A 143265-nucleotide genomic window follows, 5' to 3' on the forward strand; every position below is an offset into this window, starting at 1 on the left:
CGTGATAACGGGCCATGGAATGGTTTTCGCTAGCCAATAAATCTACTCAAGACGTAACATGCTTTAACCGCACGCTATGCACGATTAAGATTAATGTAAAACACTTGATAAAACGTAACTCATCGTTTAAAGTGCAAATTAGATCGGTTTAGATTAACAAACGATGGGTTAACAGAATATAAGGCCGATCTAGATCAATCCCAATCGGACAGAGTGATATTGCTGTAATTTAGATGAATAATAAAAGCAATAAGCAATATCAGTAACTTAATGAATCTACCAAAGACTGTCATTTTAAGGTAGAGCCGATAACTTGACCTTGATCTAGTTCATGCAGTGGAGGTCGACCGAATCGATGCAGCCATACTTAAACTAGGTAAGAATCGATAACTAACTTATACCAGAGTCGCAGTGGAGGTCGACCGGATCGATGCAGCCGTACGAACAGAGGTATAAGCCATGACGGTACTTACAACAAGCAGTGGAGGTCGACCGGATCGATGCAGCCATACTTGCTGAAGAACTCGCCGAGATCTACTCTACTACTCCTAAGGAGTGGCCGAAGCCAAAAAAGTAAATAACTTGTATATTAGATTGATTGTTGTTCATACAATAGCCGGAGATTTATATTTATACCCTGGGCTGATAAGAGTCCTAAATGAACACGACTAGATAACAAAAAGAAATACCAAGATACATAGACTCTAATTTCCTTTATGTAGAATCCTTGCTGATGGAGCTTCCTTATTTGATACGTGTCCTTGTTTCTTTTATCCTAATATGCAGTCTCTCTCAAATTAATTAAATAATATTTTGTGGTCGGCTCATAAATATCCCTTAATTAGAAAACTTTCTCGCTTTTGACATCATCAGCCGATCTCTTTCTTTTCAGGATAAGCTTACCAAATTTTAGTATAAACAGATGCACTACCCTATAAGGGTGTATAGACAGTTCGAAAGATTACAGCCATGCCTACCGCCTCTGTACACAACCAACAGAAAGTTGCACGGGTGCGACAACTAAAACATAATAATTTAGCAGTCATGCCGTAGTTATGACTTGCTGAACTTATATCGAACAGTGATATTATCGAACTTGCGATGAACTTGGGACATGTACAAATTAGTATTGCTAAACTTATGTATTGATTGTCTCGTGCACTTAGCCTTTCTGCTGACCTATTCGTTAAATCGACACGACAAAATAACTTGGTGCATGTGAGAACATAACAGAAGTGTCTTGTTCCATTTGCTGCCGCTTTGATCGCCGCGCCATGGCTGGGGCGCGTCAGCCTTGCTGCACCATGGCTGGGGGCGTGTCAGCCTTGCCGCGCCATGGACGGTGGCACGACAAACCCATGCTGGGTGCTTGCCAGACTCCCTTCTGAGCGCATTAGCAGCAACAAGATTTTGATGCATATAATTTAGGGGGTTTCGAAAGATCGCAATAGTGAGAACAACTTGCAAAAGCATTATATACCGAGAACATAACAAATACATGCAAATTGCAGCATTGTAATACGATTTTTTATGGTGAAAGTTTTATGAGATAACACAATGTCCGTTACAAAAATTAAACAGTGTTTGTTACATGGGTACAATACATAAATAGTTTAAATAAAACACAATGCAGCACCGAGAAAGTTCTACTACAATACAAGTACCAAATCTAAAACATTAAACTAGCACACCTATACCAATCCTCAGTCTGAAACATACTGAGTAAGCAACTCATCATCCGAGTACCAGTCCTCTACCACAATCTCATTGATGTGGCTAGACTCACCTGCATTGCCCTGATCTGCCTGTCGCCTGTAGTAAGCTGCCTCCACTTCACCTACGGCCTCTGTGGCTTGAGTCAAGAATGCGTCCTCCTCCATCTAGCTCATGTGGCTAGGCTCACCTGCATTGTCTTGATCTGTCTATCGCCTGTAGTAAGCGGCCTCCGCTTCATTCGTAGCTTCTATGGTATGAGTGAAGAACGCGTTGTCATCCTCCTCCGCTTGCAAGCCCGCCTCTGCTAGAGCGATGAGCTCGCTCAGTCTGCCAGTGTCGTCCTCAGCCTCCTCCACCTACAAGCCCACCTTAGCAAGAGCGATGAGATCGCTCAACCTGGCAGTGTCGTCCTTATCCTCGTCCCTCTTATCAGACAACACAATCGGTGATTGAACGGTGCGACCAGCTCATGTTCTGTGCTCATGTAACTTCTTTTCCTCAAATCTTGCACAGGCCACCTCTGCGGCATGGTCCTCGCTACATCTAATCCCTCCATGTATGAAATGCAACAAGTTAGCAATGCGATTATATTACATTTAAAAGTAGGAAATAAAAATAACAAGGCTTCCAATGACTCACTGGCACACAATGCAACAACATGACCATTCAAGATCTGTATCTGTACTCTTTTCTCCTCCCTTGCCTCCTTCCTTGCCCTCTCCTCTAACGCCCTCCGTCTCTCCAATCCCCATTTGTCAAGCCCAACATCGATCGGGTTACGAATACCGCGCTGTCTAGCAATCTCACGCATATTATTTTTGTGATGTTTAACGAATAGGTTGACATAGTCAGGTCCATATCCCCTCTTCCATGCAATTACTTGCCCCCTTCAGTTCATCCAAGAACTTAGCTTGACCATCATAACATTTCCACCTGCATTTCCTAGTGCTCTATTCAAACAAAAAATTATATCATATATGTCTTAGCAAAAGAAACAAAATATGATTTTATGTTTACCACAAAAATAACCAACCTCATCATAGTCAATCATATGGCCGCAATAATGGCCTATTCCAAGCTCCGAAGGGACTAGACCGTAGTTAGATTTAACACCACATTCACACTTGACTGGAGGTGCTTTGTAAATTAACCTTTCTTTCTTCTTTTCCTTTGCCTTTGGTGGCTCCGGCCATTGATTGTTAGGACCGTAGAGTCGCTCATTGAAATGACACTTCGCAAATCCATAATGCTACAAGAGAATATATTAGTACACGCACATATATAGAGATAAACATTTAAGCAGATACATTTTTCACTTATTTCATGTTTGTTCGGACACACAAACTCCAACGTATTCTCAGGGTTTATCACAGCTCAATCTTCGCATTCGCACAGAGGAGGTTCCTCGAGTCATCTAACTATGGCTAGGTGCTTCTCCTTAGCCGTCATTGGCAGAGGGTTAGGGGGTAGAACCCACAGCTGAAAGTGCTCACGTGGATATCTCACTCTATACCAATCGTCGAAAAGAAGGTACCTAGGGTCAAACTTGTTTGCACAGTCGATCCACTGAAAGAAAAAACACCTCTCATGGGCCTACACAATAAGATTCCAACAAAATATTAGTAGCCTATTTACAAAAATGAAGAAACAAAGATAGTGGAAATAATTACTTACATTAAAACGACTGCACGTGTAGAAGCAACGCGTCGCTGTGTCTGGATGTCTCGATTGAAACACGTCGTCCGAGAAACAATCACAGTTAGGGACAGAGAGGTCAGGAGGGACAGGGGCATGTTTGTTAGACGCATCGGGGTATAATTCTCGATGACGATCCCGTTTTCGCTAAAACTCATCCCGATACATTTCTTGCATCTAACAAAACAGTTATAATTTAATAAACAAAAATCAAAATATCACAAATTAATGTCAATAAAAACCATTTGCATTACAACAAATAAAATATAACTTACACTTTGGTGCAAACTCTATCTTAGATACAAACATGAAAACTATATAAAAACTATACTTTGGTCAATAAAAAATAAAATTTGGTACATCAACAGTGTGTCTATATATTTATTCACATATAAAAGTTGAGATGCAAACTCAAACAAGCAAAATACATGGTAATTATAATTCGAACTAACCAATTAACCTTAACATTGACAATCCTAATCCTAATCCTTCAATCCAACGTTCTAACGAACTCATATTTTGCTCCATACATAACTACCCATTCAAATCATTCGATCCATCGTGGAGGCCGAGGAGGAGCTTCGTTACCTTGACAAGGCCGATGAGGAGCTTCGGAGAAGGTAGGGAGGGAGCCGGCAAGGGAGAGAAATTCGACGGCCGGCCGTAGGGGAGCCGGGAGGCAATGACGCGGCGACGGGGGCTGGACGGCATGGAGGCGGCTGCTGTGCGGCGTGGAGTGAAACAGAGAGGGAGGAAAGGGACTAGGCCGCGGGCCTCTATTTAGCTCTGTCACGCCCCGACGGGTGGCGCGTCACAGCCGCGCTCTGATCGGTGGCGCGGCAAGGCCTGCCACGTCAGCGACCAGCGGGGCGGGACGTTGCCACGTACGCACCCCTACCGCGTCGCCATACATAGCGCGGCAGAGTTGTTTCGCCGCGCCGTGCAAACAGGCGTGTCCAAAAGTGTTAGTTTTGAAAAAAAAACATTAAACAATGTTAGTTTTAAAATTAATTTAAAAAATATGTTAAAAATAAAAAAAATCTCCTTTGTCAGGGCCTGTTTGGTTCATTACTTTCATGGATCCGATCACTTGCTGCCGCTTTCACTAGTACTGCTACAGCTTGACTTCAAGGGATTTAATAGGAGTATAAAAAGGAAATGAATGTCTTTCATGCGTGTAGATAGGCTGCACTAGTACTGCCCATCGATCTGGGGACGTGTTTGGTAGGTCATGCGTAACGCGAAGAGACGGGAGATTTGGTTGGACTGATTTCCTTTGCCGATGCGGAAGTGCTAGTACGTCCGGACCTGGGCGCGCTACACTCCGTTTCATGCTTCTCGCGGGGCTCGCGTCGTCCTAGCGACAAGAGCGGGAGTCGCGCGCGGCGCCGCAGATTCGGAAGGATCCATCGGCGGCGTCGAATGAATGTCCTGCCGACGTGGGAGAAACGATACAACAGTAGGTGGGAAAGAGAGATGCAACACCTGATCTACTTTTAAAATATCTAAATACAACAGTTACAATATACGTCTAAAGATAGTTGAAACACCTAAAACACTTGAAAAAAACACCTGAAAACACTTAAAAACCATTGTAACTATACGTAAATATCCAAATAAAACATATGCAATATATGTGTAAAACATATGCAACATCTAGATAAACACACTTGCAACATGCGTACATACCTCCAAAACATCTGAAACACTCGAAACATACGCTTGCAACATGCCTTTGAAACAAGGGTTAATTTGAACGGTGCCATTATAATTTTGCGAGTTTAGAAAAATACCATTACTATTTGTGATATTGTAAACATGCCATTATAATTTGTGTGGAACAAGAGAAATGTTATTTTGTACGTTTTCAACTACCCAAGGCCTATCTGCAGACGTTTGTACTTTCTTATGTCCCAAAATACCCTTCCTATAGCCCTCCCTCCACCTCAATGACATGCGGGGCCCAGAAAGCCTCGTTGCCGCCCTCCCTCCCCCTCAATGACATGCGGGGCCCAGAAAGCCTCGTTGCCGAACGCGACAACCTCCGTAGCTTCGACGTCTTCTGGCGCGGGTCAACGAGACCAGCTCGAGAAGGCCGCCACCGTTTCGCTGGCCAAGGGCCCCTCCTGGCCCGTCGCGCCGGTCCGGCGGGACGGCCGCGCGCACCTCCAGCGTCGCCAGCTGCGCGCGAGCTACCTCCGCTGCACGGCGACATCGGCATCGGGCTCATGGTGTAGAATACTAATACAATGCACCTGGACCTGGCGTATACACGCCATGTTCGTGCAGCCTAACAGGCAAGCGCTGTGCGTATGTGCATGTGTCGGACGGAAACTAGCAGGACGTTCATGACGTGCGCCTGTGACATGTTCGGGGGGCTCGGCGCGTGCGACGGTGAGTGTAGGCGTGCTGACCCGGGTGGCTCACTGTCTTGGCGCACGCGACAGAGAGCTCGGTCACCGGTGAGCGGTGAACGCAGGAGGGCTGCTCGGTTGGCTCGGCGTGCGTGACAGCGAGCTCGGTCACCGGCGAGCGGCGTGTGCAGGCGGGCTAACTCGGGTGGCTGTGCACAACCGCGAGCTCGGTCGCCGAGAGTGGCGAGTGCAGGCGTGCTGCTCGGTGGCTCAAGCTCGGTCGCCGGCGAGCGGCGAGCGCAGGCATGCTTGGCGCCGCGGCCGCTATGCGGGCGCGACGCACGAGACCATGGTGCTGCACGGGAGCGAGTGATGGCGTGCGACGTGCGCGGTCGAGCACTCGAGCTCCTCCCCATCCACGACAGAGCGGCCTTCTGCGGCGAAGGACGGCTGATCCGTGGGCGAGCTCCTGCCCATCTGGCCCCTTCGCCAAGCTCCTCCCTAGGGAGCTCCTAGATGCACGGGAGCACGGAGGTGGAGGAGATGAGGGCGGTGGTTGGCATGGGGGGCTCCATGGACGCCATTAGAACATGCAAGAAGGAGAGGGAGGAAGAAGAAAGAGGCAGGGGCATTACGGTCTATACGAAAATACTATATGTGTTGTCGTCCTGCAGCTGGGTGCAAAGCAATATCATACGTAGAGCGTGGTGTATTTCAAAGAGTGGTAGAATTATAATGGTATATTTTAAAATAGGTGAATTATAATGACGTTTTTCAGAACCATGAAGGTTGTAATGTCACCATTCCAATTAACCCTTGAAACAATTGCAACATATGCAACATCCCCCGATCTACTTTTACAACATCCATATGAAACAAATGCAACATACATCTGAAACATTTGAAACATAAATATACAACATAGGGGAAAGGGGGGGAGAGAGAGCCTGACGCGGGGAGCGCCATGACCGCCGGGGTAGGGGAAGCACGGTCGCCAGTGTGAGGGGGTGGGGAGGGAGTCTCGCCTGGGTGGGGTAGCGTCGCCAACTCCCCTGCAACACTGCCGCGCCACCTCCAAAGGATCTCGCTCGTGCTCCATGGATCTCGCTAGTGTGGGAGAGAGGGCCGCCGGATCTGCGGGCGTTGGGAGGCTCCCGGTGGGGAAGGACGCTGGGGTGAAGGACGCTGGGGTGGGTGAGGGACACCACTAGGGTGGGTGAGGGCGTCGCTGTCGGCCAGGGAGGCAGACATGGCCAAAGGCACGCGTCGGGGTGGCCAAGGGCGCTGCTGCCGGCTATGGAGGGAGCATAAGGCGCACGCGATGTAGGGGTCGAGAGGCGAGCACGGCAAAGGATGAGTGAAGATTTTTTTTTTAGTAGTGATCGATGAGTGGAGGAGGTGCGTCCCGCGTCGAGCGGAGCTACGTCCCACGAAGTAGCATTACCTTGCCGGTCGGCAGGCGCGGATGCAGTGCAATAAGGATGTCCGAAAAAGTTGATAGGGTGGTCAATTGTTACAAAACGAAGTAATGGGCCAATAGAACAAACCTGGCCCAACAATTCGGTCACTTGCCTCAGGCCTTGAGTCCCCCGCGCCGCCGATCCTGCCCCTCCTCATCACTCATCACTCATCACTCATCACTCATCAGCGTGGAATCGCGAGACTCCCGCACCTGCGCCGCCGACGGCCGACCGAGAAGAACAGACCGACGCCGACGCGCTGCACGTCCGTGGTGTCACGCGTGCCTCGTCTGTCGCGCTTCGCCACGGCACCGCCCCCCATTCTCTTCTTCTGTCTCTGGCGACCGACGGTAACGGGCACAGGTCCCTCTCGACGCGACGGCCGTCGGCCGATCCCAAGCTCCCAGCGCGCTTCCTCCCTCCAGCGCTGGCACCTGGCAGTGCATCGGTCCTGGTGAGTGCCTGCTACCCGCTGTCCAGCTTAGGCCTTAGGGTTAGGGATTGTGAAACTGGGCTAAAGGGGTTCTGCAATACTGACGAGATTCCTACAGGAGTAACTTGGCTCGCGCCGCTCTGCCGTCTGCTCTCTGCGAACCACGACGATAGGGATATGGCCGGCGCTCGGGCGACGCCGACGCGGACACCCCCGCGGTCGTCTTCCCTGGCGCCCCGCACCGAGGCGGTAGTCCCGTCGGACTGGGCCTGCGTTGTAACGACCGTCTCCTCCGACCCCACGCCACCGGTGGTCGTCGTGTGCGGACCCAAGAACAGCGGCAAGTCCACCTTCTCCCGCGTCCTCCTCAACGCTCTGCTCCCCAGGCAAGCCACCTCCATAGAGTCAACCCCCTAGTCCTGACGAGTGACGACCCCGTTGGCGATGCTGGCGGTCCTCTTAACTGATGGTGTTGTGGTGCTTTGCAGGCATGGTAAGGTTGGTTATCTGGACACCGACGTTGGGCAGCCGGAGTTCGGGCCGCCGGGGTGCCTCTCGTTCCATGTCCTCGACGAAGCTATCGCAGGTTAGTACATACGCGTGTGCCGGATTTGGTGTCACTGCTGCTGGTTTCTCAAATGCGGCAGTAATCTTTGGTCCATTCGTCACTGACAAGATGATTTTTGCCTTTTGTGCAGATTTGCTGAACCCAACTCTACGGGAAGCTGAAAGGTAAAAAAATTCTCCTATTTGTGTACAGTATTAAATTGTGATTAGCTTGCAGTGTAGCGTGGTAATTTCACTTGGTTTCTTCACTTCAGGAATTCGTGCACAATTTTTATTGTGGGATTTCTTCGTTTCTTTACTGAAACAGTTGTGGTAGCGTGTTAGCGGCCATGTAACTTTTTAGTTTTTACCAGGACGAATGTTTTGTTAAATACTTCCAAACCTATGTCATCCCTTCTTGGCTTTCACTGATGCCATTTACAAATTCAATTAGGTGCTACTTCTTTGGTGACATTTCTTCGAAAAGAGATCCAGAAACATATCTGAATTGCCTATTCCATTTGTATGACTATTTTGTTGGAAAATATCGATGCGATGAGAATGAAATGCTACCACTAATTGTCAATACTCCTGGATGGGTAAAAGGTATCTGTTGGTCATTCCAGAGTTGATTTGCTTTGTCTTATACCACATACTTGTTTCAGTGAAAATCTTAGGTTTTCTTTTTGTATTTTTATTTAATGCAGGTGCTGGTTTTGATATGCTCGTAGAGATGCTAAGGTATATCTGCCCCACAATAGTTGTTCAGATACGCATCACAATGCAGAGCAAGAATCTCCCTGATGGAGTGTTTTGGCTAGATGGTGGGCAAACAGGACCTAAGATGATTAACATTGATGCTGCGTTCCATGATGCCTCGAATAGATCGTAAGTAACTTTTTTCAGTTAGAAATTCAGAAACTGATATAGTTGTCCTCTTACTTGGAAAATATATATGCCGGCTCATACCTAAGAACATTAAGCCATTTATCTCTGGTTGTACTCAGACAGTCAGACCTGTATCTGCACCATTCAAAGATACTTGCATTGGCGAAGTTTACATGTTCTCGACCAGGGTTGACTGGATAATGCATTCCATATTTAGCTATTAGTTTTCCTTATACCATGTTTTGACTCTATCTATATAGGACTGAAAGAATGCCAACCTTTTGTCTGAATTCTTGTGTGGCTTTGGTGATCAGGATGATTGTTTTCTAGTCACATTTGTGTTGCCATCTGTTTACAACTTCGCACCTGCAAGTGTCTTGTTCCAATGATTGTCTTTGTTCCAATGAGACAATCATTTTGTGAACTCAATACTCTGTTCCATACCATTAGGAGGCATCAGCTTGCTCTTAGGCTGCAGTTGATTAGTTTATTTATTTATTTTGCCAAAGAGTGCTTACAGGAGCTTCTAATTGAAGCAAAAGCTAACATCATCTCTATTGCGAAGGTTGTTAATTCAGAAAGATTCAGGTGGAATGCGTGAACGCCGACTTGTGGAGTACTTGAAGCAATGTTTTCCAAGCAACATATCTCTATCAACTAATAAGGAGCTTGCTCATGCACTAGCTTCACTTCCACCTTATCAAGTGCTATTTTCAGATGTTACAGTTGTGCATCTTCATTGCGAGGTGAGTTGTCTTCCCATTGCTTCTATATCTATTATCCACATCTTTCAGAGTTCGAACTTTGAGTGAAATGACATGTTTAGTCTGTTGCCTTCCGTTCCTATGATGAAATGCCCTGGATTAAGGCACCTGAAGCTGGAAATTCCGTGGATAATACTTATAAATTATTTATACTTATAAACCAAGTTTCAAACAAATGATTATAGACAGAGATGCTAGTACATAAATAGTATCCCTTATATAGTATTCTAAACTTGCTATTACATATTCTCTTACCGTAAGTTTTATGTATTATTAGTTTAGTCATTGACAAAGATTAGATGCGCAATCCTTGATAAGATATTATCAACATCATGAATATTTGCATGCTCAAAGTTCTACCCTAGAGTTCTCTGTGATCGTATAGTAAATAAGAAAATGTGGTAGCAGTTTGGCTTGTATTTCCACAGTTAGTGGAAGTCCTGACTCCTGAACATCAACATGTTTACACGGTTACTCTTTGCCCAGGTACCTGCTGGTGAGATATGGCGTAGTCTGGACGCAACCATAGTTGGTTTGGCAGTTTCTAATGCATCGGAGGGAACCAGATCAGTCCCTTATTGTGTTGGGCTAGGTAATATTTCAGAACTGTCTTTTTGAGTTTTTGTTTTGTTATTAGTTTCACTGCAAAAGCATCTTGGATTTGATTGGCTACCTAGCTCATTTAGGAGTGGGACTCATAGTTGTTTTGTGATTAGTATCATTATAAGTTTTGGGCCCTGGCCCCAACCAATTTGCAGCTGGAGAAAGTTCATCTCGATAGAGCATGCAGGTCGTGAACAAAGTCTGGTTTATTCTGAATAATGCAGTTTCAGCAGCCCATAATGCATTATCTGATATCTGTGTGGAACTGTGTGTGCAAATAATAACGATGTTATGTACTTGTGCAGGCATCGTCAGGGGTGTCGACGTTCAAAAAGGCCTGTTATATCTAATAACTCCTGTCCCTCTCCAACGCCTGCAAAGCGTAGATCTTTTGCAACAGGGTCTCATTGAGATACCTACTACTCTTTTGCAGGTAATAACATGTTCACCCCCCCCCCCCCCCCCCCCCCCCCCCCCCCCCCCCCCCCCCCCCAATTAGTTTCACTGCAAGACGTAGACTTGCTTTAGACGCAGAGTCTTCTTAGCCCTTGCAATACTCTGCTTTTTTCCTTAAACAAATTTCATCCCCTTCCAATCCAGGTCCGCGGATGTGTGTCGCCATACATGTCGACAAATGTGCTTCACAAGATATCAGAAAGGGATTTATATGCTGGGTGACAGTTAGTGCAGGCAGTGTCCGAGATAGACCTGTATCTGCTGGTTTCTGATGCGGAGAGAACGAATCCAACTGCAGTTTCAGGCTGCCCAGCGGTTGCCGCCTCCTAGATTCAGCTAGTACTAGTAGATCTGTGACCTTATGCTGTGCAATTCCCTATCAAATTAGGAAGTCATTGCACTAGTGCCTCACGGAGATCTGGATGTAACTTACTGGATTCATTGAAATTCCATAATTCTTATACAAGTTACTCCTTTGGTGTCTCAGCATAGCAGCTCCAAAGCCCTGGTAAAGGAGGAGGTTTGTGTTAGGCGCGGTGAGCCAATATAAAAATTTAGCCACTTTTATGGAGATGAAACCCAAAAGAATTCCGTTGGGGCGTAATCCTCTTAGCGACGTGTCATGTCGGAACCCGGGTATGGTGTTAAATGAGTAAGGGCCGGGTCGTCACCGCCGTGACGCGCCGTGTCGCGATCTGGGCACGGTGTGAGCAAGGATCGGGTTGTTGCATCCTTAGTGGTGCGCCACGTCGGCGTCCGGGTGTGGTGCAAAATGAGCAAGGGTCTTCACACCTATCTCGGTGGGTGCGAAGGGTAAGGAAGCTAGTCAAGCCAACTAGAATCAATTTAGGTAGCTGAAATGTATGGTCCTTTACGGGTAAGTAAAGAGAGTTAGTGGACACAGTGGTTAGGAGGTGTGTAAATATCTTATGCGTCCAAGAGACTAAATAGAAGGGACAAAAGGCGAAGGACGTGGACAATATCGGCTTCAAGCTCGGGTACATAGGGACAACTTCAAATAAAAATAGAGTAAGGGTTTTGATTGATAAGTGCCTCAAGGATGATGTGGTGGAGGTGAGAAGGCAAGGGGATAGGATCATCTTAGTTAAACTTGTCATTAGTGATATGGTCTTAAACATAATTAGTGCGTATGCCCCAAGTAGGTCATGATGAGAGTGCTAAGCGGCTTTTCTGGGAAGATTTAGATTGCTTGGTTAGAGCTATCCCTAGTAGCGAGAAGCTCTTTATAGGAGGTGATCTTAATGGCCATGTAGGTACATCAAGTGTAGGTTTCAAAGACAGTTCATGAGGGTTTTGGATATGGTAGTAGGAACCAGGAGGGAGAGGAAGTCTTAGACTTCGCCATAGCTTTTGATCTGATGATAGCTAACACTTTCTTTCGTAAGAGATAGTCTCATTTAGTGACCTTTAGTAGCGGCCAGTACTCTAGTCAAATCGACTTTGTCCTTACAAAAAGGAGAGATAAACGAACATGCGTGGGCTGTAAGGTGATATCTGGAGAATGTGTGATCGCTCAACACAAGCGGGTGGTGGCTGACTTCTGCTTTCTGGTGCAAGCTCATGGGAACAAACAAGCTAGGGTTGCTAGAACGAAGTGGTGGAAATTAGAAGGGGAGGCATCAAAGGTCTTTAAGGAAAAGGTCATTGAAGAGGGCCCTTGTTATGATGAAGGCGATGCAAACAACATGTGGGAGAAGATGACAACTGCATTTGGAAGGTTGCTTCAGAGGTGCTTGGAGTGACCAAAGAGAGCGGATGCGACTCGAAAGACACTTGGTGGTGGAATGAAGATGTGCAGAAGGCTAATAAGGAAAAGAAGTATTATAAGCGCTTGTATCATGACAAGTGTGCAGATAATATAGAGAAGTACAAGGTGGCAAAGAAGACTATAAAACGAGCAGTGAGTGAGGCAAAGGGGCAGGCCTATGAGGACCTTTACCAATGTTTGATTACAAAGAAATGAGAGAAGGACATTTATAAGATGGCTAGGGCTCGCGATAGGAAGACAAGTGACTTCAATCAAGTCAAATGCATAAATGATGAGATGGAGCAGCTCTTGGTGAAGGAGGATGGGATCAGACATAGATGACAAGAGTATTTTGATAAATTGTTCAATGGTGAGAACGAGAACACCACCGTTCAGCTGGACGACTCGTTTGATGACACAAACAGACGCTTTGTGCGGAGGATTCAAGAATCGGAGGTCAGAGAAGCCTTGAAAAGAATGAAAGTGGGCAAAGCGATGGGCCCTGATGGTATCTCAATCAAGGTGTGGAGATGTCTCGGGGATATAGCTATAGTATGGCTAACCAAGATGTTCAACAATATCTTTCGATCGAACAAGATGTTTGAGGAGTGAAGAAGAAGCATATTGGTACCAATCTATAAGAACAAGAGAGATATCCAAAGTTATACTAATTATCGGAGAATTAAGTTGATGAGCCACATTATGAAGCTATGGAAGAGAGTCATCGAGCAGCGCCTGTGAGGAATGACGTAGATATCAACAAACCAATTTGATTTCATGCCCGAAAGATCAACCACAGAAGCAATCTTCTTAATATGACAAGTTATGGAGCGGTTTAGAGAGCAGAAGAAGGACCTCCACATGATTTTCATTGACTTGGAGAAGGCTTATGACAAGATATCAAGAAATGTTATATGGTGGGCTTTGAATAAACATAAAGTCCCATCAAAGTATGTGACCCTCATCAAGGACATGTACAACAATGTTGTGACTAGTTTTCGAACAAATGATGGTAACACATATTACTTCTCGATTAAAATTGGACTTCATCAAAAGTCAGCCTTAAACCTGTATCTCTTTACCTTGGTAATGGATGAGGTTACCAGTAACATACAAGGGGATATCCCTTGGTGTATGTTGTTCACTGATGATGTAGTGTTAGTGGACGAAAGTCAGGTGGGAGTAAATAGAAACTAGAGTTATGGCGGCAGATCCTTGAGTCTAAAGGTTTTAGATTGAGCAGAACTAAAACCGAATATATGATATGCGACTTTGGCGGTGCTGCACAGGAGGAGGGAGATGTGAGTTTAGAAGGTCAAATAGTGCCTAAGAAAGATATCTTTCGGTATTTGAGATTGATGCTACAGAGGGATGAAGATATTGATGCGGACGTTAGTCATAGAATCAAAACAAGACGGATCAAGTGATGACAAGCTTCTAGCATTCTCTGTGACAAGAGGGTACCACAAAAGCTAAAAGGCAAGTTTTATAGAATGACGATTAGACCGGTTATGTTGTATAGAGCAGAATATTAATCTATAAAGATTCGACATGTTCAACAACTGAGTGTTACAGAAATGCGTATGTTGCGATGGATTTGTGGTCACATAAGAATGGACCGAGTTCGGAACGATGATATACGTGATCTCTTAGGGGTAGCACCAATTGAAGAAAAGCTTGTCCAACATCGATTGAGGTGGTTTGGCATATCCAAAGAAGACTTCTAGAGGCACCAGTGTATTGTGGAGTCCTAAGCTAAGCTAATAATATGATGAGAGCTAGAAGAAGACCGAAATTAACTTGGGGAGAGGCAATAAAAAGATATTTGAAAGCTTGAGATATATCTAGAGATCTATGTTTGAACAGGAGTATTTAGAAAGTAGCTATTGAAATGCCTGAACCATGACTTAGGGCTCTTAGTGGGTTTCAACTCTAGCCTACACCAACTTGTTTGGAACTTAAAGGCTATGTCGTTGTTGTTATACAAGTTACTCCTTAGGCCATGTTCGGCTTACCCCATATTCAGCTTGTTCGGTTTGTTTTTTCAGTCAGAACCGTATTTTTCTCTTACAACAATTCAGTCAGAATAGTGTTTTTCAGTCAGTTTCAGTCAAGATTCAACAAGCCGAACGAGGCCTTATTGATGCCTTTGCTTTGAATTGTTGGCTCATGTTGGCGCCGTTCGGCTGGTGCAAAAGCCGGCCATAATTCACTGTTCATGGCTGAAAATCATTGTTTACGCTCTCACAAATTTCTTCAGATTTTTCTAAATTCCTCCCAGTGAACTGGGCCGTTGCTTGCACTCGCACTTCCCTACTCTGCCCTAAAACATTTGCTTATAAACTTTGTTCGTGGTAGTAGTCTGAATTTGAACTTTATTGGGATTTCGTGTCTTGTGAGGATAACGTGGCATAACATGCCTTCATGTTAATGAAGAATATGTTCGGTCGCGAAAAAATAAAATATTTGCTTATAAAACTCATCGCGACACGATCTTTAGCAGAGAAGATAATATATATAAGAGACAAGGTAGATGAACAGAGATTTATTTATTTCAGAAAGCATCAGGACATTCATAGGATTGGGAGACAAACACCGCGACCGAAGGAAGTAAACACACATATCTTCAGAAGCACACTACTACAGCTACTACTCCTTGCTACCAGTGCAACGGATTATTCCTCTTCCTCACCACATTCCACAGGTTCTCAGCTCGCTGGTACAGCTCCGACATCATCTTCCAAGCTTCGGTCGACGGCGGTCCGCTCAGGCGACCTTGACCTCGATGGTCTTGGGCTTCTTGGGCTCGGGCGGGGGCAGCTTCTCGACGGTCACCGTGAGCACGCCGTCCCTACACGCCGCCGAGATCTTGTCCATGTCGGCGTTGTCCGGTAGCACGAACTTGCGCATGAACTTGCCCATCCGCCGCTCCATGCGCAGGTACTTGGCGTCCTCGCGCTCCTCCCGGCGCCGCTCGCCGCTGATCACCAGCACCCGCTCGTCCTCCACCTGCACCTTGATGTCGCCCGTGCCCAGCCCCGGCATGTCCACCACGAACACGTACGCGCCGGGCAGCTCCTTGACGTCGGCCGGGGTGGCCGCCATGGCGCGCGCGTCGCGGACGTAGGTGCGCGTGGCCCCGCCCGCCGCGCCGGAGCCCGCCTTGTCGCCGCCCGCCGCGCCGGCGTCGCCGTCGGGCACGTCCAGCAGGTGCTGCAGCGCCACCATCAGCGGAGTCTCCAGCCCGAACATCCTCGCGTCCATCTCTCGATCGCTCTCGCTGCCGCTGGCGGATCTCGGATTGCTCTGCTTGTTGCTGTGTTGGTTTCTTGGATTGTTTGTGTGATTCTTGTTCTTGGCGTGGGGAGTGACGAGGCGGGAGGGGGCGTTTATATTGGTGCTGAGGGGTGGGCTTCTGGAAGGCGACGGAAGGTTCTGAAAGGTGGTGGAGTGTGCGGGGCGCGGGCACGGCGAAGCGCAGGCGTCCCTGCGTGGTCGGGACTCCGGAAGAGTCCAGAATAAAATAGAGGCCCTCGCTGAAAACCAAAGTATCTTTTGATTTATCGTGATAGAACCGTTTCTTCGCTGAAACGGCACGACTCTAACAGCCAATTCGTTTGATCGTGTTCGCTTTATAAGCCGTATTTTTTCGTTAATGAATAGTATTTTTTTCTCATACCAAATTAGTCAACAGTACTTTTAGTCATGTCTTATCAGTCAAATAAGTCCGAACAAAAAGGGCCTCAGTCTCTGTGCTTTTGGATAATTGGATGGTTTTTCTCCGGACACAGCGGGGGTTTCTGGGCCCACATGTCAATAGGTTATGGCAACTGCCACGTGCCTCCAGCTGGTCCTGTCCGTACCTGTCCGTGTCGGAACTCCGAACTCCGAACTCCGAACTCCAAACAGAAGATATTTACGAGCGCTCAGCCGCTCAATGTTTCCGTTCCGTTGTTTCCGGAAAGTTCCACATTCTTCTAATCTTCTCGGTACATGCTACATGGTAGACGTGAAGGTGAGATCAGATCAAATCAACGTCATCGAAACAAATTTTTTATACCATTTGCTTTAGTACCAAAACTTGCAACATCCTCCCTCTATTCATAAAAATATATAGTTCTTGTTTTTTGAGAAGTCAACTAGTTTGAACTTTGATTAAATTTATATAAAAAACTACTATCATTCATGATGAAAAAAATGTAATTCTCGTTTTTTGAGAAGTCAACTAGTTTGAACTTTGATTCAACTTATATAAAAAGCTACTATCAATATAAAATAATTACCGTTAGATTATTTACATAATATATTTTCATAATAAATTTTGTTTGGAGACATAAATGCTAATATTATTTTAACTATAAACTCGGTTAAACTTAAGTTACTTTGACCGACACGGATCCCATAATTGCATTCTCTGCCGGACCAAGAGTATTTACTCAATTTCTGTCACTTTTGCTCGCCAAACCATCGCAAATTTTAGTGGCGAAGCAGGCCCAAAGTGACATAATCCCTCAGTCCTGTTGTTATGGTATTCGTGTCGGTCAAACTTTGAAAATACTTAGATGCGGGCGTTCGTCCGCTCGCGTCGGTTCGGACGCAGCTTCCACTCCGCCTCGCATGTGTCTCTATCTCTCTGCTCCGTCTCGCCCTCCCTATCCTCTGGTCTCTCTCATCCGCTGGTAGCAGCAGAGCCCCGGGCCGCCATTGTTGCCTTCTTCCTCCACCCAAGCTGACCATGTCGTCTCCTCCCTCAGTTCACGCAGTGCATCCCCGATCTCTTCTCCAACATAGCGCTGTCAGGATGCATCGCGGGCCGCCGCCGCTGCCCATGCCGATGGTGGCTGGGCGCAGGTGCCGGGGCATCTCAAGTCGTCTCTAGCCGAGCCAAGGGACACCCATGAGTGTGGTTGGTCCCACCCTGACGGTCAGAATCGACCGGTCTCGTTCTCTCTCTCCTATGTTGCAAACGTATGTTTCAATTGTTGCAGATGTTTTAAAGGTATGTTGCAAGTGTTTCGTATATATATTACAAAAGTAAATCAAAATATTGCATATGTTGCAATGGCTATATACGTACGTTGCAAAGCGCGTGTTTCAAATGTTTCATCTATTTTTCAAACGTATGTTGCAATTGTTTTTATTTGGACGTTGCATATGTTTCACACATGTTTGCAAGTGTTTTTTGTTAGTATGTTGTATATGTTTTGCAATGGCTTTCCATGCGTTTTAGGTATTTTCGCAAGTGTGTTTCAGACGCATGTTTCTAGCGTTTCATCTTTCTTCTGATGCATGTTACAAAAGTTTTATCTAGATATTTCAAAAGTAGATCGGGTGTTGTACATGTTGCAATATGACTCACCTGCCTTAGCCGCCTACTACAACTTATGTGACGCTGTGCATGCGTGTGGAAAGCAGAGGGATGGAGCGTTGCGTGGGAAGCAGCCGTAGACGTCCGGACACAAGCGTCAGTCCAGACATCCAGACGCTAGATTGCCCCTCAAACTTTCTTAAGTTTAACTAAATTTATAGAAAATATTAACAACATTTGTATCTTCAAATAAGTTTACTATAAAAATAGTTTTCAACTATCTATCTAATGATATATTTTTTTAACATGAAAGCATCCTCCATTACTCATTAACATAGGCCAAATCGTTGGCCACTAGGACCTGGATACAACTTGGTATACAATCTTGAACCGAGATCGATAATACCGAATCCGGACTAATACCAGCTCCTACAGTAGCTAGCTCATGAGCAACCAAACTACATGAACGAGGCGTATGAACGAGGCGTATGAATGACTACCCTGGAGGCAAAATTACAATTAAGTACTTTAACTCCCAAATAAGATAGCTCACAGAACTGCGATCTAACTCCGACATAGATATAGCTTGTACCACTATGGATGCATCCGTCTGCAAAACAAGGTTCTGGATTCTCAGCTCCGCTGCTTGCTGCACAGCTTGTAGACAAGCAATGATTTCTGCATGGTGGGTGTTGAAAGTGAATGAAAATGAACAAGATTTAGGAAACAACTAAACTGCTTTCATTGATCTCTTAGATATATATATAAAGTGAAGGGGTGTGTCCGTATGGACACAACTGTTAGTGTCCAAAAAGGACATGTCCCTTTGGTGACAATGGTTAACTGTCTATACTAATCCTAAGTGCCTCTATCAATGGATGAGATCATCCCTGTGAAACGATGTTGTTTGAATGGATGTGTCCCTTCGGCCAGGGGTTGCCGTTTCACAACACTCCCCCTTGATCGAATCTTCTTTGAGATCAATGTAGTTGTATGTTTGAATTCCTCGAAAAACCCTGTGGGAAAAATCTGAGAAATATATATGTATAGATATGCTAGAAAAACTCCTTTAAACCTTATAGGAAAATAAGGAGAAAATAGCATATATGAGTGTGATTTAAATAAATCACTATGTCATTGGTATCCCATTAAAAACCTGAGTGGGGAAAAATATTGGAGATACAACATATAGATTACTTCCCCAAAAACCTTTTCAGAAAAAATATGAGAAGCAATATAAAGTGATATGTCGCTAAAACTTCTGTAAAAACCCAGTGGAAAAATTAAGAGAAAATATAACGACATATTCTTAGTATTGCCTCTTGGATAACTCATAAAAAATCTTTTCAGGGAAAAACCATATATGAGTTGTGAGGGCAATATGTGTCTTTGATATTCCCCACAAAAACCCCGTGGGGAAAATAGAAAATATGACACATGCTTATGTTAATATTATCTCATTAAAAACTTTAACAAGAAACCTTATAAGTAAAACTTGTGAAAGAAAAGAGTATAATATGATGCTGGTACAGGTCAATATTTATGAGATGTCTCCCCCTGATTCTGGCAAATCTCAAAGTCGCCGCATACCAATTCTATATACCAATTTTTGAAACACAGAAGTTAGTAGGGACTTAGTAAATAGGTCAGCGAGATTATCACATGACTTGATTTGCAAGATGTTTATTTCCCCGTTTTGTTGTAATTCATGGGGATAAAACAGTTTAGGAACAATATGCTTAGTGATATTGCTCTTTATGTAACCTGATTGTATCTGTGTAACACAAGCGAAATTATATTCATAGATAATTGTAGGTGATTCGATTGAACCAATACCACATAACTGTTGTATGTGGTTAATCATTCTGCGAAGCCATACACATTCTCGTGATGCCTCATATAGAGCAATAATTTCAGAATGATTAGTAGAGGTTGCTGTCAGAGTCTGCTTAGAAGACTTTCATGAAATAGTTGTACCTCCATGAAGGAATACAAATCCTGTTTGGGATTTTCCGTTATGAGGATCAGATAAGTAACCAGCATCAGTATAACCAATCATACTAGGATCATGATTTTTCTTGAAGAATAAACCAAGATCCTTTGTGCCATTAAGGTATCTGAGGATACACTTCGCTCCCGTCCAATGATGGCGAGTTGGGTCCGCACTATGCCTAGCTAGTAAGTTCACTGCAAACGCAATATCAGGCCTGGTGCAATTTGCAAGATACATAAGTGCGCCAATGACACTGAGATATGGAATCTCTGGTCCCAACATCTTTTCCCCAATATCTCGTGGTCTAAATGGATCTTTCCCTATTTCTAAGGAACGAACAACCATCGGAGTTTTATTAGGGTATGATTTATTCATATTGAATTTCTTCAATATTTTCTGGATATAGGCTGATTGATACACTAAAATCCCTGAAGGACGGTGCTCAAGTTGTAAGCCTAGGCAATACTTGGTCTTACCCAAATCCTTCATCTTGAATTCTCTCTTTAGATGTTTGCGTGCTTCATCTATATCCTTTGGGCTGCCAATGATATTTAAATCATCAACATACACGGATATAATACAAAATCCCGTTCGAGATTTCTTAATGAAAACACATGGGCAATCATCATTGTTAGAGTATCCTTTCTTTAGAAGGAATTCCCTCAGTCGGTTGTACCACATTCGTCCCGACTGCTTCAAGCCATATAATGACTTTTGTAGTTTTACACAATACATGTTGCGATTTGCGTTTGGATTCAGAATTTGGATTCCATCAGGAACCTTCATGTATATGTCCGAATCAAGTGACCCATATAGATATGCTGTCACCACATCCATCAACTACATAGATAGATGATTTTGAACTGCCAATGATATTAAGTATCGGAAAGTAATTCCACTCATTACTGGAGAATAGGTTTCATTGTAATCAATGTCGGGTCTCTGCGTGAACCCTTGTGCTACTAGCCTCGCTTTATATCTCACCACCTCATTATTCTCATTTTGTTTCTGGACAAAAACCCATTTAAAGCCTACAGGAAAAACTTTGGAAGGTGTAGGTATTGCAGATATGAATACCCCCTCTTCTAGTGAGCGAAGCTATCTCAGCTTGAATTGCTTCTTTCCATTGAGCCCAGTCTGAGCGCTTTTTGCACTCTGCCATGGTCTTGGGATCTGGATCATTGAGAAAGATTTCTACAATTGCTGCGGAGAAGTACATGTCGACAACAGTAGTCTTACGATCGTATGATTCTACAGAATCTATGTAATTGATGGAAATTTCTTTCACCCCATTATTTGACTCAACATTTCCCAAAACTATGGAGTCAAGGTGTTCCGATATCCTAGGATCAGAATTTAGATGCACCGTTGATCCGGGTTGTGGATTTTGTCCTGATGTTGGATTTTTATCCACTATTGGGTGTCTACTAACTTGAGGTTGGCTTGGATTTACTGATTTGGAGGATTTAACCCTCGGTCTCCTCGGACGCTTACTTGTAGCATTATCCTTAGGAGCGGCTGTACTTCTCCCCCTCTTCTTTGGAAGTGGGAGTTGAATGGTTTTTATTGGTACCTCCACTCTTTCAGGCGCATTACGAGCAGGATAAGAGGATTTAGTGACACCCTTATAATCAGTAAATGCTTCTGGCAGGTTATTTGCAATATGTTGCAAGTTTATGATTTTCTGAACTTGTTCAATCTCTAGAGTACGTGGATCTGAGGGAAAAATGCCTTGGGCATTCCAGATGATTTCCTAGCATTCATTTTGGTACTTGAAATCTCCCCCTGATGCCGGAAAATGGTCCTCATTAAATATGTAGTCAGCGTATCGGGCCATGAATATGTCCCCTGTAAGAGGCTCGAGGTAGTTAATAATTGATGGAGATTGATATCCCACATAGATACAAAGTTTCCTCTGTGGACTCATAGAAGTACACTTAGACAGTGAGATCGGTACGTATACAACACAACCGAATTTTCGCAGATGAGAAATATTTGGCATATTCCCACGTACTAATTGCAATGGGGAGACTATGTGATATGCAGTTGGTCGCAATTGAATTAAGTCAGCAGCGTGTAAGACTGCATGACCCCAACATGAAGTTGGTAGGTTGTAATTTTGTAATAACGGTCTTGCAATGAGTTTAATTCTCTTAATAAGAGATTCTGCTAAACCATTTTGTGTATGGACATATGGGACAGAGTGCTGAACTTGAATTCCCAAAGCCATACAATAATCGTTAAAAGCCTTTGAGGAAAATTCAGCAGCATTGTCCATTCGAATTGATTGAATTTGATGTTCAGGATGATGTGCTCTAAGTCTAATAACTTGAGCAATAATTTTTGCAAAAGCATGGTTACGTGTGGACAAAAGACACACATGAGACCATCGAGTAGATGCATCTATTAGAACCATGAAGTACCTGAACGGTCCAGACATTGGTTGTATGGGGCCACAAATATCTCCTTAAATTCGTTCAAGAAATTTTAGTGGCTTGTTTTGGATCTTAACGGGCGATGGCCGTACGATCAATTTCCCTGTAGCGCATGAAGTGCACATAAAATCTGAATATTTTGAGAATTTAGCAGTATTTAACTCATGACCTTTAGAATTGCTGATAATTTTTCGCATCATCCCTATACCAGGATGGCCAAGGCGTTCATGCTAAATTTTGAATGCGTCAACATTCTAAAAATTTACCTTGTACGCAACATGTGGTACGGGTTTGATGTATGTGTAGTACAATCCGGACGAAAAAGAGGGAATTTTCTCAACAATTCGTTTGCCATATCCGCTATTCTTAGTAATGAGGAGAATTTCCTCATTATTGTCATCACGGGTTTCAATATGAAAACTATTTTGACGGATATCTCTATAACTTAATAAGGTACGCTTTGAATCGGGATACAATAATGCATCCTCAATTGTAATTTGGGTACCCATGGGGAGTATAATAGTGGCACGACCAGAGCCAACTATTGTAGCATCGCGCCCGACGATTGTCAAAACATTTTCTTGTCTTTTTGTAAGAGTTTAGAAATATTTTGTTTCTCTAAGTATAGAATTAGTGGTACCACTGTCCACTAGGCATAATTCCTCCTCCATCAGATTGACCCCTGTAGAAACTATATATAAATAAAGAATTTGATATGAAACTCTTTGATAATATATAGAATACATACTTTATTTATTGAATATCAAATATGTTTACATTACATTTATTGGATATTCAAACCAAATAGTGATGACATTATTATATATTTACAACACATAGGACATAAATTATTTTAACTATTATAATCACTAGGACATAAAGACACTAGAATCTAATGGATTGGGAGCCTATTCAAAGTCTCCATATATGTCGTTGGATGCATATTCCATGATCATATTCCCCGTATCAGCAAGATCCTCGCATTCTCGTATGTTGTTGCTGCTTGGTTCCATTGGAACTTGTTGCGAACAACTAGCCTCATTCCTGGTGGTGTCAGGTCGAATGTTGAAGTGGGCTTCATACTTCTGTCCTGGTGCAGCACGTCCGCGACCCACAGACATTAAGTAGAGATCAACAAGATGACTTGGGGTACGACATTTCTTTGTAATATGGCTATAACAACCACACTTCTGACACAGGTTTGTCATTCCTATTTTTGGAAATGTTCTTACTCTTGTTGGGAACACAAGTTTAGGATTTCTTATTGTGTCTGCGTTGTTTTTTACCTTTCTTAGGATTTCCCTGAGGATGGGTCTTAGAAAGTCCACCATCAAATTTGGGTTTATTCTGAGTGTAAGCATGTACTTCAGGCAATGGAGCAGACCCTACGGGGCGCTGCTGATTATTCCAAACCATAAGTTCAGAATGTTTTTCGGCCTCAAGTAAAGTTTGTATAAGCTCAGAATAAACCTGGAAACGCCTTTCATGGTATTGTTGTTGAAGAATCCTTTCAGAGGGAAGCATAGTAGACAGAGTCTTTTCTATTTTATCCGCGTCTGTAGGTTCTTTCTCGCAGAATTGCAACTTTGAGCAAATCCTATGAACAGCATGGTTGTAATCACTCACAGTTTTAAAATCCTGTAAGCGAAGTTGCGTCCACTCATAGTTAGCCGCAGGCAGGACAAGTGCCTTTTGTTGTTCATAGCGTTGCTTAAGAGAATTCCATAGATTTCGTGGGTTCTCTTCCAACAAGTATTCAGCCTTAAGATCAGGATGAATATGGCTCCTAATGAGATATAGGGCCGTGTATACATGTTGATCATCAAGAGGTGCAACACCATCTTCGGGTGGTAACACAGCTCGATAAAGTCCACAGGACGCAAGACTAACCTTTACGTCCACAGCCCATGTGGATAATTGTGGTCGTTTAGAGCAAGCGAATCAAACTCTTTGACGGTCATTGGTCCTACACGAGGCAAACCATCAAAACATTTTAAGTTATTAAAATGTTGTGGTGTGTTGTAATTATGGGATGCAAGATAGAGACAAGATAAATCTTGTAATATTAATGGTGTAAAGATCTCATGTGCATAATAAAATAATGGAGGTAGTCACCATAAAAGTGTAGACCTCAAATTGGGCATAGTCTGTATTAACAGTAGATGTCAAGTAATTATGCAAGTTGTATAAACACGTCTTAAGGTAGTCATCAAGAATGATGTAGACCTTAGTCAATTCACAAACGAATTGGGTACACACGTTGAGGATAGTCACTAAGTTATGGACTTAGTGTAGATCCCACAGTAGCAACTATGGTGCTACCTTGTGTATGGCCAATAGGAATATGAATTAATGGTAGTCATCTTTGTGAAAAGATGTAGACCAAATATTCTCATTTGTAATGTTGGGTACGCACGTTGAGGATAGTCACTAAGTGTTTACTTAGTTTAGATCTCACAATAGCAACAATGGTGCTACCTTGTGTATGGCCAACAAACAAATAGAGAACATGCGCGTTATACAATTAATGAGAAAATATACATAAAATATCGCATCCATTATTTAAGCGCGTAGTGCTTTAAAGTCAAAAGCATAAAAGAGGTTTAAATAAAATGATCGAATGCAAAATTGATTAATGAATAAATAATTTGCAAGATCATGGTCGTAATAATAAGGATATTATTTATTGGATTTGTCATACATTTAGGGACAAATACTTTGAATAATATCATAAATGGATATTTTACAATGATAAAATATCACAAGTACAACTATAGTTAAAGTCAGCGACTAAACATAAGAGTACTTAATTTTACAGCACATAATTATAAGAGACTAACATAGTCATTGATGAATTAATGCTGAAAAATAAATAAAATAGACACTATATCTTCTGGACCAATTAGAACTGGAAATAAAGCCAACATCGAATTCGGGCCCAGAAAAGCCCATGCAGGCAAGCACAAGGGAGTGGATGGAGGGGCAGGGCACAAGCCTTGGGCCGCCGACCCATTTGCACGGGCCATGAAAGGCCTGATCGAGCGGTTAGGGTTTCCAGCAGCCACAAAAGCTAGGAACCACCGCCGTCGCTTGACTGGTTGACGCCGCCGCCACAAAAATCACCTCGTCGCTTGACTGGTTGACGCCGCTGGCCATCTTCAAGTCGAGGACGACTCCCCCTCGTTGGGGGAGTAGAAGCCGCCACCACCCAGCGCCATATTGAGGACCTCCGCGCTCGGGAGACCAAGGGCCGCCGGGTTCCAGAAGCCTGCGCGGATGCCGGGGCGCCGGTCAACCGCCGCCACCCTGCGACCGAAGAGGCGCCGGAGCGTGGGGGGCATGGTGGCACTGCCCTCAGCAGAAGTTGGAGGAGCCGCCAGGAGTGCCTGCTCCTTCATGCGAGCGGTGGCTTCCGCGCGAGTCGCGGGCGGAAAAGCCGGTGTCGGGGTCACTGTCGGAGGAGGAGCCGAGGGGCCGGCCGCGTCGAAGAAGCTGTACTACGGGACGCCGGTGCTGGCTGCGAGCGTGCCGACGCCGGGGGCAGCCACCATATCCTCGTCCTCTTCCTCAATCTTCGCGGCATCAAGTGCAGGAGCAGCCCGCGTGTTCAGAAACCACGGATCGAGCGGGGAAACGCCGTTGCCTGTCGCCACTGGAGTCGGAGAGGCTGGTGTGGGCGTTGACAGCGAGTACGAGTACTCGAGCGTGTGCGGGATCGAGGTGAACTGCTTGCAGAAGTCGCACTAGAAGCGAGGCGGTGACGGTGCCGGCGACATCGGCTCCATTGGGATGTACGCGGGGACAGCGATGGGCTCGGCAACCACTTCGTCAACGGACGGCGCCGAGGCTTCAACGACTGGTGGTGCCGAGGGTTCCTGGACTGGTGGCGCAGCGTTGCTGGGGCCGACACCGTCCAAGCCAAGGCGAGGGGATGGTGGCTGGCTCTGCAGACGAGGATCACGCGGAAGAGAAGCATGGCGGCCACGAACAGGAATCCATCGGCGGCGAGGAACCGCATTGGAACGGAGGCCACGAACAGTGGAGTCGAAGATGCGGCCGAAAGGACCATGGCCATGACCATGGGCACTGTCGCGACGAACACGAGGCCCATGGCGCTCGAAGACGCTGCGGCGTTGTCCATGGTGGCCGTGGTGGCGGATCGGGCCACGGCGAACTCCACCGACGCGGCGAAGGGCGAAGAACAGTAGACGAACAACATGCGACGGTAAGTCAATCTTCGTCATGCTTACCGGTGGGTTCAGAGGCCTTCGTCGCCTATGCGTCGTCGTTCTCTATTCTCTTGTCCAGTAGAGCAGTGCTGATAACATGTTGAAAGTGAATGAAAATGAACAAGATTTAGGAAACAACTAAACTGCTTTCATTGATCTCTTATATATATATACAAAGTGAAGGGGTGTGTCCGTACGGACACAACTGTTAGTGTCCAAAGGACATGTCCCTTTGGTGACAATGGTTACCTGTCTATACTAATCCTAACTGCCTCTATCAATGGATGAGATCATCCCTGTGAAACGATGTCGTTTGGATGGATGTGTCCCTTCGGCCAGGGGTTCCGTTTCACAACAGTGAGAATCAAGCACGTTTTCCAGTTTACCATAACCCGCACTGATCACCGCGCCATCATCGCCCCTCACAACAAAACCCCAGCCTCCTACACCGTTCAGCGGATTGAAGGATCTATCACAGTTCGCCTTCACATAGTTCACTGGTGGTCGTTTCCACGACATCTTCGGCTTTTGAAGAGCACACTCCCTTGCTGCTGGTTTCAGTGATGAACATTCCTCTGCATAGGAAGTAATCAGCTGGCAAAGATACGAGATGCTCCGGGGGTTGTCGCCTTCCCGAATGGCGCACCTCTCCGACCACCAAACATACAGCAAGACTACCACTTGTCTCTGAATTGTTTCCTTCATCTTCAATATTTCCACAATCACTACCATAGCGGACTGCATATATGCCAAATGTGCTCTGATATTTTCCATCTGCATCATGTACCTTCCACAGCCGACTGCATAGATGCAAAATGTGCTCTGATATTTTCCATCTGCATCATGTACCACAAGAGCGATACCTGCTTGCACTTAAAAAATAAATGTGCACCATCTTCATCAAGTCTATTACACACAGCATTTCGAGTCGATCTTCATCCCCCTGCGTTTCAAATTCATTTTCAGTGCCAAGCTGTTATGCCCCAGCCGCCACAGAAAGTGCAACATTTTCTTTGGGTAATTCAGCTTCCATAGTTGTTTCCAGGTATTACAAATATTAATATTTTCTTATATATATTTAGTTAAAGTTAAAAGCACTTAATTTCTCAGAAAGCGAGAACAACATTTATTTTAAGACGGAGGGAGTAACTGCATAAACATCCATCCGCAATCGGACAATTGCATTCAGTTCAGATGACCTTAAAAAATGTTCCAAGACTTTTAAAAACAATGAGCATACAGGCACTCGGCATAATACGTGAATACAGGTAAATAGGTAATGAAAGGCATTATTCCAACATTCTGCTGAATGCAGTATACAATATTACATAGCTGTGCTGTGTTCATATCTCAGATTGTGGTCTTCACTTATAAGCCCGCAAGGAGAAAAAAAAATGAAGAAACGAAGTCTCAGCTATTTACAGGCTGCACTATCCAAATCCTCCAAGAACCTTTTTAGCATAAGAAGAAAAAAAATACCGAGGCCTCATGAGGATTGTGCTGATTTGCCTGAGCTGCGCCCTCTAAATCCAACCACACTGAGCTTAGTTCCGAGCTTGTTCAGAGCATCACTCTTTGATTTTCGCCTCTCGGGTTTTGCTTTGCTCTTCGAGACCTTTGTGCTGCTCTGAGAAGGTTTCAGTGGCTTGGCTTTTCGAGGGGCTGCCGATTTTGTTGTCTTCGCCTGGCTCTTCGGTGGTGAGCGCCTACGGGTTGAAGTTGTATCCTTGGGAGTCTGGGATGACTTGCTAGATAGTGCTATTCCCCTTCTACCCTTCTGATTGACAACTTTAAGAGCATTTGAAGTCTTAACTAACCTTGAGGGCCTCCCTTTGGTGCTCACACTCTGCGGGCTGGTTGCCCTTCTGACATTGTTGGTCGTGAGAGCTTCCAAGCTCTCATTTTTCTTCATGGCCTCTTCGATCCGTGTAGCTAAAGCTACGTCCTTCTTAGCCACAATGCTTGTAACTTTCCCTGCATTAGGGATAACCATGACAATGCGTGTTAGACATAGGAATCGTGCAAATCTATAGCTGCGGCCAGTCCGAAGATCACCCCGTTACAGACTACTGTTTGTGCATCTACACAAGTGGCAAACCTCATGTCCTTTGTAAGCATAATATCACTACTTGACACAAAATCACATAACCGTTTGTTTTCGGGCGTACCCAGTGCAGAGAGCTCCCGCTCTGTGCGGGGTCTGGGGAAGGGTGTCAGTGGCAAGCCTTACCCTCGCCTGTGCAATGCGAGGAGACCGCGACTCGAACCCGGGACCTTCCGGTCACAGACGGTAAGACTCGACCGCTTGCACTAGGCCCGCCCTTCATAACCGTTTGTTTTAGGAAAACCAAATATTCAAATTCCCTTATAGTCAATCCTATCCCTTTTCTAAGGTATGCAAAGTGTAATCCTGTTCAGTTTACTATTGTATTCCTGTTACTGAAAGAACAGCAAGGTCTCTCTGCAATGAAGACACTGAGATGGACAGATGGTAGCCTAAGTTCCAATGATGGAGTCTAGTTTCTGGTTTGCAATAAGATCATGATAAAATATAAGACAATATGCACCATTGGCTAAGAATTGTTTATACCTTTGGCTCCCATGCGTGCAGTTCTCCCGGTTCTGTGAAGGTAGTCAATCTAAAAACACAAGAACCACCACGAAGACTGCATAAAAAACACATTCATGGGAGTAAATGCAAACACAAAGAACATACAGGCAGCGCAACATACCGAATTCGATGGGAAGTCAAACATGATGACATGGTCAACATCCAGGTCCAGGCCTCTAGCTGCCAGATCAGTGCATACTAATGTTGGGCAGTCCCCCTCTTCATTACGGAACTTGTTCAGGTTCTCAACTCTACATTTGATTATCGATCTCATAAATATGAAGGAATTTGTATATCATATAACACATAAGATAGAACAGAGTAAAAAAACAACAACAAACCTCTCTTCAGCTGGCACCTCTCCATGATAGTTAACAGTGGATATCTGATTTTCAGTTAGAAAATGGTCCACTGCACGACTTGAATTTAAAGTATTACAGAACACCATAACTTTGTTTCCCTTTGCCAAGCTTGGCTCAAGAACCTATATGAAACAAAGTTCTTTGTTATCTCACAATTAGATATTCTAGAAAAGGTGCACATTGCAATTCTCCATTTGGCTACCAGCTTCCGACTATGCACATTCGATATTGAAATCCACGAGACAAAATACAACTTCATTAATGGTTGAAGCAAAGAATGACTGATCCAACAACAACAACAACATAGCCTTTCAGTCCCAAGCAAGTTGGGGTAGGCTAGAGTTGAAACCCACCAAGAGCCCCAAGTCACGGTTCAGGCACTTCAATAGCTGCTTTCCAAACACTTCTATTCAAACATAAATCTCTAGGTATATCCCAAGCTTTTAAATCTCTATTTATTGCCTCCCCCATGTCAATTTCGGTCTTCCTCTACCTCTCCTCATATTATTAGCTTGGCTTAGGACTCCACAATGCACTGATGCCTCTGGAGGTCTCCTTTGGACATGGCCAAACAACATCAACCGATGTTGGATAAGTTTTTCTTCAATCGGTGCTACCTCTAGGCGATCACGTATATCATCATTCCGAACTCGGTTCATTCTTGTGTGATCGCAAATCCATCGCAACATACGCATTTCTACAACACTCAGTTGATGAACATGTCGAATCTTTGTAGGCCAATATTCTGCTCCATATAACATAGCCGGTCTAATCGTCGTCCTATAGAACTTACCTTTTAGCTTTTGTGGTACCCTCTTGTCACAGAGAATGCCAGAAGCTTGTCGCCACTTGATCCACCCTGCTTTGATTCTATGGCTAACGTCCGCATCAATATCTCCATCCCTCTATAGCATCGATCCCAGATACATAAAGGTATCCTTCTTAGGCACTACTTGACCTTCCAAACTCACATGTACCTCCTCCTGTGTAGCTCCGCCAAAGTCGCATATCATGTATTCGGTTTTAGTTCTGCTCAATCTAAAACCTTTAAGACTTAAGGGTCTACCGCCATAACTCTAGTTTCCTATTTACTCCCGCCTGGCTTTCGTTCACTATCACTACATCATCAGCGAACAGCATACACCAAGTGATATCCCCTTGTATGTTCCTGGTAACCTCATCCATTACCAAGGCAAAGAGATACGGGCTTAAGACTGACCGTTGATGAAGTCCAATTTTAATCGGGAAGTAATCTGTGTTACCATCATTTGTTCAAACACTACTACACTAGTCACAACATTGTTGTATATGTCCTTGACGAAGGTCACGTACTTTGATGGGACTTTATGTTTGTCCAAAGCGCACCACATAACACTACTTGGTATCTTGTCATAAGCCTTCTCCAAGTCAATGAAAACCATGTGGAGGTCCTTCTTCTGCTCTCTAAACTACTCCATAACTTATCTTATTAAGAAGATTGCTTCTGTGGTTGACCTTCCAGGCATGAAACCAAATTGGTTTATTGATATCTGCGTCGTTCCTCGCAGGCGCTGCTCGATGACTCTCCCATAACTTTATAGTGTGGCTCATCAACTTAATTCCCCGATAATTAGTACAGCTTTAGATATTTCCCTTGTTATTGTAGATTGGTATCAATATGCTTCTTCTCCACTCTTCAGGCATCTTGTTCGATCGAAAGATATTGTTGAACATCTTGGTTAGCCATACTATAGTTATATCCTCGAGACATCTCCACACCTTGATTGGGATACCATCAAGGCCCAACGCTTTGCCCCCTTTCATGTTTTTCAAGGCTTCTCTGACCTCCAATTCTTGAATCCTCCGCACAAAGCATCTGTTAGTGTCATTAAATGAGTCGTCGAGCTGAACGGTGGTGCTCTCGTTCTCACCATTGAATAATTTATCAAAATACTCTTGCCATTTATGTCTGATCTCATCCTCCTTTACCAAGAGTTGTTCCCTCTCATCCTTTATGCACTTGACTTGGGTTGAATTCCCTTGTCTTCCTATCGTGAGCCCTAGCCATTCTATAAATGTCCTTCTCTCCTTCCTTCGTACTCAAACGTCGGTAAAAGTCCTCATAGGCCCGCCCCTTTGCCTTACTCACCACTCGTTTTGCAGTCTTCTTTGCCACCTTGTACTTCTCTATGTTGCCTGCACACCTGTCATGATACAAGCGCTTATAACATTCCTTCTTTTCCTTAATAGCCTTTTGCACATCTTCATTCCACCACCAAGTGTCTTTCGAGTCGAACCTGCTCTCTTTGGTCACTCCAAGCACCTCTGAAGCAACCTTCTGAACGCATGTTGCCATCTTCTCCCACATGTTGCCGCTACTGAAGGTCACTAAATGGGACTATCTCTTACGAAAGAAAGTGTTAGCTATCATCAGATCAAAAGCTATGGCGAAGTCTAAGACTTCCTCTCCCTCATGGTTCCTACTACCATATCCGAAACCCCCATGAACCGCCTCGAAACCTGCACTTAATGTACCTACATGGCCATTAAGATCACCTCCTATAAAGAGCTTCTCGCTACTAGGGACAGCTCTAACCAAACGATCTAAGTCTTCCCAGAAAAGCCGCTTAGCACTCTCATCATGGCCTACTTGGGGACATACACACTAATTACGTTTAAGGCCATATCACTAATGACAAGTTTAACTAAGATGATCCTATCCCCTTGCCTTCTAACCTCCACCACACCATCCTATAAAGAATGACTGATCCGTTCCAAAAAAAGAAAAAGAATGACTGATCCAACCACCCCAATCACCCAAACTAGCCAGAGACCAATTGTAACAACCCAAAAATCCACACACAAAAAATCACAACTACAAAATTTTTGTTTTTAACTCCCATGTGATGATGAGTGTCATGTATAGAAACCCAACCTAAGAGATGCATTAGGTCTAACCGCAACCCAAGTCAACACTTAAGCATGACATGTCATTAGTTAATTGTGTTTATTTAAATTCTAACAAATGAAGTATTGCATACATTGTTAAATTCAAAATGTGATTTAGATTTCCATTTGAGTTATGATATGCTTAACAACTCCAATAAAATAATAAACCATAAAATAATTAATTAATTAATACTCAAACCAAAGAATAAAGAGAAGAACCAATTCTATTTTTGTATAACAAAACCACACCTATTTTTGTTATACAAAATAGCTAAATAAATTCCTAATAATTATATAATAATGTTGTAGGCCCCATATCTAAAAACTCCAATGAATTTGGTGCACCAATTTTTAATTCAAATTCCAAAACCAAATTTGAATTCAAACAAAGGAGAAAAGAAAAACAGAAAAAGAAGAAATGGGAGGAAGCCTCGCTGTGGCCTAGGCCTGCTCGGCTTCACGGCCCAGCCAGCAACCGGCCAGCCCCGCCAGCGCGCAGCAGCAGGCCGGCCCACGAGCTCGCGCAGGCCCAGCAGCCAGCCCGCATGCCGCTCACGCCCACGCGCCTCCCCGCCTTCGCTTGCAGCCGCTGCCACACGGACCCCGCCTGTCAGCCCTCCTGTTCATCTTCTCCACGCCACGCCCCGACCGCTCACGCCGATTCCCCTCTCCGACCGAGCCCCGACAGCACTGGCAGGGGCGGGCCAAGGGGTCACGCCCGGGGCATGGCCCTGTCCCCTTGGCGCCGCGCCCACGCAACCACTCGCGGCCATTGGATGCAGCACGCGCCTCCGATCGCCCTTGATTCCCCAACCGCCGATCACCAGGCTCGCCGTTCCCCCGCTCGGCTATAAGAGCCCCGGCCCCGGTTGCCCTAGCGCATTCCCGTGCCCGCCGCCACCTTGGTGGCCATCCACTGCGCACCCGAACCAAGAGGGAAGAGGGAGAAGGGGAAGACGAGGGGGGAAAGCGCCGAAGCCGCTGCGGGGGAGGAGGTCGTCGGAGCCAAGACGACGTCGTCGTCTTCATCACTGACGCGGGCAATGCTGCACTGCACGGCTTCCGGAGCTACACGGCCGCAACTCGTCACTGCACCGCCATCCCCTCTTCCACAACACCTACGGTGAGCCCCCGGTTCTTCCCCTGCTCACCGCCGGGCCTTGCTACCCCGACCATGGCGCTCCATACCGTGAGCACGTAGGCCAAGGCCATCTCCGGTCTCGAGGCACACAAGCACAGCACACCCACGCGCACACCGCGACCACCTCCGAGCCCTTGGACGCTGTAGACCCCTCCTAGCCCCAAGGACGCCAAAGCAGAGCCTGCGCACACCGCGCTCACGACGACGCCGCCGTCATGGCGCAGCCACCACCGGCGCACCCGACCACCTCGCTAGACTAGAACGTAGCCGTAGAGCATCACCGTGATGACCGGAAGATAGCCGTGTAGACCAGGTCAACGATAGTCAGCCGCAGCCCCTTGGCCAGAGCACTAGACCACCGGCCAGAGCACCAGACCACCGGCCAAGGCACCGCCACCACCGGCCAGAGCACCAGACCACGCTGTGACCACTCCACCGGAGCCCCGTAGTGCACCCGTGCGCCTCGCCGTCGTCACCATGTCGCCGTGGCCGCCGGGGAGCCCCTACCGGCCACCTGGAAACCCAAAGCCTCGCCCTGAGCCCTGGACGCCTTCACCGTGCACCCACGGATCCGCAGAAGTCCTTATCTGCCCAGCCGAGCCACCGGAGAGCCTGCATGCGCGACCCCACCACCGGCGAGCACTGCCGAGCCGCCAGCCGCCGTGGCCAACGTCCTGGAAGGCCCCGGCCACCACTTAGACCCCAGCATCATGATCGTCGTGGACTGGGGAAGCCTTTCCCCTCCCCAATTGGACACCAGCGCCGCCACGAAGGCTCACCAGCGAGCACGCCGCCGGTGGGAGCACAGCCGCGGGAGAAACAGGGGAGACTCCCCTCGTCGGCCGTCCGCGTCGGCACCTGGTGCACATGGACCGCGCCTGAGAGAAGAAGGGTGGACTCAGTCCACCGTAGACCTGTCTGCGGTCCATGGACCAGCGCCTCTAGGTCCACCGTGAGCCACGCACACGCCCACAGCCAGGAAACGAAGCCCAGTAAGAGCCCAACTGCACCACGTGGCAGCGCCACAGCACGCCACGTGTCCGGGTCAGCCCGGCCCAGACCGGCCCAAATCCAGCCCTGTCCAGGCCCAGTTTGAACCCGGCTCGTATTGACCGTTGACCTGACCCACATGTCAGTGGTACAGACACTCTGGACCCACACGTCAGATGCTGACGTCATGATGACGTCACGCGGGACCCACACGTCAGAAGCCAACGCAGCCGGTGTGACGTCATGCTGACGTCACGGTGACATCAGTTGCTGACGTCAGCAGCCCTGGCCCCACACGTCAGTGACCCTGACCATTGACCGTTGACTCGCCGTTAACTGACGTTGACTTTGACCGGACCCACATGTCAGTGACCCAAGAGTCCCTAGACCCACCTGTCAGAACTGATGTCGTCGCTGACGTCATGCTGACGTCAGTTGGACCCCACCTATCAGCTCGGAACCGGGACAATGACGTCATGCTGACATCAGCATGCCACATGGACCTGTCACTGCGTGACACGTGTCAGCCCAGGATTAATTCAGCCTTTTCCATTTTTAGAAATGAATTAAACTTCGGAAATTCATAACTAATTCATACGACCTCAGAAAAATACGAAACCAGGACCAAAATTCATCTAAAATCGAGCTCTACGCAATGAGCCCATGTTTGAGTGCATTTGGCTCTTTTGAATTTCCATTGCATCTTTGTGCTATTCTATAGACGTCGCTAACACGACCGAAATGCGATCGTTTGCAGACTCGGAGGAGAACCGAACGGACAAGGATCGTGAGTACCGTGAGGAGTACAGAGACGACTACACTGAAGGTGCCACATCCCACCCAACCTCGTAGCACCTATTACGCATGGTTAATATAAAACTGCTATTGCTTTACCTTATTGTTATGATCACATTATGATAGGACTTGCATAGTAGTATGCTTCCTTGATGGCCTTTACCTTGACGCAACCTTGCCCCTACTCACCCAGCTGTTAGGCTAGTCACACGCTTACTACTATACTTCATTGCTTATTACTTCTACTACGCTTGCACTACATTGATGCGTGGTGGAAACTGGTGTTATCTAGACTATGGGGAGAGTGCTGCGTGTGTGACTTGGGTGCGTGGAGGGTGAGGGTTGTGTCGACCAAGTTGGAGTATACAACGGGCCTGGGGCAAGTCATGCCGTGGGGTGCTACCTGGGCACCCCTGGAATGGATACTTGTGGTGGGTAAATGGTCTATGAGGTGGTCCTGGGTGTGAACCTATGATGGGAGGAGCCCGGGATGGAGGTGCTATGGTGGCACGGTAAATGGAAACCCTGATGGAGACATTCTGGCTTGGTCATCCCTAAGGACTTACTAGTACTCAGATTCACCGGGAAGCCTTACGTACCACTCGCCCTATATGGTGCGGGACGGCCGGACTACTGGGTAGGATATTGCCACTACTGCTAGGTTGATAGCGGACAGTGTAAGGAGGTACGGGGCGCGGAGGATTCCCCCACACCCTTCCGAGACTTCATGGAGACCTTGTGGACCGGGCTCATGACTCACAGTTTTAGCCACCCCAGACTGGACTTGGGGTGTACCAGGGCTGAATGGTAGAGTGGCATTATCCTAGGCTAGCAAGCGGCCGGAATCAGCCCAGTTGACGACGGTCAGCAAGGAAGGCGGATCTTGTGGTTATGTAAAACCTCTGCAGAGTGTATGGTTGATCGATCGATACATGTGCCGACTTGTCGGCTATGGACCTTTCCTGGGTTTCGCTTAAACTAGATAGTGAGATGAGTCCTTCTCTTCTTCCCCCTAGGAGTGAGTGTTCGGTCGTAGCCAGGGGCTACGGGCCTTGAGACAGTGCCGAGAGGGAGTTGGCCTATCGACTGAGCGATGGTATGGTGATGGCGTGGAGATGGTGGTATATCGATCCCAGGATCGAAACCTGGCTCTGGAATGGGAATGAGGTGGAATGTGTGTGGAAATGGTGTCAAAACTTGACTATACTTTTATATACTTGATATGCTCTATACATAGGAAACCCCAGCCTTATAGGTTCTTTTTGATTATATCCAACTTGCATCCAATTTTCACAAAGCAATGCTCATAGGGTTGGGAGTGGCCAGTATAAATCGTACTGATAAATTTTGGCACACGGGTTCTGCTGAGGAGTATAGCTCCGAGGAGTTTGACGGTTGAGGAGTTCGTTCCTACGCTCGAGTTTGGTGATCTTATCTTCAAGCTGTTCTGAATGAATGCTACTTTTGATTCCGCCAATGCGGCGATGTAATAATTTATGTAATTCCGCACTATTTGTACTCTGATTATATCGTTGTATGGATGTGATATTCGACTGGAATTTGAGTAATATGATCTACAAACGGTCTTATTACACTTCGACGCTGTGGATTTCCCTTCGCGGAAATTGGGGTCGTTTCACCAATGACATTTTGAAAAAAAAAAGATCACTCCATTAATTGAATTCCAGATACAATAATGTGGTTATATTGGCCCTGTTTGGTTCCAGGTGGTTTTGGCCCCCTTTTAGTCACTAAATTGCCAAACAGGGTGACTAAAATGTGACTAAACTGGTTTAGTCCTCTAGTCCCCAAGGGGGTGACTAAAGGGGACTAAACCAGCCAAAAGATACCCCCCCTGTCCCTCATTAATGCACAGAAGGAGAGAGAGAGAGAGAGTGAGAAGAAGGGCATTTTGGTCTTTGTATAGTAGCTTTAATGACCTTCAGTCCCTGGATCCAAACAGGTAGGAACTAAAGTTTAATCCCTGGACTAAACTTCCAGGGACTAAATGGAACCAAACAGGCCCTTCATTCATACTTCACATTTTCACAACAATTGTCAATTGGAAATTTGGAATCATCAATCCACCCATCTAACATAGCTACCACTCTCTGTCCCAAATTATAGGTCGTTTTAGGTTTTCTAGGTACATAGCTTTTGCTATGCACCTAGATATACGATATGTCTAGATACATAGTAAAAATTGTGTCTCTAGAAAAGCCAAAACAACCTATAAATTGGAACGGAGGGAGTACATTACTGTACTGACAAAAAAGTATAGCAATAAGTGTAGAATGCATATATAAAACCAGTTTTGAGGTTTTTTATACAACTGTCAAGTTCTAAGTGTATGGAACGACAGATATATGTGCACAAGGAGGGAAGGAGAAATAAGAGTTTCCACAACCTGCAGAAGAGCCTCAAGTTTGTTTTCTGCTCCAGAAAGTTTGATAAAGTCATGCCGTGCTGTTGAAACTCTCTTTTGAAATGATGATGTCCGCAAATGGACAATACCTTCAAATTCCTCATCAATCAACTTTTGCACAGCCTGCAGTAAAAGAGTAGGAAGAAAGGGGTCAAAAAACACGAAAACAAATAATAAAACAAGATATATATATCTGAAGTATCAGTACTGCAAACTGAAGAGATCAAAAGATTTATCAAAAGACTGGAGATTTCTTTGTACTTGAATGCTAATTGATGCAACAAGCAAGACACTTTAAAGGTGAAACCATACATAACAGTCTAATGAGATTAGCAATGTGTCCTAACCAAGTATGTATATATGAATCGAAATCAGAGGATCAGATAGATTTCAAGGGAAGGATGTTTGATGATCATAAAACCTTTGTCATAGTGGCAGTGACTAATACTGTTTGGAAACCTTGATCACCAGGCTTTGCCGCACGATTCTTCAACGGAGCGAGGAACTTCCGTATGTCTGGTCCAAAGCCTTGATCAAACATTGTATCCGCCTCATCCAGAACCTGCAAATGCGGAACAAGAAAATCAAAACTAGACAATTATGAGAACAGTGAATATGTTACAAACTGGTAAAAATAAGCACAAACTTAATAACATACCAGATACTTAATATCACCATAAACCATGTTACCATCCTTGATATGATCAAGAATCCTTCCAGGAGTACCAACAACCATGTCAACAGGCATGTTCAAAGAATCTTCCTGGGGTCTTAGACGGGTGCCTCCACTAACCATCGTTGACCGAAAACGTGCATGATGGCTGATAGACTTTGAAACTCGATAAACCTGTAATTTGGTCAATTTGCATGAGTTAATGCTACTATAACTGAGTTACCCAGCTAACATCATTGTTCCAAAATAATTTGAAATCATGGCCGACCTGCTCTGTTAGCTCCCTTGTGGGGCAGAGAACTACTGCTCTTGGCCGCCTTGGTTTCATTGACATCCCCAGCATTGCTTCATCACGCCTAAGTAGCTATAAAATAAAAGGAGTGCCATAGTTAGTTTGGATACCAATCCATTTTGTTATGTGTATCCTGATTAACAGGCATAACCAAGAGAAAATCTGCTTGGTTTAACTCCAATCAGGTTGCATCCATGGCGTAATCAATCCTGTTATTGGAAACCTCTTTGTATAGATTACAAAAGCAGAAACTGGATTAAACAAGATAACTCACATGTGTTATACACTTTTTTCCCCCTACAATAGCCTAGATGGAAACAAATGTACTACGATGACAAGTAACGTAACCGAATTGGATCTTTCTTCCACGGTTTTTTTGCAATGTATACTCTGCATATATGCCAGATGCCACCATACTGAGAAAGAAGGAAAACCTGAACAAGAGGGAGCAAGTAGGCGAGCGTCTTCCCGGAGCCAGTGTGAGAGCCGAGCACGACGCTGGTACCGGCCAGCACCGCCGGGACGCCAACGCACTGGATCTCCGTGGGCTTGGAGATGCCCATCTCCCCGAGCGCGGCCATCACCTCCTCCCCGAGGCCGAGCTCCTCGAAGCTCTCCGCGGCCTCGACCCTCTTCCTCTTCCCCTGCTGCGAGCTCCGCTCCGCGCCCCTCGAGGCGGGCCTCGGGGCGCCGGGGGAGGAGGCGTCCTTGAGGTGGCGGAGGCGGAGGCGCTCGAGGAGGAGTTCGTGCCGCGGAGGGGGAGCGGGAGTGGAGGTCGGGCCGAGGGTGGGGGCGGCGGTGGAGAGGGCGGCCCGGAGGAGGCGGAGCCGGAAAGGGGACGGGCGGGAGAGGAGGAGGCAGCGACCGGCCGCGGCGGCGCCGGCCATCGCCATGGGTGGCCGGTGAGGGTTTAGTTATAGGGTCCGGGGGTTTCTGAGGAGTGGAAGGGGACGGGGAGGACGCGGCGCGGATAAGAGAGCACACAACGTCGCACGAGAAGGGCAGGTGCTGCTGGTACGCGATCCCGGGGGCGCGCCGAAACGACCACACGGACAACACATAGACACGGTGCTCGTCACACCACGGCTCCCACACCGACAAGTATGGCATAGCTAATAGTATTTTTTTTAAGTCTCAGCAAAGCGAACATGTTACGTTTTTCTGCTATTTTCGTAGAAAAAAAATGGATACGGGACTCCCGTACATGGCACCGTGCAGCTACCTACTCAGATGACGACGTGTGGCAGGCTCGATAAAATTGGCTTGGGAGGCTCGCAACTGAAGATCCACGTATTGCGTGTTCACTAGGCAGCCACACGGTTCCGTGTATGGGAGTCCCGTACCCAATTTTTTTTTTCTTTCAAAGACGGTGACGACAAAATCGACGCTGAAGTGCTGGAGTGCTGAAGTGACGTGCCACGTCAGTGAAAATGGCAAAGATTACTCCGTATAGCCTTGTGAGATGATGGTTTCTTGTCCTGAGTGGTTGATGGTTTCTTTCTCTCATAAACGTTCCTGTGATGGGAACCGTCGCATCTTCAGATTGTTGATGCCGTCGAGGTGGCAGTGAGATAGGACATCGAGGGCCAGAGCATCTTAACCATTCTTGCTCTTGTGCTCGGCGTATGATCTTGTGGCCAATTGGGCACTTGCCGTTCCCGTGAGCCACGGTAGCATCCTCCGCCATTTTGCCATCGTCGTTGCTGTTCTCGCTTGTTCCTCATTCTTCGATCAATGTGAAGAACACCAGCGTCTGATCTGCTGGCCCATTAACCGTCGAACAGAGCAACACAATCATTTGCATCACTCGCCCATTAAGCAACACAATCATTTGCATCACTCGCTCCGTCTCCACCACCAAACGATTGTTCATATTTCAATGAACAATGTACATACATACAAGCCCTACGTGGCATGTTAGAGACTGAACAAAAAGACATCTTCTACTAACTATACAGGAAATGCCATTAGCAGTTACTAATGACAGAAATAACACCTAATTGATCATCATTAATAATAATTATCAACAAGTTCAACTATAATCTTCCGTTTATTATGATTATTCGGACTTGCTAGCGCCCGAACGTCCGTCCGAGGCGCTAGCGTCCGGAAGCTACCGCGCAGTAAGAGAGCCACGCGCCGCCTGTTTTCGTGCGGCCCACCACGTGGACCCCCTGCTGCTTCCCGCCCCTACCATTGCGCTCGCTCTGTTTCGCCCGATGATTGTCACGCCCGCATGCGGGGAACCCGCGTGGGTCCCAGTCATCTGCCCCGCCTACGGAGGCGTCTGCCGGTCCTAGGGCCCCACACGATGACCCACGACGGCGCCCCAACAGCAGCGATAGGCGTCTGCAGCGGTCGGTCCTATTGCAACATGTGCAATATCTCGATCTACTTTTGCAACATCTAGATAAAAACACTTGCAACATACGTCTAAAACAGCTAAAACACTTGTAACATACGTCTAAAACACCTTAAAACACTTGAAATCCATTGTAAAAACATATGCAACATCCCGATCTATTTTTGCAACATCCAAATGAAACACTTGAAACATACGCTTGCAACATTCATGTTATGCAACATTTAGATATACTTCTGCAACATCCAGATAAAGCACTTGAAATATACGTTTGAAACACCTTAAACATAGACTTGCAATATGAAACATACGATTACAACATGTGTATATAGCCAGTGCAACATACGCAACATCTAAATGAAAACACTTGAAACACAACATCGCGCGCAGCCACAGCCTACCTTATAGGGAACTGCAGTAACCAGTAAGCGGCGCTTGAGTGTAGTGGAGAGCGAGGATGTGGCAGGCGGTCGGCTCAGCGTGGTGGAGAGAGGAAGGATGGTGCCAAGTAGGAGCCCAGGCGCGCAGCGGTCGTCGTGGACCACGCCGGAATCCGCGGCAGCATGGGCTCGATGGCGAGTGGTGGCGCCCCCAGCAAGCGGCCCCCACGTTGGAGGCAACGGCAGCGGTCAGGCGGGTGTAGCCTCCTACGGCGAGGTGCCCCCCGCTACTGGAGAAGGTCACGGTGGGCTGGTGCCATGCCCACAGCGAAGCACCCTTGCACTAGAGAACGTCGCGACGAGCGGCCCCGCACTGGAGAAGGCGAGCAGCGGGTGACACGGTGGAATCTACCGCAACGGTCGATGGCATGGTGCGGCAGTGAAGAATGCCGCAACGGGCGAGCGAAGGGGATTGAGGAAGCGGTGTTCAGTGGTTGTTTCTTAATAGAGAAGCGTGGGCTTGTTGGGCCGATCCCCTGGGAAGGCGTGGTCCGGATGGCCGAACACCCTAAAGGAGCATTTCTGTTATTACTACTTTTATTTTAGGGAAGGGAACAAAATTTGACCCCATTAATTAGGCACTAGCAAACATGCCCTTGCATCGCAACGGGAGAAAAATTATCTAATGTTTTTTTAGAAACGACAACGAGAATATAATAATACATATATATATTTATGTTTTACCATATATGTAAAATTTAAAATCTATAGTTTATTTTATAATGGTCATGGCATCCACAACATAAATTAGTGTTGTCAATAATATGACAATATCCTATTAAGTTTCTAGCGAATTAAAATACAACATTGGTGAATTTTTTTCTCCCATTGAAAAGCACATAAATATTTAGATGTAAATATATCACAAATTTATTTTTTATACTATTCATGTGTTGCTACAGTTAAATATCAAGTTCCATGACTTTCTTTGAGGATCAAAAATATATGTAGTTCTAGTATCTAATTAATGTTGGTGATGAGTTAGTTTCTGACATATAAGAATTTATCTATCGGATGATGATTATGACGGAAGATCTTTCTCGTTGTTTCATGTGTCAGCCCTTATAGAGGATTGCAGATATATATTTATTTACATTGGAATAGACAACAAACTGGTCAAGATTTCAATTTTAATTATACAATTTTAGTTAGTTGGACTATAGGCTGATCTAAGTTTTAATAAAAAATATTTTATAATCAAAACTACATAAATATTTTATTTCATTGGAAAGTCAATGGTTCAAGTGGGTAGGGTTTTTTTTGTATGTGTGTTCATAGGAGTGAATGTGCGTGCGTTGTGAGCGTTTGCGTTGTACTATGTAATCATAAAAAAATAGTTCAAAAATATTATATTTACTATTTCTTTTGTTTATATGAGAAAAAATCACGGGAGCAAAAAAGTCACAGGAGCAAAGAACGTGCACAATTAAAAAGCATGAGAGAAACTGATATGAACTAGGCAACCAGAATAAAATCGAATCGATACGAAAATTGAAGCAAGCATAACAAGGATCGGGTGGAAACGATCTATACAAAGAAACCAAGACCTAGATGGAAACCGGAGTGAGGCATAAATTAGACAAAACGATCTGGACACGAAAATCATAATCGGACTGTCGGTGTTTTCAGATCACCGACGAGTAAATTTGTATTTACGCGTCTAGCTCGGATGGTGTGCTTGGATGACACAAGGGTTTATACTGGTTCAGGCAGAACGTCCTACGTCCAGTTCACTGCTGCTCGTGTTACTGGCACTTAGTTTACAGTAGGGGTTATAAACAGGTGAATAGGAAAAAGATCCCAAGTCTCTGGTCGAAGAAGTGAACGGGTGCTGAGAGCTCGATTGCCGCTCAACCCTATGCTCGTGTCGTGCTCTTGTGTTTTTATTTCGTGGTCTGACCCCCCTCCCATGGGGCGCCCTGCTTTCCCTTTTATAAGTAAAGGAAAAGCGCGGGTTATAGTGGAGAAAAAAAGGAGAAGAACGAGAAAAAGAAGAGAGAGAAGACAGAGAAGAAGACTTTCAGGGTCGTCGGGTCCTTCTTCTCCTTCATGCGGAGCCCGCCGATCCTGTAGATGTCAATAGGGATGGCTCCACATCATGGCCCTATTCGTCACTGGTGCCATGTGCATGCGTCATCTATCGGTCATGGCATTCCACTCCGTCCCAGCGGATGTCATGGTGAACTGATGCGCCTGTCAGCATCCGTACGAGGGTTAGGCAGAACAGTATCGGCACACCCGACACTGTTCTTTATGTGAATCGCCAGGTATGGCCCGTCATGGCTACGAGTTACATCGAGACATGTCAGCCTCTTTTCTGGTGTCAGAGTTTTGACCTAGGCCCATACACTTAGACCTGGAGTGATTGGTGGCGGTATGGGTCCCCATCAGATGAGACAGAACCCGCGTCCTTGGGGTCAGGCTAGACGGAGCATGAACCCAAGGGGTTAGGCGAGTCAGAGCCCGCAGCCTTAGGGTCGGGTGAGACGGAGCCTGCGGCCTTGGGGTCGCTCGAGACCTTTTAATACATCTCAAGCCATTCAGGGGAGTCAGCGTGGGTGCTAACCTCCTTGTTTTGGGTATCCCTAATAATGATACCCAACAGTAGCCCCCAAGCCTACGGAGGAGTAGAATACTTCTTTGGAGGCTTTTTCGGATGGGAGGACTCTGAGGGCCTTGGCCTTCTTTTTGTAGCTTGCGGCGTGTCCTGATAGGACGGCGATTCCCTTTTATCGTGATTGGTCTTCTTGGGGCATGTAATCGTAGTGTTCGGGAGGACGGAAAGGTTGTTCTTGATTCCGGTCCCTTAGGATCCGATTGGTCCACCATCATACTACGACTGCGCATTTGGTCTCCTTATGAGTCCAACTTCCCTTGAGCCCCCACGCGTGGCAGGGGTCCGGTCGAGGGTCGGCTCATCTTTGTGATCATCGTCCCTCAAATGTTTTTTTTGATAAAATAGAGGGGCTGAGCCATGCCATGTTATTCCTCGATGGACGGAAACATGGTGCTCGGTGAGCTATTAATGGGCTAGTCCGAGTGGGGCCCTGGCTTCCCATTCATAGGGGTCTAGCATGGGTCAGCTGGTGACCGACTCCATACTCTTGGTGGCCAGTCCATATAGTTCTTGGGTCCATTCGGCCGATCCCAAGGGCTCATTGCCTTTCTTTGAAGAAAAACCATGGACTGGGAACCGACCAAGACTCTAACATGGGCCGGGATGCCCGCGGCACTCGTGCGCCTAGGTACTGGCCGCTAGTGGGCCCATCCCTTACCATCTCTCAATCTAAGGGTGCCCTAGAGCTACTGTGCACCCATCGGTGGGCCAGCCTTCGAACTCCTAGTCCTAAATGGGCCGTAGGAGCATTTTAGTTCTGTATCCCTCCTTACCTATGATGGTTCTTGGCCTATTAAATGGGTGAACCATCATCCGATGTATCCTTCGAGGGAGGTGATGTGACATGGCACAGCGGGCGCATGAATCTAGGCGGACGGTTCGCCTTCTCGCCTAGCTCCACCCTATAAATAGCAGCCTCCCCCTTTGCATTCCTACACACCAAAACTATAGCCTTACCTTCTCCATTTCTTCGCCGCCACTGTTTAGATCTACCATGCTTGCTAATCCACTGCTGAAGCCCTAGATCTCTGCTTCTCCATCGTTGCCTTCACTTCTCCGTGACCACCTCCATCCTCCATGGATTCATGGTTCTGCTTCGATGTTACCCATGCGTGCATGGAGGGCCTCGTCAAGCGTGGTCTTCTCTGTGGGAGGACTGATGCGACGGAGTGGCTTGAGCCTAGCTGTGAGGATGCGCTGACACCGCCCGATGGCTATGTCATCTCCTTCATGCTCATCCACAAGCATGGACTCGTGGTTCCTCCCCACCTGTTCTTCCGAGGTCTACTGTACCACTACCAGATCAAGCTACAGCACTTGAACCCCAATGGGATCCAGCACATCATGGCCTTTATCATGATGTGCGAGGGGTACTTGGGGATCGAGCCCTACTTCAAACTGTGGAGGTATTTCTTCTCCATCTCCTTGATCAAGGAGAGAGGCCGGGAGACCCCAGTGTCAATGAGATGCATGGGCAACCACCTCCAAGGGCAATGGGCGGCCAAGTACATGCCCTGCTAGCTCTCCAGATCTAACAAGGGGTGGCACTCGCATTGGTTCTATCTAAAGAATGACCTACCGCTCCCTTACCGATCTTCTCCGGGCGTCTAATCGAAGAGGTACCGCCATCATGGCTGTGGGGGCCACCCATCAAGGAGAAGAAGAGGATGCGTGACCTCCTCAAGGCCATTATGTTCTTAAAGACCCATGGCCTCTGCAGGGCTGGTGTCATCAGGGGATATCACGCGAGGAGGGTGGCACCCCTGATGGAGCGTGTTCTCCCGTTGTACGGGATGATGCCCGAAGCGTAGCTCATCGGGACAATGCTCGCCCAGGGGCTGCTCCATGACAACGAGGTCACACAGCATGTCAAGGAGGCCACCGGGGAGGCCGTCGTCTTATTCCTGATCCCGGGGCATCCCGTGATGTGGCCGGACATGGGCTTTATTGAGCTACCTATGGGGTTAGCCTTCTGAGACTCTATCATGCTGCTGCTAGAGCATGTGGCTGTGAGGGCAGCGAACCATGCCATGGATGATCAATAAAAGAAGAAGAAGAAGGACAACAAGGAGAAGAAACGGTGGTCGAAGCAGCGAGTGAAGCTACAGTGAGGGAAGCAACATCAAGGCTCATCGGAAGAGGAGGAGGAAGAAGAAGAGGAGGATGATAGCTGCATGTCGCCCATCCCGTGAGATGATATGGCTGCTGGGGATAAGGACCCACCTTCACCGTAGGTGCCCCCAGAGCCGATGGAATCAAACCACCCCATCTCGTCCGGACCTTCGGTGGTGGCCTCGTAACCGGTAGAGTTAGGCCACCCTGCCTCATTCGGGCCTTCGACGGTGGCCCCGATGCCAGCAGAAATAGGTTGCACTACCCCGTCTGAGCCCTCAGTGGCACCTCCAAAGTTGATGGGAGGCGACCGTTCTAATTCATCCGAGCCCTCCGAGCTGAGGGAGGGCTCGAAACAGCAACGTGCCAACGAGGAGCGGCCAAGATCGGGCAAGCCAGCCCCAAAACGTCCTCATATGATGGTGTTAAGGTGAGTCAATAGTTTTTTGTCCTTTTGTCCTAATGAATTTTTGCCATGAACTAACCGCCATGTCCCTTGCAGCGTTGAGGACGTGGACTCTCTTGCGGCTCACTCCAAAAAGATCCTCCTCCAGCAAACGTGCTAGGAGCCAGCTGGTGCCGCGCTGGTGGAGGACGTGAGTGACATCGAGGCAGCCACAACGTCGACTAGGGAGACATAGCCGATGGCTATGTCCATGGGAGAGTTGGTAGAGGTGGGCGCGTTCAGGGCACCCATGGCAGGTGTGGTGCAGCCGGTCATGTTGTCGACGTCGTAGGCAGAGGTGGCACGGCCGGAGCCATCGTCCATGCAGGTGGTCGTGTCCGTGGCGGGGTAGATGGAAGGGGGTGCTCCCAAGGCATCCTTTGTGGATGTGGTGACAGGGCAAGCTTCTGTGTCCATGTCACCCACCCCCTCTATCGCTAGAGGAGCCGCTCTAGAGGAGCTACCGCCTCTAGAGAGGACGACGCCACATGAGATCAGCATGGGACGTCTCGGTCTCTGGTCTGGGTGGCTGCCCTCGATGAATCGGTAGAGGAGAGGAAATGGGAGAGTGTCCACATGGAGGTTGGGGACGCGGTTTGTGCCCTGACCACCATGTTGAGCTCAATGTGCGACATTGTCGCCCCAGTTGGCTAGGTATGATATGACCATGCTTCTGACCGTTATGTTCTCTTTCCGCACCTCTAAGTCTTGTCTTCTTCGTAGATACTTATAGCTCATAGTCGGGAGAAATCCTAGTTCCTTGCTGAGGAGATGTGGCAGAGTGAGGGGTTGGCCGCATAGCTCGCTGCCGCCCATCAGGAGGTGGTTGAGCTTGCTCCTACCGCCCGAGAGGTGGCTGACCTCCGAGTTAGGTAGAAGGATGCTCGCGATGATGCCCATGAGGCTAAGGAGAAGCTCATGGCCCTGATCAAGAGGGCACATGTAGACACCGTGGAGGCCGAGTGGCTATGGAAGGAGTGGGGCGATTTGCTCTAGGTCATAGAGGAGCTCCACACGAGGACTGAGCTAGCTGGCCAGGAGCGCGTCGACGCTCAGCAGCAGATCGACCACCTCAAGGGTGAGCTTTAGAGGGAGAGGTACCTAAAGGTTGCTACTGAGGGCGTGTCCACTAGGCTTGCCATGGATGTCGATCAGCGCTAAGAAGAGGTTCGGTGCCTAGAGGCCAAGGTGACCCAGCAGCACGATGAGGTGCACATGCTTTGAGCGAACATGGACAGTAAGTCTCTGGTTTTCCTTGTTGTCTTTCTCCCTGGAATCCAAGGTAAGCCTTTTGACATGGTTGGTACGTGACTTGGGCAGGTCTCGATGATAAGCTTGGGGTGGAGGTGGTGAAGAGCCGTGGCCTGGAGAAGGAACTCAGCGAGGTGAAGGACACCTTCTAGAAGGAGAGCGACGAACATGACAACCTACGCGTCGCTGTCCAGCTGGTCTGTGACGAGCTCTAGTTGGCCCTAGAGCAGGAGACAAGCTCGCTCATGGTTCATGCCACCCGGATCATGGACCGAGCACATGATATGGCAAGGGGCGCGCTTCGCTTTGGCGTTTATCAATCGTTCACGATCACCTGTTCTCATTATGAGAACATCGATCTGGTGATGATGAGCCAAGGCTTCGCGCCCGTCTATACCGACATCGAGCAGGACGACATCAATAAGGAGGTGGCCCCTAGCGCATGACCTTTCTGCCAAGATAGAGGATGAAATCATCCCCCCAAGGGGTTAGTTAAGTCAGATAGGTCAGGTGGCCTATTTGTAATAAGCGAACAAGTTCCAACCCTCCTATTTCGTTTAAACAAGCTTGTTCTTTTGTTTTGGTTGAACAAATTTATTCTTTCTCCCTTTTATGTGTAAAAAGGGTTAATGCGTTCTGACCCTTCCTGTTGTTAAGACCTTAGAGCTCAAGGTGTGAGCGAGAAAATCTAGTCATGCTAGTAAGCAAGTAGCCGCTGGGACGTAGGTTTCTTGCAGTCCGACCAGTTTTATTTGGCGTTCGTTTCCATAAACCTTGCCTCTAGGTTTTTAATGTGAGAAAGGGTTGGGCACGGTGACTATTTTAGAAAGGGTATATATATACCCTTATTAGCCTCTGAGTGAGACCTGACCCCTTGCCGTTGTTAGGGTCGGTTTCACTAAAGATCGAGGAGATGGTAGCGAAACTGGTAGGAGAAAGCATTTTTTGTTTTAGAAACATTATTCTTAGTTTTCGTACGTACCCCGTCCCTAGGATCTAAGCCATCGTTCTACGACCACACATTCAGTCTCCTTGTGAGTCCAACTTCCCTTGAGCCCCCGTGTATTGCAGGGGTCCGGTCGAGGGGTCAGCTTATCTTTGTGATCATCACCCCATCCATGGGTTTCGTAACTGGAGGGGTTGATCTAACATCACTTGCCTCGATGGCTCGAGTGTCGTGCTCAGTGAGCTCGCTAATGGGCATGTTCGAGTGGAATCTGGGTCCATCGTTCATAACGGGGTCGGCATAGTCCTCATGTGGCATTCCACTTCTCCTTAACCAGCCTCCCGATAGATGCCTAAGTCATACCAGAGACTGACTCAGGTGGCCTGCTGGCCTCTCCTCGATGGAGATTCTATGGTCATGGCTCGAGGTTAGGATCGAATGAGAAGGTTGAGATGACCCTGTCCGCTTCTGAGTGGGTTAGGCAAAGGCTACTAGGGCTCATCTGCATTTTCTCCCTTGGCTCTGTTCGATGCAAGGAGGCCTCGAGCCCTTCATGGGCCGGCCTTCGAACCCCGATCAGTCACCGCTCATGTTGAATGAGACAACTACCGCTTCGTGATGCGATGCGAAGCGTTGTGATGCAATAATTGCATATGCTATGCTTGGATGTATGAGAATGGATGAATGAATGCTCATGCACTGGAAAAGTAAAGTGGGGGTTGGTAAAGTTACCTCGATGGCTTGAGTGATGGGTTTGGGGAGCTCTTATCTGATATGTCCGAGTGGAATCTAGGTTGATCATTCATGATGGAGTTGGCATAACCCGCATGGGGCATCCTATTGCTCCTTACCCATCTATCGGTAGCGGCCCGAGCCGTCCGATCGACTTGGGTGACCCACTGGCCTCTCCACAATGAAGATTCCACTGGTGGGCCCCTCCAAACCCTTCCTAGGAAGGCGGAGGCTAAAGCTTGTGGTGTGGGCAAAAAAACTCTTATCATGCTGGAGAGCAAAAACGTCGTAGCCGCTAGGGCGTAGGTTTCTTGAGGTCCGACCAGTTTTACTTAGCGTTTGTTTCCGCAAACATTGCCTTTACATTTTTAATGTGAGAAAGGGTCGGGCGTGGCGACTGTTTTAGAAAGGATATATATATATATACCCTTATCTAGCCCCTCCAAACCCTTCCTGGGAAGGCGGAGGCTAAAGCTCGAGGTGCGAGCAAAAAAACTCTGATCACGCTGGTGAGAAAAAATGTCGTAGCCGCTGGGGCATAGGTTTCTTATGGTCCGACCAGTTTTACTCAGTGTTTGTTTATGCAATTCTTGCCTTTATGTTTTTAACATGAGAAAGGGTCAGGCACGGTGACTATTTCAAAAAGAATATATATAACATGAGAAAGGGTCAGGCACGGTAAAATCGATAAGAGAAAGCATGCGTAGATTTAATGGTAAAAGCAACATAGCTATTCGATGTTCTAGGTGTTGACGAAGACTTTGCCATCGATGGTCATGAGCCCCTTGCCATTGCTAGGGTTAGGTGTCACTAAAGATCGAGGAGTCGATAGCAAAACCGATAAGAGAAAGCATGCGTAGATTTAAGGGTAAAAGCGACGTAGTTGTTCGATGTTCTAGGCATTGATGAAGACTTCGCCGTCGATGGTCTTAAGCTTATAGGTGCCTAGTCGGAGTACCTCCACAATGACGTACTATCCCTCCCATGGCGAAGAGAGCTTGTGGTGGTTCATGTTGCTCTGGACGAGGCGGAGCACCATGTCCCCGATGTTGAAGGTCCGATCCCACACTTGACGTCTGTGGTACTAGTGTAATGCTTGCTGGTACTTGGCCAAGCGGAGGAGGGCAATGTCACGTGCTTCATCTAGCTGGTCCATAGCATCCTTGAGGGATGCCTCAGCTCCCTGTTCGTCATATGCCCTGACCCTCGGTGCTCCATAATCGAGGTTGGTTGGGAGGATAGCCTCGGAACCATAGACCATGAACAATGGCGTGTAGCTAGTGGCCCAGCTAGGGGTTATCCTTATGCTCCAAAGCATCATAGGAAGCTCCATGACCTATCGTCTGTCAAACTTATTCAACCGGTTGAAGATCCTAGGCTTAAGGCCTTGTAGGACCATGCCATTTGCGCGCTCGACCTACCCGATCATGCGGTGGTGCACCACGATGGCCCAATCGACGTAGATGTGGAATTCATCATAAAATCGAAGGAACTTCTTCCTAATGAACTGGATGCCGTTGTCCATGATAATGGGGTTTAGGTCTCCAAAGTGATGGACGATGTCAAGGAAGAATAACACGACTTTCTTGGACTTGATCACGGAGATTGGTCGAGCCTCTATCCACTTTGTAAACTTGTCTACGGCGATAAGCAAGTGCGTATAGCCCCTGAGCGCCCTCTTGAGAGGTCTGACTAGATCGAGCCCTAGACCATGGAGCCACATGATGGGGATCATTTGGAGTGCTTGGGCCGGCAGGTGGGTCTGCCGAGCGTAGTATTAACACCCTTCATAGGTGCGCACAATCTATTTAGCATCAGCTGCTGTGGTCGGCTAGTAGAAGCCTTGTCAAAACATGTTTTTGACTAGGGTCCTAGCTACAGTATGGTGCCCACAGACCCCACCATGGATATCACCCAGCCACTGCTTCCCTTATTCGATGGGGATGTAGCGCTATAGGATCCTGATATGGCTTCACCTGTAGAGCTCGCTCTCAATAATGACAAAGGACTTGATACAATGTGTGAGCCATGGAGGCTCCATTTTGTCCATCGATAGCGCCTGAGGGAGGAGGTAGTCAAGGTAAGGCATCCTCCAGTCAGCTAGAGGGTCAGGCTCTGTCACTGGATCCTCGTTAAGCTCCATGACTTCAGGGTCAGATGGAGCCGCCGGCTAGTTAGCCCCCGAGCCCAGGGCAGGCGGCCCATCACCGGTCTATTTTGGCTCCTCGTAGCGGACCGAGGGCTTGTACTGATCACTAGCGAAGATGCCCATTGGTGCCGGCTCTCTATCGGATGCCATTTTTGCAAGTGCGTCAGCCGCCTCATTAAGACGCCTTGGGATGTGATTAAGCTCGAGACCGTCAAACTTGTCCTCCAGCTGGCAGACTTCTTGGCAATACGCAACCATCTTGGTGTTGTGGTAGCTTGATTCTTCATGACTTGGTCGATGACCAGCTAGGATTCACCTTGGACATGAAGTCATTGGATACCCAACTCGATGGTGATGCGTAGGCCATTGATGAGTGCCTCATACTCGGCCACATTGTTGGAGGAGGGGAAATAGATGCGAACCATGTACCTCATGCATACCCTGAGGGCGAAATGAAGACTAGCCCCATGCCAGCGCCTTTCTACATCAGCGATCCATCGAAGTACATCATCCAGTACTCTTGGTCGACGACTACTAGCGGCATTTGGATCTCATTCCACTCTACAACGAAATCAGCCAGCACTTGTTACTTGATGGCTGTCCGAAGGGCAAATGAAATGCCTTGACCCATCAGCTCGAGTGCCCTCTTCATGATTCTTTCTGTGGCATCTCGGTTTTAGACGACCTCACCGAGAGGGAAGGACATCACGACTGTCACTGGATGTGACTCGAAGTAGTGACGCAACTTCCTCTTGGCGATAAGGAAGGCGTACAGGAGTTTCTAGATTTAGGGGTAGCGAGTCTTAAATTAGACAAGACCTCGCTAATGAAGTACACAAGACACTACACTTTGAGGGTGTGTCCCTTTTCTTCTCGCTCTACCACTAGGGCGGCGCTGACCACTTGTGTGGTGGCCACAATGTAGAGCAGAAGCGGTTCCCCATCGGTCGGAGGGACTAGGATTGGGGCCTTCGTTAGGAGCTGCTTAACCTTGTCAAGTGCCTTGTGGGCCTCAGGCATCCATTCGAAATAGTCAGCCTTTTTTAGAAGCCGATAGAAGGGGAGACCTCATTCGCCGAGGTGTGAGATAAAGCAGTTGAGCATGGCGAGGCACCCTATAACTCGTTGTACCCCCTTTATGTTCTAAATTTGGCCCATCCTCATGATGGCCTTGATCTTCTCCAGGTTGGCTTCGATGCCACGCTCAGAGATGATAAAACCCTGCAGCATACCCCTTAGGACCCTAAAAACACACTTCTCGAGGTTGAGCTTAATGCCATTTGCTTGGCATTTTGCAAAGGTCTGCTCTAGGTTAGTTATGATCTGGTTAGCCTATTTGGACTTGACCATGATGTCATCCATGTAGGCCTTAATGGTCCACCCGATGAGATCCTTGAAACACTTGAGCATGCAGCGTTGGTACATAGCCCCGTGTTCTGTAGGGCAAACAGCATTGTGACATAGCAGTATGATCCAAATGGGTTGATGAAAGATGTTGCGAGCTGGTCGGACTCTTTCATTGTGATTTGATGATACCCAGAGTTCACATCAAGGAAGCAAAGGGTTTCGCACCCTGAGGTGGAGTCGACTACTTGGTCTATGTGTGGTAAAGGAAATGGTTCCTTTGGACACGCTTTGTTGAGACCCATGTAGTCAACACACATTCTCTATTTCCCACTCTTTTTTTGTACAAGAATGGGATTGGCTAACCACTCAGGGTGGTACACCTCCTTGATGAATTTGGCCACCAAAAGCTTCGCAATCTCCTCGCTGATGGCCCAACGTTTCTCCTCGTCGAAGTGACGTAGGCACTGCTTCACCGGCTTAGAGCCTAGCCTGATCTTCAAGGCATGCTCGGTGACTTCTCTCAAAATGCCTAGCATGTCTGAGGGTCTCCACGCAAAGATGTCTCTGTTGGCGTGTAGGAAGTCACCGAGCGCGCTTTCCTATTTGGAGGAAAGCATGGTGCCGATGCACACCACTTTGGCCTCAGAGCTGCTAGGGTCTATGAGGACCTCCTTGGCTCCCTCTATAGTCTTGAAAGACTCGGCCAACCGCTTGGGGTTAGGCGCTTCTTCGACAACCTCCTCCCTGATGGCCGCAAGCTCTTTGGAGGCGACAATTGCCATGGTGTGTTCGCAACACTCGACCTCGCACTCATAGGCGCGCTGGAAGGAGGTGCCGATGGTGATGACCTCACATGGACCCATCATCTTTAACTTTAGATAGGTGTAGTTGGGGACGGCCATGAACTTCGCATAGCATGGACGTCCTAGGATGGCGTGGTAGGTCCCATGAAAACCAACCACCTCAAAGATAAGGGTCTCTGTCCTATAATTGGTTGGATTCCCAAAGGTGACGGGTAGACTAATCTATCCAAGTGGTATGGCTTACTTTCTAGGTATGATGCCATGAAAAGGCACCCCGGTTGGTTGGATGCACGACCGGTCGATGCCCATGGCGTTGAGCGTTTCAGCGTACAAGATGTTGAGGCCGCTGCCTCCATCCATCAGCACCTTGGTGAGCCGTTTCATGCTGATGATCGGGTCAACCACAAGCAGGTATCTTCTCAGCTACAGGATACTTTCCCGGTGGTCGGTCTGATTAAAGGTTATGGTAGACTCCAACCATTGGAGGAAGGAAGGCGTGGCTGGCTTGGCCATATAGACCTTGCGGCACATAAGATTCTGGTGGCGCTTGGAGTCATAGGCCGCCAACCCTCCGAAGATCATGAGACAGCCATCTAGTGTCGGAAATCCACCATCCTTCCCCTCGGCATCGTCTATGGCTAGCTTAGGCTCCTTCCTATGCTACCCCATTTAGAGCCTCCGGACAAGAACCACTTTATGAGGACGCAGTCCTTGTATAGGTGCTTGATGGGGAAAGCATGGTTTGGGCATGGCCCTTCGAGTAGCTTCTCAAAGTGGTCTGGGGTACCCTCGGTGGGCTTCTGACCCCCTTTATAGTCGGCAGTGGCTAGGAGCAAGCCCTTGCGCCATTGCTTGTTCTTCTTCTTATTGGGGTGGTTGGAGGCACCTTCACCGGCATCCTCATCTCGCTTTGCCTTGCCCTTGGGGTGGTCGAAAATTGCCCCGACCGCCTCCTCTCCCGAGGCATGGCTGGTGATGATGTCGAGGAGCTCCTTGCTGGTTCATGGGCCCTTACATCCCAGCTTATGAACCAGGGACTTGTAGATGGTCCTAGATAGGAAAGCTCCTATGACGTCGGCGTCGGCGACGTTAGGCAGCTCGTTGCACTGCCGGGAGAAGCGCCGGATGTACCCATGAAGAGTTTCCCCAGACTTGTTGTAACACCCCGGTGTTACGATTCTTTTTAGCGCCGTGATTTAGGCCTCAGTAAAGTTTTCGAAACGAGTTTCTCGGATTTTTGATTTAAAACGTATTCGACACGATACGCGAATCCTGTGTGATGTAGTTTCGTGGATTCAAATAAACGTCTAGGTTAAATTTCAGTGCGTAAAAATATTTAGGAATGTCGAACGACGATGCTAGCGGACGATTTGCCCTGTTAGCTTAAGCATGAAAAACAATTTTTATAAATAAAATAAAATCTATTAATAAATAGAACGATATATATATATATACATATACACACACACACACATATATATATATGTATATATATATATATATATATATATATATATATATATATATATATATATAGAACTACTGTTCTGTAGCTGGCCATAGAATAACTTATTCTGTAGCCACTTTGAGTTACGATAATTACTATGTTAATTTATGAGATTATAGTAACTCCTTACTAAGTGGTTTACTATAAAGTTATGGTAAATATTCCCATATGTTATAGTAACCCAACTATCGTAAATATATATTGACATTATGGTAAATTAGTATATAAAATTATGGTAAATAGAGGTGGCTACAGAATAACTTATTTTGTAGCCGGCTGCTGAATAGCCTCTCCCATATATATATATATATATATATATATATATATATATATATATATATATATATATATATATATATATATATATATATATATATATATATATGTGTGTGTGTGTGTGTGTGTGTGTGTGTGTAGCGCGTGCTATTGGAGTGGTATCGGAGAGCTTGGATCAAAAGCATATGCGGCCAGACATTTCACGCAACAGCACGTATTATATTTTTCTAATCCTCCTTGGCTCCTCGCACTTTGAGAAGCCGGTCGACAGGAACAAACAAATTGCGAGATTTGTTTTATCCTTGCAGCTTTCCATTGTTTTAGAAAATCGATGTGCTTGGCAGAGGTAGCCATGTGCGTATAGATATTTGAATTCATGCACCACGTCCTGGTAGCGTAGAGCTCTAGCTTCAGCAATTATATAAATTTTTCCTGTCCCTCCACGTCTGCGCGTTTCCGGCCACGTTATGCATGCCGACCATCCTTGCTGCTGCCTGGCACGTCAAGCAATCAACGTTGCTGCTCTCACTCTCTGCTTCGCTTGTCTTGTCTGTCTTCAATTGTTTTTCCACGCCGATCGGACAACGTGTTCGTCTGCACTCGCTCAGGCCTTGCCCCTTGTTTTCTTTCGCGCTGCTACCGACGCTGCTGCTTTTATTTCTTTCCCTCGGCTTCGTGAATACGTCTGCTGCTCTTGGGCACTGCTCCTCCTCCCCGTGCGCCGGTTCGCTCTCCGCCGCCTAGGCGCACGCGTGTGCCCACAGCACCGGCTTTGGCCGAGTCCGCCGTCGTCGGTTTCTCCCGCGCTCCTCTTCCTTTTCCCCGCTCGCGGTCACCGCAGCACCACGGCACCTTTTCCTTGCGCGCCTAGGCCCGTGAGGCATCGGCGCCTCTCCTTCTTCCTTCCTGCAGCGTCCACGCCCGAGCTCTCCGCACAGGTGCCGGCTTTCCCCGCGCTGGAACTGCCGCTCTGCTCCTCGGCTGTCGCACCCACGAGGCCATCCCCACCCGCCTTCGCCCGCTCACCCCCCCGGGCGCCCCTCGGTCCCGCAGCTGCTGTGCCGCATCCGGCCACCCGCGTCACCTGGCCGCCTCGCCAATCCTCTCGCTGCTGCTGCCTCGCGCGGGCGCCCTGCCATGGCCGGACATCTTCCCCGGCTAGGTCTCCTGCTATTGACCGCATTGCCCCGCACCACCGCCACGGCTCTCCTCTTCCTCCTCCACCGTGCCTGCCTTGGATGCGCCCGTCGCCGCCGTGCCATGCCCGCTCGGCACCTTGGTGTCCGTGCAGCTCCACCTCACCGCGCTGCCCCACTGCGGCCGGAGCCGTTGGCATTTCCCCGTGCCGCCTCGCGTCTCCTCCACCGCCGGCGAGCCGCCGATTGGGCCGGCGGATCGATTCCCGTCCGTGCTCTGTTTTGGAGATGAAGAAAGGGACCCAGGGGTAAGAAACGAGTAGTTGCAGGGTTCTTTTTGCAAATTACGTGACCCATATGAATAGTAGTGTACTAAATAAGGAGAAGCGTAGGGTTGTTTCTGCTTAATCGCTAGGACTGTCGGGCAGGCCGCGCGTTGGGCCGGTTTTGCCGCTGACCGCGCGTTCAGCCGGTTGCCTACGCCTGGGCCGGCCTGGTTTCTTCTGGGGCGCGCATCCGTGCTTGGTTTACTGGGCCGCTAGCGAGCCGCGCCTTGCTGGGCCGCCTGCGCTGGGCCACCCGCTGTGCTACGCCTGGGCCACGCAGGCCGTGCCCACCTGGGCCACCTTGACCGCTGGGCCGAATAGCTGGCCGCTGGCTATTTAGTTTTATGAAACATGTGTTAATTAATTTCAGTAACAAACTTGGAAAAATCAATATAAAATTGTGTGGGTGTCCAAAAATGATGAAACCAGTTTTGTTAGTCTCCTAACATCATGCTCTACATGTTAGTATATTTTGTTCACATAGTTGGATAATATTCTTAGGAAGCTATATAATTAATTAGAGATAATTAATGTTGTAAAATATAAACTTGTAGGAATTTCCATGATAAGTTGGTAATATTGTTGAATCTGAAAATTTTTATAGTAGACTCCTAGCAGTATTAGTTACCTGCCGTATTTTTTGTAGCTCCGGAATAACTAGTTGCTAATTAGATAATGATGTCTTATTTCAAATAGTGATTAAATCGATAGAATAAAATATAGAAACACCGTTGGTTTATATAACTGAAATAATTATTGGGAAATAGTGTCTTATCCAACAACATGTATATGTAGCCTAAGTACAGTCGTCGTTAGAACTAGCTCGTTCACTTGATAGACGTAGAACGTATTTATATGAGTCACGATTGTAGTCAGTTGATCATACCCTTGCATTTCATTACATTGCATATCGTGATAGGGACGTCGATGGATCACGGAGTCATCGGGAGTTGCTGGAGAAATGGTGCTTTTAGAGATCATGTCGCCATGATGGAAAACTAACTTCTGCTTATATTTTACCCAGGCAAGCCCCGGTGCATAACCCCTACTTTCTGCAGTTTAAATTATAATTGTGCATTAAGTTTTAAGGAGTTGAATGAAACCACTTGCATATATATATTTATCCTATGAGTCTTACTAGTATGACAGGATCGTGTAGATTGCTATGCTACAGGACTCCGGTAGAAGTCGAGTGATTGCCTGTCACTCGCGAGAGATAGGAAATATATTATTTGATTACTATCACTTGGAAAATATGAAAATGGTGGAAAGGAAAATGGTGACCGGGCAGGGATGTGGTTTGGGTATTGGTGGGTGTAAGAAGTTGTGTCGCCGCGGAGGCGGGTCATAGCTTGGTTACACCGTTTTCCCCTGTCTGGTCAGTTAAGGACCAATCATTGCATATGACTCTAGGCAGGTCATAGACTTATTATCCCGAGCACATACTTGTGTATGGGCACTTGGAAGACTTGTTGCTCTCTTGTCGCAGATCCGGCTCTTTCTGGACTGACTGTCAGGGTTTTGTTTTGGTGGAGGAGGTCCTTGCGCCGCACTGAGTCCGAGACTCAGGGGCGGGGGCTTGGAGTCCCAGTTTGGACGGGGACCTGGACACCCGAGATAGGAGAGTGATGGGTTGGTCCTGCTTATGCCTGGGGTACAAGCGGGGCGTGTGTTTTCGGGGTACCCAGCTGGGGGCATTGATTCGCGAATCACCGGGCTATCCGGTACGGCTTGTCTACGGTTTAGCATCGTAGTAAGAACTGAAGATGAAAGATGGAAGATGGAAAAGGAAATCTGATTGCTTACCACTTGCTTGAAAGTAGTACAGGTGCTTACATAGAATGGTTAGTTAATGAACCAATGCGGCTATTAATAAAAATCGAATATAAGGACACACGTTTAGTAATGCTTCCTGCAAATGCAATGAACCCACAAGCCAAATAGCTTTGCATATCCTTGGAGTCTTTTCTTTTCTCCTATCGGGTAAGTCTTGCTGAGTACAATTGAGTACTCAGGGTTTTATTCCCCCTGTTGCAGGTAACAGGTGGACGCTTGAGCTGACCTTTGTGTGTGGATTCCTCCTGGTGGGCTCAGAGAGGATTTTCTTTACGCTACGATCGTAGTTGTCAATTATAACTCTCACAAAATACTTTTACAAACGAACGTTTTATAATCTGTTGTCGTAGTCTATATATCAATACTTCATCCTATCATTAATAGATATTCATTTCCGCTGTAACTCTGTTCACATGATTTCATTCCGCTGTTATATTAATAAATATTATACTCTGATGTTGTATTAAAAGTGATGTAAGAAATGGTTACGAATGATGTAAGCTTTGTTCTCTCATTTGTGATTCTGGTGGCAAAAATGTGGATTTTCGGGTTCTCCCTTGGGGTGTGTCCGATGGAACCAAGTAATCTAGTGTTCTCCCCTGAGTGCTTAGTGTCTAATGGAAGACAAGCACTCCTATGAGGCATTAGATTAGGCGGTTCTGCCACACTTTTGTCGGTAGTTTTTGAGATCCCATGGGTTCCTAGGATGTATGTATGTGCCCTAGAAGTTTCCCACGAAGATTTCTTTTAGGCGCCCAACTTTGGATTCGGTTGGACGGAAGGTGTTCCAACCATGTTCGCACCAAATTGGCCTGGAACGATGGAAGGTTGTGGATAATGAAATCATCACTATTCACTCCACCGACTTGGCAAGCAAGCCAATAATTCTTGAGCCACAGTCTAGGGTTTGTTTCCCCAAGGTATTTCGGGATGTTGGTCGGTGGTTGGTACCGTGGTGGAAAGACGACGTTGAGGATGTGTCGACCAAAGTGAAAGCTCTAGTTTGGTTTTGGTGAATTGATAAACCCTAAGTACTAACCTAGTTTATCAAGTGATCATGAGATAGGTAGCACACTCCAAGTGGTGAAGCAAATGAAGATCATAGCATGACAATGATGATGATCAAATGCTTGGACTTGGAAAGAAGAAAGAGAAAAACAAAAAGCTCAAGGCAAATGTATAAACCATAGGAGTTATCTTGTTTTGGTGATTAAGACACTTAGAGAGTGTGATCACATTTAGGTTTGATAGCTGTACTATTAAGAGGGGTGAAACTCGTATCGGAATGCGGTTATCAAAGTGCCACTAGATGCTCTAACTCATTGCATATGCATTTAGGATCTAGTGGAATGCTAACACCCTTGAAAATATTTGTGAAAATATGCTAACACATGTGCACAAGGTGATACACTTGGTGGTTGGCACATTTGAGCAAGGATGAAGAAGTTAGAGGTAAAGAAGAGTTAGTCTCGCTGGTCACAAGGTGACCGAATGCTGGTTCTAGTGGAATCGACGCGTCTGGTCAGTTGTGCTAGCAGAGATGCTGGCGTCAGTCAAACGATCGGACGCTGGGTCTTGAACGACCGAACGCTGGCGAGGTGTGTCCGATCCTGTTGTTGGGCAGCACATAGAGGCTAGGGTCTCTGACTGGACGCTGGCAGGGTCCGGTCGTGCATGACCGAACGCGTTCGGTGGGCAAAATGCGTTTCTGGAAACTTACTAGAAACGACCGAACGCTGGAAGCTGAGTGTCCGGTCAATAATAGCGCAGTGTCCAGTCAACTCAAGTGGCCATTGAAATCGGAACACGTGGCTGTCGTCGAGCGATCGGACGCTGAGGTCCAGCATCCGGTCAACATGACCAGAGCATCTAGTCAGCCCGCGTTGTGCTCAGTGAAGGGGTATAATAGCTCTATTTCATGGGGGCTTCTATTTAAGCCCCATGGCCAGTTGAAGCTCACACCTTTGGCCATTTTCATTGACATAACAACCTTGTGAGCTTAGCCAAAGCCCTCCCACTCATCTCCATCATCGATTTATTATCTTTGTGAGATTGGGAAAGAATCTAAGTGCATTGCTTGAGTGATTGCATCTAGAGGCACTTGGTGTTCATGTTTCGCTGTGGATTTCGCTTCTTACTCTTGGTGGTAGCCACCACCTAGATGGCTTGGAGCAGCGAGGATCGTTGAGCAGAGAGTGGTGATTGTCTCCGGCTCTAATCGTGGTGATTGTGAGGGGTTCTTGACCTTTCCTCGGCGGAGAGCCAAAAGGTACTCTAGTGGATTGCTCATGGCTTGTGTGATCCTCATCTTGTGTTGGTTGTGTAGCACCCTATTGAGGGTTTGGAGTGTGATGCCAATTAGCGCGTGAACCTCCAAGTGAGTGAATCGCCACAACGAGGAGTAGCTTGCCGGCAAGCAAGTGAACCTTGGTAAAAATCATTGTGTTCATCATTTGATTCTGAGGTGATTGGTCTTCATTATTATTCATCTTTGTGATTGATTGGTTCCTTCATCTACATGGTGGTATAACCTTCTTAATCACTCTCTTTACATTACCGCAAACTAGTTGTCAAGCTCTTTAGTGTAGCTAGTTGTGAGAGCTTGCTTGATTGGTTGATGTGGCTCTTTAGTTAGCCTTTGAGAGCACACTAATATAGGATAGTGTCATAGCTATTGTGTGAATAGATACTATCTAAACTAGAATTGTGGTAGGTGGCTTACATTTTGAGTAGGCTAGCGCAACACTTGCTTCGCCTCATAATTGTCTAACTATTTTGTTAAGTGTTGTTGTAGAAATTTTTATTAGACTATTCACCCCCATCTAGCCATTAGGACCTTTCAAGTGGTATCGGAGCAGAGATCACCGTGATTTGAGGCTTAACAACCTTCGGTGTAAAAATGGCTCAAATCAACAACACCAAGAAGCCACCCTAATTTGATGGCACAAATTATCCTTATTGGAAGTCAAAGATGACCACACACATCAAGTCAATTAATAGAAAAGTATGGAAGATAGTTGAAACCAAAATTGAGATTGGTGATCCAGAGAATCCCATCGCCACCGAAGAAGTGCTTCTCCAAAACAATGACATTGCTCTAAGTGCTATTCATGATGCAATTGATGAAAGAACATTTGAGCAAATCAAGAATATTGAGATGGCTCATGAGGCTTGGAAGAAATTTAAAGAATCATTTGAGGGCACTCAAGCCGTGAAGGGTGCAAAGTCATACATCCTCAAAGAGAAGTTTGTAAGCTTTAAGATGAAGGAGGATGAGAGTGTGCCGGAGATATTTCATAAGCTTCAAGTGCTTATCAATGATCTCAAAGCACTTGGAGAAGAGGTGAAGGACAAGGACTTCTCCCATAAGTTCTTGAGATGCTTACCTTCAAGATTTGGCACATTGGTCACAATTCTAGTGAGGAGTGGTTTGGACACCATGACACCAAATCAAGTGTTGGGAGACATCATGACCGATGATACATATAGAGATGAAGATGAGAAGGAAAAAAAGAAGGAGAAGAAAGATGAGAAGAAGGATGAGAAGAAGAGCGTGGCATTCAAGGCCACATCATCCAAGGGAAAAGCTAAGCAAGAAACATCAAGTGAAGATGATGATTCATGCGATGATGATGATGATGAGAAGATGGCTCTCTTTGTCAAGAGATTTGGCAAGTTTATGGTGAAGAAGGGCTATCATGCTAGGAGGAAGAAGTCTTCATCCAAGAACAAAGAAGAGTCAAGAAGGTGCTTCAAGTGTGGAAGCAAAGATCATCTTGTTGCTCAATGCCCATATAATAGCGACAATGATGATCACAACAAGAAGAACAAGAAGGAAAAGAAAGAGAAGAAGGATAAGATGGCCTTCAAGAAGAAGAAGGGTGGTTCATATGTAGTCACTTGGGATAGTGATGCTTCCTCAAGTGATGATGATGATGATAACAAGACCACCAAAAAGAAGGTTCTTGCAAGCATTGCTATCAATGAGAAGCCATCTCTCTTCGAATCTTCATCATGCTTTATAGCTAAGGCCACTAAGGTACAATCTTGTGATGATGAAAGTGATGAAGAACATGATGATGAAAATAAACATGAAAATGAAAATGATAGTGATAGTGATAATGATGAACCTACTAAAGATAAATTATTTGACATGCTAGAGGATGCTAGAGAACACTTTGACATCAAGAGAAGGGAATGCAAAAGCTTGCGTAAGGAACTAAAAGACCTTAACCAAGCCTTTGATGAGCTCAATGCATCTCATGAGAGGCTAGAGGAAGCCAATGAGAAGCTTGGCAAAGCTCACAAAAAGCTTGAAAAGGCTCATTCCTCTTTACTTAATGAGCAAAATAAAAGAAAGCATGTTGAAACTTGTAATGTAGGTTTAACTTGTGATATAATTGATGAATCACTATCTATGCCTATCATTGTTGCTCCCACTAACCCTTCTTGTAGCACTTCCACTTCTACCTCATCTAGTAGTGATGGTCTCACTTGTGACACCTCACTAGTGGTTGAGAATGAGAACCTCAAGAAGGAGGTCAATAAGCTCACTCACACCTTAGCTAAAGCTTATGGTGGTGAGGACCGCTTGCTTATGTGCTTGGGTAGCCAAAGAGCTTCTCTCTACAAAGAGGGATTGGGCTACACCCCTAAGAAAGGCAAGGCGGCCTTTGCTCCTCACAAGACTAGTTTTGTGAAGAACAATGGTCGGTTTTGCACTAGTTGCAAGCAAGTTGGTCAGGTAGAGCAAAAATGCATGAACAAGAAATCACAAGCTAATGTATCATTCATAAAGCTTGATTCATGTTATATGCTTACTAAGGATACAAATGGTGTGAAGGCTAAGTTCATTGGTAAACCATGGATGGGCTCAAAGAAGAAAGTCATTTGGGTACCAAAGAGCTTAGTGACTAACCTTCAAGGACCCAAGTAAGTTTGGGTACCTAAAAAGAATTGATATTCTTTTATGGGCTAATTACAAAGCTGGAGGAATGCATTGGGTTCTTGATAGTGGGTGCACTCAACACATGACCGGTGATGTAAGAATGTTCAACTCAATCAACACCAATGGCAATAGTGGTTATGATAGTATCACATTTTGTGACAATGGCAAAGGCAAGGTCAAAGGGCTTGGTAAGATTGCAATATCCAATGACATGAGAGAAAGGGGAGAGGATCTTAAGAACCCTAGAACAAATCCCCATCTCGATTTTGATTCAAAAGAAGCAGATTCAAAAGAAAAGAAGGGGAAGAGGGGAAGGGGATAATCTTGCAGATCTCGAATCAAACCAAAAGAAAACCCAAATTGGAGATCTCAAATCAAACCAAAAGAAAAACCAAATTGGGTTCAACCGAACCCTAACCCTAACTCGAATAAAGAAGGGGTAGAGAGTGATTCGGATGAACTCTGAGAAGAAAGAAATCAAAAGAAAAGCGAAACCCTAACCCAGATCCCCATTCGGATGAACTCTGAAAAGAAAAGAAATCAAACAAAGAGAAAACCGAATCGATCGAATCAAATCAGAAAAGAAACCCTAACCCTAGAGCTAAACCCTAATCCCCAACACTGGTTCGGATAAGAGAAAAGCATATCCAGATCGAAGAAGGGGAAAGGGGGAACGGACCTACCTCGCCGTGCGTCGGGATGGCCTTTCACCAACATGGGAGAAGAAGGGCCAAGCCAGGGGGCAGCTGCTCGCTGGGATCGGCCAAGGGGGCGCCGTGGCCAGGCCGCTCGACGGCGGCGTGCTCACCCATTGGGGAGCACGCGCGCCGGCGAGGGGGCCGGCAACGGCGCCATAGCTGCCTCGCTCCACCGCCTTCGCTCACTCTTGGTCGCAGCTCGCTGCGCTGAGGTAGAGAGAGAGGAGAGAGTGGCAAAGAAGAGAGAGAAGCAGAGAGTGCGAATGGCCTAGGGTTTTCCGGTCGGAGGCCGCGGCTGTGGTTTTGTTCGCGCGAAGACGCCGCATAGCCGTCCGATCGGCTCCAACGGCGCTAGATGCGCGGGCCAACATCGTGGCCCAGGCGGGCGAGAGCGCGAGGCCGAATTCCCGGCCCAGGCCTAGGTTGCGGCCTGGGCGTGGGGGAGCGTGCGGGACAGCGCGCGCGCGCATGGGCCAAAAACAGTGAAAGAATCAAGATCCGTTTTTTCTTTTTTATTTTCCAGTAATTGCTCATTTCTAGAAAATGAAAAATAGCTCAAAGAAAATAGAAAAAGTAGTTTGTCCTGTGGGAAAAATTCATTAAATTGAATTATTTTTCCGCTGCTAAAGAAATTATTTATTCTCCAGTTATTTTTAACCAATGTGGTATTTAATTGAAGAAAAAGAGATTTGACATGATTATGATGTTGTTATTTTCTGACCAATGTTGTTAATAACAATATCATAATTTTAATGATTTATGCATTAATTTTACTTCTACCCAACGGTGATGTAGAATTAGTGTATGAGAACAGTTGTAAAAGTTAATGATTTATGTATTAATTCTATTTTTGCCCAACGATGATGTAGAATTAGTGTATACGAACAGTTGTATGTTTTGATTTTGATCAACGTTGGAATCAAGGCATGCAAATGGTATTATTTTTGTATTAAGAAAAGTTTTGACCTGGCCTTCATCTTGTTTGAGTTGGACTAGGTAGTCACCTCACCGTGTCCCATTGATCTTGTGGCACTGGTGAGGGAGACAAACAAGATTGATGCCGCTTGGGCAACTAAAGAGAGGGATTTTGAATCCTGAAAGATGTCCTATGACTTTGAGCATAGGAAGAGGGTCACTGCCAACAAGAAATTTTTGGCTGTGATAAAGAACACAATTGAGTCTATAATTGTGGGCTAAATCCCATAGTGTGACATGGTCACCGAATACCTCGATAGAATAAAGAGTCAGTTCACTAGCTCTTCAAAGACATATGCTACCCAGCTGATAAAGCAATTGGTGACAGAAAGTTAATTTGGAAATTATGGTATAAGAGAGCTCATGATACGCCGTCGAAATTATGGCACTATCGTTTAGGCCATATTTCGAGGGGGAGAATAAAAGACCAGTTAAGAATAATATTCTTCCTCCATTAGAGCTCTCAGATTTAGAACAATGCAGAGAATACATAAAAGAAAAGTATGTAAAGAAAGTTAAGAAAAGATGTCAAACGAAGCGCAGGAATTCTACAGATTATTGATACATATATCTATGGTCCGTTTCCTGTAAAGAGTATGGATGGTTATGATTCATTCATAATATTCACAGATGATTACTCTTGTTATGGCTACATTTATCCAATGAAAGAAAGAACAAAAGCATTGGATAAATGTAGATATTTAAAGGCAAAAGTTGAAATTCAACGCAATTTAAAGATTAAGATAGTCAGGTCTGACCATGGGGGAGTACTACGGTCGGCGTACCCTAAAAGAATGGTATAATAGCCTAGTATTCTACACCAGGCGAACCTCAGTAGAATAGAGCAGCTAAAAGAATCAATCGTACCCTGATGGATATGGTGGGCAGTATGATAAGTTACTCCACCTTACAGTTGAGCCTGTGAATGGAGGCGTTAAAACCGACATTCATATTCTCAATAGAGTACAAAGTAAGTCGGTGCCCAAAACACCGTATGAGTTGTGGACAGAAAGAGTACCCTCACTAAACACTTAGGTGTGTGGGAGAGCCCTGCTGAGGCTAAAGTATTTAACCCATACATTTATCCAATGAAAGAAAGAACAGAAGCATTGGATAAATGTAGATATTTAAAGGCAAAAGTTGAAATTCAACGCAATTTAAAGATTAAGATAGTCAGGTCTGACCGTAGGGGAGTACTACGATCGGCGTACCCTAAAAGAATGGCATAGTAGCCCAGTATTCTACACCGGGCGAACCTCAGCAGAATAGAGTAGCTAAAAGAATCAATCGTACCCTGATGGATATGGTGGGCAGTATGATAAGTTACTCCACCTTACAGTTGAGCCTATGAATGAAGGCGTTAAAACCTGACATTCATATTCTCAATAGAGTACAAAGTAAGTCGGTGCCCAAAACACCGTATGAGTTGTGGACAGGAAGAGTACCCTCACTAAACACTTAGGTGTGTGGAAGAGCCCTGCTGAGGCTAAAGTATTTAACCCATACATTTATCAGTTAGATCCCAAAATAGTAAGTTGCTATTTGTTTGGCTACCCAGAAAAGTCAAAAGTTTTTCATTTTCTACTGTCCAGAGAGACATACAAAGTTTGTGAAACGAGACACGCTGTCTTCCTAAAGGATGAATTGATGAGGGGGAGCATGGTAGCTCGAGAAATTGACCTTGAAGTGAAGCGGGTGTATGGCCACTCCAATGTTTCATGTGCCATTTTTCTCACTACCTGCTATCGCTGCACCGACAGTGCTAGATGCTGTGGTGCCAGCACCTGTTGTTATCCCACCTGTGGCAACAATGAATGACAATGAGGAACCTGTTCTTCAGGATCCAATAGAACCTATTGCCACACATGAGGGGGAGCAACAGCAGCCTCAAATAGAAGATGTGTCAAATATGAAGGCCCCTAGAAGGTCTCAAAGAGTTAGAAAATCAGCTATTCCTGCTAATTATGAAGTGTAAAACACTAAGGAATTTCAAATGGAGGATGATCCCACCCTGTTTGAAGAAGCCATGAGTAGTGATCATTCATCAAAGTGGCTTGAGGCCATGAAAGATGCAATGAAATCAATGAATGTCAATAAAGTTTAGGATTTGGATATAATTCCTAAAGGGGCAAAAACAGTAGACTGTAAATGGGTCTATAAAACAAAACTTGACTCTCAAGGAAATATAGAGAGATATAAAGCGCGACTTGTGGCAAAAGGCTTTATGCAAAGAGAAGGGATTGATTACAATCAGACCTTTTCTCCAGTCTCATGTAAAGTTTTCTTCAGAATCATAATGGCATTAATGACACATTATGATTTAGAATTACATCAGATGGATGTAAATACGGCATTTCTCAACGGAAACTTGGAGGAAAATGTTTACGTGGCACAACCGAAAGGTTTTGTCATGGAAGGAAAAGAACGAATGGGATGCCGCCTAAAGAAATCCATTTATAGATTAAAACAAGCTTCAAGACAGTGGTACTTGAAGTTTGATCAGACAATAAAGAATTTTGGGTTTTAAAGAGAATGTAGAGGACAATTGTGTCTATGCAAAGTTTAAGAATGGGAAGTTTATCTTCCTTGTCCTGTATATGGATGATATCTTACTTGCTAGTAGTGATGTCAGTCTACTACAAGAGACAAAGAAGTTTTGTCCTCAAAACTTGATATGAAAGATCTTGGTGAAGTCTCATTCATTCTAGGGATCGAGATTCACCGAGATAGAAGAAAAGGGGTATTAGGACTGTCACAAAAGGCATACATAGAAAGAATCTTAAAGAAATTCAGTATGCACAAATGTAGTCCCTCACCTGCTCCTATAATCAAGGGCGATAGATATGGAGATTTTCAATGCCCTAGGAACCAATATGAGCTCAATCAAATAAAAGTGGTTCCATATGCTTCAGCTGTCGAAAGCTTACAATATGCTCAAGTATGTACATGCCCTGACTTGGCATTTGTTACCGGGTTACTTGGCAGATTCCAGAGCAATTCTGGAACAGAACAATAAAATTAGTAAAGTCTTGCATTATTTGCAAGGAATGAAAGGCCTCATGATGACGTATAGAAGATCTGATTCACTCCACATAGTGGAAAATTTAGATTCTGATTATGCGAGAGATGATAGAAAATCCACGATGGGATAGTATTCACTCTCAAAAAGGGGAGCTATTTCATGGAAAAGCTCAAATGCAAACCATCACTACATCGTCCACAATGTATGACAGTTTGTAGCGTGATATGAGGCAACGGGGTAGGTGAACAGACTAAAGAAGTTCATACCCGATTTGAAGGTGGTTGACGACATCTATAGATCACTTAAGTTATACTACGATTATAATCTGGCAGTACAGTATGCTCACAACATAAGTCAAGTGGTGCTGCCAAACACATTGACATAGAGTATTATGTTGTGATAGATAAAGTTCGGGATCAAGTCATAAGTCTTGAGCATATAAGTACAGAAAAGATGCTCACGGATCCACTTACAAAAGGCTTACCACCCAACGTGTTCAGAGAACATGGTGTTCAGAGAACATGTAGCTAGCATGGGTTTAAGGGAAAGCCTAAAATTCCTGGACAAAAGAAGGCCCAAAGATAAGTATCTATTTCAGAACAGAGTAGTGTGTTGTAGCTATTAAATCTATCGGCAATGGACCATGACGATGAGACATGCTCTATGCGCTAATTTATAATGGAATAAACAAAAGTAAATGATATGAAATTGAAAGATGGAATGAGATCAAGGGGGAGAATGTTAGTTGATCTCCACCAATAGGCCCAACGGCCTATTGGGCCCTTGCCTCTGCGCCCTGATCGGGGGCGCCCAACCCTAATAGGTTGGTGGGCCCCTGTCGCACATCACATATAAAAATAGGTGGGGATCACGGCTTGAGTCATGAGGTTGGTCTGAGACGCCATGATCCCACCGATAGAAATCCTAATCCGATCTACAGTGTGCTGCCAGCGACGGGATGCCCCACCACACCGCTGTCGCCTCTGCAGGGTCTCCACCGATCCACTGGATCGCCACCCCACCTCCTCACCACCGTGCCGAGCATCGGTGTCCGCGAGGCGGCATCCAGGGTGAACTTGGCATCTACGTTGCTGCGGCCCAACTATGCTAAGGCGAGGAGCCTTACCTGGATCTACGGTTACACAGAAAGATACACCACAATCCTAACAAAATCTGCCTTGGGTTCATGATCCTTTGGGGCTTTAGTCTTCCTTGCCTTCAAGTGTGTATTAAACCCTGGCACTTCTGTTGTGTTGCCTTCTTCTAGAATCACTGTCCATTTTATGGCTTTAAAGAAATGTTCTACACTTTTCTTATATCAGTCGGTACTTGTTGAATCCAATTCATCTCATTGGTTGCTGTGGGACATGTCATTGGATCCTGACCTACGTGAGGGTAATCAGCCTGAGCGCTAACATTCACTTTCATGCTGTGGGACATGTCGCGAGTCAAGAAATGAACCTGACAATTTATCCATGTAACAAAAAATTGTATAATTTGCATGGTTCCTCTCTTATGGCAGTGCTCCTCCCGTTTTGTTCAAAGAAAACATTTATCGGATAATCAAGTTTATAGTCGGGATTTATGTCTTGTACATGCAGGCAGTAGGCCACAAATGTGACTACCCAGTTTAATTTTGATAAGCGAGCGACACGCCTGAACGGTTTATATGCTTTGATCATTGCACTGAAGTACATGTCCCATGTTCAGTTCACTAGAGCCCCCGCACCTGGTGGGAGGAGACCGCTACTAAGGTCGCTAAGGATGAAAGAAGGCGTTTCAATGGTTTGGTGATCTACACATACTAGAATCTTTGGAAGGAAAGAAACCAAAGAATTTTCAATAACGCTGAAGAATCGTCATTGCAAGTGGCTTCAAGAATTAAAGAAGACATTAAGCAAATGATGAGGGTGTTCCAAGGGGCATTCTAGGAAGGGGGCTAGCAAGCCGGCCATTCTGGTTGTATACGTGGTTTGGGGGGATTTTTACCCCTGTTTGTTTGCACAGCTCCTCGGGCTGTGGCTATACATAAACCTTCTTTATTCCTTCCTTATTTGAGAGGCAGACTCCTGCTGTTCGTTAAAAAAAACATAGTCCCAGCCAAATGGAACATACTCCTCAATTAACCAATTTAAGCGAAGCTTAACCATGATTTGGTGCTGAAAGCATCTGCAAAATGTATGGTTGAATCACCGAGGATTTATCATTTCATCGATTGGAAGAAGCTGCTTTGTGAATAGGATGTCATACTCATTACATTTTGCACAACATGATGAAGAGTACTGCATAATCTAACGATTGATTTTTTTAGACGAACAAACCGTTTCTATTCACAAAGGAGATCTTTTAAGAGTTGTCGAGGTTGTAATCGATTCCTACGAGACCGTCACCAAACAATCCATGAATGAATGTTAGGTTGGGCCTCCTCAAATCGCATGTGGGAAGACCCGCATGCACAGCAACCACAAAATGCTCTAAAAGCCATCCATAAACACTGTCTAAGCCACTTTGGAATCAGTCTAAAAAGTAGTCGATAGCAAAGGGTATATATATGTCTATAAACTACTATAATAAGAAATAAAAAATATTTCTTTTTCCTCTGACTTCTCTTTCCCTTATTGGTATCTGTCACCAAGTCGTTGCTACTCCCGTCGACCCTCCTCGCCCTACATTGCTAGTTCCACGCCTTGGAGGTCACCGCCTTAGCCCTCCGTGGGCTCGTGAGGTTACCACCCTACTCATCCGTGGCGGCCCACGAGGTCACTGTCTCGGTCGTTTGTCCATCTACCAATCTACGTGCCAAACATAACGGGTTTGCCAAAATAGGGATGCGGCTAGAAAAGAAGCTCAAATCCAATCCGGGAAGGAGAAAGCCTCATTTGGTCAGGGCGAGGCCCATTTGAGACGGCATCAGTCTCATCCAGACCGAGAAGAGGTGACCATAGCAAAGGTGTAACGAGCTGAGGCATTGACATTCCTAGAGGAGACGGGGAGTCGAGGGTGAAAGGGACGTGGACAATTGTATTTCTAGTGTTTTTTATTAGTATAGTGGACCTATGTGTATAGTTTATTTGTGTTTTTGGTATTGTAGCAAAATAAGTAGCTGGGCTACTTAGTCTAAATATATTGTGGTTGCCCGCATAGTGTTCAGGAGGATTCGGCCAGCCATCACCCACCTGACTAGAGGGACTGAGAAATTAGTCGAGTACAAACTTATCTCTAAGCTTTAATCGTTCATAAGAGGCCGATCATGAAGTCACCGAAGAAAGTTCATATTGCTAGTATTTGAGTACTTCCTCCGTTTAGGAATACGAGGTATCCAACTAATTTTAGGATATATTATGTGATACAACAAATGATACGTATAACCCTAGTTGATTATTATGTTTAGATTGGTGACAGACATTAATAATATGTGTATGTGAATGTTGCCTTTTGAAGAATTTGTTTACTTGGAATCCCTTATAATTTGAAACAAATTTAAACGTTGGGATACTTATATTTTAGGATGGAGGGAGTATAAAAATATTAGACTACATATAAGTATTAGATTACATATAAGTTCTTTGTGTTTAGGATGAACTTCCGTTATATTTTAGGACCGAAGGGTAAAACGAGAAAATGAATATAACAAGAAAACTAAAACAAGAAAGAACTAATTCCCTCGAAAGCACCTAGCAAAAAAGAAAAGGAAAAAATGGAAAAATTCGGCCCTTTGTTCGGACCTTTAAAATTCATCCCCTTCGTCTAAGAGAGTGTTTGGTTTCCTGGACTAAATTTTAGTCCATGTCACATCGGACGTTCGGATGCTGTTTAGGAGAACTAAATATGAGTTAATTATAAAATTAATTACATAGATGGAGACTAATTTACGAGACGAATTTATTAAGCCTAATTAATCCGCCATTAGCATATATTTACTGTAGCACAACATTGTCAAATCATGGACTAATTAGGCTTAAAAAATTCGTCTCACAAATTAGCCACAATCTGTGTAATTAATTATTTTTTTCGTCTATATTTAATACTTCATGCATGTGTCTAAACATTCGATGGGACAGAGACTAAAATTTTCCCTTAGGAACCAAACACCCCCTAAGCTATCACGCGTTCCAGGACTCTTCCCAGCTCGTCTTCTTCTTTTGTCATCGTCATCGTCCTCCCCTTCACACTCTACTGGGCGCGTAAGCTACATCTAGTGTGGACTGGAGATCCATCCGTCCGGTCCATCTGCTGGACCTCGATTGATTTCTTCTTACCTAGGTAAAGCTCTGCAGGATCCTTTCTCTATGTGATTTGTTAATCCCTATCGTCCTGGCTGGGATGGATGCCCCGATCCACCAATTCTGTTGCGGATTTGTTCGCTCTGTGGTGCTGGTGGTAACAGCTGTATTTTTTCCCCCAAATTTTGTTCGGGTTGTTAATCCTGCACGTGCTGGGGCGGGGCGGTGACGGATCGGTGATAGATTGGTGCGATCCTTTGGCTCACGTTGAGTTGTATGTGTCGTGCAGGGACATCCGGGGGATGTCGACCCCTTCGAGGAAGAGGTTGATGAGGGATTTCAAACGGTTGATGCAGGACCCTCCGGCCGGCATAAGTGGCGCCCCGCAGGATAGCAACATAATGTTGTGGAATGCTGTCATATTTGGGTATGATGCAGAATCCTCCATTTCCCCCCTTTCTTAGTTTGAATTGTAATCTGACATCGTCTTTGTATATGTTTGTTTCATTTACAGACCTGATGATACCCCGTGGGATGGAGGTTAGTTAATCTGATTCATGTTGCAGATTTTTGCTTCCTAGATCCAACTCATCATGTGCTTATCCAAACAATAATAAATTGCATCTGCATATGCTGCTGCTGGCTTTGCCAGCACAACAGGCATCACTGACGTGATCAAGCGATGCAGAATACGACAATCTTTTAGTAGGCAGTAGTTCACTTGCAGGTGGCAAGCAGAAGTTTTCAGTTATCTGAGTTTGTTGACCTTACTGTCAAATGCATAGCTGCTCTAGAGTACAAATTCCAAGTTAAGATTTATAGAGGAAACTGACCCCCAAATTCAATGGAACTTTGTAGCGTACCATGTTGTTGTTGTTGTTGTTGTTTGTAGCGTACCATGCTAACACTAGTGTCAGTCTTGGTAAGCGATGACGTCAAATTAACTTCTAAAGCAAATATTAATAATTATAAACAATAAAACTATTGTTAAACCTAGTGAGAATTCCTTTTCTTCTCTCATTGAATCTTAAGATAAGAGGAAAAAAAACATTGCAACGACTATTGCTACTGTGAGAACATGCAAGCCCAAAGCATGTTGCTGGTGGTGAGAAAGGTCGGTCAATGCTTTGGTATTTGTATATATATGTGTAGAATGATTGATTTAGACAGAATAAAGTCAAAGAATTAGCTGGATGAGCCCCATTATCCAGGAATTAATTATACAATGGTCCTCTTAACGGAGATAATCAATAGTTGCTATGGTCCTCTTCCTCTTGTCGCAATTTTTGTATTTGTGCTGTTTCAGAACAAGACAATGTCTACACTATAACTGTTCTGCCTCTCTCTGCCGTTTGAATTAGCTGATAATGCATGCTTTATTGGAAGCTAATGTTTCACACACCACAGGATTGTCTGTGCGCGGCCTGCAGCTTGTCACCTTTTTTGTTGACATCCTGTGGTGGCAATTCCCTTATGGTTTGTGTTAATTTAGCGGTAGTAAAATTGTTCAAAGTTTGCCATAACTCAAAAACATTCCCATTTTGGAAATACATGATCATATATTGTTGGTTCATAGATTGGGAAAGTGTTAGATATGAAAATGATCCTAAATCTCCAGTGCACTAACTCACACAACAGCTCTTAGATTCTGTGTTGCTAACTTGTCTTTCTGAGCTTACTACATAGTTTGCTTTGTGTTCTGTCCTTTCATTGATAATATGCTAACTCCTATTTTATTCTCAGGTACGTTCAAGCTGACTCTCCAGTTTAATGAAGAATATCCAAACAAGCCACCAACCGTGCGCTTTGTTTCTAGGATGTTTCATCCAAACAGTAAGTTGTTTCTCATCCATATTTATATGAGTGTACAGGAAATAAGCAGATCTGATTTTGTCTTTGCTGACTTGTTCTTTCCCCCAAGGGACCTCTTCAACTCAGACATCATAGACTTTTTTTGGCAACTTTTCTGTGTTTGTGGTTATCTTCTTGATGTATCAGATATGTGCTGTGATTTGTGAATACATATGTGCTGAGATTTCACAATGTATGTAGTGCCATTGGTTTTGAACCAATGGAACTCTGGCTTATTCTGATACAACTGCTCTTAACTATAGGATGGTACTACCTTCTAATGTCCACTTATATGTCACCCTGACATATTTTTCTCGTGTGCAGTTTATGCTGATGGAAGCATATGCTTAGATATCCTGCAGAATCAGTGGAGTCCGATATATGATGTAGCTGCAATACTCACGTCGATCCAGGTACAACCATACAAGTAATCTTTTATTTCTTGGCAGAGATTATTGTTTTTCCAACATTTGTAACTTTTGCTTGTCATACAATAACATTCAACTTTGCAATGCATAGCAACTCCCTCAATCCCAAAAAGAGTGCACCTCTAACTACAGCGCTAAGTCAAACAATCCTCAGTTTGATCAAATTTTTAGAAATAGTTATGGTACCAAATTAGTATTATTAGATTCATTATGGAATATATTTTCATATCATACCTATTTGGAATCATAATTGTTGATACTATTTTTTATAAACTTAGTCAAACTTAAGATAGTTCTATTTGGACCAGATTTAGAAGCGTACTCTTTTTGGGACGGAGGAAGAGTAGTTCTTACTGCTATGGACCTGGATGTCTGCTGAGTAGAATGTGTCTCTGTTTATGTTTATGAATTATGATGTTCTCAAAGACTCAAACCATCTGTGCTGGTGGCCAGTGTGTGACTAACCTGAGGTGTGTGCCATTTGCAGTCATTGTTGTGCGACCCAAACCCGAATTCGCCCGCTAACTCTGAAGCTGCCCGCATGTTCAGCGAGAACAAGCGAGAGTACAACCGCAAAGTGCGGGAGGTCGTGGAGCAGAGCTGGACGGCGGACTGATGCATTGCGCTGCGCAGCTGCTCTCTGCGCCCCGCATCCGTCCATGCGTTCCATAACAAAAAAAAGGGCAAGATGCTTGTGCTTGTAACTAAAGCCGAATTCAGCTGTTACTGCTGTTGTCCTATGTTAAGACGCTTTTCTATCTTGGTTTGAGCGGTGGAGATTGTTCTGTCTCAAATCAACTTTTACCTTGTGCTGGATCTGGAATACAAACTTAATTACTCTTGCATTGCGCCAACATTTCAACATTTTATATGAACTTTCCTCCTCTGGGTATGAGAATGCTTTGCTTTGGTTGGGAGATTGTTTGAAAACCAGGTTGACGTACAAAGCTATGGTATTTAGCTCAATTTTGAACCAATATAAGAGCATCTCCAAGAGTAACCTAAATATTCCTCCTAAAAAATATATGTTTGCCAACTCCTAAAAATGTTTTAGGAGAAAAAAAAAAGAAGTTTATCTCCAATAGTTCCTAATATTTGACTTCTAAAGAATCAAATGCTGGTCCCATTTGACATTTTTTTTTCTGCAGTCTTTTTTTTTCCATGTGAACCTCTTTGTCGCCGTGCGTATCCACGCCGCCGCCGCCGCCTGCATCCGTCGTGTTGCCCTAGCCCAGCAGTCGACAACCAGGCAAGCAAACAGAGCATGCATACAGTACCATGCAAGCAAGCAGGCGCTCGTCGTCGCCTCGGTGGCACTTCTGCTTCGTCCGGGGCTGCGACGGCTCCATCGTCATCAACTCCACGCCGTTCATGAGGCTGTGGGGGAGCTGGTCGGCGAGCGGGTGTTGTCCAGGCAATGGCAGCGGCGGGGGCGGCGACGAGGAGGCTCCGGGCATGCCCTGCGGAGGAGGAAGAGGCTGTTGCAGGTGCTGCTGCTGCGGCGGCTCGTTGTCGTCGAGAGGGAGGCGCTCGTAGGCGACGTTGCCGAAGCAGGCGGCAACGATCACGACGGGGCCGGAGGCGAGGAGCGGGCCGGCGACCGTGGCGCCCACCACCTGGCCCTGCCCGCCGGAGAGGTAGACGGTGAGCCCTGTGGCGGCGGGCGGCGCCGGCGGCGGGAGGAAGGAGCCGCTGAGGGAGAGGATGTCGAAGCGGCCAGCGAGGGTGACGACGGTGCCGGGGCCGCCATCGGGCTGATGGATGCACACGTTGGCGACGCTCCCGGCGCCGCTGAGCACGCACACGCCCACCTGGCGGCGGCGTGCGAACCCGGCCACGCTGTCGACGACGTCGCAGCCGCCGGCGACCTCCAGCATCTCCAAGAGGCAGCGCCCAGGGCCCGACAGGTCTGACTGGAAGATCGCCACCGGGTCGGCGCCCCGCCGGTACAGCCGCACCTCCACGAACGGGACGCGCTACCTCGCTGTCGCGGTCGGCTCGAGCAATGGCGCAGCCAAGTATTCCTGTTTCGCACGCGCCATCACCACCCCCTCGCCGGCCTGCTCGTTTGGTAACTACTGCGATGTGCGGGCCTAGCTGGATGCGAAAATCCTTACAAGTTATGGAGCAGTACAGAGAGAAGAAAAAGGACCTACACATGATTTTTATTGACTTAGAGAATGCTTATGATAAAATACTAAGAAATGTTATGTGGTGGGCTTTGGACAAACATAAAGTCCCAAGGAAGTACGTCGGGCTCATTAAGGACATGTACAACAATATTGTGACTAGTGTTCGAACAAGTGATGGAGACACGGATGACTTCCCGATTAGGATAGGACTACATCAGGAGTAAGCTTTGAGCCTTTATCTGTTTGCTTTAGTGATGGATGAGGTCACAAGGGACATACAAGAGGACATCCCTTGTGTATGCTTTTCGCGGATGATGTAGTGCTAGTTGATGAAACCCGGACAGGAGTGAATCAGAAACTAGAGTTATGGTGAGAGACTTTGGAGTCCAAAGGTTTTAGAATCAGTAGAACTAAAACTGAGTATATAAGATGTGACTTCAACACTACTACTCAGGAGGAGGAAGATATTAGTTTGGAAGGTCAAGTAGTGTCCAGGAAGGATACCTTTCGATATTTAGGATCAATGCTACAGAGAGACGGGGATATTGATGAAGATGTTAGCTATAGAATCAAAGCAGGGTGGATGAAGTGGCGCCAAGCATCTGGTGTCCTATGTGATAAAAAGGTACCACAGAAGCTAAAAGACAAGTTTTATAGGACGATGATTAGACCTGCTATGTTGTATGGTGCAGAATGTTGGCCTACGAAAAGACGATATGTTCAACAGATAAGTGTCGCGGAAATGCGTATGTTGCGTTGGATTTGTGGTCATACAAAAAGGGGTCGAGTTCGGAACGTTGATATACGTGATAGATTAGGGGTAGCACCAATTGAAGAAAAGTTTGTCCAACACCGGTTGAGATGGTTTGGACATATCCAACGGAGATCTCCAGAGGCACCGGTGTATAGTGGAATCCTAAGCCAGGATAGTAACGTAAAGAGAGACAGAGAAAGACCGAAGTTTGACTTGGGTAGAGACAATAAAAAGAGATTTGAAAGGATGAAATATACCCGTCTTAAATAGGAGTACTTGGAAAACAGTTATTCACGTGCCTAAACCTTGATTGCTTCTGCTGAGTTTTAACTTTAATCTACCCCAACTTGTTTAAGACTTAAAAGCTTTGTTGTTGTTGTTGTTGTGTGTGCATGGGTGATACCAACAGACACCAATACTTTTTTCTTTGAGACCAACAAATCTGACACGAAATGATCGTATGGAATACATTCTACTTCAGGGGGAAAAAATCTATCTGGACTAGTAGCAATTCAAACCGAATAAAGCTCAAGCACAGTGCACAGATGCTTGCTCAGATGCTGCATGTGGTGGTTAGATACTTAGATCAACGTAAAAAATGTATAGTGGGTTCCTAAAAAAAAAGAAACGAAAAGAACCTGGTGCAATCAAGGGACAGCAAGCTCTGCTTTCAAGAATCTAGGATGACAAAATAGCGCCTGGAAGCAAGCAAACTTTTACAGGCAATACATATGCTACACAACATGGTACATTCTACCGCCGTGGCTCCACAGTCCAAAGTAGCCCAAAATTTTAGAAACAGATGTTAAGTCTTAACTGTTGTTTGAGAAATAGTGAAATAGAACTGCAGCTACTGCAACAAATACAACCTTGAATAGCAGCTTCTTTGATCCAGTCGATTCAGATGAGGACCCTGACACTGTTGGATCCACCTTCTGCCCCCTTAACTTAGCTACCAACCGAGGAATGAGCCCATGCCTTGTGGCTGTAACAGAATTAATACTGGTAAGAAGCAAGCTGCTGATGTTTTTTTTTTCAGGAAAATAAAATATCAACAACATTTGTTAAGAAATTCAAAAACCCCCTTACATGTACTTCCTCCTTTCCAAATTGTAATTAGTTCTGGCTTTTCTAGGTACATAGCTTTTGCTACACACCTAGATATACATTATGTCTAGATATATAGTAAAATCTATGTATCTATAAAAGCCAGAATGACTTATAGTTTGGGACGGAGGGAGTACATCACAATAGGGGCAAAATAGGAAGTAAATATCAATATAAAATATGTGAAATAGTTTGCAGAAAAATATGCCAAGGTCAGTTCAGAAAATGCAAGGGATTTCACACTGAAGCTAGTGCCAAGGGTTCAGTTAACAAAAGTCCCACTCCTAACAACCAAAGTTTTAAAAAAACAATCAAATACTATTTTCTCTTCATGTATAGAAAGGTGGTTCTTAGTAGTATCAGAAAACAGGTCAAAGCTGGGTCTTGTCCCAGGAAATCGTCCCTGTCCCAGGAATTCAGGAACAATTTCATCCCTGTCTTATAAAAACCTCTAGCAAGTAGTGCGCCATGTTCCTTGACCCCCATGGACCCAAGAACTTTGTGACTATGCGTAGTAGCATACTGTTAAAGATCAAGCAGTGATTTTCTATCTTGGAGACCTGTTTGATATCGAAATAGCACATTTATAAAAGAGTGCGTAGTTTTTTTTTTCTTGAACCATGTAGGAGTGCCATGTGTCATTTCATTAAGATGAAAGCCAAATGTACAACACCAAACAGGATACACACCCAAAATCCACGCATCCCCTAGAACACTGAGATCAAATACGATACGATCAAATAGATCAGATGACCAAAATGCAAGGACACAGACCCTAGAAAAGGCTCTGGAGGCCATGAGTCCCAGCCTTGAACAATAGAGCACTCCCTCCGCTTCTACTGTCCACACTACCAAGGATATGTTCAGGGTAGCATTGTTGAAACCGCAATCATTACAGTGTTTCCTTATTTCCCGTGTTACTAAAATGATCAAAGAATCGAGGTCTTCTCACTGCTCTTTATCCGCTCTCTTGATAATCCGGTTCGACCAGCCAGAGTAGTGGCATCAGGTTGTGGTGTTAGTGCCTGCAGGCTAATTCTCGAACTACAGTAAGCTATACTGTACTTGCAACCACAGATCAACAGATGGTTGATAGTTTCAGGAGCTAGGTCACAAAGTGGGCAAAACGCCAGAAATGGCAACCCTGTGAAAAATTACACCATAGAGGAGCCCATGACATCCAAATCCTTTTTGAAGGTGCAAATCTAATTGGTCCGAGAAACAAAAAGTTCCCAACCTGTTTTGAACAATACTTTCTTCAAACCAAGTACTGTCTTCTTTTAGCCAGTACATCTATTTTTTTCCTAGAACTAGAACAATTCATCAACAAATTTCCTATAAAGGATGCTCGCTAAGAGTTGCCACTTCTTCAGTATGACCACTGCACAGCAGAAACATGACCAGCTAAATCTAGAGCAAGAAAACAGGCACATTGTGTTCAAGTAACCTTGTTAACCTTGTTAGTGTGTAACACTGTAACTTGTTTCAAGGTAGGGTTGGAAATTGTAAGTTGAACAAAAAAATGTTAATTATTCAATTCTTTCAACATCTGAAGCTGCATTCCATCCTTTACATCAAATTTTGAAGAAACAACTTTATCTGATTCTCTCTAGAAGAGCAGGCATGGTTGTTCGAGAAAAAAGAGCAGGCATGGTGACAGCACAACGAAAACAAAATTTATTCTGCATTGAATGTAGCTGTTATACAAGTATGATCAAGTCCCATACATACTAGAGCACAACCTCTGTAACACAAGGCATCACAAAACAGAAACCAAACAACATAAATATTTGTGCTTACCTGTTTTCTTCAACTCCCTCTCTTCCTCACCAATCCTTCGTCTCAAAGCATTCAATAATGAGCCAAAGTAAAGAGCTAAGACAGTGCATGTGAAGGTGATGACATTGTATGGCATGCTGAAATCAGGAGTTGTCAGGGGAACAAGCAATACTTCTGTATACGACTTCACAACACTATCTTCCTGCAGAACACAGAGATATTGACATACTGCAACAATAATGAAGCACAAATACTTATATTCATGTATGGCAAGGAAATCAGCTAGTACTAGCCAACTGATCAGTTCATGACATCTCTCTGAGGGTGTACCTGGAAATTTTCTAGTAAAGGAGATCCAAGTACTGGATCAATTTCAGGGTAACTTCGAGCAGAACTGAACTCAGGAAAGCTAACCAAAGCTGAAGGAATGTCAAATCCTTGATTAGCATCAGGAGGATATTCATCTATATGCAGGAATCCCTGAAATTTAATGTGCAGTTAACATTGTCACAAACTAAAAACGCAATGTTTAGTTCTGGACATCATTGCATTAAGACTGCCCAAGGGGCAAATAACAAATGAAGACTCAGGCCGAAGCACCAAGTGAGAAATATGTGAAATTGTACCCAATGGGAAGGTACATTAAAGTAACTTAAGCAGCAGAGCATACCTTGTCAAAATCCAATGTCAGAGTTCCTGACTGCATACTGCAAGGGAATCTTAGTAGCATCTCCAGGGTACCAGGCAAAAGCTTGTCTTCTGAAGGAATGACATGAATCTTGTCAACTACTTCTGACACAGTCTTCCTGCTCCCATCTATAAATATTTCTAGGCTGTGATAATAAACCTTAACATACCATGGAACAACCTGGAAAATAACTGCCTTTATTGAACAATCAGTTGGGCTGCCGGATATCTGCTTATGAAGATTAGTGGACATAAACGACAGAGCAATTGACCCTCTTTCATTTCCACTGCCCATAAGAAATCTGCTTGCATGAAAAGGTGATGGGGTGCAAGTCCATTCGAGGGGAAGCTTCCAAGTTATGCCCACATCCAAAGGTTTTTCCTCAGTGTAGTTACTAGCATCGTATAAATATAAAAAAGAAGATTGAATTTCTACGTGATTTTGACCTTTGATCAACTTGTCCGGGCTATTAGACAATACAAAGAATTCATTACTCCAAGAAAGATCACTCCCAGATTTGTTAACATTGTCAACAATGCCTTTATCAACCTCAATGAATACTCTGCTGGATTTAGAAACAAGGCATTTCCCTGACAACTTTCTGTTGAAAAGATGTCTCATGGACCAGTTGGGCTGAAGTTGACCATGATTGGAATGTAGCTGTTCGCCACTTACAGTATTTGGTTGGAGCACAACAGTCAGAGTTTGATCAAGAATAATACCAAGTGACTGGGACGATCTCAGTTTCAGTTTTTGCGAATGGTAATATCCTTTGTAAATTGAAGGCCTGTACAGCAAAGAAGCTATCCCAGCTTTGTCACGACATGGAAGAAGTTTCAACCAAGGTGTCAGATTCTCAGTGCATACTGCTTCACGAGGCAATGCACCATATCGCAAATTGCCTTCATTCAATTTAAATCCCCAACGAGGAGCAGAAAATGCAGTTGAAGACTCCAAAAAGTTGATGGATGCACAAAACAGGCCAGAGAGTGTATGTGTCAGGTTCTTCCATGTTGCATCAATTTCAGACAAAGGAAGATCAAAAACTGCCCACAGCTCAACACCAGGAGGCTTTGCATTATTAGTTGACATAGGATCAAATCCACCCCACTGCTCATAGTTCCATCTTCCCTGGGTGAAAGATAGCTCCAACTCGCTAATATGATATTTTTTAACCTGGTCTTGACAAAGCAGAATAATGTTAATAGAGGTTCTCAGTCATTCATAAAATGTGGCAGCACATAAGAAATGGAGGGCCCCTTTCTTCAGCGCCCAGGCTGTTGTGACTTAAAGGTGTAAACAAGGCATAGCTTATTATATGTAAACCTAATAGGCAACAAAAAGAATCTCCTACAACTAAAAAGAATAAAAGTAAGATAATTTTTTTGTGCGACTTTTTTTTTGGGGTCGCTCCTCCCTTCCGGCCGTGCGATACCCCGTGCGATAGAAAAAGAAACTGCCATCCCTGCGATCCCCGCCTGCTTTGAAGGAAACAAATCGATCACCTGAGGCCACATGCATGGAAGGAAACAATAATCATGCATGGAAGGAAACAATCATGCGGTGCCCCTCTCTCGCTCGGTCAGATATATTTCATCTCCACATAAACCGGATGCATGGAACAGACGTCCCTAAAATACAATTAACATGATGCCACATGCATGGAAAGAAACATACATGGAACAGACGTCCCTAAAATGCACGTAAACCCTATTACTGGTTGAGGCCACGTGCATGGAAGGAAATAATCATGCATGGAAGGAAACAATCATGAGCTGTACAGGAAACATTCAACAGTTTCTTTCCAAGCTATATCAGAGACTTTAATTCATGTCTTTTATTTGCATCGAAGAAAACTCATCCGAGGTTGAGATTGTTGGCCTCACAGAAATGTTCAAAACACGATATGAATTTTTAAAATACTATTGTTCTTCAAAGAATCTTACATCTTATACATTCCTTTCCTTGCCTGGAGGTATATATTATTCTGATTTCCTTTGCTACTTGATCTGTGCAGTTCTTTTTCCTCTTAGAAAAGAAATCATTGAACTTTATACTTGAGACACAATTGATCAGGCCTCATCAATGAAAGCCTTTCAACCAACAATAATTGATCCAGCAGAGGCACCTAAACCTTTAGTTACGCATACTGCAGTTTAAGTTTCTAACACGAGAGAGAGGGAGGGAGCAGGGAAACATAGTGCTATGCAAAGTGAAGTATAGCAAAACTGAATCGTCAGCTTCACACAAGAAAATTAGAGCACGTTGATGAAACTTAAGCAACATTTGTGGCACTAAGAGTGGACACATCTAGATATTAGTTGCAATCTGCATTTTGTATCATATTTGCAGTTTTCTGAAGGGTAGACCTTCAGAACTTTTCACAGCTAATAAGCAGGGCTGGAGCTGGAACAGTAGTGGTAGTTGGTAGTTGAAAAGTTTGGAACATCACAGGTCCTAATAGTCATAGATGATTGGACTAAATATGCTTGTTTGAGAACAAAAAAAAAAAACAGATACACAAATGGATCAGTGCAATGCATCAAAAATTTCGACTCTCATGGACACCCTCATGGATCAGTGCAAAGCATCCCAATCCTACAACATACACAAATGACAACCTTAAAGTTATGATATTTTCAAAGGGTGGACAATAAAGACCATCTTAGACGTTGACATTAGAGTATATACGTGCAGACACATAGGCATGGTGGTGCAAGTGAGCAGCCAGCAGGAGTCGAGAGTCAGGGGGTGTTTGGATCCCAGGACTAAACTTTAGTCCCTGTCATATTGAATTTTTAGATATCAATTAGGAGGACTAAATATGAGCTAATTATAAAACTAATTACATATGTTGTGGCTAATTCGCTTGCCAGCGCCGTGTACAGGATGGTATGGAGATGTGGTGGAACTTATTCGTGGATTTGTTGGCGCACGAAAGAAATGGATATCGAAAATCTCTTCCTGCCGGTATAAAAAATGATATTAGCCGCATCACGGAAAGATCTATACAGTAGAGTTTGTGAGCCTGCGACGTCACGCTCTCTGTGACTGTGTAAATTTCACGAACTTAGCTTTTTGGATTAAATGTCACTTTAACGTCGGTCATGTACTTTTACAGTATTGTTATCTTATCGTGCGATCCGTGTGTTTCGTCCCGTAGAAACGCACGGGCACGAACCTATTTGCATATATACTCGAACCTGTGTGTACATGATTATATGGAGATGCAACGGAACTTATTCATGGATTTATTGGCGCATGAAAGAAATGAATATCGTAGAATTCTTTTTGCCGATATAAAATATTATCTTAGTCGTATCACGAAAAAGTCTATACAGTAGAGTTTGTGAGCCGGCGACGTCGCGTCTCCGTGGCTGTGTTAATTTCACGAACTTTGCTTTTTGAATTAAATGTCACTTTGACGTCGGTATTTAATTTAACAGTATTATTATCTTATCGTGTGATCTGTGTGTTTTTAGTATAAAAGATTTAGTTGTCCCGTAGCAACGCACGGGCACGTTACCTAGTACAGAGTAAAATTCTCAAACCCACCAACATTTGGGGCTAGTGCCTAATAGGCAAAAGCCCACCAACTACTGTGCCCATTTCAGAGACCCCCCAATACTCAGGGTCGTTGACTTGTTGTCTTACAAAGTACAAACCCACCAACTACTGTGCTCATTTCTAATCAAGCTGGGCTTCAGCCTTTGATCAAATTGCAAAACTTAAACTTTACAGCGACTACACAGCACCTCGGCTCAAATTTGGGTAAAAACAAATCAGCACTTGGATTGCAACATTCAACTAATACCTTGACAACTTGATAAACATCATTAGGTGGAAAAATGAAATAAATGCAAAGTAAAGATCTCCATCTTAGCACAACTATGTACATGTGCCAAAAGCAAAATCTTTGCAGCAAATCAATTGCTTGCCTCACTGTCCCAGTGGAGTACCCACAAACAGATCAAACGTGTTATTGATCTACAACCACACCTATCTAGTTGCATGCTAGTCCAAGCTAATGTACCAGTATGAACGACGAATTAAAGCCGTATACAATTGGAGCATAAACCCTAAGTCAGCGACATCAGAGATCTGCTCCTGAGTGGAGATGGACGCACGGGGCACGCACCAGCTGGGAGATGGCCTTGGGGAAGAGGTGGTGGTGCCGACCAACGGAAGCAGCGGGGGGCGCAGAGGAGCGGAAGTGGAAGTGGGCCAGTGCCTTGCGGTCCGGGAGCGGCCGCAGGAGCAGCTCCTCCGTGAATTTCTCCTCCTCAGGCGCCGCCGCAGACGCCGCGGCGGCGGTAAAGAGGAAGAGGAAGAGGAGGGACAGGAAGAGGATCCATCCGGCGCAGGGGCGGATCCACCAATATGTAGAGGTCCCCGCCGGCGAGAACCCCCTTTCCCTCATGGCCGGATGCCATCTGCTATGTGCGGACATGGACGGCTTCTTTTCCTTTTTCGACAGACGGAGGCAGAAGACGGCGAGCGATGGGAGGCACGCGCGAGAGAAACTGTTAGACCACGTCTGGGCCTATTGGGCTGCGTAGGCAGGCCGCTCAGAGAAGCCCAGTGGAATGCGAACAGTTCTGGCCTTTAACAACGTTGTTGTTTTTCCCATTGTGCTTGCCGATTGAGTTACCCTGCTGCGCTTAACCTCCCCCCCCCCCCCCCCCCCCCCCCCTCATCGCCTTACCTGTCATCGCTGCCACATCGCATCCGCCGCCGCAGCCAAGGGCTAGCGCCGTAGCGCGAATCCATGACGATGAAAAGGCAAGTGAAATAACTGTGAAGTTGATTCCGTCGTAGTCCGGCGTTAAGACTCTGATTTTGTAAGTGCATCCGGCTCTTAAGTGGTTTCGGTGAATTGAATGACAACATCATTAAAGGTCTAACAAGTTTGCTAAGTGTTAAACAAGAAATTGAGTGTATTGCATACACTTTTGGACTGTGGAATAAGAAGTGTATATAAGTTCAACAAGAAGACAAACTCGATGATATTCCATATAATGTTCAAATCAAGACTAAATTGTGTATTGTTATATTGGAAGATCACGGAAACAATATAGTTTAAGAGAAAGACAACAATACAAATGGAGTTAATGAAATGGCTTCTATGTTGAGGAATATCATAGTATCATGAGAAAGCAAGCATATTTGGTAAATGTTAAAAGAGACATGAGTTGATGATTTTAGATTGGTCTAAATAATGGCTTGCTTTGCATAAACAAGAAGAGTTTGACAGTGGATTAGTTTTGATCAAGGATTGGAGAAAGAATGCATAAGTGAAGAAATACCAAGCAAAGGTTTAAATGACAAAGAACACAACTCATATTGGATATAAGTCCGTCTCTATGTTGGTTTGCTTGTATGGATAAAGATTTGAAAAATCACTTTGCATTGCTTTGATCAAGTTAGAAGTATGAAGATAGATATTGAAGTGAGTATTAGAAGTGTCAAGCCAAAATAAAGATGATATAAGGAATCGTGAATTGGCTTGACCATATTGATGTTGATTCATATATATCTTTATGTGAATCAAACTAAAGCTTGATTGATCTCAACATTCATATCTGAAGATATTCAAGCAAGGATCATACTATTGAAGAAATAGTTTTTCAATGGATACTTAATATGATGTGACTTGAGTATGGCTTGATAAGGTGAAGATAGCAAGGAAAGGGCTTCGAGGGACTAAGCGAAGGTGAAGGGCAAGCGACGGCTTGAGGACCGAGATACCATGCCTAAGGTGAAGAAGAGAGTACTTGCATTGAGTCGAGTAACTAATCAGGCTATGAGGAGTCATATTGTGTTGATAAAATCATTAGTGAAAGTAACTTGAAGCAATTGAGGTGAACTCATATGTATGGAAATGGTTCAAGTCACATGCTCAAAGTATGTTTGCTCTGAAAGTGCAATCAAGCATTAATTATGGGTTTTGGTGATAATGAACACGCAATTAGAAAACTAATGAGATTTATCGAGATAACAAGTAGAGAATTTATATTCGAGGATGCTACACGAAACAGAGGAGCCTCCAATTACAAATATAAATGGCTTTAAACTCAAAAGAGGTTTAAGATTCTTTTATATCTTAAATTTAAGTATAGGAAAAACCGTACTATAAAGGGGAACATAATGCTTAAGCTAATATGTGCTACTAAGTGCTCAAACAACCACAAGCATCCTCAGATTCACAGCCAAAACAGTCTACCCTTTACTATTACTCTTGTTGTCTTGCGTGGTGCGAGCTCCGACTCGCCCGACCCCTTGGGAGCAGGCTCCGCCTCGCCCGACCCTTTGGTCGTGGGCTCTGGCTCGCCCGACCCAAGGTCGCGGGCTTCGGCTCGCCCGACCCTTTGGTCATGGGCTCTGGCTCGCTCGACCCAAGGTCACGGGCTCTGGCTTGCCCGACCCTTTGGTCATGGGCTCTGTCTCACCCGACCCCAAGGTCGCGGGCTCTTTGGTCGCAGGCTCTGTCTCGCCTGACCTCTTAGGTGTAGTGTCCGTTGAGGGCTAGGGGTATATATACCTTTCCTCTTCTTCCCCAATGGCTATCTACGATTTAAGTGACCGTTGGGGCTGGGGGGTATATATACCTTCCCCTTCCTCCCCAAGGGTAAGGGACCAGCTCTCTTCTTCCTCACTTCAGTATGTCCAAAATAGAGCAGGAGCTCTCTCTCTCACTCCATTGTTGACCTAAAGCTCTCAAGCAAATCCATTGATTTCCCCATCAATCTTTGAGGGAAAAAGAATCCACAACTTGATTAGAGAGCAACTCCATTGATTCCTAAATTCTAAAGAGTACTTGGTTCACGTTTTGATCGGCGGTTGTGTTTATTACTCTTGGAGCTTTGCTCCTAGTCGACTAGAGCATCGCCTGTGGAGCTTGCCAACTTGTGTGGCAGCCCCGTGAGTTTGTAATCACCCCAAATAGCTAGTGAAATCACCCCTCATCTCAAGAGTTCATTCTCTTGACTTGAGAACGAGGAAAGGGTTGAAAGAGACCCAAAACCTTTGTGGCAACCTCAACAACATGGACATAGGCAAGCCTTAGTGGCGAGCTGAACCACGGGATAAATCGGTGTCTCACTTGTGTTCTTGTGATTTGCATTGCTATACTTATATTTGTGGTGATTCTAGGGTTTGGTCCCGATCTACTTGCTCGTGCACTTCCGCTAACATCCAAGTGGTGGAATAGGCTCTACACTACCCCAAGAACATCATTAATTTGCTCGATCTACTCTTCCTCGGGTAGTTTTTGAATTGTAGTTCGAGTTTGTCTGTAGGCGCAGCAGTGCCACACTTTTGTGAGGCAGTGCCGCAGTGCGGCAATGCTGCACCTTGGGAGCAGCAGTACCGCACCTAGAATTTAACTTATGCTGCGAGTTTGTTTTAAATAGGCCTATTCATCCCCCCTTTAGGCGACATCAAAGTCCTTTCAGACTTGCAAGCACCCGGGTGTTCGATATGGGGCGCTAGCATCGGATAATACCAGCTCAGTGAGCGAGAGAGTACCCCAGCAGCGGACCCATGTCATCCCCGAACGTCGCCCGTGCCGGTAGTCGCTTCCCACGCGCATCTCATGTGCAACACCCGATCTAATTTTAAAATATCCAGATGCAACCGTTCCAACATACACTGCAATACTTGCAAACCATTGCAAACATATGCAATATCTAGATGAAAACACTTGCAACAAACGTATGAAACACCTGAAACACTTAAAATATACACTTGCAACATGCATGTATATGCAACATCCAGATCTACTTTTGCAACATCTAGATGAAAACACTTGCAACATACATCTGATATAGATGAAACATACACTTGAAACCTACGTGCATAGACATTGCAACGTGTGCAACATCCCGATCTACTTTTGCAACATCCCGATCTACTTTTGCAACACCGATATGAAATACATGCAACATACCTCTGAAACATCTAAAACACCTGAAACATATGTTTACAACAAAGCGCTTTCAGCGCAACATCTCCTTGATGCTTGGGAATGGAGGCTCGTCAACGTGTGGAGTTCACTGGTGCAGAGCACATTGGTGGCGCGGAGCTCGCCGCTCCGGTGGATAGGTCCGGTGGAGAAGGCCACATGACGGTCGGTGAGCGCGATAGAGAGGAACGAAGGCGGGCGGTAGAGCTCCGGTGCAGCGGAGAGGGTGGATGGCGGTCGACCGGGCACGGTGGAGCACGCGAGCGGTGGTGCGGTCGCGATGGAGCATGCAGGCATGGCGGCGCTGTCGTGATTCAGCACGTTGCAGCGGTGCGGGGACGGCAGTGCGTTCTCGGTGCTGCATGCCGCGGTCGTCGAGGCCCACGAACGCAAAGCGTCTAGACCAACGGATGCCCTACCCACAACATTTCCGATTACCGGATGTTTGATACATTGAGATACACCATTCTTTGATTTATGGGATATGCTATATTTCAGTTGCCTAAAATATAACTTATTTTTATGCGACAGCTAGCAGCCCCTAGATTAACATCCAATGGCTACAATCTATTTGCATTGGTCTTTGTTCACAAGCTTGTTGGATGTTGGGTGAATAAATATGGACCCATTTTTCATATTAAATTGGGCTTTACCTCTTTCACTAACACACGAAAACACGTACAAACAAGCAATCACAAAATCAATTAACAAATGACAATTCTTTGTATAGTCCAACAATGACAATAATCTATATGTATCGAGACAGAGACAAACAAATTACAATTTGTTTATATAGTTGAGAAAGGACAAATATTAAATTTATGCTGGCACAAAGATAATTAACAATTTACAATTATTTCTATAGTTAGACAAGGACAATAAAAGGAACTGTGTTCACACAAATACAATTAACAAATTAATTTTTTTTATATAGGCATATACGGACAAAATTTTGATATGTGTTGACACAAAGACAATTAACAAATTATAATTGCTTTATAGTCAGACTACAAAGATAAAATTTGATTTGCGTTGGCACGAGAACCATTAACAATTAACCGAACCATTCTTCCGGGTTCGAAGCGTGTAACCAGGTATAGCTTGTAATGGATCGTATATCCGAACGAAATAGAACCCAATAGACAGGTTTGATGCCACATGGATTGAAGAATAAGAAGAACCGCGTCACCTGAACAGAAAAACAGAAAGCCATGATTTAGGCGACTGATACCTTAGAAATGTGTTGATTTATAGCCGGGGCCTCGAAGAGATACTTTAGCATGATGTTGGGTTATCGGGTCCAAGTACCGGAATAGCTTCTGCTACTGCTGCACAAATGTTCAATCTTCAATTAGAATGTTTATTCACCGTTACTAATCATCCAAATGTTTTGTTATATTTTTCAGTTATGTTTATGACAAATTATGATTTATACCTGAAAATCCATCTTTAGAATAATCGAAACATCTTTTATGAGATTGACATCATTATGGCTATATATAAGTGTATCCTTATTTGGGCCATAATATTATCCCTTATTTTATCTATATAATTGCTTCCTCATATAAATTAGTAGTACAAAGTTCGCTACATGTAAATTTTCAATTTTTATCCTAGACTAGGTAAATGCCCGTGCGTTGCAACGGAAAAACATAATACTATGCTAACGAATGTATGAGTGCGTGTTATACTACTACCTCCGTTTTCGTTTACTTGTCACCGAACTTTTATTGTAGCAATTTTGACCATATGTTTTTTTCTGCAAAAGATTTTTAGATACATCAAGTTTTCACATATATGATTCTTTATTGAACATACTTCATTAGTGTTATATATATTGAAGTTTCTAAGTTTTTTTAAAGAAAAAATAGATAGTCAAATTTGCTACAATAAAAGATTGGCGACGAGTAAACGAAAACGGAGGGAAGTATTACCTTACAAAGATACTGCAATAGTGATATTGAAACATCATTATTCCATAACTCTGCATGAATGATAGACAATTAAAATATAACTCTAAGTTTTGATGCGAAACCATAGTTCTTTCAACCAGCATATAAAAAAATAAAAATCCATGTGTAAACATGACAGACTACTCACTATTTCTTATCTTATATAATAAAATATATACATAAATTCATAAAATATATTATACAATTAAGAATCTAGTCTCTCAGTAGTTTGACCAGAAGAACGTGCTTTGCACGGACACCAAGTTGTAGCTGGTCACTAATCAAATATGATCAAGAAGATTTTCAAGTCCAAGATGAGGCGTCTGACTTCTTACAACGGAAGCATACAGAGCTATAGTTTGAAATATCCTGCATATAAGTAGTTGCTTATTTATTAAAGCTAAAGTACTATCGACTATTTTGAAAAAATATGTATCGACGCATGAGACATTATCTTTTTTATGGAGTTCAAACCTCTTTATATGCAATATTGTAGAGATTCAGTTGTGCCTTCACATGTAGAGCAAATTCATTCGGAGAGCTAAATCAGATTTTATGAACTATTTGGCAAAATGGCTTCTCTGTGCCGTTGAAGAGAGAGAAGTGTATGAAATAACCCTCTTATTTTTGTTTCTTTTTTTCTTTTCTAATTTCTCATTTATTCTCTCCTCTCCTCATTTCTTCCCTTCTCTGTACGTCATCCCCCACCAGTGGTAAATAAAATGTCTATAATATACACTTCTTTTATTTTTGTCTTTTCTTTCTTTATTTTCCCCTTATTTGTATCTACTTTTTTATTTTGTACTGCCTAATCCTTTTATTTATCTCCACCACACGGCACCTTATCCACAATCCTCCACCATGCGCTCGCCTTGGACTCGACTCCTCGACCGCCCGTTCACACCAAGATATCGCCGCCGAAACTGATGGTTGGTCGAACGACGGGAGGAGCCCGAGCAGTAGCAAATCGGAGGAGCTCGAGTACGTGCAACTGGCCGGAGCAGCCACACGTAGCTCGTCGGAGGAGCTCGACCACGCGCCCATGCCGGAGGAGCTCGGCCATGCGCGGCTGGCCGGAGCAGCCCTTCCCCATGGCTGCAGGGCCTAGCGCCGCCGACTCAATCCTCCCCACGCCAACCTCTTCTCTCCGCCCTTCCAGCGTCGGCGTTGCCTGCGCCGTCTAAACTACTCGCCTGCTCGATGGAGGAGCTTGCAGCCCCACACATCGACGCCCTCCCCATCATGCTCGCACCACCGCCCCCCTCGCGCCGGTGGTCGACCAACGCTTTCTCAGCTATAAAATCCGTCACCGCGGGCCATGATGCGCGGACGGGATCTTTGGGTAGAAGGCCTGGTGGGCAGGAGGCCGCCGACATGGAACCAGGCGGAGCAAGCTGCCGCCGGAAAGAAGGCCAATCCACCCCGACCTCATCCCCTCCCGCATCTGCTTAACTCGGCAGAGGTGGGGCCCCATGGTGCTGCACCCGCCATGGCGCCAGATCCCCATGGCGCCACACCCAGCACCCTCACTTTGAGGTAAGGATTCTCCTTCCTCCCAAGTCAGAATGCACTGCCATTACGTAGTTTAATTTGTTCACTGCTAGTTTTTGTGTTGGTTAATGATGCCAGTCTGAACTCCGGAAGTTTTATTTAACTAGGTAGCGTGCCCGTGCGTTGCTATGGGATAACTAACAATTTATACTAAAAACACACGGATCGCACGATAAGATAACAATACTGTAAAAATTAAATGCCAACGTTAAAGTGGCATTTAATCTAAAAAGCAAAGTTTATGAATTTAACAAGTCATGGAGTGCGCGGCGTCGCAGGCTCACAAACTCTACTTTATAGACCTTTCCGTGATGCGGCTAAGTTAATGTTTTATATTGGCACGAAGAAATCTCTGATATCCATTTCTTTCATTGTAATCCATTTATTTGGACAATGTTTGAGGTGAGGGCACGGTTACAGTTTTTAGTAGCTTTGCGATATTGTCCGAAGCTATGAGATGATTGATGTCTTGCAATGATCCTTCTAGAGATTGGGTCGAATCCAACCTAGAGCCTTGGAACCCTGCATCTTTTCCTAGACGGGCTTCACTTCGGATGCGCCGGTAGCAATATCAATGATCTCCAATCGATGGACCAAGTCGTATGGATTCCCATACAATGGCTCAAACATGTAGATTTTGTTCTTCTTGTACTAGGATACACTTATTCCACTGAAGCTTTCATTGAAATGTTTAGACACGAATAGTGTCTGATCACCGATGTCCCTCACCCTGGACCACTCCGTCGTACGGTCATGGAGGTTGCACTTGTAGATCGCGCTGCTGTAGGTGAAGCTCTGTGTCTCGTGGAACGTGCTCACCATGGCACCCACAATGTGTAGCTCACCGTTTGATTCTAGGTAGCTGCGGTGGCAGAGCCCCGCAGGTGGCGACAGCGATGGCAGCAGCGTCGCGGTTGGAGTAGCGTCGGCGGCGTTGCTACTGTAGATGGAGATTTCTTCAGTGCAGTCGATCGCCAAGAACTTGTCTTGGCAGTGGACGATGGACCCCACGGAGAACTCCAGTTTGGTGTCGAGCAGCGTCCATGCGCTGTCGACTCCAACCCAGCAGAACGCGACCTCCGTGGAGCACCCAAGCATGGCCATGGACACACACTCATGGTCGGCGGCGTCAGGCAGCGCCGAGAGCATGATCTCACGGAAGAACACGCCCCTCATCTCTTCTAGCTTGATGGATCTACCTGCGGCATCTGCGTCCCCGTAGCCGTTGGTGGGATGGAGGACCCACCGGCCATGGACCCTAGACACGCGTTCCGATGAGGACGCCACCACGACGTGTTCGCCTACTGGCGAGAGCTCAACGTGGGGGGCACAGGCATCGGCGAATGGATTCAGCAGCGTCACGGACGCTGTCTCGTCCATGAGCGCTAGCCAACCACACGAGGAGCCGCACGCCACCTTGTCGTGCACGTCGGGCAGCGTCTTGGACAAGGCCTTCTTCTCCAGGACGTAGTAGAAGCCGACGCGGTCCAAGTCGGGGTCGAACAGGAGCAGTAGGAGCAGCCCAAAGGTCACGAACAGGACGGCGGCGTGCCATGGGGTGCAAGCGGATCGAAAGGACGCCGCGTCACGGCCTGACGTGAGACGCTGCCCGATGGATTCGAGGAGATCCTCTGGTAGGCCAGATCTCCAGTCAGGGAGAGGTAGGGACCTTCTATTGGGATTGGGAGGCTGAGCCATGGAAGACAGATGGCATCAACTATGGTTCATGCAAGAAATGGTGTCTGGTGTCTACTGTTGCGATGGACCATGGATTGGGGAACGGGGATATGGGGAAAGGATTCAAAATGAACAGACCCAAGGGCAATTTCAGCAAGAAACTGTAAGCGAGGGCGATGGAACACGTGAGCGTGAAACCAAATGAAATGAGGAAAAAACTATTCATTTTGCAAATATAAAGAGGGGAAGTAATTAAATATAGGCAGATTTGGCAAGGTTCTCAGAAATACAAAGATGTTCCTTTTGTCTTAATTCTCTTTTCTTCTGTGTTAATTCTCTTTCCTTTTGCTCGTTGCCATGTATGCTAGTGTATACAAACATACAATGTGTATATGGATAGCACAATAATTTTCTACTTCCTATTTTGCCGTGATTCCTCTATCACATGGCAGGCGATATTCAATCAAGCAGCTTGCGGGAAACATCGTGGGATCGTTGGCGTGGGTAGACGGACGAACCAAAACAAATGTCGCACCAAAAACTGTTCACACTTTGTTCTTTTTAGTTGTAGGAGATTCATTTGTGATAGTCAGTACTCCTACCTGCTATTTCTAGTTATTATGATAGGTAGTACCCAGCAGTCCCGATCCTGCTTGTTCCCAATTCGTTGTTTTATCTATTTCTCGTGCTACCGATGCTTGTTTTATCTATTTCTCATGTTGCCAGAGCTTGTTGGTAATTCATTTATAATGGCCTCTTGGTACTACTAGTCCTATATTTAGAGTGTCCAACCTTCTAATTTTACTTCCTGCACTTCTAATTTTGGAAAAAAAATAAAGGATCTTTCTTACGACACTTCTAGGATTTAGCTGTCACCCAGGTGAGCTATATGATGAGCTTGTGGGTGTTTTTTCATATGTTGTTTGAGCTATATACTATCAATCTATTTCATATGCTCACATTGTTCTAGAATTTCATTCATCAACACAAGTCTTTGGTTGTTGAATGCAAATTTTTTTATTCCCAGTTAATAGGCAGAATTTTTTAGATGTTTCATAAAGAAATTTAGAGTGCCTGAGGGAATATTTATATGTACAGGAATAGAGTTTATGTAACTAATTTCAACAGGACCCATATATGGAGAAAGATTATAAATGAGTCTTTGAGTGTCACCATTGTAGATCTCAGTGGAACCGTGACCTTGAAAATGGTTAAACTAACAATTTTAGACCTCTCATATTCATCTATGGTTAAGCTTCCATTTTCGTGCATCTATTTGTTACTGTGAACTGAACCTGAAAGATACTATGAAATGAGCATTATATGTACCATATGCTAATCTTGGCAATGATTTTCCATTTTTCCATAGGCTTTCATCTATACATGAAACTGCTACCTTCGGTTTTACCCTACCAATTTCCTATACATGGATTTCCTTATGGCGTTCCTGGAGACTTGATCTGCTGCATGCAACCATTTCTCACTGGAAGTAACAGGTACATCCTCCATGTTGTTCTGGTTCCTGTTGGAATTGGCGTAGTGCTGCATCTTGTTCCTTAGTTGGTGGGCTTTTTAAGAATTTTGTTCCAGTGGCAAAGCCTGATTGTTAATTTATGACTTCTGATTACTTTGATCATTTTCTCTATTTGTGCTCCTTTGTCAGATGTTTTGCTCTGATTGTTTCTTCATTGCACCACTAACATGTGCTTTTGCAGCAGCTTTAATTGTTGTTTTGGTCACCATCCGGACATTTCAACAGGAGTAGGGTACTTAGGCTTTGGGGAATATATGTCATTAAGGTTTAAGGGTATTATAGAACGAATATGATTTTTTTTCTGAAACAAAACCCAGCAACATCATATTTTTAGGGCAAAAATTGCAGTTCATATAAAGGTAAAACCAGTTCGTATTTAGGGCAAAATCGTGCATTAGAACTGCAATCACTACATACTATATTGACAGGATTAGGACAATTTGTTGAGCATCACTTACCCGTGACTTGTCCTCCCTTTTGTACAGTCGAACCGAGAAGTAGATCGCGAGGGAGATGGCGAGGGCAAGAGAAGCAGATTGTCGTCGATGTCAGGTGGCCATGGTGACGGCACCAGACTTGGCGTCGGCAGCTTGGAGTAGCAGATCGCTGCTGACGTCAAATGGATCTTCAACAGGAGTATGGTACTTAGTTTTTTTCTGAAATAAAACCCATATTCTTTCCAAAGTAAATCATGATTAACACAATTTTCTGTTCTTGGAGCCAAATGCATGGTTCTATTATTAGTTCATATAAAGGTTAAATCGTGCATTAGATCTGCAATCACTACAGACTATAATAGACAGGATTAGGGCAAATTTTTTAGCATCACTTACCCATGACTTGTCGTGCCCTGTGTACAGTCTGACCAAGGAGCAAATCGTGAGGGAGACGACGAGTGCAGGAGAAGCAGATTGCCGTCGATGTCGGGTGGCCACGGCGGTGGCAACAGACAGGCGTCGTGTGATTGGGAAGCATATTGAGAGGGAGGCGGAGGGAAGGAGAAGTAGATTACCGTCTGTTGATGCAAAAGTGTATCTGCAAACACAAAGGGCTAATACCCGAATTGATATCCAAGGCGTGCCAGTCGATTTGACCTGTTAATCGACAAGGATGAAGATACGAGCACTTTGGTCCTGACAACAGCGATACGCCCGGAAGTCACAGCCAAGAGGTACTCATGCGGAACTCGAGGATCGCCGAAGGTCGCACTGAAGCGATGCAGCTCGCCGAATCAATGAGAACTCGTAAAGAGAAAATAATGCAAATTGACGAAGTCGCCGAAAAGTAAGTAGATGCAAATGGGAGTAAAAATTGGTTTTGATATTGATTGATATATCTAATTACATTGCCCCTCACTCCATATTTATACCCTGATCTAAAGAGACACAACCAAACACAACTAGGACACCAAGCCCATATCTAAGGAAACACGTGACTCTTACATGAATCATACTCTAACAAATATAGAAAAGGAAATCAACTCCTATCTATTTCCCTGTCCGCCTCAATTACGATGGAAATCTCACCGTCCTCCTTCCCATCGGCATACCCCCTGTTTCATCGGCAATAGTCTTCAAGTCTTCCCTCATCAGCATACTCCTTGTTTCATCGGCAGTAGTCCTCAAGTCTTCCTTCATCGGCATACTCCCTGTTTCATCGGCAGTAGTCTTCAAGCCTCCCTTCATCGGCATCACCAGCTATCGGCAACCATCTTTACAAGCTGGCTTTCATTGGCTATCAAAGTATACAGTAACTTTCCCCTTGCCGATTAGTCCACTCCGATCATTTTAACACGTGCAAAAAACGGTGTCAACACATGCCCCCCAATTTCGGAGTATAAAACCATTAATGCTCCGAAATTTACTCCAGATTACCGTAACTCATTCTCCAAGCCAAAACCTGATCTGTTATCAAATCCAATCAAATCTAATCCTGATTCACGCACTTCAGTAAATATCGCACAATCGCCAACCACTCTTGCCTTGATTATGGTTAAGATACCGAAACAATAACCCATCGGCAAGATCTTAACATGATAATGCTGTCATTTTCAGAATTAAAATATCCTGTACCGATATCTCTTCCAAGTCATGATTACTTGCCATCAACCCATCTGTACAATCCCCTGATTATCGTGCGAACAGTTACCATATCCATCTGAACCACTTCGACCTACATGCGCGTGGCATAGAGATAAGTCCAAAATACCCCTACTCCAAGCGGCTTATAAATAGATTCCTCCAGAATACTCGTCTTCTACCCTCAGACTCCAATCTTTGACATTTTCTCTTTCCGGCGGCGACTCCGACGAACCACTGCACGACCTCAACCAACAAGAACCCTTCTCCAGCGTTACCTCAAGTCTCCGGCTCGAGCCCTCATCTTCCTCAAGATAATGGCAATCAACTTCGACGTCCCCACGGTTCGCTTCACTTCCATTACCTTTACTTTGATTCCCCTAGTTTTTGCAAATCCATACAGTTGGTGATTTTTCCTTTCTTTTGTTCTCCGGATCCTTCAAACTTAGGAACTGCGCAACAAATTAGTTATTCCAACCGATCAGCCGCATGTCCAATGCCTAGGACCAATGGGCAACCCAGATCCAACCGATCTGATTAATGCAGAGGTTAACAGAATCCCTTTTAGAGCCCAAAATTTCTCTCTGAATTTATGGAAAGACACATTCTGATCTTGGCCCAAAACCACCAAAGGGTGGAAAGATTGGTACTTGAGGGTTAATAGATCGATGCAAGTATACTGGGCAGAACGGAAGTTAGACCAATGCATTAGGTTATCTATTGCCGATATGCAGAAGAATGAATCGATGATGATTGCAGCTGCTTACTTCTGGTCAGACACAACAAACACTTTTATGTTTGGACATGGCCCAGCTACTCCTACACTTGCCGATGTCCACATGCTCACTGGCTTGGATATTTCAACTGCCGATGAAGGCTCCATTTATGGTAGAAAATCTGAATATAGGGTGAATACCCGCAACATCGGCGGTTGAACGGGATACATTCAAGAATACCAGAAGACTGGGACACTTAACCAGAGGGAACATGCCACATTCTTGAATATGTGGTTAGAAAAAATTATCTTCTATGGTCGATCAGTAGGACCAACCAACGCCTTCCTCCCCGCAGCTGAACTTTTGGCTAATGGTGTAAGGTTTCCTCTTGGCCGATACCTTCTGAGCTCCACTTATCATCTTCTTCATCAAGTGTCTCAGAAACTTCTGCTTAGCGAACCCATCGGCAACCTAGGAGGCCCGTGGTGGTTTATCAACATGTGGCTGAATACCCATATGCACAAACGTTTGCAATGGGACTTTTTTGCCCAACAATTCCCACGAGAAATTGCTGAAGACCATGTGCTTGGGGATGATGAATCGGCAACACGCTCACCCCTCAATTTTGGTGAAGCCATAATTGTCCTTCCTAGAACAGAGGCCAATAAAGACCAGATCGGCAGATTCTTCCAAAACTTCTACAATGGTCTTTCTCGTGATCATAGGGCCTGGGTACCTTATATTGACGAGGAAAACAGATTTCCCCTTCTTTTCAACTTTGCCGATGACACCCTGAATCAGGATAAGGAACTCATGATGGCCATCATTACTCCCAGGGCAATTCCAGTAAATACATTTGGTAGCGGGAAAAACACCAACATTTCATATGAATTTTACAACCCATCGGCAGTATCTCGTCAATTGGCTTTTGGGCAACTGCCAATCAAACTTTGCTTTGCCGATGTGATCAAACCCAGGGAAACAATCACCTGTGGAACAGATTGGAACAAGGTAGTACAACTCTCCCCCGATACTGATACCATAGATGTTGATATATCCACCTGGACGCCAGTATCCTTCATCACCGAGTCATACAAGCAATGGTGGTGAGAGTGGAAGGAATAACTGTTTGCAACTTCTGCTCACACATATCGGCACATGATCGACCCTGAATATGCCATCCCTGACGACGCAGTAAGTTTCTTTTAACTCCTTTTTGCTTTTTCCCTACATATATCAGTAACTGACTCTCTTATGACAGGTTAACAACACAGCACCATCGGTGAGCAAAAGTGGGAAACCCTTCGATCTTCAGCCTATTTCTCCGATATCACCGATCGGCTACAACGCCCCCACCTTAACTGCTTTGACCCACCAGAAGATCCGTACCAAGACCATCACCTCTAAGTCCAAATTGGCTACAGCTAGGGCCACTCCATCGGCTGCTGCTACAACCTTGGTCAAGGCATTCAAGGTAACAACCTTGTTTATTTCTACTTATACCGATTACAAACTGTATTAACATTAATCATTAGGGGGTAAGAGCTGCCACTAGATCGTCATCGGCAATTCCTCCGATATCAAGCACCACTTCTTTTGACAAACCTTCAGAGGTATTCTCTTGACTTCTCATTTTATCCATTAAATATCATACCTTACACTTGTTTTGTAGCAACAATTGGGTACATCGGCAAACATACCAGACGTCCAAGCTTCACAACCAACAAGTGCCGATGCCCCCCAGCCAATCGTTGCCGATGCCCAAGCAAAGCGCAAAGCTTTAACAGATGCCGAGGCACAGCTAAAACGACAAAGGTCCATGCCGATCCCTACATCTGCCCCAATGTCATCGGTCATCATACCTCAAGAGCCAACCACTGATGAAGTCACAGAGGACATCCCATCGGCAAGCTTAGCTGATCCCTCACACGGCACACTCCAGGTTGTTTCTTCCAATCAAGCATAGGAAATTGCCTTGAAACAGGTAAACCGATTAATCTAGCTGATTTACAATATTCATACTTATCCTTAACCGACCTCCTTTTCTTTCTCTCAGGAACAAGACTCCCCAAACAGCCTATTCTCCTTCGCTATTGACATCTCTGACGATGATGGAGAGGAAACAAGTTCTTCCCTTGCACTGGGAACAATATCGGCAGAAACTAAGTCCAGGTTGGAAGCTCTCCTGAACTTGCTACAGCAGGATACCGCCCAACTGGTAGATGACTCGGACCCCGCAAAGGCAATTTTCAAAACAATCCGTGGCCAGGTCCCTGCCGATGTTGAAGAAGTACTCTTCCCAGCAGCCCATTTAGAGAGTTGCCAACTACAATATCAACAGGCTGCCCAACGTATTGCCGATAGAGCAGCTCAGGCTTAACTCAAAGAAGAGATGCTACAACTGAAACAAATTGCCGATGAGAAGCACAAGGGCATCGGCAACTTGCAGACTTCGGGTGCTGAACTTAAGCAGAAAATCTTGGATTTATCAGCAAGGAAGATGGCTCTATTGGCTGAATTGAAGGAAATCGATGCAGCCTTAACTCATGCTCAACAAGAAGAAAGCCAGCTACCCAATGCCATCAAAACCCTTCAGCAAGAAAGAGATATCCAGGCTCACAAAACTTTGGCCATGAAGAAAAAACTCAAGCCTGTGGAGGGTACTGCCGATGACGATATCAAAGAAATGGAGGAAGCCGAGCAGATTCGCCTGCGTGCGATATTAGCTATCCAATCCTTGTTGAACTTGTAATCTTGTTTATTGTATTGGCACTTTATGAGACATTGACATCCTTGCATAATTCTAGCCGATAGGACTGTTATCGGCACTTATACTTTTATGCATCTATCCAGATACTAGGGTAATATTTCTTTAAATATTTTTCATTTAATGCTCTAGGAAACACAACCCCTTCGAGGGTTTCTAGAATATATGCGTTACCAGAAACAGACTGATTTATCCGATATGGACCTTCCCAATTAGGAGACCACTTTCCAAACTTTGAACTTTTAGTCCCAATTGGTAAAACCAATTTCCAGACCAGATCTCCATCGGCAAACTCCTTTATCTTCACCTTCTTGTCATACCATCTGGCTACTCTTTTCTTATTTTCTTCGATGCTAACTAAAGCCCTTAACCGATGACCCGCCACATCTTCCAACTCATCTTTCATAAGAGTATTATAATCATCGGCTGTCAGCTGATCTTGAGAACGTATTCGCCTAGAGCCAACTTTAATTTCCTAAGGCAATACTGCATCGTGTCCATATACTAACTGATAAGGCGTTACTTTGGTTGTACCATGACATGACATCCGATATGACCACAAGGCTTCATTTAATACTGTATGCCATCTCCTAGGATTTTCTTCAATTTTGCGCTTAATGAGTTTGATGATCCCTTTGTTAGAAGCCTCAGCTTGACCATTAGCTTGAGCATAATATGGAGAAGAATTTAAAACTTTAATTCCCATACCTACAGCAAACTCATCAAATTCTCCTGACGTAAACATAGTGCCCTGATCGGTAGTGATAGTCTGAGGAATACCAAATCGGTAAACAATATGCTCTTTCATAAAATCAATCATATTAACCGATGTCACCTTTTTCAAAGGAATTGCCTCAACCCATTTTGTGAAATAATCGGTAGCAACCAGAATAAATTTATGTCCCTTACTCGATAGCGGATAAATCTGACCAATGAGATCAATAGCCCATCCCCGGAACGGCCACGGTTTGATTATAGGGTTCATAGCCGATGCAGGCGCTCTTTGAATATTACCAAACTTTTGACATCCCTGACATCCTTTAAAATATTTAAAACAATCTTCAAGAATAGTCGGCCAATAGTATCCATTCCTTCTGATCATCCACTTCATCTTGAAAGCCGATTGATGCGCACCACACACTCCTTCATGAATTTCACCCATCAAAGTTTTCGATTCATCACTGTCAACACATCTGAGTAAAACTCCATCTATAGTTCGATAATATAATTCATCATCGAGGAGCACATACTTAGTAGCTTGGAACCTTATACGTCTCTCAACCTTTCTATATGGATCCTTTAAATAATCGACAACCTCCTTCCTCCAGTCATCGGTATCAACTGCCGATGTTAGCACTTCCTGAATAGGCTGATACCCTAAAGCATGCTGAGCTAGTCGATTAGCTTCCTCATTATGCAACCGAGAGATATGTTCAAGACGAAAATCTCTAAATCCTTTCAACAATTGCAAACATCTTTTATAATACGAAATCAAAGCTTCACTTCGGCATTCATAAATTCCAGCCAATTGATTTATAACTAGCATAGAATCACCAAAGATTTCAACAGCATCGGCACGTATCTCCTTCAGTAATTCTAACCCTTTTTATCAAGGCTTGGTATTCAGCCTGATTGTTTATCGATGTAGCAACAATCGGCAATGAAAACTCATATTTCCTTCCTTGAGGTGAAATCATCACAATGCCGATACCTGCTCCTTCACCGCATGTGGAACCATCAAAGAAAAGTGTCCAAGGGGCAATCTCTAGAGAGTCCACTGTATTACAATGCTGAGTAACGAAATCAGCCATAACTTGCCCCTTAACTGCCTTGGTCGATTCGTAACGTAGTTCAAATTCTGATAATGCTAAAATCCACTTGCCGATTCTACCACTTAATATCGGCATTGACAGCATGTACTTGACTACGTCGTCTTTGCATATGACCGTACATTCGGCAGATAACAAATAATGTCTTAATTTGATACAAGAAAAGTATAAACATAGACATAATTTTTCGACGGCCGAATACCATATCTCAGCATCCACTAATCTTCTGCTCAGATAATAAATAACACGTTCTTTCCCTTCAAATTCTTGAATAAGAGCTGAACCAATAACAGTATCATCAGCTGACAAATACAACCTGAAAGGCTTTCCATGTTGAGGTGGAACTAGCACTGGAGGATTTGTTAAATATTTCTTAATTTCATCGAGGGTTAACTGCTGCTCAGCTCCCCATACAAATTCCTGATCGGCCTTCAATTTAAGTAATGGACTGAAAGCCTTGATCTTACCCGACAGATTAGATATGAATCTTCTAATGAAATTAATCTTACCGATCAAAGATTGCAATTCAGTCTTATTGGCAGGAGCAACCACCTTGTTAATTGCATCAATAGACTTCCTACTGATTTCGATGCCCCGCTGATGCACCATAAAACCCAAGAATTGACCTGCCGATACACCAAATGCATATTTATTAGGATTCATCTTCAATCCATGCTTCTTTGTACACTCCAGTATCTTTCGTAGATCGGCTAGATGTTTTGTGATATCTCCAGACTTAATCACCACATCATCAATGTAGATCTCCACTAATGTGCCGATGTATTCATAAAAAATAAAGTTCATAGCTCTCTGATAAGTAGCACCGGCATTTTTCAAGCCAAACGTCATGACTACCCACTCAAACAACCCTACATGACCTGGACATCTGAAAGCAGTCTTGAGAATATCTTCTTCAGCCATGAATATTTGATTGTAGCCTGCATTACCATCTATAAAGCTGATAATTTAATGTCCGGCTGCAGCATCAATCAATAAATCAGCAATCGGCATTGGATAGCCATCCATCGGTGTGGCTTTGTTGAGATTCCTGAAATCAATATAAACATGAAGTTTTCCATTTTTCTTATAAACAGGAACCACATTAGAGATCCACTCTGCATATCGACACTGCCGAATAAACTTTGCCTCAATTAATTTAGTTATTTCGGCCTTAATATCAGGAAGTATATTAGGGTTGCATCGGCGCGCTGGCTGCTGATGTGGCCGAAATCCAGATTTGATAGGTAACCGATGTTCAACTACCGATCGGTCTAATCCAGGCATCTCAGTATAATCCCAAGCAAAACAATCTTTATACTCCTTTAACACATCAATTATTTGCTACTTACACTTGGAATCTAACTTAGCACTAATAAAAGTAGGTCTTGGCCTATCACCATCACCGATATCTACTTCTACTAAATCATCTGCCGATGTGAACCCTTGACCTAATTTTCCATCATCGGCAAACCTATCAATTAAAATTCTTCTTCAGAACCGACTGCTTGGATCGGTGGAATTTCATAATCAGCAACTCTAAGGAACTCTTTTTCCCAAGCTTCTCCTGATATGCATTTAGTTCGCTCATAAGTATCTGATTCTGCCGATGCGATGATATAAGAAGAATCACCAGGGACAACCTCAATCTTATCCCCAATCCACTGTACGAGGTATTGATGCATTGTAGAAGGAACACAACAATTAACATGAATCCAATCCCTCCCTAGAAGCAGATTATATGCACCCTTGCCGTTAATAACAAAGAACATCGTCGGCAAGGTTTTGCTACCGATGGTCAATTCAACGCATACTGCCCCTTTAGACGGTGACACATTGCCTTCAAAATCTTTCAGCATCATATCGGTTTTGGTCAAGTCTTGATCTCCCTTACCAAGTTTCCAATACATCACATAAGGCATAATATTAATCGCAGCCCCTCCATCAATAAGTACCTTAGACACAGGCTACCCATCAACTCTGCCCTTCACAAACAAAGCCTTAAGATGCTGTCTCTCGTCATCGGTAGGTTTCTCAAAAACAGCCATCATTGGATCTAGTGTCAACTGAGCTACTTGATCAGAGAGAACAACTTCTTCCTCATTATCAGATAGTGCCAAAAATTCCATCGGCAACATGAATACCATATTAACATCTGCCGATGGACCCTTATTTTTGTGTTTTACCTGCCACTGCTGATGACCGGACCTCTCATTAGAGGAATTTTCCTCTTGGTATAAATCCTCCTGACGCTCACGTTGCATCCTCCTTCTCTGTGTCTTTGTTAGACCCTCCGGGCACCATCGAGGAAACTTGGTTTTCCAAACCGGCTGATAACAGGTCCTAGTCGATTCTACACGGCGTATATTAGGGTCCCTGTAGAATATTTCCTCATCGGGAACTCTTGCATTTGCCATTTCCTCAAGCTCCTCTTAATTCCTTGGAAAATATCCAGCGCGTTTACCAAGCCTTTCATGTACACTAAGTCTGCACCCCAGCCGATCATGCACTGATGCTCTGCTTCTGATCGGCTCATTGATAAATAAACCCTGATTGCCAGGTTGAAATCTTCTTTCTGACCGATTGACCCCATAATAATCATTGCACTTAGGGCAATTTTCAACAGTTGGCAATTTAATACCTTCTTCCCAGCAATGGATAAAAAACGGGCACCTCCAATGATCTTTATGCCGATGCCACTCTTCCCGACGTCTTTCTTCTTCCTGTTGTCGATATCGACCATTACGCTGACGTCAACCCTCCTGCTGCCTTCGATGAGTAATCACAATGCTAGGTCGAGGAGGTTTTTTGGAACTACTGCTTTCTCCCAGCAAACCCTTACTTTTTGCATCATCGGTAGTTATCCGATGTTGGGGATCCACTGATGCGTTTTTCTCAGCAGCCTCGGACGTCAATACCTTGGTCTTCCCTTTGGCCTCCAACGTATTTGCTGGAAAAGGGTGTTGATCAATTTTCATCGGCCTTTGGGCATTGGAAGTACCAAACTTAATTCTCCCAGATTCAATAGCCGATTGTAACTGTTGCCTGAACACCTTGCACTCATTTGTACTGTGTGAAGTTGCATTGTGCCATTTGCAGTACTCTTCTGCTGATGGGATCACATGATTAGGTGACAGCTTAATTTGGCCCTCTTGAAGCAGAAGATCAAATATTTTGTCAGCCTTGGTGATATCAAAGGTAAACTTTTCTGGCTCTTTTTGACCAAAGGGACAAGATATCGGCTTTTTATTCTTAACCCACTCAGCTAAGCCGATAACTGGTTCTTCATCAGAATCAGAATCTCCTACTTCTTCAACAAATGATACCTTTTTACTCCAATTCGTTTTAGGTTCAAAAACCCTAGTATCTTGATCAGAGATCCTTTGCACAAGATGACTGAGGCTTTCAAACTCCTGAGAAGCATATCTATCTTTAAGATGTGGCAATAACCCTTGGAAAGCCAGATCGGCAAGCTGCCGATCATCCAGCACCAGACTGTAGCACTTATTTTTTACATCTCGTAGTCTTTGCACAAAGCTCTCTACCGATTCATCATTGCGCTGTCTCAACCTTACTAAATCGGTAAGCTTCTTTTCATGGATTCCAGCAAAGAAATACTTATGAAATTGTTTTTCTAGATCAGCCCAGGTAATAATAGAATTTGGTGGTAATGAAATGAACCACGTAAACGCCGATCCAGACAAAGATGATGAAAACAATCGAACTCTTAATTCATCTCTGCTAGCTGCCTCTCCACATTGAATAATGAAGCGATTGACGTGTTCCATTGTTGATGTATCATCCTGCCCGGAGAATTTAGTGAAATCTGGTACCTTGTACCGATTTGGGAGAGGAATTAAATCATATGCAGGAGGATATGGAGTCCGATAAGAATAGGTATTGACCTTGGGCTTTATCCCAAACTGATCCTTCATAATTTCTGCTATCCTATCGGCTCAAAAAGCATCAGCTTCTTGCTGACGAACTGGCTGAATTTGTACAGGAGGTACCTGCTGATATCCTTCCACATATCTTTGTGGCCCACGATCTCCAGCAATCGGCATATTTGCCGTTACTTGTGGTCCATTAACCTGTTGGAAAGGATTCATCGGCTGAGCTGCCGATGCTTGATTCTGGACACCAGCTTGCATATAACCTTGTTGAATCCCTGCAATCTGTTGATTTTGCTGAACTGTATGTTGAACAGGTAACTGTCCTGACCAACCATTATTAGAACCCATCGGTACAAAACTTACCGATGGCTGGTAATTTGCTGACATTGTTGGATAATTATAACCAGCTTGAGGCATAAACTGAACCCCAGTTTGACTCATAACAGGGGCTTTCTACTGCATCGGCAGTAAGCTTGTCGATGGATTTGAACTGGGCATTTGAACCAAAGGCATCTGGAAACCCCCTGGAGTTGGTTGTACAGTAGTTGCTGTGACATATTGAGGCACTTGGGCCATCGGCGAAACAGCCGATGGTATAGGAGCTTTTCCTACTGCATCAAACACTTGAGGTAATCCAGGATTGAAAGCAGATGACTCCGGAGGCATACCATATCCCCACCAATTAGTAGGAATCTGGCTATTCTGAGACACATGGCCTGACATAGCTGATGCCGATAGATCTGTACTAAGCTGAATTCGTCCTCCTGGTAGTACCGGATCTGATCGTATCGGTGTAGATTGAATATTAGGTAAGCCTGCCGATACTGGAGAAAAAGTAACTTCTGTACCCACAACGGTCGAGGGAGCCGATGGAGTATTGACAGATGTCGGCTCTGGTTGGTGATAGGCAGGCCCAACATAATGCGGTGACGCTTGTCCTTCCTTGAGAGTTCGAACCACAACATTATAAACAGTATTGGACAACACATTGGAATGATTAATCAAAGCATGATTTACTGCAGAATTAACCATCTCTTGAAGTTTACCAGGATTGGAGTCAAAGGTAACCTACCGAGGCAACGGTAAATCTTGCTTCTGGATGACTTGTCCACTCTTGTTCAGGCTAAACGATTTCAGACAAAGCTGCCTGTATTCTTCTACGGCCTTTTCCATAGCCTGCCTCTGTTCTTTCTTAAGATCTTCTTCTGATACCGCGATAATGTTCCCCGCATCGATCTCGGAATTGAACATATTGATCGGATTGATTGGTCCCACCGAGCATGCCAAAAGATGTGTTGATGCAAAAGTGTATCTGCAAACACAAAGGGCTAATACCCGAATCGATATCCAAGGCGTGCCAGTCGATTTGACCTGTTAATCGACAAGGATGAAGATACGAGCACTTTGGTCCTGACAACAGCGATACGCCCGGAAGTCACGACCAAGAGGTACTCACGCGGAACTCGAGGATCGCCGAAGGTCGCACTGAAGCGATGCAGCTCGCCGAATCAATGAGAACTCGTAAAGAGAAAATAATGCAAATTGACGAAGTCGCCGAAAAGTAAGTAGATGCAAATGGGAGTAAAAATTGGTTTTGATATTGATTGATATATCTAATTACATTGCCCCTCACTCCATATTTATACCCTGATCTAAAGAGACACAACCAAACATAACTAGGACACCAAGCCCATATCTAAGGAAACACGTGACTCTTACATGAATCATACTCTAACAAATATAGAAAAGGAAATCAACTCCTATCTATTTCCCTGTCCGCCTCAATTACGATGGAAATCTCACCGTCCTCCTTCCCATCGGCATATCCCCTGTTTCATCGGCAATAGTCTTCAAGTCTTCCCTCATCAGCATACTCCTTGTTTCATCGGCAGTAGTCCTCAAGTCTTCCTTCATCGGCATACTCCCTGTTTCATCGGCAGTAGTCTTCAAGCCTCCCTTCATCGGCATCACCAGCTATCGGCAACCATCTTTACAAGCTGGCTTTCATCGGCTATCAAAGTATACAGTAACTTTCCCCTTGCCGATTAGTCCACTCCGATCATTTTAACACGTGCAAAAAACGGTGTCAACACCGTCGATGTTAGGTGGCCACGGCGATGGCACCAGACTGGCGTCTTGTGACCGGGAAGCAGATCACGAGGGAGGCGGCGAGGTAAGGAGAAGCATATTACCGTCAATGTCAGGTGGCCGCGGCGACGGACGGGCTTTTGCGGCTTGGAGTAGCAGATCGCTGCAGACGTCAAGTGGCCACGGGGCGATCTGTTGATGTCAAGTGGCCACGGGCCGTCGGAGGATTGGGGTAGCAGATCGTAGCTGACGTCGCGGTGCCACGGTGACGGCACCAGACTTCACGGCGGCGGCGGTGGCTTGGAGGAGATCGATGTCGACGTCTAAGTCGAGTGGTCACGACGATGACAGTTTTTATTTCCATGCGTGCTGGGCTAATAGCAATCGCATGAGACTAGGCGTTGATTGTTTGCTTCCTTTTTCTGCGAGACGTGTATTCTGGGCGCTGGCTTATTTTTTGGAACGCATTGCGGGGTGTGTTTCCCTGGTTGTTTGTTTCCTTTTTTTTTTTGGCTAGACGTGGTTTTCGGTTTGTTTTGGAAAGAATGGACTGCGCGGTGTTTTGCCATGCGATTTGTAGTTCGCAGGCACACGGTTGTTCCCTGGTGAGTCATGGATCGTAGGCACGCGGTGAAAGTAGCTAGGTGCACGAAAATCTTTGCTGCTTTTTAGTCGTAGAGATAGAGATCTGCCCCTATTGGTCTAGCGGGTGGAGGCGGCAGCACCATCAGCGCCGGCGAGGGAAGAGCGGCGCTATTGCCGGCGCGGGTGACGTCAAGTGGACCGGTTGGTAGTGTGACTGCATTCCATTCAGTAGAAGTGTGCGGTGGAGCAGCGGGAGGTGGGCAGACCCAACTCACAAGAGGCATTGGAAACAGTGGGCCTCGTGCCCCCTAACCCAAACGAAGAAAAAAAACTATTTTAAAAGAATAATTTATTTTATTGAAATATAGTTTATGTAATACTATACGTGACCTGATAACTATGCCTGACTACAGTTATTCCCTCACTAGGCAGGTCTTCTCATGTTGGGAAATGAGGCAGCTAGGCTAGCCGATTAGTTCAATGGACTGCTTTGGTGTTAGGAGCCTCTAGAAATCATCTAGGCCATAATTTGTAACAAAACAATTAAATTAATATAATGTTGTTTTTCTTCAGAAAACAAAGAGAAGCAAAGAAAAAGTAGAACCAGGCCAAATTTGGTCAAAGAAAACTTGACTCCATTGGCCTAAAAAAAAGAGTGTAACATAGGGTTTCGTGCTAGTCAAACTTTCTTAAATATAACTAGGTTTGTAGAAAATTGTAGCAATGTTTGTATCTTCAAAAAAGTTTATTATAAAAAAAATATTCACTGGTTAATCTAATGACACTAATATGTACCATAAATATTAATATTCTCTACATATTTGGTTGAAGTTAAAAATGCTTTTTCTGAAATAGAGGGAGTAATGCCATGCCTTAAGATGCAAATCATGATACAACGTTTCCGATAGCTAAACTTGTAGTGTTAAATTTTGAAACTAGAAAACTCCGCATTCATAGATTAAATAAACCTTTTCGTTCAAAAAAATAGATAAGCCAGTACTTTCATGCCCTACAACAATACTCCTTACATGTTTTTATTTACATGTCGTATTAGATTTGTCCTAAGTCAAATATTTATATCTTTGACCATTGATTCTAAAAAAATGATATAGATTCACTATAAAAAAATATTTTCATAATATATAATTCATGGGGTGTAAAACCATAAGGATTTTCTAAAATGAGTGTTCAAAGATAGTAATGTTCGACTTAGGTATTCCAAGAGACCTGAATCCTCCACAGGTCACATGAAAATCCATCATCGAAAGGAAACTTTAAAAGTCTCGTTAGTAATTTTGTACAGTACGGTTTTGAGATTTTCAGGAAGGATGTAGCAGACTATGTCGATGCTCGGTTGTATCAGTTTTACCGGTGCATTTTCACCGACCCGCCCTCACCACGCTCGACGCAGGTCGCCGGAGGCGCGCTCGCATCCCACGCGGCAGGGTACCGGAGCGGCGGATCCGAGACGCCCTCTGCGTTGCTCACGAGGGTTGACGCGGCGCCGCCCAGGACCATGGAAGATTTGCGGCCGCGCCCCGCCGTGACCCGTGACGCCAGGTGGTCAGCAGGTTCGCCACTTGCAGAAGGGACGACCTGAAGGCCATGCCATGGTCGTCAGCAGCGAACTTGCGATGTTACACGTCAGGAGAGAACTTGTGCAGGAACAGCTCCATCGACGACACACCGCCTGAATACGCGAACGTGCGCTGCGTGCATGTCCGTCGCCATGGAATGCGGACTCGTCAAGTTATACGAGGTGATTATCGATGAAAGGAAAGAGGCTACCTTGTGGACGGTGATTGAAGGATCATGAAAATCTCCGATTCTATTAGGCGGGACCGAACGGCATCGGAACTGCTAAAGAAAGAAAGATCGGATGTGGCAACGAACGCAAAGGGCGCGCGCGCACCACGGAGGTTGGACGAAAGGCGTTGCTATTTTTAACAGAAGAAAGAAAAAAAAAAACAGATCTATTACGTGGTAAAGTCCAAGGAACGTGCAATATTTGCATGCTCGCACGGTTGCACCTAGCTAATTGTACCCCCATATCATCAAACAAAGAAATCCAACCAAAAAAAAAGTGAAGAAAGAAAACAAAAATCACACACTTGGAAAAACACACAAAACAGTGAAGGCCATGTACAAACGGAGGATAGCCTAGTAGCAGTTTGTAGTCCCATAGGAGAGGGAGAGGGTGGAAGCCGACGACTGCGTCGAGCTCATCGCACGGCATCCACGGCCACGGGTGATCGGACGGCCCGAACTCTCCACCCACAGCGGCGCCAGCTCGTCGAACACCAGCTCGGCGGCCACCTCTACGGCCTGCGCCGGTTGCCGCTCGGGCTGAGGCTCCGGCTCCGGCTCCTCGTGCGCGGCGGCGCCAGCTCGCCGGCCGTCGTCGTCGTCGTCCGCCGGCGCGTCGCGCGATGAGGACGAGGAGGAGCCGCCGCCAGCGGCGGTGGCCTGGACGTCGCGCGGCGCGAGGGAGGCCGGGCGCAGGAGGTGGCGCGCGAGGTCCTGGAAGTTGAGCACGGCGCGCGCGCCCTTGATGCTGAGCGCGGCGACGTCGTGCGCGCGCGCCGCCATCTCCGGGCACGGGAAGGTTCCGAGCCAGATCCGGGACTTCTTGTGGGGCTCCCTGATCTCCGACACCCACTTGCCCCACGCGCGTCGCATGCGGACACCGCGGTACGCCGGGGCGGAGCTAGAGCCGCCGTCGTTTGAGCGCGGGCGCGGGCGCTTCTTGCCGTTGACAGCAGCTGCGGCGGCGGCGTCAGAGCAGGGCGCCGCGCGCGGGCTGGTGGACGTGCGAAAATATTCACCACTGGTGGACGTGTAGGATCGGAGCTGAGCTCGCTCATTGCCATATAGGGAGTACTACACCGCACCGAGCTAGCTTAGTCCTAGCCGATCGATCGTCCGCGATGCTCCCGCACGAGCTGGAGTCGTCGATCGTGTATGTATGTATGCATGAATGTATGATCGAGCAAGAGATGGAGACAGAGAGAACAGATGTGGTGCAATGGTAGCCAGCTAGGTAGCTGTATGTAGAGAGAGGACGGACACGGACGGCGGGACAATGGAGGGAGGAGAGGAAGAGGAGACACGACAGGGAGACCCGCGACGCGTCAGGTGTGCGAGGGATCGTTCGCACGCTCGCTCGCGCGCGCGCGTACGTAACAGTAGTGGCAACAGCGACGCGGCAGCGGACAGCGCTGCCCGCGCTGCCCTCGCCGTGGCCATTACTATTGCCGATGGATCGACATGGATGGCGCGCGTCTCGGTCTCAGGGGGGCTGGCTGCAGTATATGTACGTGTCCATGCCCTGCTCCAACGGCGGGCGTCTCCGACGATCCCCGCTGGTTGGGCAGGCATTTACTGATCAACTCGATGGCTCCGATCGATCCGTGTCCGGCCGGCACGAGTGCATGCGGTGTGCTCGCGCGCACGCTCTCGCCATCCTGCCGCCATTACCCATATCGGTCACTTCTTCCATGCATCCACCGCGCCAATACGATTCACTGTCGTTCCACAGCATATACATGTACTGTACTGCTAAGGAGGAGTATTTACTACAGCATTTTATTTATAATTAACTAATTAATTATATATTATTAAGCAGATGCATCAGATTTTTTGGGGTTCTAATGCTACGCCACTGGTGTCAGCTACAGTACGCTCCGGCATAGGCGACAGTGGCATGACATCGATCGATCGAAGGACGACGAGTTCATTCAGACAGGTGTTCAAGCACAGGCCCAAGGTACCTGTCGATCGTCTCGCTCTCGCGTGAGACGCTCGCAGCACTGATTACCGTCGATCCCTGTACGTCGAAAGCTTTGGAGAACGTACATTTCCCGTTGAAATGAAAAGCATAGCCAGTAGTAGGCCAAACGTACAGTGCGGAGCGGTTGCCTTAATCGTGTTCTAGTCTGGTGATGACGCAACAGCCAGCCAAATATTACTCCCTCGGTCCCTCTCCCTCCTAAATAAAACTCTAAAACAAATACCCTTTTTTTATATATAATTATATATAAAAAGGGTATCAACGTATAATAATGATCACACGCTGAAAATAAAGAAACTAATGGCATAATGTAGTCCATAAGCTAAAAGTACCTGTATCGTGGAACAAATTTTAAACGCTACAAATGTAGGTGAAATCAAGGAAAACTGTGCATATATACTCTGCCCTAAATTGTGCTTGTGCTCCTTCTATCCAAAAAAGAATATAATTTTAGGAACTATGACAGTCAAGCTAACTCCAGTTTGGCCAAATTTATAGAAAACAATATTAGCATTTACGTCTCCAATTATGAAAATATATTCTATAATTAATTTAATGATACTTATTTTGTATCATAAGTTTTAGTAGTTCTTTATATAATTTTGATCACAGTTTAAATCAGTTGACTCATCAAAAAAATGAAAATTGCATTCTTTCTGGAATAAAGGAAGTAAGTCGTTCTGATTTTTTCTCGATATATAGCTTTTGATATGTATCTATATATGTATACATATGTAGTAAAAACTATATACCTCCCATAAAAAAACTATATATCTAAAAAAGTCAGAACAACTTCTAATTTGAAAGTTTTAAATTTTTTTGGAACGATGCACATCTATAGAGGGGTATTGTCATAGAATTTGATTTTCAACTCAACCTAGAAAAATCATACGAAAGTGACAAATTTAATTGCATATATGTAAAAAAAAAGACAAAGTCACGAATTTCACAAAAACGAGTTTGAATCTCAATTTTTATAACAATGTAGATGTACTATAGGTGTGCATCGTTTCACTTTTTTTTTATAAAAAAAACTCATAAGTATATTTTGTGGAGTTTTCACGGTTCTATACAAGAAATGGAAGGTTTGTGTTGAATATGGGTGTGTTTGGTTGCTTGGTTCCATTGCAAAGCTCATTAGTATGGCCGCCGGTGCATGAGTATGAAAAATCCCTAATCAAGATTATAAACAAGGACTGACTGCGACATGCGCCACCCAGATCCAGAAAAATCATCGACCATTCCCTAAAACTCAACACTAAAATCAAGTAAATATATGCCAGAGGAGAAGCAAAAACCACGAAGTGTAATAAAGGAAAGTTGGATTAGTCAACAGATCCAGTCATAACCAACACTAGAACAGACAAGAAACAACTGGTTCTGAATAAATAGAAAGACTTGTGTTACAAGGACGAGCAAATAGAAAGAGTTCTTGTTCGCGTCCTCGGTTACTCGCCTACGAGCACTTGGGGAGGGGGGTGACCTCCGCGGAACCCCAGCAGCGGCAGAGAAGGCACAGGGAGAGAGCGAGAGAGCAGCGACACGTGAAGGATGAGGGCGGTAACCCTAGCAGGTGGATGCTGAAGGCAGGTTTTATTCGGTGCACAGTGGAAGCCACATAGGCCCACCCATGTGTGCCCCAAGCGAAACCAGGCTTCGGGGAAACGCCCACCCGCTCGTTTCCAGGAAGCCTGGCTACGAACCCCTCGTGGACTTGCGGTATCCACAAATTGCACTGTTAACTAATTCACAAAGGATCATAAACATGCATATACACAAATTAGAAAACTTTAGTTATAATGTTTTGTGTCGAGAAATGTTCAGATAGTGAAATACTATGGATTCAAAGGTTTGGGTGGATCTTTTCTCATGCAATTATACAAGTGCACTAATAATCTCTGATCTCTTAAACAAGATAATGGAGCTATGTTACAGTTGAAAGGTTACTAACACAAAGATTTTGTTGGCCCCATACAGTTATGGTTCCACATCTCTAACTGCAAAACCAGGCAACAAGATCCGTGAACTGTTAAAAGCTTCACCCGCACAACCAGGTAACCAGAAAACTCCGGCAAATTTCATCCACAAAATCACATAAAATCAGTAAACATTGGAACCAAATTGGATCTGCCAGCTGAGGAAAACTAACACAAAAAGTATAAGCTTAGTCACTATCCCCTTCTTCCCGCTCTTCATGCTGGGCCACAACCTTCTCTATGAACTTCCTGCAAACACCTTCGATGACATTGTCCCGAGATGAATCGCTGCCACCATGCCCATCATTCAGTACCGGGTCTGACTGGCAAAGGGCTAACGCAACAGCTGAAAGGAACATAACAGTGACTTAGTGTAAATAGATGAAACCCATGTATATTGCTGGGAAAAGAATTTCTGGAACGATGTTGAGGTAAAGGAAAGCTTCCATAAATTTAGTGTAATCTAAATGTGAAAGATTATTCTCTAATTTCTTATTACAGAAAAGGATCAATGATATGCTAAGATCTGGGAACCAGCATGCTGCTATTTTAGACAAACACCATCGAAATATTTGACACATGAAACAACGCAGACAAATCAAGACTGGATCTGGGGAGTGTATGCATTAAGGCACGCAGGTCATAATGAATTGTTTACTATTGATTTTTTTTTTAAATTATCACCTGAAGGTCAAAATATTTTGCTTTAATTAAGGAAGTTCAGGTGGTATATCCAAAAGGAAGCGGATTGTGGGGGCTAAATGGCATAGGCCAATATGCCATTCATAAATTTACAGGTGTGAGCTCAAAAAGACCTATCAACAGCACATAGAATTGGAGCAACTGGAATCAATCAACTAACGGGAAAAGCAGATACTGAATACTAATTTGCAGTATACGAGTAGTAACTTACATTCAGGTGTGCATCTCTTTCCACCAAACTTCTGCAAACCAACATAAGTCCCTTTGACAGCACTGTTGTTATACACCAGTATTGTAGGAACATTCCTATCTGGGTAGTTGGGGATGCAGTCTGTGGAGATAATTTTAACAAACTTTGTCGCTGGGTATCTTGTAGCCAATTCCTCCAAACAATTCTGAAGCAATCCACATTCAGGTATCCTGTCATCAGATTTATAGAATTCGATAAGCGCCACAATTTACTAAAGAACATCATGCTTCATGCATCAGATCAGGTATGGAGCTCATTACACTCCGATGAATTCAGATATCCTTTCTGTACAATTTTGATGCAAGCAACACATGGAAGCAGTAAAACATCATACAGAAAAGAGCAACAATTTCATGGAAGATCCTCCATGCTGAAAAACTGCAGCATGACAATCAACTAATTACATTACAGCTTAAAGTGGTGGACAAATCAACAGGACAATGTCCACTAAATCCAAGAATTGCCAAGCTATCTACTTGTTATATGGTCATGAAAGCATGCTCACTTCTATGTCAGTTCCACCTCCTTTGAACCCTGCAAGCAACTCTGGAAGTCTTGGGTGCCGCTTCGTTGAAGTTCTTCCTGTGGCTAGCGGGGCACAACAGATGCTGGACGGCGGATAGACTGGCAAATCGCGGTCTGATGCACTCATCTTGCTGCCCACTTAGCGACCCAGGAGGAAGGAATTGAGCACCTCATGTCAACCTGAGTCTTCTCCCGCCAGGTTTGGTCCACTGCCCACAGCCTACAAGTACTAGCACCATCCGGGCACGATAGCTTCCAAACATGGTGGTGCAAGGCGACACATAGGGCTCCAAAGGTGGCAAGGAAGGGCCTCAATTCACTGGTGCTCTTCCTGGCGTGGACTCTATGGAAACAAAGAAACCAATGTGTATTTGATGGAATCACACAGTCGGTCTCGGCAGTAATCCAAGAGGCAAGCGATTAAGCACATTTCTAGACCATGGTAGGCGCGAAGGCCATGTGTGCTGCTAGAGCGAGCTGAGTAGGCGACAGCTAGTAGGGGCTGCATGTATTGTTTAAATGGTTGTGTTCATGCACAAAAAAAACCTAACCCAACCGTGGAATCGGTTTGTAGTCGGACAATTTTTTCTATCTATCAATGAAACAGCATGCAACTCTCCAGCACGTTTGACAAGAAAAAAGAAAGCATGTTCACAGATCATATATATCGAAGGTACGAGTTGCTGGGACCTCACAGCAATAAAATGTCTGGCTACGAGCCAATGACACACAACACAAGTATCAGAATTCCTATATCCAGCCAACCATAGTCAAATTTCATAGTTGCCTAGTCTTTTCAGGCAACTTTCTATAGAAAACCAACACAACTAAACAAAGTGCAGTCAAAGTCTGAATTTAGTTCAATCTGGTTCCAGAGCTGTTTGGTCGAATCATACAAAATAAACCCTAGAATTGTTCTCCCATGCATTACATAGCATGCAAAAGGATGCAGTGAACTGTGAAGAAAGAGTTACCCATCCTTGTAGAGGAAGACCACAACCCAAACATCTGATGGTGCCTGAGACACCTCCCGCACGAAGTCCGAGCCAGTGATGGGAACTATACTACCAAATCGCGCGGCTTTTGCTGCCTCCCTCAGCTCTACGAGCCTCATCTTCCTGCAGGCATGGAATTACATCAAATCGTCACAATCAATTCCCACTTGTACCAAACGAATCGCAAAACGCATTGAATAATCCAAAGTCCGGAACTACTGCGAGGAATCCGGATCAACAATAGAAAGACATCAGATTCCTATCAGAAGCACACGAATTATACCAATTAACCACGCTAGTCAGATCAGATCAATCAAATGCGGCAGGCACTAAAGCTTCTTAAGATGCATCTAATAACAGACGGGGAAAAGACAGCATCACGGATCAGCAATCAGACTGCAGACCGGATCAAGCCTACGGAGAGGCCCTACCTGTACTGCTCGAGGAAGCGGTCGTCGTCCAGGTCGTCCTCGAGTTCCTCGAGCTCTTCGGGCTCGCGCTCGTCGAGCCATTCCTTTGACTTGGGCTGCTTGTCGGCGTCGACCTTGGGGGCGAAGGGCGGCGGCTTGAAGGGCTCCGGTTTCGGAGGCAGGTTCCCGAGGCGGCGCTGGATGTCGTCCCACTCTGTGCTCCTCCCCTCCACGTCCTTGTACACGAAGTGATAGTCCGCCATGGCCGAGCACAAGGAGGCAGGAGCGCAGAGAGAGAGATGGAGGGAGGCAGGGGATGCGCAAAACCGCGGGGGAATGGGGAAGCGAAGTGGGGACGAGAAGGGACGAGAAGGGAGCGCGGAAGCACGACTGACGTGCGGGCCCCACTTCCTGGATCCTCTAGCAGAGCGGCTTCTGACAGGTGGAACCATCGCGTCGGTGAGATGGCAACCAATTTCGCTGCGGCTCTATATAACAACAGCCCTCGTTGAGCCGCGCGCCTCCCTCTACCGCCTCGCACCGCAGAGGCGCAGCTCGACTTGACCTCGCCGGAGAAGCGGAGCTCGAGTAGAGGCGGCGCGCGGGAGATAGCAAGCAGTCGGCCCCAGGTGCCGCGTCGGCGGAGATGACGGACGGCCACCACTTCAACAACATCCTCCTCGGAGGGCGCGGTGGCACGGTAAGCTCCTCCGCCGCCGCCTCCGCCGCCGCTTGGTCGATTCTAGGGTTTGGTACGAAAATAGGATATCGCGAGATGACGTCGTGGCTGGCGAACTTCTGATAAGCTAGTGATTTTAACTGGTTAGCCCATTTTTCCCCCGACGATTAGCTGCGGCTGCGTATTGGTCGGGTTTTAGGGTTTGTGCCGTATTTTAGGCCAAATTTCGCTTTCATTTGTTTTTCTGCTCCATTTGGTTGACTCAGGTGCTTGGTTAGGGGGCGTTTCCTCACTCTGACTTGTTGGATTTCGTTGTTGTGGCCTGGGTTTGTCCAATTTGTGCCGAGGTTTTCATGCGAAACCTTAGATTCCTATGGTGGTTTTGGGGGCTAGAGTGTTTTCTAGGCTTGACAGCTGCATAATACAAGGACGCCTATATCTACTAGTAGGAAATTACAAATCTCTTCTCCGTTTTTTTGAAACTTACAAGAAGAATACAATACAACATGATGCCTTTGTAGGGCTCCCCTTCTCTGCACGCCAAAAGAAAGCACACACTCTCTGTGCTTATCAAATTATTGTGTTTCCATTGACACAATTAACGTTCGCCATGTTGTCGATGTCTTTTGTGTACTTATCTTAATGTACAAAACAATGCTTGCCCTAACCTAGATCCTATAATACATGGAACACTCTCACAACTTATGCATTGGAAAATGATCTAGTAATAATCTTATCTGACGCCTGACCATCTTTGGTATTATACCTATACTTATGAATCCTGAGACTAAATGTTCTGCATTCCTTCCGTTCAAGATCTATTACTGTTTCTGCTCCTGTGTTTGGCTGTTTGCTGCTCTTGAATAGTATACAATTTATTACTTTTTGTGAACGTTTAGAATATTAACATACTGTCATGACCCTTGCACCTGTGCAGAACCCTGGTCAGTTTAAAGTGTATTCTGGTGGACTTGCATGGAAGAGACAAGGTGGAGGAAAGACCATTGAGATTGACAAAGCTGATGTAACCGCAGTTACTTGGATGAAAGTCCCCAGAGCATATCAGCTTGGAGTCAGGATTAAGGATGGCCTGTTCTACAGATTTATTGGCTTCCGTGAACAGGTACCCCCCCCCCCCCCCCCCCCCCCCCACTCTCCGCGCGTGCCTTTAATATTATGTAGTTTATTAATGGTGTTGGTATTGGAAATAAAGAGGCTGCTGCATCTGGAGAATTGTGTATTTAGAACACTTGAATCTGGATGCATTTCTCAGTAAAATTAGGATATATTTGTTGATGCAAAACTTATACAGTTAAAAGTAGCACTAGCTTTGTCTAGTTTTCTTAGAATTTTGGAAATCCACTTTGCTGACCAGATTTTCTATCTTAATATGGCATATGATTATAATGAATATCGCTTTAATATGAATTAGATCATGGAAAAGGAGAATGCTTAGTTTGCCCAAGTTACTCTGCTGTGAAACTGAATAGTTTCTGCCTTGCTATATGTGACATCTTATTTTGGTATATGTTTTTCATCTGTTGATTAAACCTTGAGCAGTTCGATCTTTATATCCACTAAAGCAAACTCTTCTTGTTCAAATTAAGTGAACAGTTACTATATTCTTTCATGCCACTTGGTATGCCTGTCCTAAACAAGTCTTGCAGAATATGGTATCTTTTGTACATACTGTATCTATTATGTAGTTAAGACTTACCTATAGATAATATTTGAAGGAATATTGTTCATGATTCTGTATGCAGTGTTATTCAAAGATGGAAAATTCAAAATTATATTTGGATCATCAGATTTTCTTTGGATTTGGTTGTCTTAAAATATTGTCAGTCATTTCTGAGAGTATGCTTTGACTTTTCAGTAAAGATGAATGGTGAGGTTAATATATTTCTCTTATTGTTACCTGACGAAAATATTTGATCTTGTCCTTTCTTGCATAGGATGTGAGCAGCTTGACCAACTTCATACAAAAGAATATGGGCGTCACACCAGATGAAAAACAGCTTTCTGTTAGTGGCCACAATTGGGGAGGGATTGATATAGATGGTAATTTGGGTGACCTTTTATTATTTTAGCATGGGACCCCTTTTAACATATGTTCAGTTTGATTTTAATGTTTGTTACCCTTGCCTCTGTAGGAAACATGCTAACCTTTATGGTTGGTTCAAAGCAAGCATTTGAAGTATCCCTAGCAGATGTTGCACAAACCCAGATGCAAGGAAAAACAGATGTTCTCTTAGAGCTTCATGTTGATGATACTACTGGAGCCAATGAGGTTTGTAGTGGACAGTAGTTGTAGTGGATCCACTCATATTTTCTGCATTGCCATAGTACTGTGCTAACATTTTAATCCCTCATGGTTGCAGAAAGACTCCCTCATGGATTTAAGTTTTCATGTGCCTACTTCGAATACTCAGTTTGTTGGGGATGAGAATCGCCCTCCGGCTCACGTAAGCTCACTCAGTAAGCACTGTTTAAATGAAGCACATTGAAGTTGCAAAATACTAACTAATGAAAACCTATCTATTTTCTGTAGATTTCATGGGAGACTATATTGAAATTTGATGATGTTGGTTCTTCTGAAGAACCAGTTGTCACATTTGACGGAATTGCAATTCTTACACCAAGGTGGAAAATATGAACCATTTACCTTATTATGAGAAACACAAGATTGTTGAGCTAAAAAAACTAATGATTTTTTGTTTTGGCAATACAGAGGACGTTATAGTGTTGAGCTTCATCTGTCATTTCTGCGACATTGTTCGCCTCTTTCTTTTGCCAAAGGTTCTGTTCTTGTATCCTATGTTGAGCTGTGCTTTATTGTTGTGCATAATATTACATTCTGACACTAAACCCATTGCATGGTTGAGCTTTGCAGTCAAACAATCCTCATACGTTTGTTGTTATCACTCTTGATCCACCAATCCGTAAAGGACAAACATTGTATCCTCACATTGTTATTCAAGTATTGCACTACAATTTTTTTCATAATGTTTAGTTGGTTATAGTCATATTACCACTTCATTTTAGGACTTGTTTTGAATAGATAGACTAATTTGTTCCCTTATCTCTTATTAATAGTTTGAGACAGAGGCAGTAGTTGAAAAGAGACCTGGCATTGAGTAAAGAGCTGTTGGTTGACAAATACAAGGACAGGGCTTGAGGAATCTTACAAGGTGGTGTCTGTTAATTTGAAAGAATACTGTTTACTTATTGACTTGATCCATTCCAGTTGAAGACTGAATCCTAGTTTCTAAAATAAAATTAACATGTTGAAACAAAATTTCTGAGTATGGCGAACTCTTATCTCAAGCATTGTGTATCCTGTTGAGAGATATTGTGGTCACCTGCCAGCTTTTTCCATTAGCATAATGCATCTTGCCTTCTATGCTTTCTTAATAATTGTGCTATGCCTTTGCCAAATGTGTTTTGGATTTGAAGCTAATACGTGAAGTTAGGCTGAGCAAACACTTAATTACTCTTTTGATATGTATCCTATCCAAATCTGCAGATACTTCATTATAACCTGGACAGTGAGAATTCCTTTAATATTTTGTGCCCATCTTCTGTTATCAAGGGACTGTGCAAACAGTGTGCTGTCTCCTTAATTCCATGTTCAGTATTCTCCATTATATTTTCATAATTTGAGAAAAGAACTATTTTAATACCTACTACTCTCCATATTGAGATAGTTGATCTAATTTACTAGGACTTCTAATATTAAAATAGATGTATATTGAGGAACTGAATACTAATTATTCCAAATGTTTTTCATGCTCATCCATGCAATTTATGATCTGAATTTGTTGGGCATTATGAGAGACAACATCAGTCGGGATAAATTGCAATGTTCTGCCTCCCCTTGCAGAAGGCTAAACCATAATATTTTAGATACGTTTGGGTTTTCGGGGGATGGTTGTAGTATGTGCTGCTATAATTATACAAAAAAGATTGAACATTGATAGTCTGAATTTATGTGCTCTTAAGTCAATACATGTGCTGATTTTATACAATATTGCATGCTTTTGGTGGTAATTTACTGGGTGGCTATTTTTTTTCCTCTTCATGGTCAACTAAACTCCGCCTATGGTGGGGCGCCTTTGGTGTCCCAGCATAGTAGGTCCCAAGCCCTGATAAAGGAGGAGAGTTGTGTTAGGCGCGGCGAGCCAATGTAAAAACTTAGCCACTTTAATGGAGATGAAACCCAAAAGAATCCTGTTGGGGTATAACCCTCTTAGCGACGCGCCATGTCGGAACCCGGGTATGGTGTTAAATGGGCAAGGGTCGGGTCGTCACCCCCGTGACGCGTCGTGTCGTGATCTGGACACGGTGTCAAGTGAATAAGGATCAGGTCGTCGCATCCTTAGTGGCGCGCCACATCGGCGCCCGGGTGTGGTGCAAAATGAGCAAGGGTCTTCACACCTACCTCGGCGGATGCGAAGGGTAAGGAAGCTAGTCGAGCCAACTAGGATCCGTTTAGGTAGCTGGAATGTAGGGTCCCTTACAGGTAAGTTAAGAGAGTTAGTGGACACAGCGGTTAGGAGGCGTGTAAATATCTTATGCGTCCAAGAGACTAAATGGAAGGGGCAGAAGGCGAAGGAGGTGGACAATACCGGCTTCAAGCTTGGTACACAGGGACAACTTCAAATAAAAATGGAGTAGGGGTTTTGATTGATAAGATCCTCAAAGATGGAGCGGTGGAGGTGAGAAGGCAAGGGGATAGGATCATCTTAGTTGAACTTGTCATTAGTGATATGGTCTTAAATGTAATTAGTGCGTATGCCCTCAAAGTAGGCCATGATGAGAGTGCTAAGCGGCTTTTTTGGGAAGACTTAGATCGCTTGGTTAGAGCTGTCCCTAGTAGCGAGAAGCTCTTTATAGGAGGTGATCTTAATGGCCATGTAGGTACATCAAGTGCAGGTTTCGAGGCTGTTTATGGGGGTTTCGGATATGGTAGTAGAAACCAGGAGGGAGAGGAAGTCTTAGACTTCACCATAGCTTTTAATCTGATGATAGCTAACACTTTCTTTCGTAAGAGACAGTCCCATTTAGTGACCTTTAGTAGCGGCCAGTACTCTAGTCAAATCGACTTTGTCCTTACAAGAAGCAGGATAAACGAACATGCGTGGACTGTAAGGTAATACCTAGAGAATGTGTGGTTGCTCAACACAAGCTGGTGGTGGTTGACTTCCCCTTTCAGGTGTAAGCTCGTGGGAACAAACAAGCTAGGGTTGCTAGAACGAAGTGGTAGAAATTAGAAAGGGAGGCATCAAAGGTCTTTAAGTAAAAGGTCATTGAAGAGGGCCCTTGGAATGATGAAGGCGATGCAAACAACGTGTGGGAGAAGATGACAACATGTGTTCGGAAGGTTGCTTCAGAGGTGTTTGGAGTGACTAAAGGGAGCGGATGCGACTCGAAAGACACTTGGTGGTGGATGAAGTGTGCAAAAGGCTATTAAGGAAAAGGAGTGTTATAAGCGCTTGTATCATGACAGGTGTGCAAACAACATAGAGAAGTACAAGGTGGCAAAGAAGACTGCAAAACGAGCGGTGAGTGAGGCAAAGGGGCGGGCTATGAGGACCTTTACTGACGTTTGAGTACGAAGGAAGGAGAGAAGGACATTTATAGGATGGCTAGGGCTCGCGATAGGAAGACAAGGGACTTCAACCAAGTCAAGTGCATAAAGGATGAGAGGGAGCAGCTCTTGGTGAAGGAGGATGAGATCAGACATAGATGGCAAGAGTATTTTGATAAATTGTTCAATGGTGAGAACGAGAACACCACCGTTCAGCTGGACGACTCGTTTGATGACACTAACAGGCGCTTTGTGCGGAGGATTCAAGAATCGGAGGTCAGAGAAGCCTTGAAAAGGATGAAAGGGGGCAAAGCGATGGGCCCTGATGGTATCCCAATCAAGGTGTGGAGATGTCTCGGGGATATAGCTATAGTATGGCTAACCAAGATGTTCAACAATATCTTTCGATCGAACAAGATGCCTGAGGAGTGGAGAAGAAGCATATTGGTACCAATCTACAAGAACAAGGGAGATATCCGAAGTTGTATTAATTATCGGGAATTAAGTTGATGAGTCCACACTATGAAGTTATGGGAGAGAGTCATCGAGCAGCGCCTGCGAGGAACAACGCAGATATCAACAAACCAATTTGGTTTCATGCCCGGAAAGGTCAACCACAGAAGCAATCTTCTTAATAAGATAGGTTATGGAGCGGTTTAGAGAGCAGAAGAAGGACCTCCACTTGGTTTTCATTGACTTGGAGAAGGCTTATGACAAGATATCAAGAAATGTTATGTGGTGGTCTTTGGACAAACATAAAGTCCCATCAAAGTACGTGACCCTCATCAAGGACATGTACAACAATGTTGTGACTAGTGTTCGAACAAACGATGATAATACAAATTACTTCTCGATTAAAATTGGACTTCATCAAGAGTCAGCCTTAAGCCATATCTCTTTGCCTTGGTAATGGATGAGGTTACCAGGAACATATAAGGGGATATCCCTTGGTGTATGTTGTTCGCTGATGATGTAGTGTTAGTGGACGAAAGCTAGGCGGGAGTAAATAGAAAACTAGAGCTATGGCGGCAGACCCTTGAGTCTAAAGGTTTTAGATTGAGCAAAACTAAAACCGAATACATGAGATGCGACTTTAGCGAAGTTGTACAGGAGGAGGGAGATGTGAGTTTGGAAGGTCAAGTAGTGTCTAAGAAGGATACCTTTCAGTATTTGAGATCTATGCTACAGAGGGACGGAGACATTGATGTGGACGTTAGCCATAGAATCAAAGCAGGGTGGATCAAGTGGCGACAAGCTTCTGGCATTCTCTGTGACAAGAGGGTACCATAAAAAGCTAAAAGGCAATTTCTATAGAACGACGATTAGACCGGCTATGTTGTATGGAGCAGAATGTTGGCCTACAAAGATTCGACATGTTCAACAACTTGAGTGTTGCAGAAATGCGTATGTTGCGATGGATTTGCGGTCACACAAGAATGGACCAAGTTCGGAACGATGATATATGTGATCGCCTAGAGGTAGCACCAATTAAGAAAAGCTTGTCCAACATCGGTTGAGGTGGTTTGGCCATGTCCAAAGGAGATCTCTAGAGGCACCAGTGCATTGTGGAGTCCTAAGCCAAGCTAATAATATGAGGAGATGTAAAGGAAGACCGAAATTGACATGGGGGGAGGCAATAAAAAGAGATTTGAAAGCTTGGGATATACCTAGAGATCTATGTTTGAATAGGAATACTTGGAAAGCAGCTATTGAAGTGCCTGAACCGTGACTTGGGGCTCTTGGTGGGTTTCAATTCTAGCCTACCCCAACTTGCTTGTGACTGAAAGGCTACGTTGTTGTTGTTGTTGTTGTTTGTTGTTGTTCATGGTCAACTAAGGCTCCATGGCTTTTCACCGTCTTTATTTTTCTAAATGAATAATGTATGCTGATGTTTGCAAGTGTGAAGATGTAGAGCTTAAGTTTTAGAAATCCTTGAAAAATTTGCCATTTAGGCAATCTTCCATTTATTGGACTATGTCAGTAGCTAGTTCTATGCAACTCTCATGTCATTTATTTTTATTTCTTTTAACAAGTATGCAATCGATACTTGCTGGTAACTACACTAACTTATTCCTTTTTCTTACACTGTTCTCAATATATCCATAGGGTCTAATACATGAGGTATTTACCAAAGTCCTTCGTGGTCTATCTGGTGCTAAAGTCACAAGGCCAGGTTCTTTCAGAAGTTGCCAAGATGGATATGCAGTTAAATCATCACTCAAAGCTGAAGATGGACTGTTGTATCCACTTGAAAAGGGTTTCTTCTTCCTGCCAAAGCCACCTACACTCATTCTTCATGAGGAGGTATCAGTTTATATTTGTGGTTGGAACTCCCAGTGTCCATTCGTAGTAACTGCTGTTTATTACATTCTCAATGCAGATTGAGTTTGTTGAATTTGAACGTCATGGTGCTGGGGGTGCCAGCATATCATCTCACTATTTTGACCTCCTTGTCAAACTGAAAAATGACCAAGAGCATCTCTTCAGAAATATTCAAAGGAATGAGTACCACAACCTCTTCAACTTCATCAAGTATGTTGTCCCTTTTATTGCCTTCATCATCTTTCATGTTATACAGAAACTTAAGTTTTCCTCTCCTTATTTTTGACCCTTTTTTTTAGTGGAAAGAACATTAAAATAATGAACCTTGGAGGAGATGGTCAAGGTGCAAGTGGTGTAGTTACAGATGTTCTACGAGACACTGATGATGATGCCGTTGATCCTCATCTAGAGCGTATTAAGAATCAGGCTGGGGATGATGAAAGTGATGAAGAGGTATGCTGCCTTCTTGTTATGTTGCTTGATGCTGCCTTGTTAATCTTATTACTGAGCCCTTCTATATACTTATTATTTATCTTCATTTTAGGATGAAGATTTTGTTGCGGATAAGGATGATAGTGGATCTCCTACTGATGACTCGGGTGATGAGGAATCAGATGCTAGTGATAGTGGTGGTGAAAAAGAGGTATTTTTAAATTTATTGTTGTTGTAGACCTGTAGCAAGCCTGAAGCCATGATGTAATATGCAGTTGTTTTTCTCCACAGAAATCATCCAAGAAGGAAGCAAGCAGTTCAAAGCCAGTTCAGAAAAGGAAGCCTAAGGGCAGGGATGACGAAGGACATGAGAAGAAAAAGGCAAAGAAGAAAAAAGATCCTAATGCCCCCAAAAGAGCAATGACACCGTTCATGTATTTCTCAATGGCTGAGCGAGGAGTAAGTTGCTTTGGTTAATCATTCCCAGCATATTAGGTCGTTTAGATATTTTGTGACACTGAGGGTAGAGCAGAAACCTTCCCACACTAGAAACTGATATTGGACAGAAGTTTAAAGTTTATTTTTGATGATGCAGAACATGAAGAGCAGCAACCCAGATTTGCCTACGACTGAGATTGCAAAGAAGCTTGGGGAGATGTGGCAAAAGATGTCAAGTAATATTCTAGATCACTCTTAATTATATTATCCGAGTAATAGTATCAGCATTGTTTCATCTGTGAGGCAAATTTTGCAATGTTTTGTCATCATGTTTACAGCTAAAACAAAAGCTGTGTGCTTACGGTTCCCTTGTTCCTTGTCATGAGCAGGCGAAGAGAAGCAGCCTTACATCCAGCAGGCCCAGGTCGACAAGAAACGTTATGAAAAAGAGTCCGCCGTCTATCGAGGCGAAGCTACAGCTGATGTGGATTCTGGCAACGAGTCTGACTAGATTCAAGCCCTTGGGCTGGCATGGTGGCACTGTTTGAAATTCTAGTGGCATGTACTATTATTATACGTCGGCAACTGTTGCCGTTGGGTGAAATTGCCAGCATGCGTGTGCGTGTGCCTACGGTGCCGGCACTAGTAGTTTGCCTCCAGCATTGCTGACAGTAAAGAGGGGGTTTCTTGTAGCGTACCTCTGCAGGGCAAAAGGTTGTACGAGTGTAGTCTAGTGACTTTTGTGTAAAAACCAACATACGTGGTTTATGAGAGGGTATTGCGTTGAAGCTTATTTATTTTTCCTCGACGGACGAAAATTTAAATATTGATTGATGATGGCTGTTTTGCCTGATCTCGTTGGTGAAAATTCCAACAGATCCAAACACGCGGTGCCCGCCATCACAAGGCTACAAGCTCCCTAGGAAAGAGTCCTGGCCTCCTGGGGAATTTGTTTGGTGCCCCGGTGTTTGTCATAGCCAACTGCTCGCTCGCAGCACGCTCTTGGTCCAAACTAAAGAAAAGGACGCCCCATCAAGGATCTGTTTGGTACGTTCCCTCGGCTTGCCACACCATAAGGGCTTCACCAACGCAGGCTACAAGCTTGTTGGCCTCAACCAAAAGCAATGGTACTTACAGATAAAAAAAAGTAGAGGTGTCAAAACTCACATCGAAGGCAGCTGGTTTGGTGTGATCCAAGCGGATAGCTTTATCTCCCTCTTTGCTGCAAGTATTCAGCTTTTATTTTGTTGGGGACCAGTGGAGGTAGCTCACTTCCTGGCTGCAACGCGCGCTACAAAGGATGCTTCATCCTTTTGTCAGATGGAGCCATGGACTCCTCTACAAGAAGCTCTGGCGCATTGCGGGACTACTACTCATGATGATTTAGACTAGAGGCGTAGACGTGGAAGCTGAGACAGTAGTGCACGGTGGTGCGTTGGGGAAGCCCTAACTACGGCTTGCCAAAAGTGAGGCGGCGATTTCGAGCGCCAGACTTATGGCGTCAGTTGGCGTGGATATACACAGCACGGCTTGTCAAAAGTGAGGCGGCGATTTTGAGCGCCAGACTTTTGACGTCAGTTGGCGTGGATATATATACACAGCGAGAGACGCCAATTTTGGCAAGAGTCACCTCGTGCGCCTCCAGGGAAATACTAGGGCCGAAGGGCCAGGAGGACGCCCCGGCGGCGACGGCGCTGCACCGTACCTGCCGGAGGGCGGCAGGCGTCATGATACGATGCTGCACCGTACTGCACCGGGGCCGGCTACAGGGACACGATGCTGGATTCCGGACTCGCAGGGCTGGTTGGTGACTTGGTGGCCGGAGAGGATCTTGGCGCATTGGTCTACGGTGGCTTCGGCGACGGCACGGCAGGCACCAGCGCCGGGCAACCACGCAACATGCATGCTTCCGCAGTGTGGTAGTATGGCTGACGTCGGATTCGCGTGCCTTCATCCTGCTGAATATTGTACTGGCTATTATTTGTTAAAGGATTAAGTCTACTTTTAGCTCCTCAACTATCGTGTTCGTCTGATTTTAACCCACAACTATAAATCGTCTAGTGTTGGTACCATAACTGTCAAAACCGTTCACTTTTAACACCTCGCCGTGAGTGTGGCGGTTTTGTCGGACGGGGGGGGGGGGGGGGGGGGGGGGGTTAACCATGCCAAGCTGGCGTTGACCGTGCCACGCTGGCCCCTCTCTTTCCTCCCGTCACCAGCGGCAAGCAAGCTACGGCGGCAGCGCGCAAGCAGCATGGCGGTACGCGAGCAGGGCGGTGGTGCTCGAGCGGGCTACGGACGCGCGGCTCCCTGGTGCTGGTGCCCTCTTGCGTGTACAAGGCCGGGCACAGCCTGGGGCACCGGCGTCGGCTTCATGTACTCATCGGTGGTGGAGGACTACTTCACGGGGTACAAATGCTTCTTCTCGCGGGGTTGGACGTCCTCCTACTGCTACCCGGAGCCACGACCGGCGTTCCTCGGCACCGTGCCCACCAACCTCAACGACGTGCTGGTCCAGAACAAGCGCTGTATGTCCGGGATGCTCGCCGTCGGCATCTCCAGGAGGCATTCCCCACTCGCCTGCCGCTCGCTCCTCCGCGCCTCCCTGCTCCAGGCCATGGGCTACACCTACTTCGGCTGGTGGTGGTCGAGCTCAACGGAGCTAGACGACACACGAGCTGGTCGGCGGATTCGACGACCCTCGCGCGCCTCACAGCAGTGCAACAGCTGCGCTTGCTGGCCATGGCGCAGCAGCCTGCTTGTCCGGTGGCGGCGATGACGACTCGACTGCACTGTCCGAATGCTGCTGGAGCTGGAGGAAGGAGGGGAGGGAATGAGTGGGTGACGCGCGGGCCCCACATGTCACTGAGATGCAGACCAGCGTCCTATGTGGTGGTCAATGCCAGCGTGGCATGATCAAACCCGTTCCACGCCGGACAAAACCGCCTCTTCCGCGTCCAGGTGCTAAAAGTGAACGGTTTTGACAGTTTAGGTACCAACACTAAACGGTTTTGTAGTTGGAAATTAAAATCAGACGAACACAATAGCTGAGCGGCCAAAAGTGAACTTAATCCTTTATTAAATAAGGAGGGCAGGAGGCCTCGTGTCCCTACTGGATTTCTGGTTGGACACAGTTATAACCGTGACCGCTCGCGCGCGCGACCCCGCCCGCCGGTTAAAACCGTGACCCCTCGCTTAAGCCAGGGTTTATTATAGTTCGCTCCTCCCCCGCCACGCCGCCTAAGCTCTTGTCCGCCGCCGCAGTGGGCACGCAGCCAGCGATAGCACACGCCGCCGCAGTGGGCACGCAGCCAGCGACACCAGCACAATGGCCGTGGTGCAAGCCGGCATGGGCCTCACCCGCTTCGTCCTCCTCGTCGGCATTGGTGCGTAACGCCGCCGCCCCATACTCCGTTGTGCACTTGCCCGTCGATCGATCTGCTGCATGCTACCCTATGATTTACTAGATCTAGCTAGCTAGCTCTTCCGGTGCTTAGAACCCGCAACACGGCCCACGCGCGTGCCTTTGTTTTTTCCCCCTCCAATTCTCCTTCTCCTTTTTTTTTCTCATCCGGATCGATCGTGCAGGTGCTGTCGGCGGCCCCATCGCTGCCCGCAGCGGCAAACTCGGCGAGCTCCTCCGCGATCTTCAGGTGCGTGCGGCGGCGCACCGCTCCGATCGATCTACGATCTACACCCTGCGGCGTGTTTGCATTGTGCTTTCAGCTCTGAATTCTGATCCGCGTTTGATTTCCTGATGATGCTGCCTTCGCAGGAGTCTCTTAGAGAGAAGGGGGCGGGAGTGGAATCGGCCCCCGTCAACGACGACACTAACATAGTACGTCATGCGTGCATCGTGCATCGCGCAACGCCCTGCTTCTGCTTGTATATGAACGACGCGGCATGATGCGTGTACCTTGTGCTAGCATATAATTAATCTAGCACGCTGTTCTGTTTTATTTAGGTGGCTAAAGCACTTGCTCAATTGACCAACGAGGTTCATCACGTCGTGACAAGACCTATTATTCAGGTGGATACAGGAAACGGAGGTCTGTCACCTCAACTACGTACTGCGCTTGAATCTGTTTGTTCTGCTAGCTGTCCGGTTCCTGTCTTACCATTACATACCATCCAATCCTGTCTTAATTAACATGCATTGGCTCGTCATGCATGCATATTACTAAACCCAACCATCATATTGCATGGAGACAAACTGAAAATCTCTTTTATTTGTTCTTCTCCGCTACTGCTATGACAACTAAGTGTTGAACTTCCGCTACTTTGCATACCACCATCTGTTTCTGCTAGAATATTTTTTTTAGAAATGCAGCAAAAGCTTTGCCATATTTTTATTAGACGATAGAACAAGAAAAAAGGTTTACAAACAAGAACAGCCGACTAGGCCCTGTACAACCACGGTCTCCTCACCGCAACCTCGACCTGAAAACCACCCAACCCGAAACAAGAAAAAGAAGCTCTCAACTGAGAAAAAACCAAGAAGACAAAACAGAAGAAAAAAGCCTGCTAGAATATATATGGTACCAAACAAACATGTGTTAAAGTAAGCCTGCAAATGGAATGTTCTTTCAGATCTTTGTGTAAAATTCGGTATATCTTTTATATTTAGGCTGTTGTGTCAACATGATTAAAGCCCTCCTTAAGTAATAATTTTACCTCTTTGCAGCTGGATCAGCTTTGATAGTACCTGCTGCTGCTGTAGGGACAGTCGGCTACTGTTACATGTGGTGGAAAGTAAGTCCCAATTGATGTTGATTTTTTTTTCATTCATCAGTGATATAATCCCATTGTATTTAAGTAAATCAGCATGTTCTGAACACCCATGCTTTCAGACACTCAATACCGATTACTCTTCTTTTAGAAATAAAATAAAAACTGGAAATTGGCTTTTGCCGCCTTCTTCCAAGTTGCAGTCTCTATGCGTGTCACTACAGTCAAATGGCCTGCTTTCGGGCCACTGTGATCTAATTCTGAAGTCCTACCCTTTTTGTTGAACTATATAAAGTCTACTACAAGCCCAAAACCTAGCTACATGTCATAGACAAATAAGAACGCTAAAAAATTGTGTTAGGCCATTTGCTATTTACTTGAGCTTATCCTGTTCTAATTGTCTACAAGCATTGAAAAGGGCTTGTTCGATTAACTGTAAACTCTCCGTTGCCTCAGGGAATTTCCTTCTCTAGCTTGATGTATGTCACTAAACGCAATATGGCTAATGCTGTTGCAAGCATGACTAAGCATCTGGAACAAGTGCAGAGCTCTCTTGCTGTAAGTACTACCAGCATCCCTTTCCTAGCGAAGTCATTATCTCATTTTCCTTTATTATTCAGAATGAATGAACATTATTTGTATTATATTCTAGACAGCAGTACCACAACTTGTACTCACTATTACTGTCAAATGGATGATGACATATTCCTCTCTGAAATAGATAATGACACTCTTCATGCTCATATTTAGGTTACTATTTTTTTTTCTTGAATGCGTAGGACAGTTGTGGCTCATTGCATTATGGAAGAACAAGGTTTAATTACAAAGCATCCAAAGCGAAAATTAAAAGTTAAATTCTAAAATAGACCATGTGCCACTGAAAAAAATCATGAACAACGAACAACAGAGCAACTCAAGGACGGCAGATGGAGGCCTAACTATGTCTAATAAATTTAGGTGACTTGAATATTGAACCGCACAACTATGTCTAGTAAATTAGGTGGATGCTGAATTACAATTTAACTGAAGTATTATCTCAACAAATAAAAATTGTAATATTCTTTTGAACTAACTTTGGAGATTTGTAGTCCTCATTTATAAACAAGCCTTAATCTCATTGTTTATTCAAAAATAGTTGTATGATTAGATATTTTCATCAACCCTATGGTTGAAGCATAGGATTCAAATGGGTCTCCAACACGGATTTCAAAATGCTTCCCTGTTTGAATGTATACCACTTTTCTTAAGTAGCTTGTGGGATTTTCAAATGATCTAAGTGTATTAAATGCCACAACTTGTGCAGGCTGCTAAAAAGCACTTATCACAGCGCATTCAGCACGTGGATGATAAATTGGAACAGCAGAAGGAGATTTCGGTGCAAATAAGAGATCAGGTACTTTGAAATTCAGTATCTTTTGCTTGAAAGAGAACCCCGGTTGTTTTCATGTTCATTCAAACAGCAAGAACAGATTTGGAAACGTATGTACCACTGTGAAGCTAGTTTCCATGAGTTATTTACAGTGACCTACACTGTCAAAACCTTACAGTGAACTGAAATGTTAATATGTTATTTTTGCATATTTCGTTGATTATACAAACTCAGCTGCTAATACGAATGAGCTAGACGATGGAGTCTTTAGTGTATTGTGTATAATCTCATATATCCGCTTTTCTTCATTCAGGTTACTGGTGCAAAGTTGAAAATCAAGAACATTGGATCAGACATGGATAACATAAAAAATATGGTTATGGGCCTGGTGAGCTTATATTGAACTTGCATTTGCTTCATACTAGTTTTATAGTTTTTCCAGTTGTCTTAGCATAAACTTATCTGTTGTGCAGGATGAGAAGATGGATTCAATTGAAGCAAAACAGGTAAACTTTATCCTTATCGGAGCAGTATTGGCATAATATTGAATTTCTCGAGTTGAACACTCAGCAAATTTAGTGTCAAGCTTTTGTGTTTTAGATCATAGATCCAATTTCTCATACAGTAGTGGAAGTGGAGGATTCCATTGTCTTTCCTCCTCAATGCATGATACAAACTAAGTGCAGTAAACTACTGTCTTCTTCCATGATGACTAACAATATCTTATCAACAGAATTATTCATGTGTGGCGGTGGATTATCTCTGCCAATTCATAGAAAAAAGGGTTGACAAGCTACCGGAACAGCTGGTGAGTGTGCCCATTTTTGGTGCCAGCATTTTTTAGTCTTCACGCCATGTTTCCTACATTATTATTGTATAAATCTTACTTTGATAGTAAGTATGGTACACTATTCATTTCTGGTTTCTTGTTAAACGATTATTATGGCCAATATAAAAAAGCTCATTGTGCCGGTAAATTTTTTACTGTGCATGGAAGTGCACATAGTAATAAAATTGAGATAGAATAATAAGAATCTCCTTGTTGAGCTAGACTTGCTTTTCATGTATATTTCGTTTACAGTGCATTGCACTTCCTAATCCCACTTGAACTAAAACATGGTATTATTTCAATATATCTGTAGCTCCTTTTTTTCATACCGAAACCCTCTCCATGACAAACCCAAATGCCAAACTGTCAGAAAGAAAGCAAGGAGAAGAAATTTGTTGTTGATATTTTTGAGTGATAGGATCCCCTGGATCATGAGCAATGTATTCTAACTTCCAAGCAAGGATCCCCTGATTCTCTTCTCTGGTTTTTTCTTTTTCCCAGGAAGGATTGCAACAAACAGTAAAGCGCATCGGATACAAGAGCTCAGAGTTGCCACCGGTTAGTTCTGTCACTTTGTTTCTTCTTAGTTGAACTGTTTCATTGAAATGGCCGACATCGTAATTATATTAGGAACCACTTCAATTTTTTTTTTTGAGGGGGAGCCACTTCATTTTGCTGGAGGCCGACGGGGAAATCTTTGTTTTTCGACAGGGGCTGGGGGGGTTCGGGCAACTGCTGGCCACCGAATCAGCGAACCCTTGCAGTAGAAGAATTCTTCGATCAACAGGCTTGAACTCGGCACGTCTGATTCTGCCTTGGCCGTGAGAGAGATCAAGGCAAAACAATGGATGCATTACCGACGCCTTGTGAAATTTTGTACAGGGAAGCACCTTGATTTAGGGAGGCTGGTAGATTATCTGTGACTGTTTTTAGGTGTTAGATTAGATGGCATGTTCCGTCTTTCTAGTTCTGGGTCACTGGCTTATTTTGCCGCTTTGGCCAGTTTGAACTGCGGATAGTTGAATCTCGGATTCCAGTTTTGATCTATTTTCGTCAGGCGTGTTTGATCTTTCCAAGTTCAAACGATGATGTGTTTATGTTTCCATATTTAAATTTCAAAACACCTGCTTGTACTATTTCCTAATTTCAAGGGTTTGTTTGCCACGCCAAAAATTTTTGGTTCAGCAACACCTGATGTCACATGCTTTTGTGGCCTCGTGCATCGTGGCAATTAGCTGTGCTGCCTTCTTTTTTTTTCTTTGAATCTTGTGCTGCCTTCTTGGTCCCGCGATGAATAGATATAATCGGTAACGGCAATGATGATTATAGTCGTGTGTTCGGACGGATAGACCCTTATAAGTCACCCGCCGCTGGCTTTGCGCCTCGCCCGCGTCGCGTCGCCTGCTCGCTCAGCACGCTGTGTGCCTCTATTTTCGGACGGACCCCGCCCTTGGCCGCGCGGCCCTGCGCGCGTCCACGCCGCGTGGCCCCGCCTAGACTCACGCCTCACGTTGCGGCCGTGCTCCACATGTCTGCCCCTGTCGAGGTCCGTGCTGTCGACAAACTCGACACCGATGACCTTTGCCCCACTCCGTTGCATCGAGCTCCACGTCGACGAGCCTCTGTTTGTCCAATCAGTAATCAGATGCTATACTGAAAGCGCATGTTGCAAGAGTATGTTTGAAGTGTTTTAAATGTTTCAGAGGTATGTGTGCAAGTGTTGTATATCGATGTTACAAAAGTAGATTTGGATGTTGCACATGTTGTAATGGCTATGCACGTATGTTTCAAGTGTATGTTCCAAATGTTTTGTCTGTTCTAGACGAATATTGCAAGTGTTTTATCTGGATGTTGCAAAAGTAGATTTGTATGGTGCATATATATGTATGTTGCAAGTATATGTTTCAAGTGTTTTCAGGTGTTTCATACGTATGTTTGCGAGTGTTTCATCTTGATGTTGTATATGTTTGCAATGGTTTTCAAATGTTTTTCAGGCGTTTTCGTAAGTGTTTCAGACACTTTGTTTTAAGTGTTTTATTTGTCTTCTTTTGTATGTTGTAATTATTGCATCTGAATGTTTCAAAAGTAGATCGGGTGTTGCACATGGGATGCACGTGGGAAGCGGCTGGCAGCGCGGACGACGTTCGGGACGGCAAGGGCGATGTCCGGGGCGGCGCGGCCCCACTGTTGGGGTGCTTCCTCACGAGCCCGACGCGTTATGCGCTCGTTTGCTCCCTTTGCACGGTAACGTCCGGACGCTAGCGTCCAGACGCTAGCAAATCCGATATATAATGCTTGTGATCCTAGGATTTAAGCATTATTTGTACCCATTCCGTTGCTACTGATTGAAGTTTCCTAGCTCTCATGATTTAATTCAGATCTCTTATATATTTGATGCACACAAATCAACTAGCATGGTGATTTGGCATTAGAGTAACTTATAACCCAAAATGGTACTCCCTCGGTCCTGGAATATATGGGTTGATACAAATGACGCATATAATCCTTTCTTAACTATAGAAAGAATTTGTGCTCACCATATTTTAAGCCTGACACTAATGACAAGTACATGCTAGGTAATAATAGTATTAGTAGTGGCTGCTATAGCCTTCGTAGGCCGCAAGAGCGATATGGTGCCTTATTGTTACTGCTACGACGTAGCGGCCTGAAGTACGAAGATATCACCCTGAAACTTAGCAGAAGCTATTGGGTGTAGCATACTGCTTCGATCCTGCATAGCATGCCCCGATAGCACACCAAGTCAAAAATCTATAACTACTAAATTCCTCTAGTTGAATCTGAATCTCATCCTAAGTTTGTTCTGCTATCCACTTTCGTTTATCCATTCCATGACGAGTGGATACATTGGTTGCAAAATTAATTAATAATAAGCCACTAATGTCCCGTTCGTTTGGCTTATAAGCCATACTTTTTCAACCAACGAACAGTATTTTTCTCTCACAATAAATCAGCTAACAATATTTTCAGCCATGACTTATCAGTCAAGCGAACATAGCAAAATTAACATGGAACATCAGGTTACTAAATCAACAGAGAACATCATGTTTGTTTCTTAATACAAGTTATATACATGTTGGACCGAGACATCAACTTTTCGAGTGCAATGAAATATCTAGTTAATTATTTATTCTTGAAGCTCCATGTTCACTATTATATCAAAGTTGCTACAAATGTGTGAGAAAATCATTACTCATGATATACATGTGTAAATACATTTATGCGTGATTATTAGATGCACCATTGGAACTTAGCATCCGCGTATCCACGATCTGCTACGAACTCTCTCCGTCCCAAAATAACTGTCGTTTTCAAGAAATAACTTTGACTAATTTTATATAAAAATATATTAATATTTATAATACATAATTGATATCATTAGACTTTGAATCTATTTTTATAATAAATTTATTTAGAGATTAAATGTTGTACGTATTTTCTACAAATCTAGTCAAACTTACGACACGAAAACCTAACACGACAATTAATTTGGGACAAAGGGAGTAGACATCAATTTACTACTGAAAGGATCAAGATGCCCAAGAGGGGGGTGAATTGGGCTAATTCTAAATTTTCTTGCAATAATCAAATCCTACAGATAGCCCAATTAACCCCTTGTGCCTAGAAAAGAGTTTCTATCAAATTAACGCACAAAAGACTTGCAACCTATGTTCCAAACTTACTCTAGCACGACAATTTTATGAATGTAAAGACAAGTATTGAATTGCTTAAAGTAAATACTTAAAGTAAATGCTCAAAGTAAATGGAGAGAGGAACGCGGCGATGTTTTGCCGAGGTATTGGAGAGTCGCCACTCCCCACTAGTCCTCGTTGGAGCACCTGCGCGATGGTGTAGCTCCCCCTTGATCCGTGCAAGGATCAAGTGCTCTCTACGGGTTGATTCTTCAACACTCCGTCGCGGCGAATCACCCAAAGCCGCTCACAACTTGAGTTGGGTCACCCACAAGCTCCGCCGGGTGAACACCAAGCTCCCGATCACCACCAAGCCATCTAGGTGATGGCGATCACCAAGAGTAACAAGCACGAACTCTCACTTGACTACGCGAAGCCTAATGAGAAGATGGATGCACACTTGTCTACTCTTGATTCACTAATGAGGTTTCACTCTTGGATTCTCAAATCACAAACACGTCACTAGGACCTTGCTCTTCTTGGCTCTCACAAACGTGTTTCTCAGCTGTTGAAATGAGCAAAAGTAACTCCACACACGAGTGGAGCTTTTATTTATACGACAGCCTAAAAAACGAACCGTTATGAGCTTCTGTGGGGTGATCGGACGCTCCGGTCAGTTCAACCCGCGCAACAGTTTTTAAGTGATGACCGGACGCTATCAGGGTCCGGTCGCTCTTGGATGCTTACTGTACTCGACCGGACGCCGGATACTCAGGGTTCGATCAGTACTGACCGGACGCGTTCGATCACACTTTCTCAAGTCTGGACCCTTACTGGAGTCGACCGGACGCTGGCCCTCAGTGTCCGGTCACATTGACCTTCCAGCGTCCGATCACACCAGACTTGTTCTCCTCGGTCAAATGAACTGACCGGACCCTGCGGCTAGCGTCCGGTCGCACCGAAGCCAGCATCCGGTTAGTATTTGACCCTCCATTCACTTCCAACTCTCGATCATTTGTGAATGAAGTTTGCTCCATAGGATCAAAGGGCTTCGTAGGAGCTACCTAGAGCTAGTTTTAACAAGTGTGCACCACACCTAACTCACTAGACTCAACTAGGTCAAGCTACCCGTCCATACCCCCTTAATAGTAAGACCAAAGAAAAAATAAAGTCCTAAACTACTCTAAGTGTCTCTCCAACTCCAATCGACACTTAGAACTAGTCATCCTTAACCTTGTCGTCCATCCTTTGAAAACCGAAATGATTTCCAATGAGGGGGCATGACAACTTTGATTGCCCAATCGATCTTCATTACCATGACCTAACTTAATTGCCTCTACAAAACACACGTTAGTCATAGTAATCTTGTATTATCATTAATCACCGAAACCCAACTAGGAGCCTAGATGCTTTCAATCTCCCCCTTTTTGGTGATTGATGACAATATCACTTCGAGTATGTGAAAGAGTGAGGTTTTTGATGGGCTTGGTTCATATAAGCTTTTGTCAATAAGAACAAAAGTGTTAGTCAAGCTTATATGACCCAAGCCAACACAATGTACTCAAAGGATGTGAATTAAGCATGAGTACGATTAACAAAGCTCATTTGCATCGGAGTATAAACACAGAAGCAAAGGCAAATGAGCAATAACACAAGTGATATGACATATAAATAATGTAAAGTAGAGAGCACACATGTCATATATCATAATCACATAGATAACACTATCACATAGATAGAATAATATGCGTGAAAGTAAACACATGAATGCAAAAGTAATAGTGTATCACACAAATAAAACTCCAAATGTATATAATAAGCTAATACTATATAACTAGCCCCCTAAATGTAGCTCTCCCTGAGTCTACATACTCGAACCCTCTCCCCCTTTAGCGTCAAACACCAAAACCTAGGGGTCGGTCGGTAGGGCTGCAGCGGATGAGCCGGGCGCTGAGGTGCGAGGAGCAAGCTGGAACTGGGTGCCATCATCATCTGACCCTAAGCTCTGAACTGACTGACCCTCTATGGCAGGAAGTGTCGCTGAAGCGGTCTGGGTCTGAGCTGGGACAGGTGCTGCCTGTGAAGCTACTGGTACATCTGTAGGATCTAATGATGCGACTGAGCTAGGAAGCCTCTGAGTAGTCACTATGACTAGGGCTACTGTAGAAGGACCGACGGCATGCATATGAGGTGGTGTGGGCATGCCAGTCAGCTCGCTGAAAGATGCTCCAAGACTTCTGGAGACTGACGTGTCAGGCACAAATAGCGAGGGTGACTGCTCTGGTATGAAGCCCATCTGAAGTGGAGTGAACTACGGGGCTACCACGGGTGAGGCTAACCACTAGGACACCTGTACAAGAGGTGAAGCAAACTGAGCTGGAGGCTGTCCCTGACTCTGGAGCCCACTGGGCTGTACTACTGGAGTCGTCGAAGTGGTAGCAGGCTGAGCAAGCTAGGGCGAAGGCTGTGGCTGTGGGGCCCCAAGAGCTGTCACTACATGCTGCATGAAACCCATAAGCTGCTGCTGCAAGAGTATCTGCTGCTGATGCATCTGCTGCTGCTGTTGCTGCATGACCTGCTGCTACCTCTGGAACTCGTCCTATCGAGCCTAAATCTGGGCAAAAGTAGCAGCTGTCTCCTGTGCCTGTCTATCCTGTGTCTGCTGCATCTGCTCAAGAATAGCAATGAGAGTGAGGTCTGTCTGCTGTTGATGCAAAAGTGGATCTGCAAACACAAAGGGCTAATACTCGAATCGATATCCAAAGCGTGCCAGTCGATTTGACCTGTTAATCGACAAGGATGAAGATACGAGCACTTTGGTCCTGACAATAGCGATACGCCCGGAAGTCATGGCCAAGAGGTACTCACATGGAACTCGAGAATCGCCGAAGGTCGCACTAAAGCTATGCAACTCGCCGAATCAATGAGAACTCGTAAAAAAGGAAAAATATGCAAATTGACGAAGTCGCCAAAAAGTAAGTAGATGCAAATAATAGTAAAAATTGGTTTTGATATTGATTGATATATCTATTACATTGCCCCTCAATCTATATTTATACCCTGATCTAAAGAGACATAGCCAAACACAACTAGGACACCAAGTCCAAATCTAAGGAAACACGTGACTCTTACATGAATCACACTCTAACAAATATAGAAAAGGAAATCAACTCCTATCTATTTCCCTGTCCGCCTCGATTACGATGGAAATCTCACCAACCTCCCTTCCATCGGCATACTTCCTGTTTTATCGGCAGTAGCCTTCAAGCCTTCCTTCATCGGCATCGATAATAATATCTCCAACCTTATCGGCAACGCCCGAGTCTAAATCAACCTCTCCATCGATCACCACCATTCATCGGCAACCATCTTTACAAGCTGATTTTCATCGGCTGTCAGTGTATACAGTAACTTTCCTCCTGCCGATTAGCCCACTCTGATCATTTTGACACGTGTAAAAAACAGTGTCAACACATGCCCCCCAATTTCGGAGTATAAAACCATTAATGCTTCGAAATTTACTCCAGATAACGTTTGCCTTTGCCCAATTACCGTAACTCATCCTCCAAGCCAAAACTTGATCTGTTATCAAATCTAATCAAATCTAATCCTGATTCACACACCTCAGTAAATATCGCACAATTGCCAACCACTCTTGCCTTGATTATGGTTAAGATACCGAAACAATAATCCATCGGCAAGATCCTAACATAATAATGCCGCCACTTTCAGAATTAAAATATCCTGTACCGATATCTCTTCCAAGTCATGATTACTTGCCATCAACTCATCTGTACAATCCCCTGATTATCGTGCGAACAATTATCATATCCATCTGAACCACCTCGACCTACATGCGCGCGGCATAGAGATAAGTCCAAAATACCCCTACTCTAAGCGGCTTATAAATAGATTTCTCTGGAACGCTCGTCTTCTACCCTCAGACTCCAATCTTTGACATTTTCTTTTTCCGGCGGTGACTCCGACGAACAACTGCGCGACCTCAACCAACAAGAACTCTTCTCCAGCGTCAACCTCAAGTCTCTGGCTCGTGCCCCCATCTACCTCAAGATAATGGCAATCAACTTCGACGTCCCTACGGTTCGTTCCACTTCCGTTACCTTTTACCTTGATTCCTCTGGTCTTTGCGAGTTCATACGGTTGGTAATTTTTCTTTTCTTTTGTTCTCCGAATC

At 45.0% G+C, this 143265-nt stretch overlaps 9 protein-coding genes and 2 pseudogenes across 12 annotated transcripts; 4 read left to right on the forward strand and 7 right to left on the reverse strand.

The window, feature by feature from the left end:
* Positions 1-7404: 7404 nt before the first annotated feature.
* LOC136457550 (polynucleotide 5'-hydroxyl-kinase NOL9-like) lies at positions 7405-11397 on the forward strand. 2 transcript variants are annotated; one of them, XM_066457582.1, is made up of 10 exons: positions 7405-7679; positions 7777-8044; positions 8147-8244; positions 8357-8390; positions 8659-8810; positions 8912-8945; positions 9658-9838; positions 10343-10448; positions 10765-10892; positions 11060-11397. In XM_066457582.1, exons 2-10 carry the CDS (start codon positions 7836-7838, stop codon positions 11135-11137), a joined length of 1020 nt encoding a protein of 339 aa, XP_066313679.1. In that variant the 5' UTR covers positions 7405-7679; positions 7777-7835; the 3' UTR covers positions 11138-11397. The 2 variants fall into 2 exon arrangements, with proteins under 2 accessions (XP_066313679.1, XP_066313678.1); XM_066457581.1 differs by having other exon boundaries at positions 8912-9092; positions 11060-11392.
* A 3816-nt stretch (positions 11398-15213) lies between these two features.
* On the reverse strand, positions 15214-16060 carry LOC136457551 (17.5 kDa class II heat shock protein-like). Its single transcript, XM_066457583.1, has one exon. It carries the CDS (start codon positions 15945-15947, stop codon positions 15450-15452), a length of 498 nt encoding a protein of 165 aa, XP_066313680.1. The 5' UTR covers positions 15948-16060; the 3' UTR covers positions 15214-15449.
* An 11859-nt stretch (positions 16061-27919) lies between these two features.
* On the reverse strand, positions 27920-39851 carry LOC136457552 (DEAD-box ATP-dependent RNA helicase 39-like). The gene is made up of 9 exons (XM_066457584.1): positions 39300-39851; positions 38842-38937; positions 38559-38747; positions 38322-38462; positions 37883-38023; positions 29601-29743; positions 29381-29510; positions 29239-29287; positions 27920-28622 (listed from the first exon to the last, which is right to left on the reverse strand). Exons 1-9 carry the CDS (start codon positions 39756-39758, stop codon positions 28135-28137), a joined length of 1836 nt encoding a protein of 611 aa, XP_066313681.1. The 5' UTR covers positions 39759-39851; the 3' UTR covers positions 27920-28134.
* Positions 39852-53865: 14014 nt separating this feature from the next.
* Positions 53866-54168, reverse strand: LOC136460170 (uncharacterized). Its single transcript, XM_066459982.1, has one exon. The coding sequence runs from the start codon at positions 54166-54168 to the stop codon at positions 53866-53868; it is 303 nt and encodes a 100-aa protein (XP_066316079.1).
* Positions 54169-72909: 18741 nt separating this feature from the next.
* Positions 72910-76187, forward strand: LOC136457553 (ubiquitin-conjugating enzyme E2 2-like). The gene is made up of 6 exons (XM_066457585.1): positions 72910-73056; positions 73306-73443; positions 73531-73556; positions 74760-74849; positions 75192-75280; positions 75783-76187. Exons 2-6 carry the CDS (start codon positions 73319-73321, stop codon positions 75909-75911), a joined length of 459 nt encoding a protein of 152 aa, XP_066313682.1. The 5' UTR covers positions 72910-73056; positions 73306-73318; the 3' UTR covers positions 75912-76187.
* Positions 76188-76521: 334 nt separating this feature from the next.
* LOC136460171 (AT-hook motif nuclear-localized protein 26-like) lies at positions 76522-77241 on the reverse strand. The gene has a single exon (XM_066459983.1). The coding sequence runs from the start codon at positions 77170-77172 to the stop codon at positions 76522-76524; it is 651 nt and encodes a 216-aa protein (XP_066316080.1). The 5' UTR covers positions 77173-77241.
* A 1507-nt stretch (positions 77242-78748) lies between these two features.
* Positions 78749-86221, reverse strand: LOC136457554 (uncharacterized). Of its 2 annotated transcripts, none has more exons than XM_066457586.1 (5): positions 85894-86221; positions 81738-82931; positions 81398-81547; positions 81089-81269; positions 78749-79166 (listed from the first exon to the last, which is right to left on the reverse strand). In XM_066457586.1, exons 1-5 carry the CDS (start codon positions 86203-86205, stop codon positions 78994-78996), a joined length of 2010 nt encoding a protein of 669 aa, XP_066313683.1. In that variant the 5' UTR covers positions 86206-86221; the 3' UTR covers positions 78749-78993. The 2 variants fall into 2 exon arrangements, with proteins under 2 accessions (XP_066313683.1, XP_066313684.1); XM_066457587.1 differs by having other exon boundaries at positions 81738-83233; positions 85894-86031.
* Positions 86222-96980: 10759 nt separating this feature from the next.
* LOC136460172 (uncharacterized) lies at positions 96981-113255 on the reverse strand (annotated as a pseudogene).
* Positions 113256-116064: 2809 nt separating this feature from the next.
* LOC136461603 (uncharacterized) lies at positions 116065-119403 on the reverse strand. The gene is made up of 4 exons (XM_066460886.1): positions 119055-119403; positions 118603-118746; positions 117065-117273; positions 116065-116497 (listed from the first exon to the last, which is right to left on the reverse strand). The coding sequence occupies exons 1-4, from the start codon at positions 119294-119296 to the stop codon at positions 116340-116342; spliced, it is 753 nt and encodes a 250-aa protein (XP_066316983.1). The 5' UTR covers positions 119297-119403; the 3' UTR covers positions 116065-116339.
* Positions 119404-119553: 150 nt separating this feature from the next.
* LOC136461604 (FACT complex subunit SSRP1-like) lies at positions 119554-129287 on the forward strand (annotated as a pseudogene).
* Positions 129288-131734: 2447 nt separating this feature from the next.
* On the forward strand, positions 131735-136519 carry LOC136457555 (uncharacterized). 2 transcript variants are annotated; one of them, XM_066457589.1, is made up of 12 exons: positions 131735-131880; positions 132083-132147; positions 132270-132332; positions 132459-132543; positions 133179-133246; positions 133679-133780; positions 134526-134615; positions 134905-134979; positions 135065-135097; positions 135325-135399; positions 135922-135978; positions 136077-136519. In XM_066457589.1, the coding sequence occupies exons 1-12, from the start codon at positions 131823-131825 to the stop codon at positions 136185-136187; spliced, it is 882 nt and encodes a 293-aa protein (XP_066313686.1). In that variant the 5' UTR covers positions 131735-131822; the 3' UTR covers positions 136188-136519. The 2 variants fall into 2 exon arrangements, with proteins under 2 accessions (XP_066313686.1, XP_066313685.1); XM_066457588.1 differs by having other exon boundaries at positions 136132-136519.
* Positions 136520-143265: the final 6746 nt, after the last annotated feature.

The sequence above is a fragment of the Miscanthus floridulus genome, chromosome 6 (genome assembly GCF_019320115.1).
Source record: "Miscanthus floridulus cultivar M001 chromosome 6, ASM1932011v1, whole genome shotgun sequence".
Classification (NCBI taxonomy): Eukaryota; Viridiplantae; Streptophyta; class Magnoliopsida; order Poales; family Poaceae; genus Miscanthus; species Miscanthus floridulus.

Coding starts and splice junctions, on each gene's coding strand:
- LOC136457553 (XM_066457585.1), top strand. CDS start 73,319: ATGTCGACCCCTTCGAGGAAGAGGTTGATGAGGGATTTCAAACGGTTG. Junction 73,557..74,759: donor TGATACCCCGTGGGATGGAG/GTTAGTTAATCT, acceptor TTTTATTCTCAG/GTACGTTCAAGCTGACTCTC. Junction 75,281..75,782: donor CAATACTCACGTCGATCCAG/GTACAACCATAC, acceptor TGCCATTTGCAG/TCATTGTTGTGCGACCCAAA.
- LOC136457552 (XM_066457584.1), bottom strand. CDS start 39,758: ATGGCGATGGCCGGCGCCGCCGCGGCCGGTCGCTGCCTCCTCCTCTCC. Junction 38,938..39,299: donor ACTTGCTCCCTCTTGTTCAG/GTTTTCCTTCTT, acceptor TTTATTTTATAG/CTACTTAGGCGTGATGAAGC. Junction 38,024..38,321: donor TCACTGCCACTATGACAAAG/GTTTTATGATCA, acceptor CTTTTACTGCAG/GCTGTGCAAAAGTTGATTGA.
- LOC136457555 (XM_066457588.1), top strand. CDS start 131,823: ATGGCCGTGGTGCAAGCCGGCATGGGCCTCACCCGCTTCGTCCTCCTC. Junction 133,247..133,678: donor ACTGTTACATGTGGTGGAAA/GTAAGTCCCAAT, acceptor CCGTTGCCTCAG/GGAATTTCCTTCTCTAGCTT. Junction 135,979..136,131: donor AGAGCTCAGAGTTGCCACCG/GTTAGTTCTGTC, acceptor GTTTTTCGACAG/GGGCTGGGGGGGTTCGGGCA.
- LOC136460171 (XM_066459983.1), bottom strand. CDS start 77,172: ATGCTGGAGGTCGCCGGCGGCTGCGACGTCGTCGACAGCGTGGCCGGG.
- LOC136457550 (XM_066457581.1), top strand. CDS start 7,836: ATGGCCGGCGCTCGGGCGACGCCGACGCGGACACCCCCGCGGTCGTCT. Junction 8,045..8,146: donor CTCAACGCTCTGCTCCCCAG/GCAAGCCACCTC, acceptor GGTGCTTTGCAG/GCATGGTAAGGTTGGTTATC. Junction 8,391..8,658: donor ACTCTACGGGAAGCTGAAAG/GTAAAAAAATTC, acceptor AAATTCAATTAG/GTGCTACTTCTTTGGTGACA.
- LOC136457551 (XM_066457583.1), bottom strand. CDS start 15,947: ATGGACGCGAGGATGTTCGGGCTGGAGACTCCGCTGATGGTGGCGCTG.
- LOC136461603 (XM_066460886.1), bottom strand. CDS start 119,296: ATGGCGGACTATCACTTCGTGTACAAGGACGTGGAGGGGAGGAGCACA. Junction 117,274..118,602: donor GTCTTCCTCTACAAGGATGG/GTAACTCTTTCT, acceptor ATCTGATGACAG/GATACCTGAATGTGGATTGC. Junction 116,498..117,064: donor AAAGAGATGCACACCTGAAT/GTAAGTTACTAC, acceptor TGTTCCTTTCAG/CTGTTGCGTTAGCCCTTTGC.
- LOC136460170 (XM_066459982.1), bottom strand. CDS start 54,168: ATGGCCGTCCCCAACTACACCTATCTAAAGTTAAAGATGATGGGTCCA.
- LOC136457554 (XM_066457586.1), bottom strand. CDS start 86,205: ATGTCCGCACATAGCAGATGGCATCCGGCCATGAGGGAAAGGGGGTTC. Junction 82,932..85,893: donor CCAAGGCCATCTCCCAGCTG/GTGCGTGCCCCG, acceptor TGTCAAGACCAG/GTTAAAAAATATCATATTAG. Junction 81,270..81,397: donor CTTTACTAGAAAATTTCCAG/GTACACCCTCAG, acceptor TGTGTTCTGCAG/GAAGATAGTGTTGTGAAGTC.